The following is a 104,586-nucleotide window of genomic DNA, read 5'->3' on the forward strand; positions in this document are numbered from 1 at the left end:
AATGGTCCATTTATGGGAGGCTGTAGACCTTAGTCCATTGGCCTAGTGGATGTTTCTGTATAACTTAAGTAAGCATGGTTTTCCATAGTTTCCTCCGCATCCCCCACACCCCGTAGTACAGGGGATCAAACCAGACCCTTGCACATGCTAGATAAGCACTCTACTACTGAGTCACATCACATCCTCAATCATTACTGTTTTTTTTCTGTTGTTGTTCTCAATAAAACCGATTTTATTTAGCATTTTCCAGTCTTGAGGCATGAACTCAGATCCTGAGAAATGTACTTAAGCTTTCTCAAGTCTAGAGCTTTACTACTTGAAATACAGTTAAGAGTGTCTAACATGCACAAAGACCAGGGTTTGATTCCTTGGTACCCCAAACATACAAAAAAGCCATAAGTGGTGCTGTGGCTTAAGTGGTAGAGTTCTAGCCTGGATTAAAAAGCCCAAGGACAGTGGTCAGGACGTGAATTCAAGACCCAAAACTGACAAACAAACAAACAAACAAACAACAACAAGAAAAAACAACAAAGCAGACACATAGAAGGATAGGGGGACACTCCAACAGATTGTGTGTGGTATCATGGGAGACAGACTGACATTGAGAGTCACGGACTCAGAGATATACACACAAGGACACACCCCGGGATACACAAAGGATTATTTTACTTGAGCTCAGAGCTTTTTTCTTTTTTTTTTTCTTTTCTTTTTTTTTGTTGTTGTTGTTTTATTTTTTTTTATTTTTTTTATTGTAATTAGTAAAAGGGTTACATGATATTTGCCAGATAGAAGGTGCATTAATTCACATACATTGTGGGTTTTTTTTTTTTTTTCCAGTCCTGGGCTTGAGCTCAGGGCCTGAGCACTGTCCTTGGGCTTTCTCAAGGCTAGAGCTCTACCACTTGCACCTTAACACCACTTCCGGCTTTTTTTTTATATATGTGGTACCAAGGAGTTGAACCCAGGTCTTTGTGCATGCTAGGCAAGCACTTTACCACTAGACCAAGCTCCCTGCCCATCATTACTGTTTTTAAGGAGTACAAAAGGAAAAGGAGGAGAGGAGGGAATTGAGAGAAACTATATGTGGCTTGAGAAGCCGGTAGTATTTACTCTCCCTCTACAGAAAAGTTTTCCAATGCATGACTGAGTCAAAACTAAGCTGCAGTGGCAGAGTCATAACAGCAGTTACCTCTGGCGGTGCAGGTGGGAGATTCTGGAATATGGCTGAAGGGAATTTCCTTGTGTGATGGAAGTACTTAATATTTTTAATTATAGTGATTACTAGGCTATATGTTCTTGTCAAAACATTAAAATCTGATTATTTTATTATATACAAAATTCACTGTAATAAAAAGAACCAAGAAGTATTTTCCCCAATGAATTCGTTTGCTGAGAACAGCTTTTACAATACTTTAAAAAATGGGGCCTGGAGTTTGGCCTAGTGATTAAAGTGCTTGCCTAGCATGCACGAAGACCCGGGTTCGATTCCTTGATACCACATATATAGAAAAAGCCGGAAGTGGTGCTGAGGCTCAAGTGGTAGAGCTCTAGCCTTGAGAAAGTCCAAGGACAGTGCTCAGGCCCTGAGCTCAAGCCCCCGACTGGCAAAAAAAAAATAAAAAATAAAAAATATGTGGTGGGGCCCAGGAGTTTGGCCTAGTTAGAGTGCTTGCCTAGCATGCACAAAGACCCAGGTTTGATTCCTTGGCACCACATGCATAGAAAAAAGCTGCAAGTGGTGCTGAGGCTCAAGTGGTAGAGCTCTAGCCTTGAGAAAGTCCAAGGACAGTGCTCAGGCCCTGAGCTCAAGCCCAGGACTGGCAAAAAAAAAAAAATGTGGTGGCTCATGACTGTACTTTTAGCTACTCAGGAAGCTGAGATCTGAGAATTACAGTTTGAAATCATCCCAGGCAGGAAAGTCAAGTGGTAACTCAAAGGTAGAGTGCCCGTTGAGCAAAACACCCCTGGGACAGCCAGAGGTGGTAGCTTACATCTATAATTCTAGATATTGAGGAGGCTGAGATGCGAGGATCATGGTTCAAAGCCAACTTGGGCAGAAAAGCCCCTATGAGACTCTTATCTCCAATTAAGTACTCAAAAATTGGAAGTGGAACTTGACTCAAAGTGGTAGAGTACTGGCTTTGAGAAAAAGCTCAGGGACAGCAATCAGGTCTTGAGTTCAAGCCCCACAGTTACAAAAAAAAGAAAAAAACAAAACAAAACCTCAGGCAGCACATGGTGGCTCACACTTATAATCCTAGCTACTCAGCAGGATAAGACCTGAAGATCAAGGTTCAAAGCCAGCTAGGGCACAAAAAACACCTGACTCTTATCTCCAATTAAACTCTAGAAAAAAGGGAAGTGGGGCTTGGCTCAAGGGTAGATCAGTAGCCTTGAGCTGAAGAGCTCAGGGACAGAGCCCAGGCCAAGTTCAAGCCTCATGACCCACTCCCCCCAAAAAACACAAAAAAATCCCCAAAACTCAAAGGGATAGCATTCTGAGTTTAAGCCCCAGGCCAGACACAACAACAAATAAATAAATAAATAAACAAGCGTGATGCTAGAGATCTCCTTTGATATTTTTAGTTAGATTGGACCTAATCAAATAAAATCCAGTGTTTATAAGACTTCAGAAATTATTGTTTCTTTGGGATTATACTTCTCAAGTAGCAATTTAGCATGATTGAAAATATAAATTTATGTTATGAAAACTGCAACAGATGTTTTCTTTTAATGTTTATCTGTCTATACGTGAATGAGACTGAACAGTGTATAATTCACTCCATTTATACTAAAATTTATGAAAAAAAGATGGTAAATTGTTTTGCAATATGTTGTTTTCCATCCTTGGGTATGCATTTTGCTGATATAAAGTTGACGTGGTCTTTAAATTGATGTTAAGCTATATTCCAGTATGATTTTTTTGCCAGTCCGGGGCCTTGAACTCAGGGCCTGGGCACTGTCCTTGGGCTTTCTCAAGGCTAGAGCTCTACCACTTGAGCCACTGCACCATTTCTGGCTTTTTTCTATGTATGTGGTACAGAGGAATCGAACCTGGGTCTTCATGTATGTTAGGCAAGCACTCTATCACCAGGCCCATCCAGTATGATTTTTAGTTGAATGCTTTTGACTTCTGCATAGTCTGTAGGTCAGGAGAGATGTAGTCATCTTCACTCCCCACCAAACAAATGATAAAATAGGATTATTAGGAAAGAAACCTTTGTTATAAAGATTGTGAGGCCTTGTCAATTTATTTTATTTTTTTATTTTTTGCCAGTCCTGGGCTTGAGCTCAGGGCCTGAGCACTGTCCTTGGACTTTCTCAAGGCTAGAGCTCTACCACTTGAGCCTCAGCACCACTTCTGGCTTTTTTCTATGTATGTGGTACCGAGGAATCGAACCTGGATCTTCATGCATGCTAGGCAAGCACTTTAACCACTAGGCCAAACTCCTGGCCATTGTCAATTTATTTATAAAGCAATACATAGGAGCCAAGAGCAAGTGGCTCACACCTGTCATACTAGCTATTGAGGAGGCTCAGATCTGAGGATTGAAGTTTGAAGCCAGGAGGAAGTGGTGCTAGCCTTAAGCACAAAAGCTCAGGGACAACATCCTGGCCCTGAGTTCAATTCTCAGGACTAGGGGTGAAAAAGAATAGATTCCTGGGCAATGTTTCTTTCAAATTTTATTTATGATTATAATTTGCAGGTTATATATATTACTGTTATATAATTATGGATATGTACATCTATACTTTCTTTTTTACCATGTCAATCAGTGGATTTATCATAAACATTTTTGAGCTTTTAACATAATAAGTGTTATAATTTGTCTGAACAGAATTGACTAAAAAGAAATAAATACAAGCTGGGTACCAGTGGCTCACACCTGTAATCCTAGCTACTCAGAAGGCTGAGTTCTGAGGATTGTGGTTCAAAGCCAGACCAGGCACAAAAGTCCATGAGACTCTTATCTCCAATTAACCACCAGAAAACCAGAAGTGGCGCTGTGGCTCAAGGGGTAGAGTGCTAGCTCAGGGACAGTGCCAGGCCCAGAGTTTAAGCTCCATGACCGACAAAAATAAATACATATATACATACATACATACATACGTTGACAGAAACTGCCTTGTAAAGTTCATTTATAGACAGCTGTATTAGTGAAGTACAAATCATAATCAAAGACTCAGGGAAGTGGGGCTGTGGCTCCAGAGGTAGGTTGGTAGCCTTGAGCTGAAGAGCTCAGGGACAGGGCCCAGGCTCAGAGTTCAAGCCCCATGACCTACCAAAAAAAAAAAAACAAAAAACCAACAGCAACATAAAAAACATAATCAAAGACTCTGGGAAATCGAATTTTTTTAATTCTTAAGGTAAATTCTTTCCTCTAATTAAAACAATCTGGGATAAATATATACATATATATATATATATATATATGTATATATTTTGGGCCAGTCTTGGGGCTTGAACTCAGGACCTGAGAACTGTCCTTGGACTTTCTCAAGGCTAGAGTTCTACAATGTGAGCTACAGCACCACTTCTGGCCTTTTCTATGTATGTGGTACAAATGAATTGAACCCAGGTCTTTGTGCATACTAAGCAAGCACTCTACTACTAGGCCAAACTCCCACCAAACTCCCACCAAACTCCCAGCCCTGGACAATATTTTTTTAATTCTTTTTTTTAATTGTAGGGGTGATGTATTGGGTTACAGTTACTTTCTTTTCTCTTTCTGTCTTTTTTTGGTTGATCGTGGGACTTGATCTCTGGGCCTGGGCTCTATCCCTGAGCTCTTCAGCTCAATGCTACGGTTCTACCCCTTGAGCCACAGCGCCACTTCCGGTTTCCTAGTAGTTAATTGGAGATAAGAATTTCATGGTCTTTACTGCCCAGGCTGGCTTTGAATGGCAATCCTCAGACCTCAGCCTCATGAGTAGCTAGGATTACAAGCGTGAGCCACCCTGCCGGTCCATTACATTACTTTCATCAGGTAGTGGGTACATTACTTCTTGAACACTTTTACCCTTTCCCATGTTTTTTCCTACCTTCCCTCCTCCCACCTCACGTATGTCTATACTTTTATGTTAATTATTTAGCTCTATATGTAATTGTAAAAACTGATTATTATAGAATATAAAATATACAAATATACAAATTTATACTGATATAATGCACACATCCAAAATTATATAGTATATATATAATATATGGTACATAGCTTAATTATTAGATATATTATATCTTAAATAGTATACACTTACATGTTATATATAAGTTCTATACTATTGTATATACATTATATATTCACCATTTCTAGTGATTGATTGGAGATAAGAGTCTTATGGTCTTTAGCCCAGGCTGGCTTTGAACCATGATCCTCAGATCTCAGTCTCCTGAGTAGCTAGGATTGCAGGTGTGAGCCACCCAGCTACATTGGTTATTCAATTATGTATAATATAAATGTATTTTAATATAGTCTGTGATGTCAGTGCTTTAGTTCATTGAATATAGTGTAGGGAAAAATGCTGAGTTAAATATATCATCTACACAGACACAGGTGGTTCACACCTATAATCCTAGCTACTAAGGAGGCTGAGATCTGAGGATTACAGTTCAAACCCAGCCTAGGCAGGAAAGACTGTGAGAGTCTTATCTCCAATTAACCACCAGAAAACCAGAAGTGGTACTGTGATTTAGAATGGTAGCTCACTAGCCTTTAGCAAAAGAGCTCAGGGACAGTACCCAGGCCCTTAGTTCAAAATTCACAAACAACAAAAAATAAAATAAAATAAAGATATCACGTCTGAGAAAAAGGAAGAAATAAAAATGATACCACAACTCTTAGATTCGTGCCTCTCATCATATTTAAAAACAAATCCCAGATAGCTTAAAAGATATAAATACAGTTAGCCCTCAACAACTCTGGTTTTCACATCTGTGAGTCAAACCAAGTCAGATTGCAAATACTCAGGGGAAAAATTGTATCTTTATTGAACATATAAAGATTTTTTTTCTTAACTGGGAAAAAACGAAGGAAGAGGTGACACCTCAAATACAAATGTACTCACTGTGTGACTTATGTAACTGCAACCCCTCTATACATCACCTTACTAATAAAATTTTTTTAAAAATTTCCTTGTTATTACCTACACAGTAGTCTAACTACTTAGATGATATGTACATGGAATTACCTATTACAAGTAATCTAGAGATGATTTAAAGTGTGCTTGGGGATGTGTGTTGGTTCTATGCAAATTCGACACCATTTTATATAAGGGACCTAGGCAGCAGTGGATTTTGGCATGCTTGGGTGGTCCTGGAGCCAGTCCCTCAAGATAGGGAGGAATGACTGTAATCTATTTCCAGCAATAGCTGTCTGGAGAAACTCTCAGTATAGAGTACTTAAAATGCTGGATGAAGTACAAAAAGCATTTTCTTTTTAAAGGCATGGCAATGTTGTCAGGAAAGGAAGGAAAATGATCAGAAACAAGGAGAAAGTTCTACTTCAGGAAAATTCCAGCTGGAGCCTTCCTTTGCATGGCAATATCTGCCAGTGTTTCGTGGCCAAGTGAAATACAGAGGACAAGAATTGAAGTTTGAGTTCTCAGGGCCAGGGAAGTTGGGTTGGAACCCCAATACATAAAATGGGGAAAATTATCTCTTGTGATCACTTAGAGAAATGAAGATGCTAGAAAATTCCCAACCAACAGAAAAGCAAGAGCTGACTCCTGTGAACCGTCCCCCCCACTTTTTTGCCAGTCCTGGGGCTTGAACTCAGGGCCTGGACACTGTCCTTGGACACTTTTTGCTCAAGGCTAGCACCCTGACACTTGAGTCACAGCACCACTTCTGGATTTTTCTGTGTATGTGGTATTGAGTAATTGAACCCAGGGCTTTGTACATGCCAGGCAAGCACTCTACCACTAGGCCAAACTCCTGGCCCACTCCTGTGAATCTTTAAGTTTGAAATTTAAAGTGATTCTGAATTTGCAGAGCCACTATTTCCCAGCAAAAGAAACACAAATTTTCCATGGAGGAACACATTTTCATACAGGCCTCAATCCCACAGATAAATTCCCAGAGAATATGGGTTCATATACATTAAAACAAAAACAACTTCAGTCACTAAGTATATGAATTGACAGAAACAATGCACAGCAGAATCAGACTTCTGTATATGACAGCTACCAGATTGATCAGACAAAACATAAAATATATATCTACTATGTTTAAAGTAACACCAAAGACATCAAAAGCTTGACAAAGGAGCAACAGAATGTCAAGAAGGATGAGGCAGAATTGATAAGAAACTTCTAAATATTAAAAAAGGGAAAAAATAAACAGCTTAAAGGGTAGTTTATATCCAGGTGAAAGAGAAGATAATCCTCAGAAGTTACCCAGAATGCATTAAATAGAGACCATGATGTGAAAATGGGAAAGGTTAAGAAACACGGAGTGTAAGTTTAACAGGAGCTCAAGAAGGAATAGGAGCTGTAGATTCAGAGATTTCAGTGGAGAGTTTCCAAAGCAGATGAAAGATGCCAATTATCAGTATCAGATTGAAAAAAAAGTAGAGTATTCTCAAACAGGATAAAATGAAAGTAAACAGACATCAGCATGCATCCCAGTGAGGCTTGTTTATTCAGCAGTATTAGAAGCTGAATTCAGGGCCCTGTATTTTCCACTGTACTCTACCACTTCAGTCATAGCCCCAGTTCTTTTTGTGTTAGGTTATATTATAGACAGACAGAGTTTCACTTTTTGCCTAGAACCAGTCATAGAGCTCTTCAGCTCAAAGCTACCGCCTAACACCTTGAGCCACAGCACCACTTCCGGTTTTCTGGTGGTTAATTGGAGATAAGAGTCTCATGGACTTTAGTGCATGGGCTGGCTTTGAACCCTGATCCACAGATCTCAGCCTTCTGAGTAGCTAGGATTACAGGCGTGAGCCATTGCACCTACCTGGCCATCTTGAGTATTTTCTTTACTGACTTTGGTCATCCATTTCTTCAAGATGCCTTAGTTTCTTTAATTAAGAATGATTAGACCTAGTATCTAGGCCTGCTCTTAGCTGTTACAGTATCATGTCTTCAAGACCTTCTCAGAAGACAGAAATATATGTATGTCCAGCAGCCTGTGTATACAGATATGTGTTTATATATATCATATGACTGTATATGATGTATGCACACATATATTTCTGCATGTAACCATCTGTGTCTATTGTAACCATCAAATGAATAAAAATATAAAAATAACAAAGTAATAAATGTGATGGTTAACTAAACTTATTAGACTGAGAAGCACCTAAGAAAAAGGTAAGGTGTACTTCTAGATTTGTCTATTAGGATGTTTCTGGAGAATGTTGGCTCATTAGGCAGCAACTGAGGGAAAGCATGCCTTTAATGCGGGTGGTACAGTCCACTGGGGTGCAGGCCTAGGTGGAACAGAAGCAGAGGAAGTCAATGGGTGCAGACATTCTCTCTGCTTCCTGTCCACCATGAGATGAGCTGCTCTGCTTCCCCACATGCTCCCTTCTACAATGCTCAGCCTTACCTTAGGCCCCCAGTGATGGAACCAGCTGACCATGGACTGAACCTCTGAAACCATGATCCACAAATAAAGCTTTTCTCTCTTAATTCACTTTTTTCCCTCAGGTATTTGTCACAGTGAGGAAAACTCTAACACAATGGAGGAAAATGGAATAATAAAAATAATTAGTCCCAAAGAAGGCAAATATAGAGAAATATCAGAACAAAAACTAGGCAAGACAAATGGAAAACAAAGATCCAGACAGTAAACTTAGAAGCGGAGAAAAATACACTGCAAGAGTGTCAGAAAAATTTAAAGTGACAGTCACCATTGCAATTCACTATACCCTTGTCTGTCTTGTTTTTTGCCTACGAACATTGATATGCATGGAATTTGCCCATGGATTTCTTTCAGTGATATAGAGCCTGAGCAGCAAGTTGGGGAGAAAGAGAGAGAGAATGAGCTACCTACATCCTCCGATCAAAAGTTATTGCTTTTTTTTTCCTAGCTGGACTAGTCTACAGAAATTTCCTGCTTGATACAAGCAGGAAATCCTTTCAGGCCTAAGGATGTTAATAATTCTGTGGTTATTAGTTCTGGAATACTATATTACCCCCATGGGTCCCCCTGTCCAAACTTTCACAACTCATCCTTTCCTAAAACTCTGCTTGAATTATGTTGATTTCAGTGTATCATGTTTATTTTTTGTTGGTTGCGGGGCTTGAATTCAGGGCCTGGGAGCTGTGTCTGAGTTTCTGTGCTCAAGGCTAACATTCTACCACTTGAGCAACAGTGCTACTTCCTGGTTTTGAGAGGTTAATTGGAGATAGAGATTCTCATGGGAACTTTTCCTTTTTTGTGGGTCATGGGGCTTGAACTCAGCCTGGGCACTGTCCCTGAGCTCTTCAGCTCAAGGCTACCACCCTACCCTTGAGCCTAGCCCCACTTTTTGTTTTCTAGAGGTTAACTGGACATAAGAATCTCAAGTCCTTTTGTGCTTGGACTGGCTTTGAACCTTGATCCTCAGATCTCAGCCTCCTGAGTAGCTAGGATTATAGGTATGAGCCATAGGTGCTTGGCCATTATTTTTTTCATTTTAACTCACACTGCTACAGTAACTGGACGATCAGGAAATAATCTGTCAGAATGGGATTGTGGAATTCAGTGGCTCTTGCATTTGAGGAAGAGTGATAAATTAGGAAGTGGGTGGTCCATGGCATATGGTTGTATCAGCTCAGACTGTAGTGGGAGCATAAAATGAAATATAGGTGAAGGGCAAGGCATGTGAGGTCAGATACTCTGGCAACAGCAATATTCACACAGCAGCCAAACCCAAGTCGTATCCTTTTTATCATCCTAAGAAGTTCACATAAGAGAAAACCAAAGCCGTGGAAATATAATTAGAGAGACAAATGGAAAAATCAGAACGCCTCCTCCATGATAGTATTAAAGGATTCCCTTATTTCCAGTAATTGTAGGGCAAATATGGCTAAAACCAAACCTAAAAGCTGGTTATAAGAGCTGTAAATTGGCAGCACTAATGAAATAGACCTGTCAGGTCCCTTCCACCAGGATAAGTTTATTAGTAGAAAGAATAAGGCTCTTAAGATAGAAGATGGGGATGCATGAAGAAGGTTTTAGCTCTCTCAAAAGACATGATGGTTTACAGTCCAGTGATAGAGAATTTGCTTAATATATCAAGGTCCTGGGCTTGATTTCTAGCACTAAAAATGAAAGAGGGGTGGGGGTGGGGTTAGGGAAGAGGGAAGAGAGAGGGTGGAGGAGCTGAAAACTGTGAACTTCTGGACTTCTCTCAGCTTCTTACTCTGAGGAACTAGCCTCAGTTTGCATAAAAGCCTTACAGTGCAGTTACCAAGGGCAGTTGACTCACAAGCTGAGGCTAATTCTCCTCAGGTCTGATCCCCTTAATTTTGTCACTTTCAGTCCCTTAACAAGGGGCTGAACAGAAAGAGAGACAGGCTGTGCTTCAGTCTCCAGGGCTTGCTAAGGGATACAGTCAAACACTGAGGGGAGAATGATGGGTTATGGCATGTTAGACAGGTGATTGTCTAGATGTGGTCCCTGAACCAGCAATCATCAGTATCACCTAGAAACTTCTTGCAAATGGAGATTCTTGGCTATAACTTCAGATCTGTAGTTAAGGTAAAACTTGGGTACCTGTGTTTCTATAAGCCTTTCAGATGGTCCCAATTACTCATACTAAAGTTTGAACTAAGTAAATTCAAAGACTCAGATACCCTCACATGAGACTATGACAGGCAACTCAAGATGAATGCTGTTGGACTACTCTCAGCATCTACTGAGCAGCTCCAGGCTGCTCTCAGGTCCTAGAAGCTCTCTCCAGAATGACCTAAAGTCATTTTCCAGGGTAACCATGTCCCTGTGAGAAGTACATACTTTCTGAGGTTAGCAGATAATACGCTCTGGACTTCCACCAAGAAAAGTGATCGTGGTTCCAATGAACAGACAAGCAAGAGATCTCCTTCTTGGTTGGGATGATGGATCTTGATCCCCAGTCAAAAGGAGGATGCTGCTGCTGCTGCACGATGAATTGAGTGAGGAGAAAGATTATGTTTAGGACACATCTTGGAGATTCTATAGGAGTAAAACTTTGATCATCCTATTAGGTAAAGAAACTCATCCAGCTGAAGTCACAGATGGAGACAAAGGGAACATGCACTGAGAGATGGAGGTTGGCAGAGTCGATTGCCAATTTAGGTCCCATTACAAGCTCCAGATTTTTTTAGGGGGATAGGGGAAGCCTGTGTTTGTTTTGTTTTACTGCTGTCTCCTTGTGTTAGTTTCTGGTGCTAGCTAATAAATTACTATACATTTAGCAGCTTAAAGCAATGACCCAATCATTAGCCCTGCCATTTTGGAGGCCAAAAGCCCAGGCCTGGCATGCATATCTAGATTCTCAGCTCAAGGTCTCAAATGGCCAAAATCAAGGTGTTAAATAAGCTGTATTCCCATCTGAAGCTCAGGGTTCTCTTCTAAGGTCATACAGTTGTGGAAAAATGTAATTCCCGGCTGGGAGTTTGGCCTAGTGGTTAAAGTGCTTGCCTAGCATGCATGAAGACCCGGGTTCGATTCCTCGGTACCACATACATAGAAAAAAGCTGGAAGTGGTGCTGAGGCTCAAGTGGTAGAGCTCTAGCCTTGAGAAAGTCCAAGGACAGTGCTCAGGCCCTGAGCTCAAGCCCAGGACTGGCAAAAAAAAAATGTAATTCCCTCTGGCCAGAGGACTGAAGCCCCCAGTTCTTTGTTGGTTGTAAATTAAAGGCTCCTGGAAGCCACCCACATTCCTTGCTACAGAGCTTCTCCATTTTCAATGCCATCAACAGAGAATTGTTTTTTTTATTAATCAAACTTCAAATCTCTTTTTACCAGGAAGAACCCAGTTCTTCTGAAGAATTCACTTGGTTAGGCAGGCTTACCCAGGGTAATATTGCTGTGTCTGACATGGCACCTTAATTATATCTGCAAAATCCCTTCAGAGAAGCCCCTTGAGTAGTGTTTGATTGAATAACTGGGTGGCTGGGAGAAGTGTGTGTATCCCTGCAAGGGGATAGGAATTTGGGCAGGCATTTTCTATATACAACCTTCCTGACCTCTCTTGGCTGTTCCCCAGTTCTTTATTGGAAGAACCAGTAGTTCTGTTTTAGGATTCAGGAGCGATTATGCCAGATTGAGATGGCTTGAAAAATATGGTAGCCAAAGGCAGATTGTGTTGATAAGTGTACTCAATAGGAAAACCAGGTACATTCAGTTTATGCTCAGATTTCTGCCCCATTCCACCTTGCTCTGTGTTAGTAGGTGGATTTACTTTGGTTGTATTGACCTTTGAGCTCTGCTTGGTTTATATAGTGGAGATCAGAGGAGAGAAAGGTCAGGGGATTTCTTCCTTAAGATTTCTCCCTGAAGTCTGCCTCAAGTTGTCAGTGTCCTTCAGTTAAGGATTTCTCTTCCTCTGGGGCACTACCAGTCATCTCCTCCTGGATTTCAAACCCAACCTTTCTTATCCTTTTAGTCTACTAGAAGGCCTTAGGTTGCTGCAGAATCTCACGGACCCCCCAGCTTCCTGCCCACACCTTCACAAATAGTCCTGTTATTAAATCTCCAGAATTACACTAATTTGAATGTGCCATCTGTTTTCTGTTTGGACTATGACTGATACAAGAACCTATTAAGAGGTAGACAGAGGATTGTGGCAGATGGGATACAAATATTATTTTTATTACCATCAAAACTGATACTGGACAATATGGCTTCGGTCTGCTAGGCAAGCATGCTTGCTAACAGGTCATCCTGCAAGTATGCCACCTGCCCCATGAAGGAGCAAACTCAAGATATGTGCTTTTGTATGGAGGTGGTAAAGGACACAACAGAACTAAGAAGTTTAAAACTCTTCTTTGTGCTGAAGTCACTAGTCAATTGGGTCAGTTCCCAGTCCCAAGGAGACACTAAAATTTGTTGCAAGAGATCAGGAGATTTATTTGGGAAGAGATCTTTTCCCAAGGGGACATGAAGCCTGACAGTGCTAACATTTTGAACAGCCAGTAGCTCTTAAGCAAAGGAAAAACAAAACAAAACAAAACATTAGCTTGACACAGTATCACACAGTACTAGTATCTGCAAGACAGGCCGGAGGAATCACTTCAACCCAGGAGTTCAAGACCAGCCTGGACAATATAACAAGACCCTATCTCAAAAAAAAAAAAGAGAAAAGAAAAAAGAAAAAGAAAAGAACTCTGGGCCTGGGCTCTACCACTTTGAGCAACAGTGCCACTTCCAGTTTTCTAGTGGTTAACTGAAGATGAGAATTGTACAGACTTTTGTGCCCAGGCTGGCTGGCTTTAAACCATGATCTTCAGATCTCAGCCTTCTGAATAACTAGGATTATAGGCATGAGCCACAAGCACCCGACCCAAAGATTAAACTAGTCAACATTCTAATAGAGGAACACTTGCAGATTAATCAAAACCCTAAGATTCCCATAGAGTAGAAAAAAAGACACAGAAAAGTAGACACAGAGGATAAATAAATGTTTCACATAGGGAGTTTAAAAAAAGTGGGGCTGGAAAATGAAGCCAGGACCTTGAACAGACCAGGCAAATACCTTCCACTGAGCTACACTCAACCATAAAAAATATTAACAAGTGCTAAACGGCTGGAAAAAGAAGTTCAATTTAATAATAATCAAAGAACTGATTTAAAAAGAAATTTATTCCTTTGGACTGACAAGTATTTTGAAGACTGATATTACCTAGTGATAGAGATGCAGTGATGAAATGATTATAAGAATTTAGGAGTATAAATTAATGAAGTAGAAGAACAATGTAGGACTAAACTGAAATTTTTTTTTTTGGCTTGTTGCAGGGCTTGAACTCAGGGCCTGAACACTGTCCTTAGGATTTCTCAAGGCTAGTGCTCTATCACTTCTCACAGTACCACTTCCAATTTTTTCTGTGTATGTGGTACCAAGGAATCAAACCTGGGTCTTCGTGCATGCTAGGCAAGCACTCTACCGCTAGACCAAACTCCCAGCCCCTGAACTGTAATTTTAATGTGCATATCACTTGACCTGGCAAGTCCATATGTGAGGATTTACCCTGGAGAAATATTCCTGTTTGCATAAACACAATACACATATATACACATATATACATACATATATGTGTGTATATAAAGCATGTGTACATAGAGTGTGCGTGTATATAGTGTGTGTATATAGAGTGTATATATATGTATACATACACAGGATCTTTATTGTTTGTAACAGTGTAAGATGTGGAAGAAATCTTGTTTATCCACTAGGGAAATAAGAAAATCTTCAGATTTTGGAATAAAATGCAGAGAAATCATGATGAAGTGAGAGAAAATAACAAGGGAGGCTGGTTTTACATGTTTTATAAGGAAGTACCTCCTACATATAATGCTATATGGAAAAAAAACAAGTTGCAGAAATATATACAGAACACCTTGACTGGTATCCAGGAATGTAAAAATTAAACACGAGGAAGAAAAAGAAACCTGTAGTCAGGGTTACTGAGGTTTTTCGAAATTGCCAACTTGAAAACTTAAAAAAATGTACACCTGTATGCTTTAAACCATATGCATGCAGGCTGTTACTAAGTTTAAAGGTTTGCATGAGGATGAGTGTGCAGTTAATGAGCTTTCCATTGGATTGCCAAAAGCCTTTGTTTGCCACTAAGCATGCATATGTAAGAGAGGAAAATAAAGAAGAATTTCTGGATGTGATCCAACCACTCAGTAATTGAAGAGAAATTAAGGATAAAGGGCCAGTTACAGGAACTCTTTCTGAAAGATCATGGTATATAACACTGAACTGCAAATATTATAATATCCTTCCAAGAATACAGATGATTGCTCATGCCAGCACCAATTTTGTAAAGTGATTCAATGCTGTTTTGTATAATGATGCTATTATTCAATGTACTGTGTGTATGAGATTATTCTGTTTAAATTTGCTGACATTTTACTTACAGAATCCTAATGTAGATTTACCATGGATAGTCTTGTGTGAATGCTTGAATACAGTAGAAATCTATGAAAGGAAAAAAATGTACCCAAGATTTAGTTCCCTTTTTGACACTGTTACAAGCTGTCATGAATCCATACGCTATGGGCTATTACTTGTAAAATTGAGTAAAATAGGGAAACTCAATTCCAAAGAGTTAGAAATGCAGGCTCAATGGCTCAAAAAATAATAGTAATAGAGTGACACTTGAATGTTGATATTCTTACATCTACACAGCTGTAACTGAATTCATGGTTGAGTGTAAAAATATATAGCATGACATCTGGAATCTGGTTTGTGCATACTGCATAAAAGTGATAGAAAAACTAGTACCTCAAATAAGGAAGTTAAAGAGAAATGAATATGATCTGTATAGATCAAGGACATGAAGGGTTTAATGAAGAGGGAACTAAAACATTGGCCTAATTTATGACTTTGAAAGACAAAGCTTCCCTCTTAGACACTGAATTCTTTATGTTGCTGTGGTGTCAGCCTTTTACAAGGTATTTGCCATTCTACGAATTCAAGAAATGATGTAAATACGTAACCTCAGTTCCCTAGGGTCAGGTTTTTTGTTTTGTTTTCCAGTCATGGGGCTTGAATTCAGGGCTTGGGTGCTGTTGCTGAGCTTCTTTAGCTCAAGGCTAAGTGCTCTGCCTCTTGAGCCACAGCACCACTTATAGCCTTTTCTGAGTAGTTTATTAGAGATAAGAGTTTCACAGATGTTCTTGTCTGGTTTCGAACTGCGATCCTCAAACCTCAGCCTCCTGACTAGCTAGGATTAAGGCGTGAGCTACCTGTGCCCAGCTTAAGAACCAAGTATTTACTGAAATGTTCATAATGCTGGACCTTAAGATGAGAAAGGCAAGTGGATGAGTTCTAGGACATCTTTAGTTTGAGAAGAGGTTCAGATGAAGCCAGAAAATCATCCTAGTTAATCCCCTTACAGGGGATCTAAGTGCTGACCATAGTGCCTCTCTTGGTTTGTCTTTGTCACATCTCTCTGGCATTAGCTTTATTCTCCTAAGCTGACGGTCCCTGTGCGGATGGCTCTCTCGGTAAGGAGAGAAGAGGGAATAGATGTGGAATAGATAGCGCTCTTTATAACAGGTATGATGGTTGGTCTGTCATTGACCCATCACTGTGGCTTGGAAATAAGAATCATATAAGTGACAACACCCATTCACACCTGATGGTGAAGCTGCAATGACAGTGATATATTTTGTAGTCTTCTCAAACAAGGGAACTGTCCCTAGAAAAAACACAGATCCTCTATCAGTCCAGCTAAGGCAGCTAACAAACGTCTCCAAAATTCAGTGGCTCAAAATACTCAAGACTTTTCTACCAAGAGTTTCTGTGGATCAGGTAACTAGGTGTCGTTTAGTTGAGTACCTCTAACTGAAGGTCTATCCCAAGGCTCTAATCAAGCTGTTGGTCAGGGTACACCTGCAGCAAAGCTTGGTTGGAAGACTCCACTTCCAAGCTTATTCCTGTGACTAGCAAGAGACCTCAGGTTCCTGCCAGATGATAGCCTGTGCATTAGTCAGCTTGGGCTGTGCTATGGTCAGGCCAGACCATGCAATAGTCAGGCCTCTTTGGTAAAGGGTTAGCAGAAAAAATCTGACTCTATTAGAAAATGGTGGAAACTTTCCGAGGTAGGCCTTGGTGAGAGGTCTTCAGAACATTGCGAGAGGGGCAACCTTGAAGGAGATGGGATGCCACCTCCTTCTTCTCTCTTGTACTTTGTAGCTTTGAAGTGAGCAGTTTTGTTCCACCATGTGCCACTCCCATGAGTTGCTGCCTTGCCACAGGTCCAAAGTGAGAGGAACAATTGTGGACTGAAACCTCTGAAAGCATGGGTTAAAATGAACCTTTTCTCTGTATAAATTAGTTATCTCAGGTATGTGCTACAGTATTGGAAAGCTGTCTAATAGAGGCTACGGAAACAAAATACCGTAGACTGGGTAGCTACAATAAGATGCATTTATTTGTTCTGGAGACTGGGAAATCAGAGACCACAATACCAGCAGATTTGGCTTCAAATGAGGTCTCTCTTCCTGGCCTGCAGATGGCTATCTCCTTGTATTTTTACATGGTAGATAAAGGGAAGGTACCACAATAATTTCTCTTCCTCTCCTTATAAAGACAGTATTCCCATCATGGGGTTCTGTTCTCATGAACTCACCTGAACCTGATTATCTCCCAATGGCCTCACTTCTAAATAGCATCACATTGGAGAGTAGAGCTTGTGATCATTAATCCTGTCAACCTGATTGGATTGAGAGACACCTAGGTGATTAGTAAAGGGTCATTTGAGGTATATCTTGGAGGGCTTTTCCAGAGGTGATTAGATCTAGAAGGGTCTGACCTAATTAGTAGTTTAATCCATTGGTGGGTTCAAATTTTGAATAGACTCTCAGAAACTAATAGAATGATAGCATGTGGGGTCTAGAAGTTAGAGGAAGTAGGTTACTAAGGGGATCCTTCTAGAAGGTATTGCAGGCCCTGGCCCCTTCGTTACTCCTCTCTGTTTCCTGGCCACCATGAGGTGAGCAGCTCCTGCCACATGCTCCTGCATTCATGATATTCTGTCTCATTTTAGGCCCCAAGTCATGGGTCTATCCAGTCTTGGACTGAAACCTCTGACACCATGAACCAAAAAAAACCCCTTTAATCTTTACTCCTTTTCACTTGTTTCTTCTAGATATTTGTCACAAAAACAAAAGGCTTGACTCAGACTTCAACATATAAAATTGGGTGGGAGGAGCACATTCAGTTCACAATAACTAAGAAATCAGCTCCCTGACACACAGGTGTTTCCACAGGCCTGCATAGGCCAAAACGAATAAAACGAACAAGACAGCTGGTTTTCTCAGAGCAGATGAATGAAAAAGGTGGTACCCAAGACAGAAGCCAAGGCTTTCTCTAAACTAATTTCTGAGGTGATTGTCTTATCACTTTCCCTATTTTATGTGTGAGTCACACAGAGAAGATGGGAAGATGAATACCCAGAAGCATGAATAGGAAGAGGCTGAGACCTCTGGGGTCTAGGCTGCCTACTACAGGTTCTGAACGGACAATACAATAAGACTAATACTGAGCAGTGACAATCCAAAAAGCAGTAATTATAGTCCAAACTATACAAACAATTCAAGTCAGTCTTTAGAAAAACCATGAGATAATAATGGTATCCCAATGAAAACACTAATATAAAATGTGCTAGCAGGAATTAGCATTACCTACAGAAGGTTTTCAATTTTTTTATTTCATTAAATATGACACCTATAAAACATAACTATTTTTTTTGCCAGTCCTGGGCTTGAACTCAGGGCTTGGGCACTGTCCTTGGACTTTCTCATGGCTAGAGCTCTACCACTTGAGCCTCAGCACCACTTCTGGCTTTTTTCTATGTATGTGGTACCGAGGAATTGAACCTGGGTCTTTGTGCATGCTAGGCAAGCACTTTAACCACTAGGCCAAACTCCTGGCCCAAGTAAACTATTTTTTAAAAAGTGATAAAATTAGGGGCTGGTAGTTCGGCCTAATGGTAGAATGCTTGCCTAGCATGCACAAACCCAGGTTCGATTCATCAGTACCACATACATAGAAAAAGCTGATGCCAGGCACACTGGCTCATGCTTGTAATCCTAGCTACTCAGGAGGCTGAGATCTGAGGATCCCAGTTTAAAGTCAGCATGGGCACTAAAAAGTTCATGAGACTCTTATCTCCAATTAGTAACCAGGAAACTGGAAGTGGCACTATGGCCCAAGGAACAGGAAGGTAGCCTTGACCTGAAGAGCTCAGGGACAATGCCCAGGCCCAGAGTTCAAGTCCCATGACTGACAAAAAAAAAAAAAGAAAGAAAGAAAGAAAGAAAGAAAGAAAAAACGCTGAAAGTGATGCTGTGGCTCAAGTGGTAGAGCTTTAGCCTTGAGAAAGTCCAAGGTTAGTGCCCTGAGTTCAAGCCCCAGGACTAGCAAAAGAAAAAAGAAGTGATAAAATTAACACACATGACTACCAAAGAGAAGGAAGAATGACAATGACTTTCAAGGTCTCCAATGCCGCACCATTTTCACTCTCTCCATAAAACACTATCTGCTGAACTCTGCGCTCGTCATTCACTTTATCTTCGTCACTGTTTTATCATGGATGTTTTTATTCCTATACAAGATATCATTTGGATTTCCCTGCCTTTGACTTTATATAAATGGAAGCACAGTTTACATTTCTCTCAAGATTATGTCTCTGAACATTATCCATTTGATGCCTTCACACAGACGTTTTCAATTCGAAAACTAGGTTCTTCATATATTGTTCAAAGACAAGAGCAAACTCAAACATATCATATGAACCTCCGGCTGTCTCCTTACTTTTCTATGCAATATAGTGTATAACTCATCTAAGTCTTGATGGTATTTGGGCTAGTTATACCTTAGTAACTGCATAAATAGTGCTCTTGCTCCTGGTACAATTGTGCAAATTTCTTCAGAATTTAGACCTGGGAATGAAACTGTTAGATAAAAGGCATAGCAGCTTTAAGAGAGAATTCCAAATTGTTTTCCAGAGTAATTGTAAGTTATTTACTTTCCAATCAACACTGAGTAAAGTTCCAGTTTTCCAAATCCTATCCAACATTTGATAATGTCTGATTTTTAAAAATGTTTGTCAATCTGGAAGGTATCAGATGAATTTTACTGAGGTTTCATTTGTCTTTCACTCATCAATTGTAATTTTTTTTGACCACACTAGCAAGAGCTATACAGTGATCAAATGAGAATCTGAACTTTATACATAGGATTTAGCCATCATCTGCACAACTATTTACAGATTGTTATTACCTAACAAAATATGGTGTCTGTGCAAATTCTCTGGTTAAAAGTTAAATGCATGCCTGTAATCCTAGCTACTCAGAAGGCTGAGATCTGAGGACTGAGATTCAAAGCCACCTAAGGAAGGAAAGTCTGTGAGACTAACTCCAATTAACTACCAAAAAGCCAGAAATGGAGATTTGGCTCAAGTGGTGGAGTACTAGACTTGAGCACAAAAGTTCAGGCATAGAGCCTAGGCCCAGAGGCCAAGCCCCAAGGATGAGCTCAAAAAAGAAATTCAAATGCAAAATCATAACCAATAATAATAATTTAGTAATGCTTATGTTGCAAAGTGAAGTCATCGATAGACAATAAAATGACAAATAAAGAAAATAATTTGGGGGGCTGGGAGCGCAAGTTTAGGATGCACAGGGCCCTAAATTTAATCCCTAGCTCAGAAAAAAAAAATAGAGAGAGGAAAAAAGGAAGAGGAGAGAAAGAAGAAAAATTGAATGAGAGGAGAGGGAAGAGAGTGAGAGGAAAGATAAATGAAAATAATGGTTGTGGATGTTGTATTTCTTATATATTCTTTATAGTAAGATATTATAAGGAAATTAAGAGAACAAGTGAGTCACGCATGTTTACTTTATACACTACCTCTGCTGCCCTCAAGGAATATATAGGGGAAGGAAAGTGGTGTATCATTATGGGCTAGATATATTTTGTTCCTGATTCAGAGCCCAGGAGATGGTGCTATTAAGGCCTTAAAATAGAATTTGTATACTCAGGGATTTACAATGAAGTGTAAATAAAGGAATTTGCCCCTTAGATTTCACTTTGTCTTGACAACTGTAGACTATAAACCTGTTGATTAATTCAAATGCTAAACTTGGTGAGGTCATGTCCAGATTGGACCCTACCCAAACCAACTTGTTCCAGAACAAACCAAAGGTCTAAGAATAAAGTGAGCTGCAAATGGGCAAGAAGTCAAGTGATTAGTGTTAGCTGGTGGCAGTCTGTCCTCAGAGGCAGAGCTGAAGGAATGGAACCTGTGAAGTACCAGGATGAGCCTGGACCTCAGGTGTCCGAGTGGGCCTGAATTAAGTGAGATAAGAGCAATCAACTATAGACTAAACAGGGGAAGCTGGGAGCGAGGTGAACTTTGCGCTTCTGTCAATGTTAACACAAAACAGTTCAAGATGACTTTTACTCATGGATTGTTGAAGTATAAATTAACATGAAGACCATTTGTTTTCTTTTTTTTTGAGACAGTCACACTATGTCGCCTAGGATGGCCTTGAACTTACAGTTCTTTCATTGCAGCCTAGCTAGTAGTTAGGATTATAAATTTCCTTTTTTTTTTTTTTTTTGGTTGTTGTTGTTTTGGTCATGGGGCTTGAACTCTGGGCCTGGGCTCTGTTCCTAAGCTCTTCAGCACAAGGCTAGTGTTCTGCCACTCTGCTACAGCACCACTTCCAGTTTCCTGGTGGTTAATTGGAAATAAGAATCTTTCATGCTCAGGCCAGCTTTGAATCATGATCCTCAGATCTCAACCTCCTGAGTAGCTAGGATTACAGGTGTGCTAAGCCACTGGTGCCCAGCTTAAATTTACATTTATTATGGCTATCATGTACTAAATTGTATTAGGTATACATGTTCCTTTTATTGGAGGAGGGGAGAGGCTAGTCCTGGGGCTTGAACTCTGTGCCTGGGTGCTGTCAAGCCTAGCACTTTACCACTTGAGACACAATGTAACTTCAGTACTTCAGGCTTTTTCAGTGATTCACTGGAGATGAGTCTCATGGAGCTGGGTGACAATGGCTCATGCCTGTAATCCTAGCTGCTCGGGAGGCTGAGATCTGAGGGTCACAGTTCAAAGCCAGCCCCGGCATGAAGATTCAAAGGTTTGTGAGGCTCTTATCTTTGATTAACCACCAGAAAATCGGAAGTGGTGCTATTACTCAAGTGGTAGAGCACTAGCCTTGAGCTGAAGAGTTCAGGGACAACACCCAGGCCCAGAGTTTAAGCCCCATGATTGACTGAAAAAAAAAAAGTGTCTCAGGGACTGCTGAGGATTATAGGCATGGGCCACCAGTAACTGTGTTCGGTGGGGACCTGTAAATGCTGAGCCATGAGATCTAATAAAGAGAATTGGAATGCTATTCTCTGACTCCCAGAAAGCTGGGAATGGCCTGAGAAGGATCAATCTCACTTCGCATTATAGAGATCCATGATTCTGCCTTAAATGAGATTTAATCAGTATACAAACTTCCCTGGACCTTGGAATTAGGTAAAGACATATACGATTGTGGTTGTTGGCTGCTTACCTCTGCTTCCTAAGATAAGTCACTCATCCTGAGATTGTTTCACATGCCATGTCTGTAACTTCAAAGAGGTTGCTACCTTACTTTCATTACTCCCCTGTCTGATCACCAATAAAATCTCTGTTAACGGGACCTCGGGCAATCTGTTGCTGGCAAGGGGCACAGGCCCGCTGGTATCCCAAAACCCAATTCTACCATCCAGTTTCCATCACTGTGTTGCTCCTGGTGGGGAAGGGGGGATATGAGCCTGTGGAGGTTAGCAAGCGTTCCTTTTCTTAAAAAATACATATACGTCTTCCTGTAGGAATCTGTCCAGTCAAGTGAAAGTGGATGGATTTTGTCACAAGAAACGTAAATGACATGTAGATGAGGAAATCCATGAGCCTGGAACCATCCCTGCCCTGGGAAGTGCGTGGAACCTGGAACACTGGGGTTTCAGCCCTAGGACAGCAGGATTTCTCAATGTGCTGCCTCTACTTACAGGACTGAGTTATTTTTCTCTGTACTCTAGCTTTTCTTTATCAGTTAACTCTAGTCTCTTTATGTGTGTATATTCCCCAGTCATCTGGCAAGACCCAGCTCTTGACCTGTGGTTTAGTGATGAGGTTTGAGTTGTCTTGCACATGGGGTGGAGTGAGTCACACCATAGCCACCAGCTCTTAACTCTTGGTAGGAGAATTTTGATCGGATGTTATTTTTTACAAACCACCCAAGTAGGATGTCTTTGTGAGTCGTGGATTTGATGTCTACTTGCAGCCCCATCAGCAGAGCTGCTTAAGCAGTGTGACCAGTATGGGGAGTTTCCTTTATGAAGGCAAATACCTACGACAGATATCTCTAGAAATGGAATCTAAGAAAAAAGATGTAGAGATGGGGACCAATAAGTAAGTGCATTAACGTGTGTGTGTGTGTGTGATAATTGTGAGCTGCCTAGGTGTACAATGAAGAGCAGCTACTGTAATGACTTTGAAGATTATTGAAGAACATGGGGAAATGCTCACAAAATATTACTTAAGAAAAAGAAAAGACAGGCTCAGAGGAAAAAAGAATGGCCTATAGACACATGAAGAAATGCCAGACATCTCTGGCCATAAAAGAAATGCCAGGGGCTGGGAGTTTGGCCCGGTGGTAGAGTGCTTGCCTAGCATGCACGAAGACCTAGGTTCGATTCCTTGGTACCACATACTTAGAAAAAAAAAAAGCCGGAAGTGGTGCTAAGGCTCAAGTGGTAGAGCCTTGAGAAAAATCCAAGGACAGTGCTCAGACCCTGAGCTTACGCCCAGGACTGGCAAAAAATAAATAAAAAAAAATAAAAGAAATGCAAATCAAAATAACCTTGAGATTCTAACTCACTCCAGTAAGAAAGGCCATTATCAGGAAATCTAATAACAACAGATGCTGGCAGGGATGTGGCCAGGAGGGATCACTACTACACTGTTAGTGGGAGTGTAAACTAGTTCAACCACTATGGAAAGCAGTATGGCAATTCTTCAAAAGACTAAACATAGAGCTCTCCTATGATCCAGCAATCTCACTCCTTGGCATTTTTCCAACCATCCAGGACATACTAAAGCCACTAGCACAGTGATGTTCATTGTAGCATTATTTACCATAGAGAAGATAGGAAACCAACCCAGATGCCCCTCAGTAGATGATTGGATCAAGATGTGGTACTTGAGCTGGGCATGGTGACTCACGCCTGTAATCCTAGCTACTCAAGAGGCTGAGATCTGAAGATCGAGGTTCAAAGCCAGCCTGGGTACTAAAGAATGTGAGACTTATTTCCAATTAATCACTAAAAAATGAAAAGTGGGGCTGAGGCTCCAGGGGTAGGGTGGTAGCCTTGAGCTGAAGAGCTCAGGAACAGCACCCAGACCCAGAGTTCAAGCCCCATGACCCACACACAAAAAATGTACTTTTACACAATGGAATTCTATGCTGACATCAGAAAGAATGACATCACCCCATTCGTAAGGAACGGAAAGACTTGGAAAAAATCATATTAGGTGAAGTAAGCCAGACCCAAAGAACACAGGCTCAATGGTTTCCCTCGTTTGTAATTATTAGTGTACACCTCGGACTCTCCTAGCAGAGGATTACAATAGCTCAAAACCTAGGTACATAAGATCATATAAGATGAGACTAAATGAAAGGATCTCTAGGACATGGAAACAAGAGATTTATCTGGTGTGACTGTTGTTCTTTTTAAAATTATATATATATATATATATATATATATATATATTTTTTTTTTTTTTTTTTTTTTGTCGGTCGTGGGACTTGAACTCTGGGCTTGGGTGTTGTCCCTGAGCTCTTCAGCTAGAGGCTACAGCCCGACCCCTTGAGCCACAGCACCACTTTCTGGTGTGATTGTTATTCTTAATGTACTGTTATTTCTCTTCTCTTTTTTTGCCCTTATGGTTAATCTTATACTGGTAATGTATCTGACTTTGTTACCTGGTATATTGTGTATAGGTTTATTTGCTTATTTGAACTAGGGAAGGGGGAAAACAAGATGATTGGGAGTGGATGGGGAGAGGGAAATGGGGACAAAAACACGGGAAGGGGTATCTACAAAAAAGACAGGCTCTATAAACATGCATGTACAATATGATCATAATTTTCTAGAAGAAAATCTTGCATTTATTATTATTTTCTTAAATCTGTAAGAGGAAGTTAGCAGGTTGGAGGTGTGATCACTGGTGGTATGGAAGTTCTTTATTCGGTCCTGGCTTTGCAGACAGGACTGCTAAAAGTCCAGCTTCTTTCTGGCGGGGCCTGGGGCAGCCAGCACCCGGCTCCCCGCGGCGCCTCCCGCCCCGCCCTCCGCCTCTCCCTACCGTGGCTCTCTCCGCGGCGCGGTCGCGGTCGGTCGTGGACCACTCCACGTGCACTCGGAGGGCGGAGCCCCGCCGCCCCAGCCTTCCGCCTTCCGGCGGCGGTCGGACTCCGTCCCGTCCGCCCATCCGCCCGCCCGCCGCGGCATGGCTCCGCTCCGCTTCTCCGCCAATCTGTCCTGGCTGTTCCCGGACCTCCCCGGGCTTCCCGCGCGGCTGCAGGCCGCGGGCCGCGCGGGCTTCCAGGCCGCCGAGGTGGCCTGGCCGTACGCCGAGGCGCCCGAGGCGCTGGCGCGCGCGGCGCGGGACGCGGGGCTGCGGCTGGTGCTGATCAACACTCCGCCCGGTGCGCGCGGCGAGGCGGGGCGGCGCGGGGGGCCGGGAGCGCGGGGCCCAGGCTCGGCTGACGCCCGCTCTCTCCGCAGGAGACCGAGAGAAGGGGGACATGGGGCTGGGGGCCGTCCCCGGGAGGCAGGCGGCCTTCCGCGCGGGGCTGGAGCAGGCCGTCCTGTATGCCAAGGCTCTGGGCTGCCCCAGGTATCCTGCCTGCCCCTTCACCCTGGTCCTCTGCATGTATCTGCGCGTGTGGCTCTGCTGACCACTCTTCCACCCTCACCTCATGCCTAACCCCATTTCGGTGACCAGAGGGGAATGGTGGGGGAAATCAGCAGGTGATCCATTCTAGGGAAGGGAAGCTATAGGCACAGGGTCTGCACCTCTGCACCCAACTCTGACTGGGACAGGAAGCTGCTTCCTTAGTGCTGCTGGAGCCCAGGAAGTGTTAAAGACTTAGGCACTGCCTCGCCGCGGCCAGGCACACTACTCTAGGCAAGGATGCTGTGGCCAGAGCAAGAGGAATGTTGAGAGTTGAACTGGAGTGTTTTTTTTTTTTTCCCTCCCAGTCCTGGGGCTTGAACTCAGGGTGTGGGCACTGCCTTTGGGCTTTCTCAAGGCTAGTGCTCTCCCACTTGAGCCACAGCACCACTTACAGCATTTTCTGTGTTTGTGGTTCTGAGGAATTGAACCGAGGCTTCTTGCACAAGCACTCCACCACTAGGCCATGCTCCTGGCCCTCAGCTGGGTTTTATGAGGCTGGAGAGGTAGACAGCTGGGTTTAGGAGGGCCTGAATGTCTGTTGTGGCTGAAGCTCTAGAGGTCAGGAGGTGATGGGAGCAGGGTGGAAGCCTCAAAATGGGAATGGGTAAATAAATGTCAGATTCTACAGAGGTCAAATAGATTTGTTGAGACGAAACTGGCAACAAGGAGCTCATTACTGACCGTGAGTGGTAGGGGTAGAAAACAGACCAGGAAGAAGCCAAGAAACAGATAAAAGGAGAGGAAGTGGAGGCAAGCAGCATACAATGCACAGAAGGGCAAAGGTGAGCCTCAAACATGCACATAAGCTGAGGATTAAGGGGATGAGGGATGGACTGAGGCCTCTCAGGCAGGAGGATGGGTTGACCCTAATGAAGCCACCGGACCTGGGCTGACGAGTGTATGGGGGTGGCCACATGGTGTGGACAGGAGATCTGGAGAAGTAGCAGGGGCCGCCAAGGTCAGGGCAATGTGAAGTCTCCAGTCCGGTTTCCCCCACAGGGTTCACTTAATGGCTGGCCGGGTACCCCAGGGGACTGATCGAGGTGCAGTCATGGGTGAGATGGAAACAGTTTTTGTGGAGAACCTGAGGCATGCAGCTGACGTGTTGGCTCAGGTGAGAAGTGGAAACATATTTACTTGTGTGTGTGTGAAAGGATTGAGAAGGGAGAGCAACTGAGGCGTTAGATTAGGCACTGGTCCTAGGTTAGAGACAGGTGGTGTTGGTGACGGACGGATGGGAACGAATGTGGGGAGCTCTATTCACAGCATCCACATGGTGCTAGGAGAACCTCGTGGGACTGCTGGAGCCCATTAACACTCGGATCACTGATCCCCAATACTTCCTGGACACGCCCCAGCAGGGTAGGACCCCAGCCCCGTGCCCCCTCCTGTCCTTGATTCCTGTGCTCCCCTTGAACCTCATGGCTCCACTCACTGGCTTCTTATAGCGGCAGCCATCTTACAGAAGGTTGGAAGACCCAACCTCCAACTACAAATGGTGAGTAGGAGCAGGGGTGTGCTTGGAGAGCCCTAATTTCCAATCTGGGAAGAAGAGTTGAGGGATTTGACTGCAGTAGTCTCTTCTCCAGGACATATTCCACTGGCAGATCATGGATGGAAACCTGACAGGAAATATCCGGGAGTTCCTGCCCATTACTGGTGAGAGATGATTGCTCTCTCCTGGTCTGGTGCTGCTTCCTGCGATCACCCACCCTTCCTACCCTCCGTCTGTCCCTCAGCAGTACTCTCTTATCTCTCAGTCCCTTATCTCTCCACATCTATCCACAGGGCATGTACAGGTGGCTCAGGTACCAGGTCGAGGGGAGCCAGACAGCCCTGGAGAGCTGGACTTCCCCTACCTGTTCCAGTTGCTCGAAGATGAAGGCTACCAAGGTTTTGTGGGCTGCGAGTATCAGCCTCAAGGTAAGGTTCCAGGTGTGGCCAGGGGAAAAGGATTGGAGGAACAAGGGTTGGGCAGGGCCTTTTTTCTGCTGTGGGTTGAGATGCCAGTCTTTCTCTCTACACAGGAGACACAGTGGCGGGTCTAAGTTGGCTGCGTTCATACTGGGATAGACGTGGCCAACCACAGGCTGGCCAGTGAAGTCCAGCATATCACCTGAATACTTCTCTGGATAGTGTGAGCATCTCATCTCCTCTGAATTAAAGACAACCTGCTGAGCATTTTCACATGTTTATGTTATTGGGGTAGAGGACACACAGTGTCTAATGCTTCAGTGTCTCTGGGTTCTTCCCTCCCATTGAGAAGGAACACATAGCTTATGCTCAGATTCTCCAGCCAGTGCCAGGACTGCTGTGGAGACCGGAGAGCTGAGCCTTCCTTATTTATAGAAGAACCAAGGGTCCAAGAGTACAAGGATTTGACACTGGTCTCAGGTGCTTCAGAGGCAAACCTGGGATTGGAACCAAGGTGTCGGATGACAATGGCAATGTCTAGCAGTAGTGTCCACGTGGAAATCAGAGAGCCAGCTGGGAGCAGGTGGCTAACAGTGACCAAGCACTACGAGGCAGGATTCAGGCTGAGCTTTTAACGGAAGAGTTCTTGCCACTTGGTTCTAAGAACTCCCTGGATCCCACTAGGAGGGCAGGAAAGAGTAGATTACTCCCAGGGCCTGGGGCCTGGGAGGGAATGGGCATCTTGGGAGCCGACCCGACTTTAGAGTCCTGGCTGGTTTTGGGGAGGGCAGGCTCCAGCAGCGAATCTCAGGTATTCACAAATCGCTGGGGTCATTTAGTGCCCGAGCGAGCCTGTGCTCCAACAGGACTGATCAGTCCTGCCTCAAGCAGACAATCTTACAGATGCATGCTTCGACGCAGATCCATGCTGACGAACAGGGGCCCTCAGAGGAGGCGGGTCCAGAGGGTGAAACATGCTGTGTTGATGACAGACTCCAAGTGGTGGTAGGTGGACACCAGCTGGGCAGGGGGGCTGTCGCTGTCCTGAGGCTGAACTGGGAAGGGCTCTCTGAAAACCACTGTCAGAGACTATGGGGGAGACAGTGAGGGTATAGTGATGAGAGAAAGCCATAGTAGGTAGGACAGGGAGCGGGACTCAGGAAGTAACCCCAGCCTCTCCCTAGGGAGAGCATAGGGGGCACAGCCTCCCATTGGTCGGACATGAATCCCTCCCACTTCCTGTTCTCACCGTCTTTCCCAAGTGGGAGTCCAGAAACACTAGTACAAAACAGTCGGTGAACTTCTGATTCAGCACAACCTGCAGTGACAATGAGATGAAGAGAGCTTTGTCTCACCCTAGGGGAACACTCTCCTTCAGGGAGGGCTTCCTGTGTGGACAGAAGAGCCCACCAGCACTACAGGACTCCACATAGTCACTCAGGACTGTGCCTCTAAACTGAATCCCAGTCTGCCTGTGCATCCTCAGAGTGGTCCTCACAAGAGCCTAACACACTGAAGCTGGTCAAGAAGAGTTCTCTACCCTGGATACAGCCCTCTCCTTGACTTCTGGCCTGAATCTTTTAACTCTGGGTCCTCTGATGTCTGGGTGTTAGCTAAAGTGTGGCTTTGGAATCTTCTCTCTGGGTGGGTTTTGCCCCTCCCAAGGCCTTGGTGCCATCTGTTCATATGGCTCTGCTTAGGTCTGTGTTCTGATCCCAGATGTTCATACACTTTCGAGATAATGAACAGCCTTGTAGGTTGCACACTCAACTTACTCTGACCAGAATAACACCACTCTTCCCTTAAGCCTGCTCCTGTTTCAGTATTGCAGTCTTGTCTTAATAGACCTCAGCTTCTCTGTCTGACATACCATACCTCACAATTTCCCCCCCTTATTATCACCTTATTATCATGGTTCCACCTCACCTGATTCCAACTTTTACTATCTTGCCTCAGTGTCTCTTCTTGTATGCCTCTCCTGAACCACAGCACTCATTGTGCTTATCTCTTTAGTCTCTTAATTCCCTGTGTGCATGCCCATTGGCCTGTTCTGGAAGTGCTTTCCCCTCTGCCTGTCCTTCGCAGCTGCACCTTCAACTTGAAAGTCACCCACATCACCTAAGGACATGGCTAAGAGAGATCCGGAGCTAATGTGGGATGGAGCCTGAACATCGATGTTTCAGTAGGTTTCCAGGTGAGGCTGCTACTGCTGGTCTGAAGACCAGGTGTTAAAACCCAAGAGCTCCCTTCCGGGACTCGAATCTTTGTGAGCAACCACTGCTGAAGTCTTGAGAACTAACTCCCTGGGTTGTCAGTGCCAGGCTGTTTGCCTTCAGCCTCTCTAGCCCTCAACCAGGAGCTTTGTCCTCAGCAAATCACAAATCAAGAGTTGACATCCAGTGCTCCAAGGGTTTATATGTGTTTATGGAGTCTTGGGCTGGAGGGCAGAGCTTGTTTTGTCATGCTGGGGCTCCCTGGGAGGGCTAGCTGGGATCTCTGATGAAGATGTGTGTTGTTTCCCCCTTCAGAGTAAGAATAAGTGAAGGGTACTTACCAGGTATTGAGTTCCCAAGTCTGGGCTCTGGAAATGGCGGCAGCTCTGGGGGAAGCGGCTTAGGAGAACCTTGATCAGGCTCTGGTACCAGGAGACTGTCATAGACAGGAAGCATTCCTTGCGGGGGGGGTGGGGGGGGTGGGGGGGGAGAAGTGTGTGTGTCACAGGCCTGGGCTTTTCTGTCCCAGAGTCACCTGGACTCCTTTACACTCCACTCTGGCTGCCTGTGGCATTCCTGGCACCCACTTAGCCCTTATTACAGTCCCTTACCAACTGAGGGTCAATGTCCCCAATGGATTTGGCATGGACTGCCTCCAAGAGCTCCTCCAGTTCTGCCAGGGCTAGGCGTCCCCCTAGCCTCAGCCTGTCAGGCCCTGGTGGCTCCAGTAAAAAGAGGCGCTTCCAGAGGGTGTCCCGACGGCAGTGACCACCAGCCAGCCGAACCAGCTGAGCCAGTCGTGCCCGTGCCATGCCCACCTCAGCAGCAAGTGGTGGGAAGAGGGGAGCTGGCCCAGGGGCTGGGACCAGCCCTGAGGCCTCCCCAGGGCTGCTGGCTGCGCTCCCTGGAGTCTCTGGCTCAGGGGGCAGTCTGGGTGGCTTTCGGAACCTGCGCATGTCAGCAGTGACTCTGGGAAAGAGTTCTCGTTGGCTGGTGAGCACCACGAAGAACTGCAGCCTGGCGTGGGGGAAGAGCATGAGAGTAGGCAAAAAGACTTACAGGGCAAGCACTTGGGCAGTCTAGGAAGTGGGCTCAGTGCTGACCGTAAAACATGCCGTTCAGCCTCTCCTTGTTCCTCAAAGGGCACAGCACAGTGACAGACCAGGAGCGACACATCGAAGTCATCCTGATGGCGAAGTCCCTCTGAGTCCAAGTAGGAGCCAGAGCTGTGTAGTGGGGGTGGAGATTGAATTCTGAGGTTCTAATGAGATCACTTTTGCCTACTGCTAGTGTGATCCCAACCTCAACCGCACCAGACTGTGGACTGGATGCCCCCTTTCAGACTTACCTGTGCCATGCAGATACCAAGGCATACTCATTGTGTTCTGGGCCCCCTGGCCGGGCCATGCGCAGTGGCTTCATGTGGTAAGAGCTGGCATGGTCAGCCACATAGTTGTATAGCTGGTGGGCAGCAATGAGTGGTGTGGGGAGCTCCAATGTCCCTAAGGGGCAAGTTCCAGGAAACAGCACAAACAATAAGCTTGGGGCAAGTACCTTCACCTTGCAGGGCAGGGGCTGGGAGTTGCTAATGCTGACTGCCAAGCAGTCTCTCAGCTTTCTTAGGGAGATCTTAAGGAACTGGGATGAGATAAAAGTGGCTAAGAATATAGAGGACAGGGCATGCATGACACAGGGCCTGAATTCAGATATAAAACCACAAAGAACCTAAGGCAGAGACACATGGAAGCACAGGGACGTGGGATGGGTGATATGAGTGGTATCAACAGAGCTGATCCCACCAGCCCTGGCCTGGAGACATCTCACAGACATCTGTTTTAGTCCCACAGCACCTTTGGGCACTGACCTTGGTAAATGTGATTGCGGCCAAAGTGGGGTCCATCAGGATGGTGGGCCAGAAAGTGTCTCAGAAAGGTAGTGAGGTGGTAGCCGTGCCGCAGTACCAGGTGGGTACCCAGCACGTGCTGGTGTACCAGGCGCAGGTGGAAGTCATAGCTGAAGGAGTGCACATGCATCAGGTCCCGCACTTTGTCACACTCCTCTGTGAACAGCATGGATAGCTGGGGACAGGCAGCAGAGTTAGGCTGGAGTAGTACGGGTTGTCCTGTCCACACTTCCCTCCTTCCAGGGAGAAGGGAAGCTTGATAGAGCCCTGTTTGTACATAACTATGCACAGATTTGCTCTTAGTTACATTTTTTAAAAAAATTAGTTATAACTATTTACATGAATCTCAGATCAGGAGTTAGGCCTTTTACTGTGTATGTCAGATTCCATCAGAGTCTTGACACAGACTCAATACAGCTAATATCTGCCAAGTATGAACCAGGTATCCAGTGATGGCTAGTCACTATTGGATGTACAATGGAGAAGGACTGTGGGCAGGGAAACCCAATGAGCTTACAATCTAGTTGCAGGAGACAAGACAGGAAATATTAGGTAGAATACATGAATAATTACAAAGTGTACTAGTAGATGATGCTACAGAAAGTAAGGTGAGGTTTGGGGCCGGGAGTTTGGCCTAGTGGTTAAAGTGCTTGCCTAGCATGCATGAAGACCCAGGTTCGATTCCTTGGTACCACATACATAGAAAAAAGCCGGAAGTGGTGCTGAGGCTCAAGAGGTTGAGCTCTAGTCTTGAGAAAATCCAAGGACAGTGCTCAGGCCCTGAACTTAAAGCCCAGGATTGGCAAAAAAAAAAAAAAAAAAAAAAAAAAAAAAAAAAAAAAAAAAGAAAATAAGGTGAGGAAGTGGGACTGTGGCTCAAGTGGCAGAATGGTAGCCTTGAGCTGAAGAGCTCAGGGACAGGGCCCAGACCCAGATTCAAGCCCCACGATGACTGACAAAAAAGAAAAGAAAGTAAGGTGAAGATCCAGGTGTACATTCCCTATTAGAAAACTTTTCCATACACTTCCATCTCTCCAGCCTTGTCTGTTTATTAAACTGCCTTTCCCTTGGATAGCACATATCTCCTCTGAACTTTGTACTAGTGTGTCAGTTGCCTAGAATGTGACCTCTCTCTTATTATTTGGCAATACTAGGGGTTTGAATTTAGGACTTTGAACTTACTAGGCAGGGCCTCTTAACACTTGTATCATACCTCCAGTTCTGTGTGTGCATGCCAATCCTGGGCCTTGAACTCAGGGCTTGGGCACTGTTCTAGAACTTTTTTGCTCAAAGCTAGCACTCTACCACTTGAGCCACGGCGTCACTTCTGGCCTTTCAGTAATTTATTGGAGATAAACAGTCTCCTGGACTTTGGTGTCTGGGCTGGCTTCAAACTGCAATTGTCAGATCTCAGCCTCTTGAGTAGGTAGGATTATAGGTGTGAAACACTAGCACCAACCCCTCCAGCTTTTTGATCAGGTTATTTATGTTTTTTGTGTTGATAGCAGGGCTTGAACTTAGGGCCTCCTGCTCTTACTTTGTTTTTTCTCTACTATTTGAGGTGCATCTCAACTTCTAGCTTTTTGATTATTTGGAGATATAAGTGTCTTAGTTTTTTCTTCTTGGGCTGGCTCTAAACTATGATTCTCAGACCTTAGCCTCCTGAATAGGTAGGATTATAGGCACAAACCATTGGCTTCCTCTGACATACCCTGCCATGGCTAGGCCAGAGTCTCCTTTGATATGTACCTTCCTGAATGGAACACTGATGGAAGAAGGCAGGCAGGGACATGGCGCTGAGGTTTTTTTTGTTGGAAATCCCTGTTACTGACTAAACAACTGGATGTATGGTTCTGCCATGGCAGAACCCACCAGGCTACTGTTGGGGTCAGTGGGCTTCAAGAGGTAGTAGAAAAGGAAACAACTATAGAGGAGTCAGACTAGCTGACCTTGGCAAGTCACATGTCCTCTGTGCTTCAGTTTCCTCATCTACCATGGAAATAACATACAGCTCTAATAAAACTGGAGGCATTATGATGAACTGCACAAGGATGGTCACCAGTATCACAGAGACTTAGATTTCAAGCCCAGGATTCCCATTGCCTAGCTGTGTGTCCAAGATGGTATTTAACCTTCAGTTTCCTTATCTATATAGGAGTAGACTACTCCTTTGTACTTAGTACATAGACGAAGCACTTAACGAACAACGATAAATCATGAAGCAGCTTAGAAACCTGAAAGGGTGAGAGAGGAGATAACTAGTGGCAGAGAGCCCAGAGGTCTCTGGAGATCAGGGAACAGGGAAGCCAGAGGAAACAGGGGAGTCCTGGGGTGGGTCCTCCCCTCCTCCACTCACATAAGAAAATGTGAAGGAGGACCTGTCCATTCCCTGTGTCTTCTGAGAACTCTGGCTCAGGCAGGTTTTACACAGAAAGTTGCCAGGCTTTCTTGGTTTACATCACTGTGTGAACTGTGACCAGGTATCCACACTCAAGACAAAGGCAACCATCTAGTACTGGATTGGTGTTGTCCAGATGAGAGCTTCCCACAATGAAGATCGTAAGATATTACTGCTTGTACTGACCCAGCTGAATTTTCATCTCTCAGAAAGTACATGTGGGTTCAAGGCAAGGCTCTACTGTGGCATTCTTTCCAACCTGGGAAGTCCAACTAAGTACAGCATGGGTTTCAGGTCCTGATCTTACTGGATTCTCAACTCGTTCTAAGCACTTCTGAAAGCTTACTACCCCTCCTGTGGCAATGAGGCCCTGCCTTGAGACAGACTGACAGAGACATGAATAACCTAGTGTCAGGGTACACAGTGTGGGTGATTGACTAATACTGATAATGACAGGCTGTCTCCAGCTCTAGATTAGACCAAGACTGTACAAGATATTGACCTGAACATGACACATTACCCTCTGTGTTCAAATGTCCTCACTGTCCAGATAATCATTATGGATGACCACTGTACCAGCTATTGCCAGTGACATGGTGATCCTTGGGCTAGACCAGTCACCGTGCTGGCTGGCTTTTTATCTTGGTGCTGCAGCTCAATAAAGCTTTGGAATACTCAAGGCCAGACTAGCAGGTAGTCCAGTTATAGTACCAGAATGCAGAATGACCACTGACCTGGACATACCACAGCAATAGGTCAGTCACTAGGTTACACTACCAACTATTTGTTATTATCTTCTATGTGGGTCAAGAGGTCTGTGGCCCATATTCCTCTGCCCCTATCACTTACCTGAGAGTTGACAGCCTGCCCCATTGGGATTCTGGAACATTCCAGGGCAAACTGTTTGACACAGAAGTAGCAGCCCTGGAGTGAGGATGAGATTAAAGGTCAGGAGGGCCAGGTGCCAGAAGCTCGCACCTGCAATTCTGGCTACTACTCAGGGGGCTGAGATCTGAGGATCGTGGTTCAAAGCCAGCCCAGGCAGGAAAGGCTGTGAAATTTTTTTTTTTTTGGGTCAGCCGTGGGGCTTGAACTCTGGGCCTGGGCATTGTTCCTGAGCTCTTCAGCTCAAGGCTAGTGCTCTACCACTTGAGTCATGGAGCCACTTCTGATTTTCTGGTGGTTAACTGAAGATAGGATTCTTGGGTACTTTTGTGCTCAGGCTGGCTTTGAACTAAGTTCCTCAGATCTCAGCCTCCAGAGTAGCTAGGATTATAGGTGTGAACCATCCAAGTAGTCTCCAGTGAGACTTTTATCTGTGATCAGAAAACAGGAAGTGGTGCTGTGGCTCTAAGTGGGAGAGCACTAGCCTTGAGCAAAAGAGCTCAGGGACAGTGTCCAGGATCCACTACCAACAACAACAAAATAGGCCAGGAGGACAAGAGATAGGTCTGACTCCTCCCATTCAGTGTTCCCCTACTCACCTGGAAAGTCAGCTCCATGAGGATGATGCCCCCAGGCAGTGCCCGCTGCAGGTGGTAGGTGGTAACAGGAGAGCTAGAGCTCTGAAGAAGGGAAAAATGGGCAGGTGTTGGCACAAGTCCCTTAGGTTACTGACTAGTGGTATCAGTCTGGGGTCAGTGACTGACCCTGCTCATGGGAAGATAATCAGGGTGAGTGGTAGGTGTCTATGACATTACTGATATCACCATGACAGGATCCTCAGTTACCTTAGGACTCCCCTCAGTCTTGGCTTTAGGGCAAGAGAAGGAGCTCCGGCCCTCAGTTCCAAGGATAGCCATGGCCCGCAGGCGGCTGGTGCTATAGAAAAGGAAGGCAGGTAAAAAGAGGCAGATCAGACAGGTGAAGGACTGGGATTATCAGACTATAGGAAAGAACTTGCTCAGGGATGCCCAGAAAGAAGCAGCAAAAGCTGGGCTAGCTATCTGAGATAGCAAGCTGGCTAGTGGGAGATGAAAGATGGGGACAGAGGGCTGCCTCTGTCTTAAAGACTCACACCTATTACTACTGGCCAGAAAGTGATGATGGACAAAACTGGCTGTAGACAAAGCAAGGAGGCCCTGTGCAGAGGACCTTGATGAGGAAAGCCATCTAGTCCTGAAGAGAAATCACAGCAAGTCTCAGAGAGGCTAGTGAGACGATCAGGACAGGAGTTGGTCAGACTCAAAAAGCCTAAGAGATTCACATGTGTGGGTTTAAGTATATGTATATAAACATACAAGGTACAGGTGGACATAAGCTCTATGAGAATGAACATGGTTCTTTGTAAACTGTGTTGAGTTCCACAAGTCATATAAAGTTCACAGGACACATATGAAGTCTGTATGAAAGTGTGCATCTAAGAGCCTCACAGGTGTGTGCCAGCCCCGTGGAGTGGGGTAAACATGCACAAGGCCAAGTTGTCAAAGCAGGATCTATGGGAGGAGGAAGTTCATGGCGTTACTCACGGTGGAGAAGGGTATGGAAAAGGAGGTAGGTTCACCTGCGGGAGGGTGAGGGGGGCCGCAGTGGTACCAGCGCGAAGCCTATGCTCTGTAGATACTGTACATATTGCTGCATGAAGGCTACACTTAGCTCCTTCAGCCATGGCTCCTCCCGGGCTCCTGGTGGAGGCATATCCAAGGATTCACTGCTTGCAGGGGTCTCTCGATTCCCAGATCCTGACTCTGGGCGATGGCGCCGCTGTGGAAATGGACATTAAGGCTCTACCCACTGTCAACCCCTTGAAGATAGAGGAGAAGAGGTCACAAGTAAACAGATCTCAGGAAAAAAATCTAAGTCTGGAGCCTCACCTGCCCTTCCGGGAGCCCAGAAGTCTCTGGGGGTCCATGCAGCCAGGCAGCTGGGTCAAAGAGGAGGGCTGTTGCACAGTAATGGACCAGGCGTGATGACTGCTTCAGGGTCTCCAGCTCCCCAGCCTGGGGACATTCGGGAGGCAGTAAGCTATGGCACTGAGTCTTCATGGAAGATGTAAGCTGGGATCACAATGGGGATCACTCACACTGATAGGCATGCTGGCGGGGGCAGAACGCTGCTGCCAGGTCACAAACAGGTTCTCCATCTTCAACTGGCGCTCCAGCTCTGGGGGTGGCAAGCCTTAGAAGTAGCCCCAGAAGGGGGCCGGGAGTTTGGCCTAGTGGTTAAAGTGCTTGCCTAGCATGCATGAAGACCCGGGTTCGATTCCTCGGTACCACATACATAGAAAAAAGCCGGAAGTGGTGCTGAGGCTCAAGTGATAGAGCTCTAGCCTTGAGAAAGTCCAAGGACAGTGCTCAGGCCCTGAGCTCAAGCCCAGGACTGGCAAAAAAAAGAAGTAGCCCCAGAAGCTGTCCACAGAGTTCCCCTCCCGATTGCCCCAATCGAAGTCCTCACCTCTGCGCTCTGTCATCTTGATTTCCAGAAACTGTTGTCCATGATATGTGACAGGATCCGGAGGTCTGGGTACAGGACCAACAGCAGAGCTGGGGCGGGCAGCAGTGATGTCTCTCAGGGCCTCATCAAAGGGAAACGTGTCCAGGGGAAGGGGACCCCCACCACGAGAGGATCCGCTCAGACGGCCCTGCTCACGGCTCAATGGGGGACTTGCACTCCGGATGAGTGTCTCCACTTCCATGGTCGGCAGCAGAAATGGGTTTGGCTCCTGAGAGGCACGGGCATCCCAGTTGGTTCATGGCCTTTGCCTTTGTATCCTCTCTCCATTTCTGGATTTCCCTTCTGACTACATCTCCCTATTACTTCTGTTCTTAAGTTTGCTCCCGCTCTCCTGCTTTCTTTAACTAACTTCGGTGGCAAGGAAAAGAAGAGGGAGCGAGGCAGCAGGTACCTTTTCATCCCGCACAGGGAAGTCCAATTGGCCATAATGATGGAACAGCCCCAACTTCTGGCTGAGCAGGCAGAAGATGAGATGTGCCCGTGCATTCTGCCACTGCACAAGGCGAACCAGTGCTCGGCCCAAGGCCACCCCCAGGTCTGGAGCCCAGTTGTAGGTCAGCAGCTGTAGCTATAGTTAGAAGTCAGGGTTAGTAAGATTGTAGGATCCTTCTTCCCTTCCAGTTCCTGACATGACACTGACCTTTTTGTCCACAACCTCCAGCAGCAAGAGCCTCTGCCGGGGAGCATTCCGTCCTGAACCCCCATCACCTCCTGACTCGAAGCGTTGCAGGGCTTTGGCAGCTACGAGGTGGAAAAGGACACAACAGGGCCAATAAGCAGACCTCTTTGACCCCATCTTCCCCACTGCAGGGTCACAGATTAGCCAGTAGACACGCCCCGTGGCCACACCCTCACCCTGCTGGGTTGGCTTCCTCCACTGCATGAAGTTCCTTCCCAGAAGCAGGAGGTGTCGCTCAGCTGCTGGGCGAGGAGTTGGGACCAGTTGCCCAGGGGTGCAAGGACTGAAGATTCCTGGTTCTGAACCCCTAACGAGAAGAAGGAGCAGGCAAAAAAAAAAAAAAAAAGGAAATCATCCATGGCCCCATTCTACAGCCTTTCTCTTCTCTGATCAGCTTCTATGAGTTTGGCTTCTTATAGTTCCCAGCATTTAGGAGGTCTGAGGAAGTTCCCTCTGAATCCATGGGAATCCAAACTCACAAATGTTGTTCAAAGACACGAACACTGGTGTCTCCAGCCATGGAGGTGACTAGAGTGGTGAACTCAGACAAGATGGATGGAAGAAGGAACCGGGATACCATGTGGGTGGAGCTTCTGGACACTGAGGCACAACCTGGGGGACAGAGAAGTCACTGTGGGGATGCAGAACAGGAACCAGGGCTGGGTGTTGAGGGACAGAGAAGGTCTGGGAGGTCTTACCAATCTGAACCATAAACCCCATCCAGCGCTCAACGACACGGGCAAACACAGGGTGCAGAGTTCCCACCTCACCCTCTTCTAGCTGCGTCGTCCGGCGTCTAAAGATAGAGCGGCAATAAGAACTTCCACATCCATACAGGACACACGTAAGTTAATATAAATCACACACTGCTCCGTGACTTTACACCTATACCTTCCCATGATGCGGTATCATAGTATGCACATATACCTTTGTCTCTGGGCTCCAGAATCTGTGCCTGATGCTCTCTCAGTTCCACCTGGCGTCCGAACATTTTCAGTTTTATGTCGCCTCCGACCCCGAGTGTCTTCAGGCCGATCCAGGACAATGTCATCAGTTGTTTTGGGAGAACCCAAGTCTCCACATTCTGTTTTACTCTAGGGATAAGGAATGGAATGAGGAAGGGCTAATGGGAAGGAAGCATTAGGGATAGCCAAGTCTGATCATTTTGGAGGCTGGCATTCTTGTGACTAAAAAGACCTGGGAATGTTACTTCACTCATCTGAGCCTTTGCCTCATGAGCTAAGGCTGTATTTATCTCACTGGGTATTATGAGGATACAACAAGAAAAATGGAAACAAAAGCATCAAAAAGTTGGGCTCTCTACATCAGTGAAAATTCACCATGTTGTGCAAATTACCATCTAAAGGACAGAGCAGTTTTTTGTTTTGTTTTGTTTTTGCCAGTCCTGGGGCTTGAACTTGGGGCCTGAGCACTGTCCTTGGGCTTTCTCAAGGCTAGAGCTCTAACACTGAGCAATAGCACCACTTCTGGCTTTTTCTATATATGTGGTACTGAAGAATCAAACCTGGGTCTCCATGCATGCTAGGCAAGCACTCTACCACTAGGCCAAACTCCTTGCTCCGACAGAGAAGTTTTATCTCAAAACAAGGCTGGGGAGTGGCAGTCGGGTTGGGGTAGGGTTGAAGGAGTTAAGAGGCAGCAAGGTAGAGGGCAACTTCATCACTTCCTCCCATTACCAGCATATCCCAGAAACTACGCCGGCCAGCTTTGCTAGGTGGAGTCACAGGCTCCCCAGAGCCAGGAGATGGAAAGGTGCTGGTTCGCTCTGCTGAATTCTTGGTTTCCAATGAACCACTGCTGAGACTTCCTGTGGATACCAGACATTATAGACTGTGTTACTAATCATCAGTCTTCCTCTAGACAAGCTAGCTCAAGACTGGCATGAGAGCGCTTGGCCACTTGCTCTTCCTGCTACTGTGCACATGCAGCTGAGAGTACGTAGCTCCATGTATTTGTGAGGTAAGTTCCTGAGGTAATCTTCCTCAGGTGACACCAGCTGCCATATGTCCACTGTCAGTGCTTTACCTTGATGATAGCTGATTGTAAATGCCTACATCTGATAAAACATTTGTGATGTTTTCTCTGAACCCAGCTTTTTGTACCTCACCTACCATATTGTCTTTTCTGGACTTAAACCATTCTGGAGGCCAGGTGTGGAAAGAATGGGAAACAACATATGACCCGGGATCTTTGACTCACATACCTGGGGGTGTGTCCTCTGTACACAGTGAAGCTGGCAACAACTGCAGCTCCATGATGGCATCAGCCAAGGCCTGGCGAGCTGCTCCTCGCAGCTTCTCCTCCAGCTGCACTATGCTAATGTTCCCCTTTTCCCACACATCCAGGCGAAGCCGTGGGGCCCCATTCTGAGCTGGAGAAAAGAATGGGGGTTACTTGAGGGTCCCCTGGATGCCACCCTACTCATCACTCTTGCCTTCTACCGCACCGACTGAACACTCATTCTTCCATCAAGCTGTCCCACCTGAAGAACTGTCCATTGTGACTGGGCAGCGAATGACCTGAGTCAGTTGCTCAAATTCTTCTTCTTGTAGTGGGTCTAGAGGCCCCGGAGAAGATGGGGGCCACAATGCCAGTGAGATGGGGGCTCCTGTGTCATCCACAAAGGCTAGAGTGATACAGGCGACCCCTGGGTAGAAACCCATGGGAAGGCTTAGCTTTGGCACTTGCAGACCTCCCCTCCCAAGATTCCCTTCAGCTGCAAGGCTGGCAAAGGCTCTCTCAGCCACACGATGAGAAAAGCCTTTCTCACACGAGACAATATCATCAGGCCTCTGCCCTGCGCTGTACCTTTGCCTCCAGTGCCCTGTCCACCAGGCTTGTTATATAAGTAGATGTCCAAGTCAGGAAGGCCACCTTGTGGTGGGAGTGGATGCTGGGGAGAGAAAAGGCATGGAGTACTAAGACAGGCATCCAGAGTGTGCACAAGTGTAAGTAAGTGCACAAGGAAGATCAGAAAGACAGGAAGAAAATGAAGGTGCGTGGAAGGCTGGGTGCATACAGGGCCATGGGCAAAGACACATATGGGAGCAGTGAGGGTGTACAAGGGATGAATCCACATGAATTTGGAGAAGGCTGAGGACAATCTCACTTTGAAATGGTTCCGACTGTTGCTGTCTGTGTACTTTGGAGAGTGCAGGAAGATGAGCAGATTTTGCCTCAGGTACCAGGCCAGGGCAGGAAGCCAGGGCCTGCAGGAGCGGGGCAGGGCCAGATGTAGTACTTCTGATGGGAGACTTCCAGGAGGCTGGATGAACTGCAGAGTGGGAAAGGGAGGTCAGCTGAATATGCAAGCTTTCCCATAAACTGGTCAGATGCCTGCAGCTAAGCCTGAGAAGGAGCGCGTGGGAGGGAACTGACCTCCACATCAGCTGGTGTCAGCTTGCAGTTCCGGACCAGCATGACTGTGATGACGTCCAGTGTGGCCTCATCCAGGCGCCGACGCAGAACCCGCACAAGCTCATCTGTGATCTCAGGGCCTTCACAAAGCCATTGTGAAAGACAGAGACACTGTGTGAGATCCAGCTGCCCCATGCCACCCCTCATGCACTGGCAGTAGTTGGGAGAGCCAGTGCTGGAAGGTGCCAAGAGTAGGGTCTACTTCTGCCAAGCAACTCATTCTAACTATGGGCACATGAATTATACTTCAAAGACTTGGTGCACTCATCCAAACGTAAGAATTACAACAGCAACAACCTCACAGGGATGTTGCAAATATTAAGAGCAAGGTATGTAACCGTATTAGCTGAGACCTGGCACACATTACCAAAAGACCTTAGGCTCTACATAGCCCAACATGAACCCATTATCTTCACTCCAGTCCATCCTTGGTCTCAGGCCAATGGAGCCAAGTATCCACAGTCACCCAGCTCTTCTTCACACACTGGATCTCAGTTAGCTCTTATTCCAATCCACCTAAATGTTACTGGAGTCTGTCCTCTCCCCCCACCCCAGCTCCTGCTCAGAGTAGTAACTGGAAGGGGCCCCTGGGCAGAGTAGAAGGAGACTCTGAGAGATGTTCTCAAGGATTCTGGGATATAATGAGTCACTTCCAAACCTTTCACAGTCTTTACCTGCCTGCCCTACACCATGTACCAATAACTGGATATGTCTGTCCACTTGGCCAACAGGACGAGCAGCATCTGAAGTGCGGCTGGAAGCCATGTCCATTGGAGAACGAGGGCCCTGCAGGGACAAAGACGGTCAGGTTCTAGCTCTAGGGAGCAAAGCACAGGGGAGCACAGAGAAAATGAGGAGAGGAATAATACATGCCGAGGCTTCCTCAGAGCAGATAGGCTCCTGGCTCCGGGACAGAGCTAGGGAAGGGGGCAGCGTATCTGCTTCCCATGGCCGGTCACTGCAAGATGTCTCCAGGAGCCTGAGAAAAAAATGGTAAGGTATGAACATGTCTCTTGACTTTAACTCGTCCCTGACTTTAACCCATCTTTTCAGGATCTACATACCGAAGATAGTAGACAGCCTTGGTTGCTCGTTCCTGATAAACAAACATATTCTTCCGGTTCACCACAGAAAAGGCATTGAGCACAGAGCGCAGGGCCTGTATGGCTGAGGGAGTAACATAGACTTAAAAAATTCCCTTCCCCACATCACCCACCACTGCTCTCTCACGCCAATTACATACCTCGAGAGACCCCCATACTGGGCCCCATCTTGAGGCGTGAATGGACTCGGATCACAGTTCCCCATACAACATCACAGGAGAAATGGCCAGGGACAAACTGCATGGTGGCTGCCAGATACCCTCGGGGTGCACAGCTCTCATCAGCAGCATAATCTGGGGAAGAGAAAACATGGATTAAAACAAGATTCCTAGCTCATCACCAGAATGCTCATCTGGGAACTAGTCACTCATTCTTAGCTCTCCCTGTCCATTTGCTTGTCAGGGAAAGCTGATCTTTGGTGACAAGGTAGGGCAAAGCAGAGGCATGCCCTTAGGAAGCCGGGTCTTAGCACAGAGGCTTTCAGAATCATCTCAAGGAGACTCAAGAAGAAATTAAGGACCAGTGTTGACAAAAGCAAAGCCATGAGGCAATTCTGAAGAGAACACCAAGGGATTTTGACCCTGTTGTGACATATGTCAGGAGCCCTATTAGCCATTATCCTCAAAGGAAGCTGCAATAGTAGTCTCATTAAAACAGAAAAGGCTATGGTTACTTATGTATTCCAGCTGTGGAGTGAGGAAAATGATATCCTGTGCTTTGAAGGATAGCTATACCAAAGGGTGGTGTGACAATACGTAAGAGCTATGGCCATCGTCCAGTGCCTTGTTTGATTTTTGTCAGGTAGACAAGGAACCCTCAGTAGGTAAAAAGTCTTGTTTCCCAGAGATGCTGTCAGATGTCAGCACAAACAGGATACTCAGGAGACTGCAGAATTTCCGCATGGAAACTGTCACAGAATGCTGTTGCTAAGGGTTTCGGGGGCAGGGTGGGGGAGATAGAGACTAAAATGAAGAAAGGCTGTGTCTGGGTTCTGACTGGTCTAATATCCCTGGCTGCTAGAAGGCAAACTGAAGTAGAAGTGCTTTGTTGTCCTAGCATATTCTCAAATTGCAGAAACTGCCTTGAAAACCATGAGAGTCTACTACTTATGGGGTTTCTGCTTTAATATGAGGAATGTCCCAAGATGTGCTACAACACACTATCCTGACATTCTTTTTTTTTTTTTTTTTTTTTTTTGCCAGTCCTGGACTTGAGCTCAGGGCCTGAGCACTGTCCTTGGACTTTCTCAAGGCTAGAGCTCTACCACTTGAGCCTCAGCACCACTTCTGGCTTTTTTCTATGTATGTGGTACCGAGGAATCAAACCCAGGTCTTCATGCATGCTAGGCAAGCACTCTACCACTAGGCCAAACTCCCGGCCTATCCTGACATTCTTAAGAATGTTAAAATAAAGAGTGGTCTGATTTTAAGCCAGAAGGAAGTAGTTTAAGAAAACAAGATTTGGTTTCTCCTCTATAGACTAGGAAAAGAGGTTATCAAAAGTAAAAGAACCAGTTGGTGGCTCATGCCTTTAATCCTAGCTACTTATGAGGCTGAGATCTAAGGATCACAGTTTAAAGCCAGTCTGGGCACAGATATTTGTGACACTCTTATCTCCAATTAACCACCAGAAAACTGGAAGAGGTGCTGTGGCTCAAGTGGTAGAGTGATAGCCTTGAGCTGAAGAGCCTCAGGGACAGCACCCAGGTCCAGAGTTTAAGCCCCAACAACAACAAAATTAAAAGAAGGAGAAAGAAATATTGAGACTCCTATTACCAGCTCAAGTAGATTTACGTTTCCTTACCATGACATGAAATCCCCCAAACAACTCGAAGGAGCCCTGAGCCCATCTAGAGGGACAGCCAGTCAAAAAGCCAATCCTGCTATAGGACCACAGCCTCTCCCCTCTGTTCTTCTCCCATGTGGGAAATGGCCTACTTATTCTCACTCCTTTAGACTCCTCATCCCTGTCTATTCCCCTAGTGGAGAAAAATAAACACTTTGGATATGAAAGCTAGGCACTGGAGGCTCATATCGGTAATCTTAGCTACTCAAGAGACTGAGATCTGAGGATGAAGGTTTAAAGCCAGCCTGGGCAGAAATGTCTGTGAAACTCTTCCCCCCACCTTCCCCCAGCCATAAGGCTTGAACTCAGAGCTGGGCCACTGTTCCTGAGTTCTTTTTGCTCAAGACTCTACCACTTTGAGCCATAGATCCACTTCCACTTTTTAAATGATTAACTGGAGATAAGAGTCTCACAGGGACTTTTCTGCCTGGACTGGCTTCAAACTGCGATCCTCAGATCCCAGCCTGCTGATTAGCTAAGATGACAGGGTTAGCCACTGGTGCTTGACTTGAAACTTTTTCCCCACGTAGCCAGCAAAAAGCCACAGAAATGGTGGTTTGGCTTAAGTGGTAGAGCATCAGCCTTGAGTGAAAAAAGTCAAGTGAGAGAGGCCTTGAATTCAAGCCTTAGAACTGGCACCAAAACTAAACCAAACTACCACAGTCAGTATCAAGAAAGGCCATGTGGAGACTTGTTCTTATGGAGCCATGTGATACCCAGATGCTAATCATCTCTTCTCCTTAATCATTGGTTCTTTCTCTATAGAACATAAACATACTCAGGTCTCTGTCTTAAAGTTCCTTCCTTGCCTCTATCTTCCTTCAGTTTTCTTTTACCACTACTTAAAAGAACAGTTATTCTCTGTCCCACCTGTCTATTGTGACTTTTCCATTTTATCAGTTCCTCCTCCATCTGGCCAATAAAACTGCTTTCCTGAAAGTCACTGATGACCTAGCAGCAGCAGGACCCAGGCATCCTATCTTAGTTTCCCATGACTCTACCCCAAGGACTGGACATGAGAAAGAGCAGTGAAGGAGGCTTGTGAGGGAGGCTGCTGGATGGGATCCTACCATCAGTAGGTAGCAGCGCCCGCTGACGGGAGTGGAAGAGTGTCTCACTACGCCATAGATCTTCCTCACTCTCTGCCACCAGAAGGGAGTTACACACATGACTGTCATGCAGGTCCTGAAGGAGCAGTCGCTGGGAAAACAGCAAGATGTAAGAAAACTAAAATACCTTAAGTGGATAATCGTCAGGAGGCTCAGAGGCCAGAGAGAACACCCACTGTTTTGACTTCCATTACTGAAGGTCAAAATAAGAACATTAGGAGACAAGTATGGGCTATATATTGAGACCTTGTCTCAAAACCAAAACATCACCATCGTCAACATAAAAGGACCTAAGTGATCAGAGAGTGCTTTCCTCAATGGGCTCAGGGATGAAAGCAAACCCAGTGAGGAGCGTTTGTCTTTACTCTTACTCAAAATCTAGTCACCCTTCTTCAGTCCTCAAACTAAAAATGACGTTGGATGGTCAGCTCCTTTCTTATTATATGTGCTTTTCCTCTAAGAATTTTTTACAACTATCACTGAAGTAATTTGTATACTTTAGTATACAAATAACTATATCCCTCTCTCTAAGCTCCATAGGGTCAATTTCACAGAAAATCTCTAATGCTAGCATATAGCTCAAGGATACCGAATGTTTTAGTCAGCTGGGAGTGGTGGCCCATGCCTGTAATCCTAGCTACTCAGGAGGCTGAAATATGAGGATCAAGCCAGCCAGGGCACAAAAGAACCTAAGACTCTTTATTTCCAATTAACCTCTAGAAAATGGAAAGTGGGGCTTGGCTCAAGGGTAGGGCTGTAGCCTTGAGCTGAAGAGCTCAGGGACAGCGCCCAGGCTGAGTTCAAGCCCCATGATCCACAAAAAGAGAGACTGGGGGGGTGGGGGGAATGTTTCAGTCACTGGCAAGGAATAAAAAGGTAACTCTTCTGGGTGCTCGTGGTTCATGCCTGTAATCCTAGCTATACACGAGGACCAAGGTTTTGAAGCCAGCTTGGGCAGCAAGAAACTTTTATCTCCAATTAACCACCAGAAATCTGGAAGTGTTGCTGTGGCTCAAAGTGGGAGAGTGCTAGCCTTGAGCAAAAAGAGCTTAGGGACAGCGCCCAGGCCCTGAGTTCAAGCTCCATGACTGACAAAAAAATAAATAAAAAAAAAAGTGACTCCATTTCTGGGGGTGAGTTGGGGAGCTTTCTAACTGGTAAGAAGTAACTAGAGGATGGGTCAACGAGAATAGGCCCCAATTATTGAGTCTGAGATATACTGACAGCCTCTAAAAGCCCTCAAAATGCCTTTATCTTTTTATCTTCTGTGTCCCAGTGCTTGAGAACCCTGGCCCCGGCTGCTCTTACCTGGTTGACCTCCCTGCAGATCTCCCCAACTCGCCTCACCAGTAGCTGCTGTAGGTGGCGACACTCGGTGCCAGGTCCCCCATCCTCCCGAATCAGGCTCCTAGGAAGGATGGATGGATCAGACAAAGAACTGTGGTGGGGAGGGAGTTATAAGTGTCCTGAGTGTGAACTGGGAAACCACAGAAGGAAGCAGGATTGCACAGAGGGAAGTGAACCTGACAGGAAAGGCGCAAAATAGAATTTTCAAGAGCAGCTCTAGAAGCTTCAGCTCCATGCCTGCCTCACCATCAGCTTCCTGATGGCACCATTCTAACGCTTGTATCATCATCAGAATACAATACAGTCTCCTTTCAACCCCACGCCCAAGTACAGAGAATATTTAAGCAGCTGGCTAGCTATAATTGTCTTGGCCACCTACTGTGACCTTGGGTAAGTATTTCATTGTTTTATGTTTACTTCCTTCATATACTCAGGGTAATATGATATAGGGATGTTATATAGATTAGATAAGCTGATCCATGTAAATGCTAGAACAGTGCCTACAGACTGTAAGTGCCTTTGTTTTTTGTTTTGTCAATCATTGGGTTTGAACTCAAGGCCTGGGTACAGTCTGCTCAAAGCTAGTGTTCTACCACTTTGAACCACAACTGCTCTTGCAGTTTTCTGGTGGTTAACTGGAGATAAATCTCTTGAGCTGGGTGCTGGTGGCTCACACCTCTAATCCTAGCTATGAAAGAGGCTGAGATCTGACGGTTTCTGTTTGAAGCCAGCTCAGGCAGGAAAGTCCATGAGACTCTTTTTTTTTTTATTGTAATTAATAAAAGGGTTACATGATATTTGCCAGATAGAAGGTGCATTAATTCACATACACTGATACCCTTTCACATGTCTTGGTACCCATTACCCTCCCCCACACCCACCACCCACCCTCCTCCATGAGACTCTTATCTCCAATAAAATGCTCAGAAAAAGCCAAAATGGCACTGTGGCTCAAGTGGTAGAATGTTAGCCTTGAGCACAGAGAGGTTTAGGGACAACGGCTGGCAAAAAACAAAACAAAACAAAAAGTCTCTCAGACTTTCTTGCCCAGGCAGGCTTCAAATCTTGATCCTCAGCCTCCTAAGTAGCTAGGATTACAGGTATGAGCCACCAGCGCCCAGCTTTATTACTCTATTGCTACATTCTCATCCTTGAAGCCACTCTGAACTGTGAACGTACTTAATGCTCAGTTAGAAGCCAAAATCTCCATTAGCTTTGCAACTCCATTAAGAAAGGTGAACAAGTAGTGTGCTTTGTTAGGAAGATTTGGGAAGAGAGAGATCTAGAGCCTCAACCTTAGAGTACAAATCAGTCTCAAATCTAACTTGTGGGAATAAGACAAAGTGGCTAAATGGAGGCTGGGTGCAGGCCCTCATGGCTTCCACTTACCGTGCATGTGCATATACTTCCACACGATCTTGTAATACTCGAGCAATAAGCCAGAAGTCAGGCAGGCAGATCCCAGGGAAGCCTGAGAATGAAGGCTGAGGAGGTGCTGGCCCAGGTGGAGTCCGCAATGTGAAGGAAGTCTTTTCACCAGGGGTCTCATTGGGCTCCTCACTATCAGAGCCACTGCTTCCACCATCATAACCTGTGTCAAACATACTGAACTCATTCTCAGGTCAGCCCGATTCATTTGAACCCCTTACAATATTGAGCTTGATGATTCCCTTCAAATGAGCTCCTTTTTTTTTTCCCCCAGATGGAGCATGTTTAATAAGACAGAAATGACTCAAGAGCACTTGACAGTTGGAGGCCTGGACTTGTGTTGATGTGACATGATCCAGAAAAAAAGGAAAAAAAAACAATTTGCATAAAAATAACAAGTTTTTTTTCATAAAGCTAAGACAAGCGAGATTAACATCTCTCCCCCACCACATACACACATGCACAGGGTGATATGCAGTTGTTCTCTAGCTTTCTGCATTTGATGGCTGTTTTTCACCAGAACAAGCCTTCAGAAAGGTATTCTCAGAAAAATGGAAAATGATTCCTAAAAGTCCTCCTAATGAGCTCCTTTTAAGCTGCCCAGATCTTCCTGTGTAGTCCTAGACCATATGCCATCACCTTAGAATCCCCTACTTCTGCCCCAGCTTACCTAGGTGGTCTGAGTCCACACTGCCTTGACTGGACATGAGGCTTAGTCCCCGGCTGGGCCCAGGCTGACTCACTGGACAGAGAAGGGAAACATCTGGAACTTCTCTTGATTTTTTTTTTTGTTGTTGTTATTCATGGGGCTTGAACTCTGGGCCTGGGCACTGTCCCTGAGCTCTTCAGCTCAAGGCTAGTGCTCTACCATTTAAGCCACAGTGCCACTTGTGGTTTTCTGGTGGTTATTTGGAGATAAAAGTCTCATGGACTTTATGCCTGGGCTGGCTTTGAACTGTGATTCTCAGATCTCAGCCTCCTGAGTAGCTGGGATTACAGAAGTGAGCCACCATGCCCAGCTCTCTGGATATTTTCTATGGCCTCCCTCTAGAAACAAAAGCTGGGCCAGTTTTATGGCCCAAGTTCTCTTACCTTCCTGTGGTAGGCTAGGCAGGCTGATGATGGGGGTACACTCAGTATCTTCTGGGGAGCCGAGGGTGTGGGGGCTGGCTGCCAGGGCCTGACGGACAGAAATCAAGACTGACATAGTACCACACACATATTGGTACCCTTTTCTATCCCCAGGTCGGACTTACCTCTCCTTCACCACCTTCAGCCCTGTCCTCAGGGCTGTGCCAAGCCCAGGCCTCTGAAGAGGTCTCCCCTGGCAGCCCGCGTGGCTGTTGGCCAACTGCCACAAAGAAGAAGCCACTGTCAGGGTCTTCAAGGAGAATATGGCCAGGGAGGTAGAGGCGGCGGAACTCCTGGGGAGCAGGAGTCATAGGATAAGCAAAAGTAGCCTTCTCAAAACACAGCACCCTACAATTCCTTATCAGACACTCCAACTACCCAGTAAAGCAGATGCCAACAACCCCACTGCTAAAGTAGAAAGAAAAGGTTCAGTGATTTGCCATGGCTCAACAGGCCCAGTGGCAAGGTTGGAAGCTGGATCTCTTGCCACTTGAGTTGGCCTGCCAGGCATAGGGCTGAGGGGACAGACAATATGATACAGAGGGAGACAGAAAGGATAAGTCTATGGACTCAAACTAAGAAAACCTTCTAGTTCTATGTGTGGGGTCCCGGAAGAATGGGTCCCAATCAAACCATGAAGTACTCTGAAGGCAACTTACCTCCTTGAATTGAGTGAGGGAGCGCTCTGGCCCAAACACAAAACTCAGTGGAAGGGTTTGTCGAAGGCAGGTGGAGCGCCCAGAAGAGCTATGGATGTGGGCAGCTGCTCGATGCAGGGCAGGGCTCTGAGGAATGCCCCCTCTTCGGAGTGCCCCCACCATCTCATCTTCTAATAACCAACGGATCTACAGGCAGACAGAAACCCCTTGCATATTGAAGCTTTATCTCAGCTCTCAACCAGACCATTCAAAAAAGATACTCTGCCTCCTAGGCTGAGAGAGTCCTGAGGGAGACTTCCAGGCCTCACTGCAACTGCAGAATAAAAGGGTACCTCATCCCACTCATATGATGGAAAGGACATGGGTTAGAGCATTAGGTGTCTGTTGCTCATGCTGGAGCATCGATGGCCCTCACCTCACTCATGGTGGTTTCAACAGCCAGCCTGTGGGGTGTGGTTAAATTGGATAGTCCTGAGTGCCTAAATGGAAGAAAGGTTTAGATCTTAGTTTCCAGAAAAATGAAACTGAGGGAAATGAGGAGCTCTGAAAGAAGCATAAGAACATATACCTCTCTTCTTCTGGGGGTGGAAGTGGGGGCCCTAGGCCATCATCTGATTGTAAGGATGATGGTTGCCCTGGGGACCGTGGGAATGAAGCACTGCTCTCAGATGTTGACCTGAACAGGATGGGAGCAATAGTCAAAGGTCAGGAGGTTAATATTCTCCTAGTGCATCCTCCAAGTCTCCTTAGTCCCCAGGTCTCCTTAAATTCTTTTAATGGTCCCCAATTTCCACAATGTCCCAGACCCCGCCACCCCCTACTACCAAGCTGGCTGCCACACCGATGGTGCTGCGGGTCCGAGGCTGGAGGGAGCTCCACTTCTAGTGGCAAAGTCAGCACAAAGACATCCAGAGTGATACTGAGGTCCCTTAGGGGAACTCGGCCTCCAATTGGGGGTCCTTCCAGACTGGAAAGCACCTGGCCTGGGAGAGGGGGGACAGTTAAGAGTTTGCCATAGACCCTGGGAAAATAGTTTTCATATTTCCAGGCTGTCCTCCACTTCCAGGCAGGCAAGCAAGTTGTACTATGATCTCTGGTCTTTCCTGGGCTCCCCCAAACTCACTCAGGCAGGTGGGCAGGCTGCACACAGGCACTGAGCTGTGCTGCCCACGCAGTCGCACAGAGCACGTAAGGTGTAGGAAGAGGGGTGGCAGGTCATGCATGAGGCTCTCAGGCCCAGTAGGTGAGTCGCCTCCCAATATACTGAAGGAATCTTCATCAGGATTAACAGTGTCTGCATCTGACAGTGAGGCAGAGTCTAGCCCAGCAAGCCCCAGGTCGGGCTCACGGCTCTCACGGTATTCCACTTCCAGCTCTGGGTCACTCTCTGTGACCACACAACAGGCAGATGTATATCCTAGTGGGACATGGAACATGGTCAATAGGCAAGGATGGCAGAGACCCCTAGGGCCTAACTTAAAGCAGACTCCCCACCTGGATCACTTGCTCATGTACCTTCTTCTCCCAGGAGCTCAGCCTCTGAAAACTCAAGGTCACTGACTTTTCTGTCTACTATGTCCCGGGGACCCTCATCCTGGAGAAAAATAAAAACAAGGTAAGAAAAATACAGCTGATTTAGTATGTCCTTGTTTCTGGACAATTGGGTAAATGCCAAGTAGTAGAATTGCTGGGTCATAGGGGAGCTCTATGTTTAGTCTTTTGAGGAACTGACATACTGCTTTCCATAGTGGTTGAATGAGTTTGCACTCCCACCAACAGTGTAATAGTGATCCCTCCTGGCCACATCCCCTCCAGCATTTGTTATTAGATTTCTTGATCCTGGCATTCTAACTGGAGTGAAGTGGAATCTTCCACTTGGATTTGCATTTCTTTTATGACCAGAGATGTCGAGCATTTCTTCATGTGTCTATAGGCCTTTTTTCTGGCCAGTCCTGGGCTTGAGCTCAGGGCCTGAGCACTGTCCTTGGACTTTCTCAAGGCTAGAGCTCTACCACTTGAGCCTCAGCACCATTTCCAGCTTTTTTCAATGTATGTGGTACTGAGGAATCAAACCCAGGTCTTTGTGCATGCTAGGCAAGCACTCTACCACTAGGCCAAACTCCCGGCCCTATAGGCCATTTTTATTTCTTCTTCAGAGAAGACTCTCTTTAAGTCTTTGGCCCATCTTTTAATGGGATGGTTGTTTCTTTGGAGATTAGTTTTGGAGTGATTCAATTTTTTGAGCTGTTGATATATTTTGGATATGAGGCCTTTGTCTGTTGTATGGTTAGTGAAGATCTTTTCCCACTAGCACAACGATGTTCACTGCAGCACTATTTACCATAGCAAAGATATGGAACCAACCCAGATGTCCCTCAGTTGATGAGTGGATCAACAAGATGTGGTATTTATACACAATGGAATTCTATGCTGCTATCAGAAAGAACGACACCGCCCCATTTGTAAGGAAATGGAAAGACTTAGAAAATATCATATTAAGTGAAGTAAGCCAGACTCAAAGGAACATAGGCTCAATGGTTTCCCGCATTTGTCATAATCAGTAGAAACCTTGGGCTCTCCTAGCAGAGACTTACAATAGAACAAAACCTAAATACATAAGGCCATATAGTATGATGCTAAATGAAAGGACCTCCAGGATATAGAAACAAAAGCCATATAATAAGTCATTATTATCCTTAATGTACTATGTTATCTCTCATCTCTTCTGTTGTCCCTTGGTTATCTCATATTGTTACAGTATTTCACCTTGTTATCTGATATATTGTATATATGCTTGTATATATGTATAGTGCTTGCCTAGCATGCACAAAGCCCTGGGTTCGATTCCTCGGTACAACATACACAGAAAAAGCCAGAAGTGGTGCTGGAGCTCAAGTAGTAGAGCACCAGACTTAAGAAATCCCAAGGACAGTGCCCAGGCCCTGAGTTCAAGCCCCAGGACTGGGAAAGAAAATTTAGAGAGAGAGAATGAGAGAGAGAAATATAGCTAATCAAAGCAGGACAAGAGGATTCAATAGGATACAGGCATGCCAGTTGGGCTCTTGGGGCTCTGAGGTAGGGACACAGGAGAGGGAAGGAAGGTCACTCACCTCTCGCCTGCTACATGGAGGACAGTAGAAAAAGTAGTGGGGATTGGAGGGTACTGTGCGGAAGTGGAGGCGGCTGATCTCCAGGAACTTTTCCTGCCGTGGGGTTAAAAAGAGCTATGATGTCAGTCTCTCCTGGAAGACCATTGACTTTTTACTAGAACAAGGCAGACGCATACCCTCGACCCAGAGAACACTGTCCTCTGCATGAGTAGGACTCTAGCCCTCTTTTGTTCTCCCCAAGCTTCTCTCACCTGGATGAGGCCATGAAGGGCATCATGCACCTCCCCTCTGAGCTGGCAGACATCTGTCAGAGAGATCTCTGGGCCAGGATCTGAATTACCAGGGACACGGGTACTCTGAAACTCAGGCTCACTTAGGTCCTCGGTCTCTATACTGAGTAGTTGGGGTTGAGAAGAAAGCATACCAGTGTTAAGAGCTATTAGGGATTAAAGTGCCTGCTTCCCAACTGGGGAGCAGCACACACTGGTCTCTGCCTGAATAATGTGGCATCATGGCCAGTTTGGTCACACAGGCAAGGAGAACCAACCCACTTATTTGAGTTCTAACCTCCATATCTAAGGGCCAGACATTTCTGTGAAACAAAGTATGGATGATGGTGGTTTTCTGGACTTGTATCATTAGGTGGAGGACGAATGGAGAAGGCATGTAGAGAAGCAAAGCTTGCTGGGAAGAAAACACATTTACTTTGGGGGCATAAGTGGGTACTCTGGAGTTCTGACCTAGGAGTATCCCCACTAACACAGTTCCAATGGCAACACATTGCAGAGGCTAACACAGAGCTGTTTGCTTGCTTGCTTTTCCCCTCTAGTCTTTTACCTGGAACCTATCAAGCCCTAAGGAAGGGGCTCACTGCGAGGAAAATAGGATTGAGCTTGATGATGTGTACAAATTGGTCTGGGAAATTGTTACTATTCTATGGAAGGCCTCTCAGAAAGTCTCCACTTTCACTCTGGCAACTGGGAACTCCATAGCTCAGGCTTGGCGCATTAGACCACACCACAGAAGCAGATCCTGGAAGCTATCTGGGAGTAAGACTGCTGCCAGAGCCAAATGAGAGAAAGCATCCTGTATGGAAAGCTAGTAACAGGACATGCTACACTGGTCCCTCATTCCACCCGCACCACCCTGCTAATACTGGGGATTGAATCCAAGGTTTCAAACATGCTAGGCAAATACTCTACCACATGGGCAACACCCCTAGCCTCTTTGTTTATATTTTGTTGTTTATAACTGCCCGGGCTGCACCTAAACTTGTGGTCCTCCTGCTTCTTCTTCCCAAGTAGCTAGGATTACAGATGTCTAGGATTATGTCTGTCTAGGTCTTTGAATAAGGACTTGATCTGTCTGCCTTCCTGCTCCAACATCATTCAAGAACAACACTAACCTGGACTCAGAAGCTAAGATTGCTCGTTCCCGAGGCTCTGGGCCCTCCTCAATGCTGCTGCTGAAGGGCCCTGGGCTTAGAGGACCAGGACTTGGAGGTGCATGAGGCAAACCCCAAGTGTGGCCACATAGTGCAAGCAAGAAAGAGGTGATGTCTATTTCTTGTAGTAGCTCCTCACAGGCATCCACCGCTGTCAGCAAATCCTGACAAGTCACATTCTGTGCCTGCTGCAAGCTCCGGAAGAGCCCTGATGGAAGGACAGTGGACCATGACCAGTGTCAGCTCTGGAACAGTCTCTCCAGGCCCCACCTGCCATCTCCATGAATCTACTCCCACAGCTCCACTCTTCTTCTACATGGCCTTCTTACTCACCACGAACATAGCACCTCTGTGCATGCTCCTGCAGCAAGCTACAATGGGTGGCTGCTTCTTTATACCTGGGCTCCATCCACACTGAGGAGGCAGAGGGATGGTCCAGGAACTGAGTCCTAGAAACGGGAGGGAAAACAGTTTGGACAACTCCCCTAAGTGGTACGTTGAACTCATCAGCCACCTGTACTCCAGAGGATCATCCCCAGCATGTTCAACTGATTTGATGAGGAAAACTAACCCAGCAGCTAGCAGCAGGCACCTAAGAAGTGAAGTTCTTGATGACTACCACTGAAAGTATGCCCAAACTTTGATGGGGAAAAACACCAGGTCAAAGTCAAGGGTACTCACCTAAAGATGAGGTCTCGAGGTGCCTGAGGGGGCTGAACACCAACCATTTGTTCCCTCAGTGCTTCCAATGAACAGCTATAGATGTAGACAGGACACCGGGTCCGTAGTCCATCTGCACCCTCTGTCTGGGAAGCCTGGCGCCCAGTATAAGCCTGTAAGTCTCGACGGAAGGGCAGGATTGGTTCGCCTTGATCATAGGCATTGTCTGTGAGGATAGATGTCCCACAGTCTTCACACCCTCTATTTTCTTTGCCATTCCATTCCTGCTTAACTGACTTGACTTCCATCAGCATCCTTACCTACAGCCGGGGTTATGCTGAGAATGGGGACTTGTGGCTTTGTAGCCTTGGTCCCAGTTCCTTCCATATCTTTCAGGTTGGTGGCTCCACTCCAATCCCCAAACTTAAGCTTCGCTTCCTCTTGAAAGGGTCCCTCCAGACCACAAGCAGCCAGACGTTGAACATCTGAGGAAAAGACAAACAAATCAGGGCTGTCTAATAGGCCAGTGAGTGAGCGCAAGAGTTTATACCCAAGGGGGTTAGTGAGGATGGTCAGCAGTTGGTACCTGAGAAAGTAGCTGGCAGAAAAGTCAGAAACATATGCTGTGGGGTCACAAGCCTTGCATAGCAGCGCCACTGAAGGGGTTGGGAAGAGATGAGAGGCCTTAAAGTTTCAAGATCCATACCCTGTGAGAGAGAAACAGAATGTTACAACAATCTACCAGGTCTGGCAACCATTGTTTTTTTTTTCTCACAGAGAGTTGTATTTTAGCCATTCATAATGCCCAGCAGAAGCCATGATCAGAGACACTGGGGCTCCAAAAGGCCCCAAGATGTCTGGAAGTCAAGGAGCTCTGGGACTACAGGTAGGGCCATAGAACACAGGCTTGATAACAGGCAGCAGAGACTCTGAAGGTACGGATGTGATAGTTTTCCATGACTCTACCCTCACTGGCTAGGAGAGAACTACATAGCCAAAGGCTAGGATGAAATTAACTTCTAAATGGGAGTCCTATGAATTAGTTATCAGCCCAGCTGTACATGCTGACTGCTGAGGATACAGCCTCACATCTAGGTCTACAGAACATGACTTTCACAGCCCCCTGCACCTTGCAAAAGTATATGTGTGTATATATACATACATACATACATACATACATACATACATACATGCATACATGCATGCATGCATGCATATGTATACACAAACATAAGTGTATATACATATATTCAAATATATGTGTATATATAAATATATATTTACATATATACACATAAGAAAAAATTAAAAACTCATTTTTTTAATATAAGTCTAATTTACTACTTTGGTTCTAGCTTTTTTAGGGGTCAGTTGTAGGGCTTGAACTCAGGGCCTGGGCACTGTCCCTGAGCCTCTTTGTGCTTAGGACTAGCACTCTACCACTTAACCACAGCACCAGCTCCAGTTTTTGAGTGGTTAATTGGAGATAAGAGTCTCATGGGAACTTTTCTGCCTGAACTTGCTTTGAATCGAGATCCTCAGATCTCACCCTCTTGAGTATCTAGGATTACAGGTGTGAGCCACTGCTGTCTGGCTTGATTTTAATTTTTTTTTTTATTCACCTAGCTGTATAAATTTTCTTCACATCTGACATAAGCCATTTACTTTTTAATTTTGCTTTGTAATATAGCCATTTACCCCTTTGGGTTCATTTTTTTAGTTGTGCTTATTCCTTCTCCTTTCCTTTCCTTTGAGTTTATCATATATCTATACAATAACACCTATCTTTCAGTTTACTACTTTAAATCATACTTCCATCTTATTTAGTAGCTCTTCCCCATTTGTATTTTCCTTTTATCTACCAAGTATAACTGTTCTTATTTTTTTTTTTTTTCCTTTTTGCCAGTCCTGGGCTTGAGCTCTGTCCTTGGACTTTCTCAAGGCTAGAGCTCTACCACTTGAGCCTCAGCACCACTTCCGGCTTTTTTCTATATGTGGTACCGAGGAATCGAACCCGGGTCTTCATGCATGCTAGGCAAGCACTTTAACCACTAAGCCAAACTCCCGGCCCCCCCAAGTATAACTGTTCTGTTGCACATTTCCTTCTACCTCTGTTTCCACAACCTTAATCTTTTCTCATTACCTATATTCTCACAAGGTGACTAAACATCATTCATTGTGTGTTTTTGTTTCATGTTAGGTATTTTGAGTTCTATTTGTTTTCATTTTGCTTCCTTTTCTTCATTGTTATTGTGTATGTGTGTTTAATTCTTTTAATTTTGCCTTCCCCACTCAGTATATTAGCTAGATTTTTTCCCCTACTAACATTTCCTTTTTAATTTTCCTATTACACTTATCTCCCACCTGTTCCTTCCCTATAAAACAAACTACCTAATATTCATTAGTGGTAGCTTTGCTACCTCCTTCGTATTACCACCCTGGTTAATTAAGGTGTTCCTAGATTATAAAGATATGGAGTTGCTTCTATATATGGATATCAGAGTAGTGGCAACTAGTTTTCATTAAAATTGCTACAAATATTAAATGGTGTGGTTTATCAGCTGCCACAGCTTTTATAGACAATCTTCCCCAACTTTAGTAGAGAAGAGTTATGTACACAGTCTCTTTAGCATCAAAATTGATTGTTTAACAGCTGCAACTCACCCCTTATATCTATTAAGAGGAACCTAGCCATTATCCAATCTTAGGCACTAATCTTTAAGAAATCACTAACTAACGGGTGGCTCATGCCTGTAATCCTAGCTATTCAGGAGGCTGAGATCTGAGCATCAAGGTTCAAAGCCAGTCTGGCATAAAAGGAACTGAGACTCTTTATCTCCAATTAATGTCTAGAAATTACTAAGTGGGGATCAAGGGTAGAGAAGTAGCCATGAACTGAAGAGCTGAGGGACAGTACCCAGGCCGAGTTCAAGCCCCATGACCCACAGAAAAATAAAATAAAGAAAGAAAAGAAATCACCAATAAAAAACTTGGGAGACTGGGGTGTGGTGGCTCACACCTGTAATCCTAGCTACTCAGGAGGCTGAGATCTGAGGATTGCAGTTCAAAGCCAGCCCAGGCACTAAAGTCCATGAGACTCTTATCTCCAATTAAACACCAGAAAATGGGGAGTAGCGCTGTGGCTAGAGGGGTAGGGCGGTAGCCTTGAGTTGAAGAGCTCAGGGACAGTGCCTAGACCCAGAGTTCAAGTCCCATGAGCGACAAAAAACAAAAACAAAAACAAAACAACAACAACAACAAAAACTGGGAGACAAAATCTCCACCAAATCTTAGCCCCAGATGTGTAAGTTCTAGAGGACAAAAAAACACAATTCATAACTAAACAAGGCAACATGTCTCTATAATAAAGAACTGATAGTGATGAAGGAAGTTCAAACAATGAGCTCAAGAAATAACGACAAGAATGCTCAATAAAATAAAGAAGGTGAGCTGACACCTGTACCGTAGCTCACACGGGTAATCCTAGCTACTCAGGAGGCTGAGATATGAGGATCACAGTTCAAAGCCAGCCTGAGCACTAAAGTCCATAGGCTCTTTTTTTTTTTGCCAGTCCTGGGCTTGAGCTCAGGGCCTGAGCACTGTCCTTGGACTTTCTCAAGGCTAGAGCTCTATCACTTGAGCCTCAGCATCACTTCCAGCTTTTTTGAATGTATGTGGTACCAAGGAATTGAACCCGGGTCTTTACGCGTGCTAGGCAAGCACTTTAACCACTAGGCCAAACTCCCAGCCCAGTCCATAGGCTCTTATCTCCACTTAACTGCCAGAAAACTGGAAGTAGTGCTGTGGCTCAAGGGGTAGGGCAGTAGCCTTGAGCTAAAGAGCTCAGGGACAGCACCCAGGCCCAGAGTTAAAGCCTCATAACTGACAAAAAAAATAAAAATAAAAATAAAAATAAAAAATAAAGAGAGGGAGCCACATCTATAATCCTAGTTACTTGAGAGGCTGAGATCTGAGGAACACAGTTCAAAGCCAGCCCAGGCACTAAAATCTGTGCTACTCTTATTTCCCATTAACCATCAGAAAACTGGAAGTGGTGCTGTGGCTTAAGTGGTAGAGCACAAGCTTTGAGCTGAAGAGCTCAGGGACAGTGCCCAGGCCCAGAGTTCAAGCCCCACAACCAACCAAAAAAAAGAAAGGAAGAAAGAAAGTGATATTTAGACACCTGAATAAATTTAAAGAGGATTCAAACAAACAAAAAGAGAATATAAATACTGGGAGAGATCGAGGGAAGGGGTGACAGTCCAAAAATAAATATATTCATTATATGACTTATATAATTGCAACATTTCTGTAAATCACCTTTTTTTTTTTTTTTTTTTTTTGCCAGTCCTGGGTTGAGCTCAGGGCCTGAGCACTGTCCTTGGACTTTCTCAAGGCTAGAGCTCTACCACTTGAGCCTCAGCACCATTGCTGGCTTTTTTCTATGTATGTGGTACCGAGGAATCGAACCAGGGTCTTCATGCATGCTAGGCAAGCACTTTAACCACTAGGCCAATCTGCCAGTCCAGTAAATCACCTTCATAATAATAATAATAATAATAAAAGTAAAGCCAGGCACTAAGGCTCATGCCTGTAATCCTAGCTACTCAGGAGGCTGTGATATGAGGATCAAGGGTCAAAGCCAGCCTGGGCATAAAAAGACCTGAGACTCTTTTTTTTTTTTTTAGTTTTTTTTTTTTTTTTTGCCAGTCCTGGGCTTGAGCTCAGGGCGTGAGCACTGTCCTTGGACTTTCTCAAGGCTAGAGCTCTACCACTTGAGCCTCAGCACCACTTCCGGCTTTTTTCTATGTATGTGGTACCAAGGAATCGAACCCGGGTCTTCATGCATGCTAGACAAACACTTTAACCACTAGGCCAAACTCCCGGCCCAAGACCTGAGACTCTTATCTCCAATTAACCTCTAGAAAATGGGAAGTGGGGTTTGGTTCAAGGACAGGGTGATAGCCTTGAGCTGAAGAGCTCAGGGACAGTGTCCAGGCCAAGTACAAGCCCCATGACCCACGAAAAAAAAATAATAAAAAAGAGGCTACAAATGGCTGAAGAAAATAAAGAAGGAAAGCAGAATATGAAAGAAAAATTCAAACTAGACACTGGTAGCTCATGCTTGAGATCCTAGTTACTCAAGAAGCTGAAATCTGGGGATTTCAGCTCAAACCCTTTCCATGAAGACAAATCCTCAAGACTCTTGTCTAAAAGTAGCCAGCAAAAAGCCAAACAGAAGGTATGGCTTAAGTGGTAGAGGGCCTGCCATTAGCAAATAAGCTAAGCAAGAGCAAAGGTCCTGAGTGAAGCTCCAGTAATAGTACCAGAAAAGAAGGATGAGAAGAATTCAGTAAAGATATAGAAATCCTGAAAACAAATCAATTTGAGATCCTGGACATGAAGATATTAATAGTCCAAACAAAAAACTCAATCAAAAGCTCAGGTATTAGAACAAGTTGAAAACTTGCATCAGGTTATTAGGGCTGAGGAAATATACAAGCCAAACATATTAAATTAAAAAAAAAAGAAGACAACACTGTGCTGGCATGGTGATTCAGACCTGTAATCTTACTCAGGAGGTTGAGATCTGAGGATCAAGGTTCAAGGCCAGCCCAGGCACAAAAGGACCTGAGACTCTTATCTCCAATTAACCTCTAGAAAAAGGGAAGTGGGGCTTGGCTCAAGGGTAGAGCAGTAGCCTTGAGCTAAAGAGCTCAAGGACAGTGCCAAGACCCAGGGGTAGGGTGGTAGTCCTGAGCTAAAGAGCTCAGGGACAGTGCCCAGGCGTAGTTCAAGCCCCATGACCCACCAAAAAAAAAAAAAAAAAAAAAGAAGGTATGAGTGGAATTTTTAAGAACTCTCAGACTCCATCAAAAGATCAAACCTATGAATTTGTGGGTACAGAAAAAGGGAAGAAATACAAACTAAAGGTATTGAAAACCTAGTCAATCAAGTAATAGCAGAAAATGTCTGTAACCTCAAGAAACAGGTCATCTCTGTGAACCAAACAGGAAGAGCAGAGAAAATACATCCCTAGATATATTATATGCAGAATATAGAAAGAATATTGAAAATTTCCAAAGAGAGGAGCAGATTAACTTACAACTGCAAGCCTATCAGAATAACAGCAGATTTCTTAACATGAATTCTAAATGCAAGAGTACTCAAGCTTAAAAACTAAATGTCGGGCTGGGAGTTTGGCCTAGTGGTAGAGTGCCTTGCCTACCATGCATGAAGACCCAGGTTCAATTCCTTGGTACCACATACACAGAAAAAGCTGGAAGTAGCCAGGCGTGGTGGCTCACACCTGTTAATCCCAGCTACTCAGGAGACTGAGATCTGAGGATCATGGTTCAAAGCCAGCCTTGGCACTAAAGTCCATGAGAGTCCAATTAACCACTAGAAAACCGGAAGTGGTGTTGTGGCTCAAGTGGTAGAGTTCTAGCCTTGAGAAAACCCAAGGACAGTACTCAGGCCCTGAGTTCCGTCCCCAAAACTGGCAAAAAAAAAAAAAAAAAAAAAAAACCACTAAAAAAAAAAAACCTAAAAGTCAACCTAGAGTAGTGTATTCAGTAAAGCTATCCTTCATAATTAAGGGAGAATTAAGAACCTTCCATGATAAGTTAAAGCTAAAGGAATTCATGACTACAAAAAGATACATAAAGGAATCCTACCCATAGAAAAAGAAAATATAGGAAAGAATAAACCCTACTAGATGAGTAGAGTAGCAAACGAGAAATCAGAAAGAAAAAGTATCAGAAGAACAACAAAATGACAGGCAATATGACATACATTTCAATATTTATATTAAATGTTAATTGTCTTAACTCTCTCAATCAAAAGATGTAAATGGCAACTTGGATTTAAAAACTAAGACTCAACCATGTGTTGACTAAAGAAACACATTGCCACTGACAAAGACAAATATGGGCTGAAAGAATAGAAAAAGCACATGGATCCTAAAAGCAGGAAGAAGTAGCTATACTTATATCTGATATAATAGACTTCAAACAAAAATCAGTCAGAAGAGACAAAGGTTACTTTATAGTAATAAAGGGAAGGATCTATGAGGGAGTTTTTCTTTTTCTTTTTTTCTTTTTTCTTTTTTTTTGCCAGTCCTGGGGGCCTGAGCACTGTCCTTGGGCTTTCCTCAAGTGTTCTACCATTGGAGCCACAACACCACTTCTAGCTCTTCTGTATATGTGGTACCAAGGAATTGAAGCCGGGTCTTTGTGAATGCTAGGCAAGCACCCTACCATTAAGCCAAGCTCCTGGCTCTATGAAGAAAATTTTAACACATATCCACCCCAAACTGGTACACTCAGGTTCATTAAGCACATGGGGTGGAGAGGGCACACATACAAGAACAATAATAGGGAAAACTCCAATAACCTACTCTCAACAATAAACACATCAAGGGCCAGGAGTTTGGCCTAGTGGTAGAGTGCTTGCCTAGCATGCACGAAGACCTGGGTTCGATTCCTCGGTACCACATACATAGAAAAAAGCTGGAAGTGGTGCTGAGGCTCAAGTGGTAGAGTGCTAGCCTTGAGAAAGTCCAAGGACAGTGCTCAAGTCCTGAGCCCAAGCCCAGGACTGGCAAAAAAAACAAAAAACAAAAAAACAAAAAACAAAAAAACACATCATTCAAACAAAAGATCAAAAAGAAACCTCAGAATTAAATGACACCATAGATCAAATGGATTAAGCAAATACTTGCAGAATATTTCATCCAATAGCAGTATAACACACACTCTTTCAGCAGCCCATGGAATTTGATCCAAAATAGATCACACTCCAGGAAATGAAACACGGCTAGGGAAATATAAGAAAATTGGAACAACTTTCTATAATTCTATCAGACTACAATGGAATTTAACTAGAACTCAATAGCATACCATAGATACCACAGGAAGATGAACAACACATTTGTTGAATGATGAGTGGATCACTAAAGAAATAAAAGGAGAAATCAAAAAGTTCTTGGCTTCTAATAAAAGTGAAAACACAACATGGCACCACCTTTGGGATATAGCAAAGGCAGTATAGTACTAAAAGGAAAATTTATAGCTATGAGTGCCTATATCGAAAGAACACAGAGGTTTCAAACAGCCTAATAATGCAAACTTCTAGAAAAATTTCTAAAACAGAAACAAATCAAATCTCAAATTAGCAGAAATAGTAACGATTGCAGAGCATGATGGCTCATGCCTCCAATCCTAGCTACTAAGGAGGATTAGACCTGAGGACTGAGGTTCAAAGCCAGCCTGGGCACTAAAGTCCGTGAGACTCTTATCTCTAATTAACCACCAGAAAACCGGAAGTGGCACTGTGGCTCAAAGGGTAGGGCGATAACTGAAGAGCTCAGGAACAATGGCCAGGCCAAAAAAAAAAGAAAAGAAATATAGGGACTTAGAGAGGGTTATTTTGAACAAAACATAATACATACACAACTGAAAATACCATAGTGAAAACTCCTGGTGCAGTTAACACACACACACACACACACACACACACACACACACACACACACCCCAGAGAATGATGGGGAGAGGATGGTCAGTAATTAGAGGTATGAGGGCTAAGAGATCAATGAAGATGAATACAGTTGATAGTTTATTTACATGTGTTAATATAGAGGATTCAGACCTTTGGAAATCGTTTTAAGAAGGTGGATAGGGTGGAAAGGGACAGAAGAAAGGAAGTTGGCCAAGATACATTGTTTACAAATGTGGAAATGTTGCTATGAATGTACTCTCACACAATTAATGTATGTTAATTTTTAAAAAGGAAGAAAGAATAGAGCCAAGCACTAGTTCACATCTGTAATCCTAGATATTTGGGAAGTTACCAAATTATGACTCTAGGCTAGCCTGAGCTAAAAGTTTGAGACTCTCTATCTCAACAAATAAAATTCTGGATGTGATGACTACCACCAAAAAAGAAAGAAAACTGGGCATGGGTGTGTGGTGATGAATGGAGCCAGTACCACAAAGGCTTACAAGGAGAAGAGTCAATACTCACCAAGGGAGGAAGGGCTGGGTCTCCAATGGCCTGGGTGTTCTCAACTACTTGATCCTTCAGGATCTCATCAACCCCAGCTGGTGGGCCCTCTGTACCTACAATGGAGTAGAGAGGACAAAGAAGGAAAGGCCGGCTCTGAGTAGAAGAGAAGGGGGAGGTCAAAGCTTAAAGATAGAAACCATCCTGGGGTAGGAAAGGGGCTGGAGTCTGGCAGAGGTGGGAGGTTCACCTGGATCGTAGCAGGTCCGCCGCAGCACTTCACTCAAGAAGGCAGCCTGGTCAGCAGCGGTCAGTGGGATCTCCCGGTCACTCAGCTCCTGTCCCAGGCAGCTGTGCAGCAGGCACAGCACCATGTCGTTGGTGGCACAGGGCCCCTCGGCGAGAGGGACACCCTCTGGCTCTGCCCAACACACACTCTGCTCAGCACTGAGAGCCTCCTGCTGCCCATGGCCCATGGGTCCACCCTGACCAGCAAAGCCCTTCCTTCAATCTTAGTCTTCCCCTATCCCATCCTGCACTTGTTCTTCCCTGACTCATATATTCTTGTTCTCTAATATCCCTAGGCTCAGCTTGCTGGCCCTCTAGTGAGGGTGAAAGGGTACTGAGTTCACACACCTCTAGACAGCAGAAGGAAGAACATCTGCAGCTGCTGGCACTGTGGCAGCAATCCTAGTAGGTCAAAGTGAAAAGGGATCTCGTGGACACAGGTGTCTCCTCCCTGATCCAGTCCTGGGAGGGAATGGTGAAGGACACACAGTGAGATCCAGATTACCTATCTGTGGCTCCCTTGACTCCCTGTTTCACCCAGTAGCCATCTTCCCTACTGACCCTCTGAGACTCGCGGTTCTAGGGGCAGAGACCCCCATTCCTTGCTTTGACATAGCTGTATCAGGTATTCAAAACTCAGCATGGAGCCTATACAGGCAGCATCCCTTGGGTGGAGCTAGGGAAGAAACATCAAAGATCAAGAGTTACCCTCTTCTCTGGCTCTCAAGAAAGTCCAAATAATTGTAGACAGAGGTTCAGAGGGCCCGGAAGCCCATAGGCTTCAGTATCTGAAGGAGCTACAACACTCCAGTAAGATTATATGGAGAAGCTACATACAATCCAGTAAGAGGTAGGGTATAGTTCAGAGGTCACTCACAGCTTGAGGGATCTCAGAGTATGTCAAGTTCTGTAGGTGCTTCCAGCTTTCAGGGCCAGGTCCCACTCTCCCGTATTGCGGTTCTACCCACACCTCAGTGACCAGATTGAGCTCAGAGTCCCCCTCTAGTGCCTCTACCTCCACATCATTGTCATCATCTGTTGAGAAGCTAAAGGAGGAAGAGCTCTGAGCTTGGGTGAAAGAGAAGTTAACACAGCCTCACAGCAGAGCTAGACATTTGGGAGACCTAGAAAGAGGGAGATTGTGCAGAGATGTGTATCACAAAGAGGGCTGGAGCCTTACCTGTCTTTGGTGGAGGTAGAGTGAGGAGGAAAGAGAATGTACTGGACAACACACGTGTGCTTCTCTTCAGCAGCAACCTGCCTCAGTGGCTCATTCTATGGATAAATGGGTGACACTGGGCAAATTCTGGACAGGTACAGAGACCTGGCCTGACCTAGATCTGGCCTTCAGAAATTTAATGACTCTGAGGGCCAGGAGTTTGGCCTAGTGGTAGAGTGCTTGCTTAGCATGCACAAAGGCCTGGGTTCAAATCTTTGGTACCATAGACATAGAGAAAAGCCAGAAGTGGTACAATAGAGCTCTAGCCTTCAGAAAGTCCAAGGACAGTGCTCAGGCCCCGAGGTCAAGCCAGGACTGGCAAAAAGGAATTAATGACTCTGGCCTCAGGGCTTGGTTCTGGAACCCAGTTCTCTGATTCCTGTGAGACAAACTTCACAGCAGTCCTGAACAGCTCAAAGACAAGGTCTCTGGGTTTTGATGGATGTTGAGGGCTGCCACATACCTGAATTGGAAGCTCCAAGACCATGTTGATGATTCCTTCCCCACTGCAGGCAAAATGGAATCCTTCAGAAAGTCGGACTCTGAAACCCATAGAAGTGGGTAAGGTAAGAAAAAACACTCAGTAGAGTGCCCCAACATACCTAGTTCCCAGCAGCCATAATGACAGCCTAGACCAGTGGAGGCCCTGATCTGATTAGCAGTCCCTTAGAGTGCAGATCCACGCCAGTGACCAAAATAAGCAGCTGGAAATGTATGGTTTAGCTGCCTGCCAGTGTCCAAATCCACAATTCACACTTGTTTTCACCCTGCCCCATAATCTTGGAAGGCTCAGGTGACATACTCAGTAAGGACAGAGAGGAGCTGGGCGATGGCACTGAGTGGCAACGTTGGGGCCAGGCCTGATGGCACACTCCACAGCCAGCGTTGGTGGTAGAGGTAGCGTGACAGTGATGCTAGGCTAGATGAGGCTGAGCGGCCTGACACCAAAGGCAATGGCCCTGGTGGCTCCAGTGTCAGCAAGAAGGGTGCTCGGTAGTCCAGGGGCAACTTCTCATACCTGGGAAATTGGACAACTTCTAGTTGATTTCCATTCATAGCCATCCTTCATGTTTCTGGGACCCCTCCCCACTCTCCAAACAAACCTAATGAGGAGCTTGTCCAGTGGCTTATGGAGGACCACAAGGCAGGGCCGATCTGACAGGGCCTGTTGTGGTCCCAGCATGGGGGGTGACTTGGAGGGAGAATTGTCCCCACCAATACCCCCCAGCCCTTTCCGTTTCACTTTTGGTGTAGGCTCTTTACTTTGCATCCGATGGGGAAAACGTAGGCGTAGGATCTCTTCCTGCAAGTCTGACACGATCTGTGGAGAAAATGTGTTCAGTGCTCTGCTTTTCCTATGTCCTCCAAGTCTAGGAAGAGGAGCCTATAAGGCAAGAGAAGCCTCCTTTGTACTTCTTAAGCCTTAGTTGGTCTAGGGGTATCATTTCTTGCTAGATTTGGCTCTGTGGTGGCTAGGGAAATGGAGTTTGCCTATGCCCCAGGGCCTAGAAGTCTTGAAGTCAGTCTGAGTGCAGCTTACCTTGTGCCGGGCCTGGGCTGGCGTACCAATGGGAAAACCCAGGCGAAGAACCATGCATGGGGCCTTGGAAATGATGCGGATCATGTAGAAGGAGGAAGGGGGCTGGTCTGGGGCACTGGGGAGAAATGAGAATGAGTAAACAGTCCTATGCTGGGAGCAAATGGGCTTTAGGAGGAGGTAGGGGTGTGAGGTGTGGGGTTAGAGGAGATGTAGGATGAGATCACGGGGGAAGGGTGAGGGACGTCATATTGCCCACCTGGAAAGCAGCTTGACATAAGAATAGCCCTCAACCAGCACAAAACTGCTCCAATCACGAAGCAGAGAGGTCAGCGAAGAGTGTGAGATCCTGCACTGGATAGTGCTATAGCGTCCATTACTGCCCGGGGTGTGCAAGTGCTTGGGGATGGGTCTAGGAATAGGGGTGCACAATGGGATCAAATCTCCTAGATCTGTTCTTGAGGAAAGGAAACATTACCATCTTTTACTTCCAGGCCTGCCTAAGGTAATGGGGGCCAAAGAGCAGGAAAACTGGCCACAGTTTGTACTCTCTTCCCACTATTTTCTATCCTGTGGCTCCTGCTCCTCCACCCCAACCATGGCCCTGGTCCCAAGGGTACCCACGTGTCATGCTCCAGAATTAGCACCAGGCGATGCATGTGCAGCCACCGCTGCCATGAATTAGCATCCATGGATAGCACTGGCTTCCAGTAGGCAGCAAACTGGGCATGCGATGAGTCGGAACCACTGGGCTGAAGGGAGAGCACCTGGAGACAGAAAAGGCAGTTGTAGAGGAACATTTGTGGATAAGCAGGATACAACTTCTCAAGAGCAAATAGAGCCAAGACAGACTCAGTTCAGGAGGTCAGAGACAGCAGTAGGTTAATATTAAGGGTTACAGCCTAGCCTGGAACAGAGGCAAAACTGGTTTCAGTATAAAGGATGGATTAGGATGACTGGGTCAGAGATAGACTTCAGAGTTTATTAATGCTGATCCACTAAGAGGATGGAATCTACCTGGCTTATGGCACTGACTTTAAAGGAAAACTGCTGAGTAATGGTAGGATCTGACAATGAGGCCACGGACATTTGTGTGGTATGTGTGATATATGCCTATCAGTGCCAGTGCCATGGACCAAGTGTGAAAAGAGCACAGGGCAACAGCAGCTATGGTTTTCAGGAAGTACCCAGCTGGCTACGGTTAGAAACAGATGAAGGACACTACATGGAAATGGGGCAAGGAGGCTCTCAGCCTGTTGGGATGCCCCCAACTGCAAAATGTTATGAATTCATAGTCTTTTTAACAGACTATGAAGTCTCTTTTAGATCTTTCTCCTCCCCAGGGTCTTACGAGGAGGAGAAAAAAAATGCATTTAAAGCTAAAGCCGAGGCCTTCTGACTTGGGACCTCAGATTTGACAGAGAAGGAAAAGAAGTGGTTATGGGTTCCAGATACTGAGCCAATTCCAGTCTATGTAGGCATGAGAGGGAATACTGAACATCAGAGCCACTCACCGGGGTGGTGGAGCCTGGAGGGATGTAGAAGAGTGGCACTCCACTCTTAGTACTGTCCGGAAGGGTGAAGTGTTCTGGCACAGAAGAGAAGGACTGAAGGTGGGCTAGCATCTGGTCTGTCTGATTAATGCTGCAGAACAAGGGCCAAGCCACAGATAAGTTGCTAGTGCTCATACCTATAATCCTTGCTACTCAGGAGGCTGAGATCTGAAGATTGAGGTTTGAAACCAGCCCAGGCAGAAAAGTATGTGAGATTCTTAGTTCCAATTAACCAGCAAAAAACTAGAATTAGAGGTGTGTTCAAGTGCTAGAGCAACAGTCTTGAGTGGTAAAAGTTAAGTGAGACACACACATACATCACATCTTCAAAACTTCTTAACTTCATCCACCTTATTATACTTATTATTCATACTACTGTCATACAGATTTGTTTCACAGCAATAATTCTTCAGTTCTTTATGACTCCACTGAACAAAAGTCTTACAAGGAGTGGTCTAATATTTGGGTATTTGCAGATATTTAACCATTTTGAAACCTTTCTCACTCCACACATAGATATGCTTTATACATATTTAGATTCAATTCTTGAATTGTAACTTTGATTTGTTTTTTTTAAAAAATAAAATTTGACTGAAAATGTAAAAAAAAAAAAAAAAAGGCTAAGTGAGAGATCACGGTCCTGAGTTCAAGCCCAAGTACTGGCATTAAAAAAAAAACAAACAAAAGAAAAACACCCTGGACACAAGCCTGTGCACTGACTCCCCTCAACCTCCCAGCTTTACAAACCTGTCCCTCTACCCAATAAACGGGGAACCACTCACCAAGTCCTGACCTCACTTACCTCTGTAATGTGTTCCAGAAACGGCGGATAACATGGGTGCGATACAATGAGCGAATGGGTTGTCTTAGTGTACAGGACACATCGTGCAAAATGTCATAGCCACCTTCCATTGTCACTTCTACCCGTGTTCCTTGCGGGCCCTCAGGCTCCAGGGGCCAGGGTGCCATCGCCACATACTCAATGCGCATGTTGTGTTTCCAAAGCAGCACCAGCTTCACCTCCAGTTGGGACCCTCCTTCAGTGGGGAGCAGGAAGGCCAGTGACAGGAAGGCAATACAGGCATCCTCAAGGCCTAAGCCTTGAGTCCTATCTGAAACCTCACCTATTGCATGGAACAACACTAGCTTGGCCAAAGGTTCCCAGGAATGATTTCATAGGTTTCAGAATCAGAGCCTCCCAAATGATGCAAATAGAAGTTTACAAGAGTAATCAGAAAGCAAAGCCAAGTTCAGGATACCATATCCCCCTCAGCTGATTTGACTAAGGATATGGAATTGGGAAGCCACATGCTAGAACTCAGCCCTGAAAATAGCTCAAAGCTCTCTTGTCTCAAACAACAAGCAAAGATTCTCATGGTGACATTTTCAGTTTGTGATAGCTGAGTGTTCACCTTGTTCAGCAGATCTACCCACATTCAAGCACTCAGAGGTCTATGAAATTATAGTGAGGACTAGAGACTCTTACCTTTGGCCAATGTAATTTCTCGGACACTGTAGCCCTCTCGCAGGCGCACAGACACAGTGCTGATCAAGTCAGCTGGGACCTCCTTCTCTGTGTGCTTCTTCCGGCGCAAGGCCAAGGCTGGGTTGCTGCTTGCAGAAACTAAGTGCTCATTGAACAAGCGGTGCTGAGAGCCTAGAGGACCCGTGAGGACAGGGAAGGTGTAAGTAGTGAGCTATTAGAAGACAGGTATCGGGGCCGGGAGTTTGGCCTAGTGGTAGAGTGCTTGCCTAGCATGCACGAAGACCCAGGTTCGATTCCTTGGTACCACATACTTAGAAAAAGCCAGAAGTGGTGCTGAGGCTCAAGTGGTAGAGTTCTAGCCTTGAGAAAAATCCAAGGACAGTGCTCAGGCCCTGAGCTTAAGCCCAAAACTGGCAAAAAAAAAAAAAAAATATAGAAGAAGACAGGTATCTAGGGGAAGTGGGTACACAGAAATCACTTGGGAGAAAAGTATCAGAGCAGCCAGCCCCAGTTAGATTTCCAGACCCCAAACCTATACTGTATTATCTCTGGGCTCATCCTAAATTCCTACTTCCCAAGCCTACCCAGCCTGACTCTCACCGCAGTAATATTCAGGGTTCAGTGCTTCCCCACTGCGCAGGAATGAATAGAACAGAAATGCTCGGTGGTAGACAGTCAAACCCAGATTTCCTGGCATAGGTTCAGGACAAGTGGACAGGTAGGAGCCAAATGTTGCCATAGCAATGAACTTCATCAATTCCACATTGGGCACATGGCCAAAACTGCAGTCATAAGAGTAAACCCCTCCTACCTAGAAAAAAGAAATGAGCAAGTAGAGATCCATTCTCACCGAAGCACTCCTCTCCCCTGGACCACTGAGGGGAAGTGGGCTGCCCTGCTCCCAGGACAGACCACTGCTCTGAAACTTCCTTGGAACCTTTCTGCCCAAAGCCAATGCCAGCTGGTCACATCATTCTCTGCTCTCCTCATCCTTAACATCAAATACTCTTCTATTCCTTCACTAAAGATTTGGCAGCTGATTCACTGGCTTCTTATCATCATCCTGAGACTTCAGTTCTATTTAAACTTCAAGGTACAAATAAAACTCCCAAGGAGTTTGTTAAAATATAAGGGGTATGACTGGGAAAATCTGTGTTTCAAGTAAGTTTTCTGGTAATGCCAACACTAAGGCTGAAATCAGCCCTAATGCAGCCCATCAACCTATTTTTGACAAGGTTTTATCGGAACACAACTGTGACCATTCACTGCATTTCTGACCACATCACCACAGCAAAGACAAATAGCTATGAAAGACTAAGTAGATGACAAAACTTACATATTTTCTATCAGGCCTTTTCAACAAACGTTTGCTGGTCCAGATGACTGATCTAGATGATTCATTCAGTTCCCAGGCCATCCACTACTTTAACCCTTGTTTTTGCTCCACTTACCTGCACACTGACTACATGCTTGGCCCTTGGCTTCATTTGACACAGACTCATCTTTGCAATTCCAAATTGCTACATCCCATGATACAGTATTCTACCTTTAGCTTCCTTCCACCCACCTCTTGTATAGCAGCACTCTGACCTCCCAAGATTGGCCAGGCCTCCAGCCTCTGCTCCGTCCAAGTCTATCTATTCCATCTTCCTCCTCCTTTCTCAATTTAGCCTGAACCCTATATCCAAGCAACATTTATCATAAACATCGTTCTCAAGTCCCTAGTCCACTTCACTTTTTCTGATTCTACCTCAAATTCTTAACTAGTATCACAACCTTTACATTGATTCTGACAATGATGTCCTAATGAAGAAACCTATACTTGTATAGGCTGATATCACATTAAAACATGACACTCTACCTAGCTATTTCTTCAAGGCTGTCTGGAGGACTATTTCTTCTTCCTAACGCTGGTCTCACTTCCTTATATATTCGTTGTCACCTTACTTTTTGGAGAAATCAGAGGCCAGTAGTAGAATTTACTCACTTCACTTCCACCTTCTATCTTGTACTTTTTTTTCTTTTAATTTGCAGGTTTGAACTTAGGTACTCTACCAATCTGATAGCCACTAAACTTTCTCAGAAAAAGAAAACACTTTCCTGCTCTGAAAAGAATCTCTTGATCTATCTGTCAAGGCAGGGCCTCCTGTCAATTTAGGGATTTTATCAAGATCCCTTTTCATTACCTACTTTCAACCCCTTTTCACTATGGCCTCTCAAAATCATGTTTAACTTTTGAGAAGGAGCTAAACAAAATAATTCTATTATGTACCATTCTTTCTCTTGTTTCCTACTTGATCTAAACAGCCTTTTTTTTTTTTTTTTTTTTTTTCTGGTCCTGGTACTTGAAATCTAAGCCTGGGTGCTATCCCTGAAGCTCTGTCCTTCAGCTCAAGGCTATCACTCTTCCACTTGAGCTACAGTACCACTTCTAGTTTTCTGGTAGTTAATTGGAGATAAGAGTATCACGAACTTTTGTGCCTGGGCTGGCTTTGAACTCAGCCTACTGAGTAGCCAGGATTACAGGCATGAGCCGCCAGTGCCCAGCCAGCCTACTTTCTTTCATCAACACGTGTCTCTACCTCCTTTTCCTTTATCCAGAGCCATCATTTCCCTCACCACCGCATCACTGAAATGCCTCAGAAAAACTTCCTTGTGATTTGGCAACTACCAAATCTAGAGGACACTTCAAATTCCTCTTCCTACTTGATCTTTCTTGTGTGTCTTAACATGTTAACTACTCTCTTCTGCTGAAACTCTTGACTTCTCTCACTTTAGAATTTCCACATTCTTCTCAGACTTAGTTCCATTCCTTTTCTTGTCTGCTTCCTCTTCCTGTGAGAAACCTTTAAACATTAATGCTCTCACCATCTACCTTTCACCTACTGTTTCCTGGATCAGAATTTGCATACCCAACTGGTAATTACTAGGAGTGGTGATTGTTTAACATATAATTATATGCTCTGTACTCTAAATGTATCATCTCACCCTTCATTTACAAATGAATCCAACTTAGAGTGGAAGTGATGTGTCCACTGTCACAAGCTAATAGTAACTAGAGCAAGGATTCAGACTAGCTTAATTCCATATCTGCTAATATGTTCACCTACAGGCATTTTAAACACAGCATGCAACACCTGCATTCACTCTATCCTAACAGCTTTACTTGTTTGTTCTGCCTGTGACCCAGTTATTGCTGAAGTCAGAAAGTTTGAAACAATAGTAGTCCTTCTTTCTTCCTCATCTGTCTCTTTCTATTTTGCTAATTGTAATATCCCAGCTAACTTGGAAGAATGTGAACCCCCAATAATAGAGTGCAGCACTCAGCGAACCAACCGAGGAGTCATTTTAATGGCAGTGTAGTGGCTACTCTCCACCTTCGGACTGATAGAGCAGTCCCCAGCTTCAGTGGGGCTGAACTTTTAAAGGTAAACACCACATGCAGGTGATCATAACTAACTACACACAGGTGGTCGTCACCATATGACATCACCTTATGATGACCACAGTCAATAACCACAAGGATGAACCACACTCACTAGTCATAGCCACACGTGAGTGGTTGAGCAGGTTAAACTTTTTTTTTTCCTGCCAGTCCTGGGGTTTGAACTCAGGGTTTGGGCACTGTCCTTGGACACTTTTTGCTCAAAGTAACACGCTGCCACTTGAGCCACAACACCACTTCTGGCTTTTTCTGTGTATGTGGTACCAAGGAATTGAACCCAGGGCTTCATGCATGCGAGGTGAACACTCTACCACTAGGTTATGCTCCTGGCCCAAAGTTAACCATTTTTACAAAAACAAAACCAGAATATGACAGTAAAGCTTGCCAGGTAAGTATACTAATATGTCCTTTTCTTTGCATTTGATGTTTGAGATGGGGGTTTTATAATATAGTCTAGGCTGGCATCAAATGCATAATCTTCCTTCCTCAGCTTTCCCAGTGTTAGGTTGTAGGCCTGTGCCACACCCAGCTTTTCTAGTCATACTGATGCTACTTCTTTTTCTGAACCTTCTTAGCTTTAATTCTAGAAATTTAAGTCTTAATCCTCTTTTCTGGACCCTGTAATTAATAGTGTCCTGCCACTATTGATGTTCTTCATCCAGCAGCAAAACCCAATTAGTGACTTTCATAACATCTTCTGTGTCATTCATAAAATTATGCAGATATCTCATTGTCTGTCCCCCAGGCATTTTATAAACCTCAATATGACAGAACCAGCTTTTTATGCTCTGCCTATGCCTACCCCTCAATGCTTTCTTTCTTATAATCTGCTAAACTAAATAAGGTACAATTCTCTGAATATGCCTTCCCTCCCTCCTTTGCTTAGTTTGAGCTGGGTTAGCAATGATAACTAGCCTAAATGAGACAGGTGGGGCTGGAACTGACTCACTTTTCAGACTTTCTCTTCTTTTTACTGTAACATGCTGTCTTCCAAATCCTAAGGAAAGGAGAAAAGGGGAAAAGTCCTCTCCTACCACTGTCACCTACCCCGCTCTAGACCTAGCACATTTTCCCAGCTAATCATATTATCAGCTGCACTGAGAAATCTTTTTTTTTCCCCCTTTGGTCTTTTTTTTTTATTATTGTAATTAGTAAAAGGGTTACATGATATTTGCCAGATAGAAGGTGCATTAATTCACATACATTGATACCCTTTCACATGTCTTGCTACCCATTTCCCTCCCCCACCCCCACACCCCCACCCATCTTGGTTTTCCCCCCCTTCCCTATCAAATTTCAAATAACCAAATACAAATAAATTCAATATATCAGATAACAAAGTGAGATACTATAACAATATGAGATAACCAAGGGACAGCAAAGGAGATGAGAGACAACATAGTACATTAAGGACAACAATCATTCATTATATGGCTTTTGTTTGGGTATCCTGGAGGTCCTTTCAATTAGCTTCATACTATATGGCCTTATGTATCAAGATTTTGCTCTATTGCAGATCTCTGCTAGTAGAGCCCAAGGTTTCTACTGATTATGATGAATGAGGGAAACCATTGAGCCTAAGTTCCTTTGAGTCTGGCTTACTTCACTTAATATGATTTTTTCTAAGTCTTTCCATTTCCTAACAAATGGGGCGATGTCATTCTTTCTGACAACAGCATAGAATTCCATTGTGTACAAATACCACAACTTGTTGATCCACTCATCAACTGAGGGACATCTAGGCTGGTTCCATATCTTTGCTATGGTGAATATGCACTGAGAAATCTTGCATTTAAAAAAGTAATAATCCATGCTTGACTCTGTGGGATACTCTACTTCTCTTTCTTTCTTCCTAGAAGGTCCTTACCTGCACAAAGGAACAGGCCACGGTGCCACTGCGAAGCTGGTTCAGAAGTGTCTCACAGACAGCAACATCAGGGACACTGGTCACCCCATCAGTGATCACAATGATACCTTAAGCAGAAAATACGACTCAGACCTGGAGGTACTGGCTAGATCAAACTCACAGGGAGGCATTCAACTGAAAGATTCCTAAAGACCTCAGTGGGCAGCCACCAAGCATTTTATAAACCTCAAACACTTTTTTTTTTGCCAGTCCTGGGCTTGAGCTCAGGGCCTGAGCACTGTCCCTAAGACTTTCTCAAGGCTAGAGCTCTACCACTTGAGCCACAGCACCACTTCCGGCTTTTTTCTATATATGTGGTACCGAAGAATCGAACCCTGGTCTTCATGCATGCTAGGCAAGCACTCTACCACTAGGCCAAACTCTCAGCCCTTCCAACACCTTTCTTATTCCCCTTCTTGATGCCAGCGCAGTCTCTCCTGGTAATGGCCCCCAGATGATGTTCCTCTCTCTAGGATCACTAATGGTTGTCAGAGCTGAAGTTACTTGAGATATGCACTAGTATAGAAGTACAACTTGTATTTAGCAAACAAGCAAATGATTTTCTTTCCTGATTTCATTGAACCTGGGAAACCCTTAGCTTTGCCAATAGCCCATACCCCTCTTGAACCCATTTCCCCATTCCCACCAATATTCCTTCTACTAACCTGCACTAGAGTTAGAAGGCAGTAACTGCAGTGCCAAGATGCCCTGACGAATCATACTGACCAGCCCAAGATCAGCTGTCACCATGGAGACTCCCACCTTCCGGCTCAAGGGCTCCCCAGAGTCTGATGACTGGTCTTCTGCCTGCCCCCAAATTATAGAAAAGATAGAAAGTGACTGATACTGTTATTGTTCCATCTACAAAAAAGCAGAATTAATTTGTTGCAGTGCTAGGGATTGAACCTAGAGCTTTACACATGATAGGCATGTGGCCTACTACTATGCTACACCCCTAACCAACAAACAAGAATTTACAATCCATCACTGACAAGTCACATATGCCCAGTCCTGTGAAGACTCTGGCCCCTAACTCTGCAGCTGAGTTCTGCTGTGCTCGTTCCTGGAGTATATGCTTAGATGATGAGCCTCAGAAAGGAGTCCAAACAAAGTGTCAGACTATATATAACATCTTTAACCATAACTGTTACAGACATTAGGTACACAGAACTTCCATTTGCCTAGCCACTTCTAGTGCACCCTAGTAAGTAGAAGTAACTTTATCCCAGAGGGTAAATGTTAACTAGAGACCAAATCTACCCATAATCACCTTTCAGATTCACATGGGCGTATGCATGGAAATCCAGGACTAAAAAAAACCCACATAAATGGCCTTTACACTGGTTTTTTGTTTTTGTTTTTTTGTGTGTGTGTGCCAGGCCTGGGGCTTAAGGGCCTGAGCACTGTCTCTGAACATTTTTGTCAGGCTAATGCACTACCACTTGAGGCACAGCTTCTCTTCTGGCACTGATGTCATTTATAAGAGATAGACTCACATGCTTTCCTACCCTAGCTGGCTTTGAACCAATCCTCAGATCTCAACTTTGAGTACTTAGGATTATAAGCGTGAGCCACTAGTACTCAGTAGCCTTTGCACTTTTTTCCAGAAAAAAAAAAAATCTGTGTTTTGGGAATATATCTGAGTCATTGTCTTCTAGCTGGAAACTTGTCTTAAGTGTTATCACTCCCACATCCCTCCTTGACTTGTTCTACTCAGGCTCTTTTTAGAGGCATTTTCAAATGGTCTATACCACTTTTGTCTTCCACATACCTGGCTCTGGGGATCATACTGCTGCTGCAGCATGGTAGCCACCTTATCCTCAAAGACGCAGAGCTGCTCATACACCTGCTGCAGAAATGCCTCCCGTTGGGATGGATCCAAGAGGCAGCCCTGGACCAACACCTGACAATCACAAAGGACAGGCTGAGGTGAAGGTGTCTGGGGTAGAACAGTGAAGGGGAAGAGGTATACTAGATACTCTACCTCTGCTCTATTTATTTTCCATAGCTCCCTCCAGACAATCCTGACTCTTACCCAAGTAGGATCAATGTATAACTCCACAGGCCAGTTTCTCCTTCTTGGATCATCTCCTCTTCAGCTCAAGTACACCGTAATCCAGCTCAAGGGCCTACACCATTAGTCACCTTAATCTGGAGTCAACTTTCTTCCCATTATGGTTGACTACCCTGGGTTTTCAACCTCCCTCTTGAGGGAGCCATAAGATCTTCCAGTTCCCTCCATTGTAGGCTACAGGATACCATCTGTAAAAATCATTCTACTTCAGCCAGACAAAATCTTCATTCTGATTCTTTTATTGCTTTTAAATACACTGCATATAGAGGCCATCTTAATCTTTAAATTCATTATCTTTTATTCCCCTAAGGAAAGTTCCTTCCTTACCTTTACCCTTAGTAACTCTTATGCCCTCTTCAAAGAGAAAAGGAAGTCAGCCACTAGAACACCTCTTTTGGCACCCTACCCTAGAGGCTGTATTATGTTCCACTCCTCTGAAAATCAGCCGTGAGGTCTGCTATATTCCTTGAAGATCTAAAGAAAAGGTTTCTCTTACTCCACGTTTTTCCTAGAGCCATTCTATCTTAACCTTCTGTTTCTTTCTCCATGGGCTCCTTCCCTTCTACTTCAAATGTGGATAAGTATACTGCGCATGGACCTGGCAGCCGCTGGTGGCGCCCAGGATCTTGCCCCTCTTCCCCATCATCTATACCACATGCTCACTTCCTCTGATCTACTGAACCTATTTCTGCTTATTCCTACCCATGTAGGCAAATGGGGACAGCCAGAGAAAGTGGACATTGCCCCACTGCATAGCTGTGGGAAGGACACATACAAACAGAAGCACCAGGAACCAGAGCCACAAGGTGAGAAAAATATTCATATCCATACTGCTCAAAAGAGTAAAATGTGCATGCTAGGCAAGCACTCTACCACTAGGCCAAACTGCCAGCCCCAAGCTAATTATTTTAATAGCTGTCATTTGAATGTTTTCTATGTGGCAGGCATTGATACAAATGCTTGACTAATACTAATTCAACCACTCTATAATACAAGTGTTTTTAATACCTTCATTTTGGAGAAAAGATATAGCAGGTAGCTGGTGGCTCATGCCTGTAATCCTAGCTATTCAAGAGGCTGAGATCTGAAGATCGCAGTTCAAAGCCAATTCAGGCACTAAAGTCTGTGAGACTCTTATCTCCAATTAACCATCAGAAAACTAGAAGTGGCACTGTGGCTCAAGTGGTAGAAAGCTTTGAGCTGAAGAGCTCAGGGACAGCGCCTAGGCCCAGAGTTCAGCCCCACAACTGACAAAAAAAAAAGATATAGACGTCAGAGAGGCTAAGTAACTGGCTTAAAGGTACACAGCCAAGAAAGTAGTACTGCCAAGAAGCATACACAATTATCCAGTGTTCTTACCACTGCACTGAACCCCACTATAAAGGGCAAAGTCTATAGCATGACATTCTATCTTTCATACCTGGCTCCCACTTATGTTTCCAGTCTCCTCTTTAGCACTACTTTCCCATATTCAAACTTTTATTCTAATCAAATAATATATATCTCTCTAAAACACCTGTGACTGAGGGTATAGGTTCACAACTGTGCCTTTGCATCTGTTAGTCTCTCTCCCTGAAAAGCCTGTTTCCCCTTCTTGAAACAGAAAATCTGAATTCTTTCTTCAAGACTCAGTTCAAATGTAGCTTTGCTTTAAAAGCCTTCTCTTTGGCTTTCCCAACTCTGATGTTCCCAGAGTATCTGAATCATAAAATTACCAACGACCTTGTAACACTCAACTGAAATCATCTCCTTTAATATCTGTCTCTCCCTACAAGCTCTCAATTCCTTTTACTAGAACAAGGATAATATATGATTTCTCTGTCGCCAGGGAACTAACTTGGGCTTGGCATAAATCAGGCTTCACTGTTTGCCAAGCAGAACCAAGTTTTGAGTGATTAACTAATAACTATGTTCTCTTTGTCTTGGCCATCAATACCTTCAAAGATTGGCCTCCATCCAGGAAGTAGCCCACAAATACCAGGCTAAGAATGGCTGTAACAGGAGAACACTTCAAGTTTGGGCAGAGGCTGGCAGCCACTGTCCTAGGACTTAGTATGTATATACTGATCCTAAAATTTCAGAGCCTCTGGCTGTTTCTGGCATTCATCTCTTAACTAATGGCTGAGAGTTTAGATATCAGAAATAGTATGGGGGCAAGTCCCTAACCAATGAGTTGAAGATGGCTAAGACTCGATGAGGAAAAACTGGGCCAATGATTATTTAAGTTAAAAACAGAGATTTCTGTAACAAACTTGGCCATTATCCAAAAGGAGTATATTGTGATCACCTGTCTGGGTGACAGAGAAGCTGTCATTATCTACCTGGTCAGCATTATACCAACAGTTTCTAAGTCTCTCAGAAAGTTACCTTCTCTGTCCTTAAAAGAGATTGTTTCAGCCGGGAGTTTGGCCTAATGGTTATAGTGCTTGCCTAGCATGCACGAAGACCCGGGTTCGATTCCTTGGTACCACATATATAGAAAAAGCCAGAAGTGGTGCTGAGGCTCAAGTGGTAGAGCTCTAGCCTTGAGAAAGTCCAAGGACAGTGCTCAGGCCCTGAGCTCAAGCCCAGGACTGGCAAAAAAAAAAAAAAAAAGAGATTGTTTCTGTGGATCTATAGTAGCTCAAATTAACAAAATTACCACAAAAGACCATTTCCTTGGACCAGCACATTAGAGATCATATAGAACTAAAGAAGCTGGGGAAGAAACAAAAAAGAGACCCAAGGGTCAGACCCAGAGATTCGCAGTGAAGGTATTTTGTCCAATCAATGCCAACTAAAGTTCATGAGAAGGCTCTTTAAAACCAGGGACACTGGGACCGGGAGTGTGGCCTAGTGGTAGAGTGCTTGCCTAGCAAGCATGAAGCCCTGGGTTTGATTCCTCAATACTACATAAACAGAAAAAGCTGAAGTGGAGCTGTGGCTTAAGTGGTAGAGTACTAGCCTTGAGAAAGCCCAAAGACAGTATTCAGGTCCTGAGTTCAAGCACCAGGACCAGCAAAAAACAAACAAACAAACAAAAAACAGGGAAACTGATTCTTTTCAAGGGGAGGGACTCACTCATGGGAATGAGAAAACAGAGAACTGGTTACGAATGATAAGGATATGGTCCAATAGACTAACAGAAATGTGCTCTGAAGGTAGAAACTTAGAAGATACAATACCTGGTGGGACTGCAGGCCAATAATTGAGGAATAGGCCTGTATAGTTACGTAGATTTCAGGCTGGAAGTTGATGCAAGATCCAGGCACTTGGAAGGGCTGAAGCAGCCCTCCTAGACAGCGGGAGAGTGCATGGAAAACTTCATCAAACAGGATCTCTCCTGTAGAATCATCCTGAGGGCAAAGCAGAGAAAGATTTCTCAAGGATGATCAAAGGCAGCTTTAAGTAGGAACAGGCAGTTTCTGTGGGTCAGCAGGACCCCAGAATAGTGCATCACGTGCAGTGGAATCTGTCTTTGGATGCTCACCACTCCTTTATAAAGCCTTTCTGCTTCCTACAATGGTAGGTTAGGAATATTGTTTTACCTCCCCCAAAACTTCTCGTCCCATCCCATCCCATTCCATCTTTCCTTCCCACCACCACTTTCCAAGGGCTCACCACAATGCTAGTAGATGGGCTAAGGTCCAGCTCAATAACAAAGCGATACTGCCAAGCCAGGAAGGTAACCTGGGTCGAAGGTACCAGAAGAAATGGCCTTGGGACTACTGGTTCATCTGGCTGCCACCCAGGGGGAAGGACACTGAGGACTTCTAACTCCTGTTCAGACTGAAGCTGACAATTAAGATGGAGAAAAAGAGAAAAGGGTCAGAAAGAGTCATCATATTCTATGCTGAACCCCAAAGCAATCACTTATTAGTTGTGAGATCATACAAAAGGCACATAGTCCACCAAGTGCAGTGGCTCACGCCTATAATCCTAGCTACTCAGGAGGCTGAGATCTGAGAACTGCAGTTCAAAGCCAGCCTGGGGAACTAAAGTCCGTGAGACACTCATCTCCAATAAACCACTAGAAAACCAGAAGTGGGGCTGTGGCTCAAGGGGTGGAGTGGTAGCCTTGAGCTGAAGAGCTCAGGAATAGAGTTCAAGCCCCATGAACCGTCCCCACTCAAACACACACACAAAAGGCACCTTGTTTCTTTCAGACTTAGTATTCTTATTTGTAAAAATGGAAATAATCCTAATTCCAGCACTTTAGTGCTGTGATTGTATGAATCAAGTGAAATCATGCTCATGAAGTACTCTCTAGATCTATCTTTTATATCCAAAATGACCCACCACTGGCTCCATTTCCAGTAAACCAACCATATATCCTCTCTCCCACTATGTGGTAAAGTTACTAAACAAATTTCCCTTATGGTCAAAGTCACTTGTCCCTCCCAGACATGGACCCCCTTAAGAGTCAGGGCTCTGAAAAACTAGATCCTGTGAGATAACCTCTTCTATGTCATCTACTGTAGGCCTCACCAGCAACTCCTGGGGTGTGGCCTGAACAGTCTGATGCAGATGATTGAGAAACCAAGCCAGGCGGACATTTCGGGAGATTCGATAATCTTTCTTCATTAACAGGAACACCTGCCCAGCTTCTTCCACCTAAGGATACAGACATTAGTATATCTAAAAATAAAGGGGACTGGGTTCCCCATGTACACAGATCTTATGCAAGCAACCTGCCAAGAAGCTTAGACTCTGTAACGTGAGACCAACAGCAAAGGTGAAGTCTATCCCTGCTATCATCCACGTTGCTCCCAGCAAGTCAACTCTCAACTCTCTCCATACAGATAAAATGAACTTCTCACACTGCTTCCACACGTGTGTTTCTCCAACAAACTATAAGCACTTGAGGGGGCCAGGAGTTTGGCCTAGTGGCAAAACTTGCCTGGCATACATGAAGACTCGGGTTCAATTCCTCAGTACCAAATACAAAGAAGTGGTGTTGTGGCTCAAGTGGTAGGCTGTAGCCTTACGAAAGCCCAAAGACAGTGCTCAGGCCCTGGGTTCAATCCCCAGGATGGCAAAAAACAACAACAACAACAACAAAAAAAAATCCTATAAATTCTTGAAGATACAGTCTGTGTCTTGTTCTGCTTTTGAGCTCATACTTGGCAAACTGATTTAAAAGATGACACCAGTAAGTCCCTAAATGTTCCATAAATATAACTATTAAATGAATATATGAACATAGCAGTACAGCATACAGCAATATATGAACACATTTTGAACATAGCAGGCACTGAAGAAACCTTCATAATACAAATTTAAGCCTCCCAAGACAGTATTTCAAATTAGGTGTCTATGGGTCATAATCTCCACTCACATGCCTCTTAGTTGTTTCCCTCTATAGCCTCAGAGGTGGTAACTGACTGCAATGATCCCATGAGCCTCAGCTCAGTTCCCTTCCTCATATCCTTGTCTCCACTATTGGAGCCAGCCAAAGCTTGGACTTGGGATGAATATGACATTTTCCTTAGTCAACATATATAACCATGGCGGCTGTACTAGTGACATGAAGCAACCTTACCAGCAGTGCCAATTCTAGCAGGCCTTTACCAGTCCACTGACTTACCAATCAGCAGCTTTCTGATTCCCTCTGTAAGGTTTTTTTATCTCCCAATCTTGAAATCCCAGAAGACCAGTCTGCCCACTGCTCACGGGAAGTGAGGGTCAACTGACCATCATTCTACTAGCTTTACTTCCTACTCTAGCTTGTTATTGACAAGTCACACATATTTCCTTTTGTGTTCCTGACAGTGAGGGGAAGTATATCAGCTGCAAGCATTGAAACAGTATAGCAAAGACATGACCAGAAGCTGGGCATAGTGGCTCACACCTGTAATCCTAGCTGCTCAGGAGGTTGAGATCTGAGGATTGCGGTTCAAAGCCAGCCTAGGAACTAAAAGTATGTGAGACTCTTATCTCGAACTAACCACCAGAAAATCAGAAGTGGTGCTGTGGCTCAAGCCCAGAGTTCAAGTCCCACCATTGACAAAAAAAAAAAAAGAAAAAAGAAAAGAAAAGAAAGGGACATGAACAGAAGCCAGTGACTGACTGCTGATAAATATTAATGCTGAAAGGAAGATTCTCCCTGCCTCAAATGAGATAATGAGATATTATGCACAGAGAAACTGAAATAGCTCTGGAAAAGCCATAAGAAAGGGTGTCTGATGTCTGATGCCAGACTGTAGACAGCAGAGAAGCAACAGATGAGGATAAAGAAAGTTTTCTTCTCCAAGATAAAAAGGCAAAAATAAAAAGACACAAAAGCAGATACTGAGAAAGGACAAAACTGACAGTACAAGGCATGGAGGAATTCATACCTACTGAACACCTAAAATGTATTCAACAGTACTCTGTAGAGGTTAGGTCCAAGTATTTCTGATTGAGTCAACCTAGTCTGACTTGCTAGCTGGGAGACGATAGAAAAGGCATTTAACCTCTTTAGGCTTCCGTGACTTCAGATGTAAAACAGACGTAATCCTAATACCTATCTAAAATGCTGTTATGTGGATCAAGGAATCACACATATAAAGTGCCCACACAGTACCTGGTACTTAGTAAGAACATAGCAGATCATTAATAAGTCTTATACTAGGTATTTAACATAAGTAAATTCAGTCTTCATAGCAAAATATTTAATAGGAGGAAAATGAAATTTTAACTGCGTATAAAGCTCAGAAATCAATGAGTAAAGCTCATCTACTAAGTGACAAATATCCACTTCTTCCTTAAGAGTAGAAAGAAACTGGGAGAGAGCAAGGGAAGGGGTGATACTGTCCAAAAAGAAATGTATTCCTTACCTTTCTTATCTGTAAGCACTTTGTGCATCATCTTTATAATAAAACATTAAATTAAATAGAAGAGTTGATAGCTACTCAGGAGGCAGAGATCTGAGCATCAAGCTTCAAAGCCAGCCTGGGCAGTCCGTGAGACTCTTATCTCCAATTAACCACCAGAAAACTGGAAGTGGCACTGGGGCTCAAGGGGTAAGACAGGGAGCCTTGAGCTGAAGAGCTCAGGGACAACGTCCAGGTCCAGAGTTCAAGTCCCATGACCAAAAAAAAAAAAAAGAGTTGAAGGGGCCTGGAGTTTGGCCTAGTAGTAGAGTGCTTGCCTAGCATGCACAAAGCCCTGGGTTTGATTCCTTGGTACCACATACACAGAAAAGCTGGAACTGGTGCTGTGGTACAAGAGGTAGAGCACTAGCCTTGAGAAAGCTCAAGGACAGTGCCCAAGTCCTGAGTTCAAGCTCAGGAATGGCAAAAAAAATCATATTTTAACAAGCATCTCAAAGGTTTATTTCTTTATTAGTGCTTAAGAATTCTCAAATTAGGGCTGGGAGTTTAGCCTAGTGATCGAGTGCTTGCTTAGCATGCACGAAGACCCGGGTTCAATTCCTTGGTACCACATACATAGAAAAAAAGCCAGAAGTGGTGCTGTGGCTCAAGTGGTAGAGCTCTAGCCTTGAGAAAACCCAAGGACAGTGCCCAGGCCCTGAGTTCAAGGCCCAGGACTGGCCAAAAAAAAAAAAGAAAGAAAGAAAGAAATCTCAAATTAATTGTGCTTTCAAAACACCTACATTGTTGGAAGGGGTGACATAGATCAAGATATACTTATACTGTACTTGTGGAATTGTAACCTCTTTCTACAACTACTTAATAATAATAATAATAATAATAATAAAATAAAAATATACATTCATATAAAACTTCAAGTATCCACTATGAATTCCTTTTGAATCTGAAATCTTGGAGCAGTCTGGCAAAGAAGACAAAAAGATACTTAGAGTCAGATGCTTGGATGCAAATCTTGTTCTATTATTTGCTATCTTGCTGTTCTTTCTTTTTTTTGCCAGTCCTGGGCTTGAACTCCGGGCCTAAGCATTGTTCTTGGGCTTTCTGAAGGCTAGAGCTTTACCACTTGAGCCACAGCACCACTTCTGATTTTTCCTATGTGCATGATAGGCAAGCACTCTACCACTAGGCCAAACTCCAAGCCCTATCTTGCTATTCTTGTCAGGTTAATTTTTTCAGATCTCAATTTCTTCATTGATGACATATAGATAAGAATATTTTCATAAGGATGTACAATTAAATGGATCAGTCAGTACAATGGAAGAAAAAGGCTGTCATTCTTTGAAATACTTATTGAGGCCCACATACCATTTATAGCAAGGTAAATAAAACATTACCAGGCACTGGGCTGCATATCATGGATACCAGAATGAATGAAATATGGTCCATCTCATTAGCTTGTCGTGTTCTAGTTTTTGCTCTTGAGCCTTTGAGATTAAAGTTTGAATTACTATTATTTTGTTGTTGGTGGTGGTCATGGGGCTTGAACTCAGGGACTGGGTCCTGTCCTTGAGTTTTTGTGCTCATGGCTAGTGTTCTACCACTTTGAACCACAATGATACTTCCGGTTTTCTGGTGGTTAATTGGAGATAAAAGTCTCCCATGAGACTTTCCTGCCTGAGCTGGCTTGATTTTTTGAACCCATTTTTTTTAGCCCATGACTGTTGTTCGGGCTTCAGACTCGCACAAAATAATGTATACCTCTCCCTATTCCGATGATCTGAAGCCTCTTTATCATTATACTTATGCCAAAGTCCTCAACTTCCAATACAGCCCTAAACTGAATCAATCGTATCTAGTCTTTCACCAATCCCACACACCCACACCATCAAAGCTCAGGTAAAAGCATGCACTCTAATGCTAGCATATGGAGGATGTTGTTCTACACTTTCAATAGATATGTAGTGTTGGTATACAGATAAACCTCTCTGTGCCTCAGCTAGGATAGTGCCTACTTCACAAGGACTTTATGAGTACTGGATATTTAATAAAGATGCCATTCCCTCAAGAAGCCCTCCTTCCCTAACTTCTTAACAAACTGGGTTAAATACCTTGGTTAAAAACTGTTAAACAACTAGTTGAGTACAGTGGCTCACGCCTGTAATCCTAGCTACTCAGGAGGCTGAGATCTGAGGATCCAGGTTCAAAACCAGCCTGGGCACAAAAGGACCTGAGACTCTTTTCTCCAATTAACCTCTAGAAAAAAGGGAAGTGGGACTTGGCTCAAGGGTAGAGTGGTAGCCTTGAGCTGAAGTGCACAAGGACAGCACCCAGGCCTAGTTCAAGCCCCATGACCCCCCCATCAAAAAAAAACCTGTTAAGTCAGGCACCAGTGGCTCACACCTATAATCCTAGCTACTCAGGAGGCTGAGATCTGAGAATCATGGTTTGAAGTCAGCCCGGGCAGTAAACTTATGTAACTGAAATCCCACCCTTTACAATAACAATAATTTAAAAAAATGATTAAGTATGTGAGAACCTGTTGCTTCATGCTTGTAATCCTAACTACTTGGGAGGCTGAGATGGGGGAATCCAGGTGGGTTTGAAGCTAACTCAGGCAGGAAAATTCATAACACTTTTATCTCCAATTAGCCAGCAAAAAGCCAGAAGTAGAGCTGTTGCTCAAGTGGTAGAGCATTAGCCTTAAGCAAAGAAAGCTAAGGGACAGTGCCTAGGCTCTTGAGTCCAAGCCCTAGAACTAGCCAAAGCAAAAAACAAACAACCAAACAAAAAAAACCTTTTAAACATCCTCATTCACTCTTTTATACCACTTCCAATTTACTGTTTATTCCATAAAGATAGAGAATACCAGTCTTATACTACCATGTGCCCATCCTGATACTTAGCACAATTTTGAGTTCATAGCAGCACTCACAAAACATCTTAAGTATTTGATAAATGAATGATTTCTTATATCTTACTATGCCCATTTTTTAGGATCCTAACATCCTCTAAGCTACTTTCCTTTTAAAATTTCTTGCATTCTCCCCCACCCCCAATCACATTTCCAGGAGAATTCTTGGCTCCCATTCTGAGATAAAATTTTCAGAAATCCAAATTAAGAATTTAATAAACACTGAAAGGGGATGTAGCTCAGTGGTAAAGTGCTTGCCTAGTATGCAGGAGACCTTGGGTTCAATCCTTAGCACTGCAAACAAAAACACTTTCAACAAATGCTATAAATTTTAGCTGTCACCTACTCCTTTTATATATTTAACATTACATATATGGTTTACATTCATTTTCTGTACAACAGTATTGCTTTTTAGACCACTTGCCTAAAAGGTATGTGTTTTTGACCAGTCCTGGGGTTGAACTCAGGGACTGAGCACTGTCCTTGGGCTTTCTCAAGACTAGAGCTCTACCACTTGAGCCACAGTACCACTTCTGGCTTTTTTTCTATATATGTGATACCGAAGAATTAAACCTAGGTTTGATTCCTGAGTGCTAGGCAACCACTTTACCACTAGGTCAAATTCCTGGCCTAAAAGTCATGTTTTATTCACCCCACAGATTTTCATTTTAGCCCATTCAGAAATAATATGGTTGTTTTTTGTTTTGTTTGTTTATATTTTGTGGGTCATGGGGCTTGAACTAGGTCTGGGCACCGTCCTGAGCTTCGCAGCTCAAGGCTATGGCCCTACCCCTGGGCCTGGTTGTTGTCCCTGAGCTCTTCAGCTCAAGGCTACCACTCTACCCTTGAGCCAAGCCCCACTTCCCTTTTTCTAGAGGTTAACTGGAGATAATAGTCTCAGGTCCTTTTGTGCCCAGGCTGGCTTTGAACCTTGATCCTCAAGATCTGTCTCCTAAGTAGGTAGGATTACAGACGTGAGTCACCATGCCCAGCCCAGAAATAATAAAGTTTTCAGTTTTTCTCAATATTGGTATTTCTCATGTGACAGCCAATCTATCACCCTTCTGAACATGTCTGATTCTTTTAGGGTAATTTCTTACTATCAACAATCAACCATATTCAATGTTGGGTGTTTCATACACACCATTAAGTTAGACATTTGCCATCCTGTGACTACTTTATTTGCACCGGCTCCAGTCTTAACCCTAATAACTTACGAACTGTGAGTTATTTTTTTTCCAAGCTGGTGTCTGTGTGCCCCTACCTCCCAACATCACCTCCAGCCAGTCCCAGGCTTGAAGTCAGGGCCTGAGTACCTTTCCTGAGTTGTTTTTTTGTTTGTTTGTTTGTTTCAAAGTTAGCACTCTACACTGGAGCCACAGCTCCACTTCTGGATTTTTGAAGGCTAATTGGAGATAAGAGTATCAACTGACTTTCCTGCTCAGGCTGAACATCCATTCTCAGATCCTGCCTCCTGAGCCACTCTTAATAGCTCTGTGCCTCAGTTTCCCTCCCCCACTGGAAAACGAGGGGTTATGCTTTTTTAGAATTGAGAGAAATATCAGTGAAGTGCTTAGAATGATACCTGGTATGAGGTAAGGATTCAAAGAGTAATGGCCACTCTCTGTATCATCATACACAATCCTTGCCCTTCCCATCAAATGCTATAATTCTCTTGTAGTACTGGGCATCTACAGCCAATCTGAGATTTGTTTTCCTCCCTTCCAATCTGCTAAGAAACCCAGCGTCTATTTCGCAGTGAAGGGGTCTCAGCTGGTACTTCGTTGGACGCTCCAGTGTTCTTCTCTGGAAATGAGAGTCAACATTGCCACCTTCCTTGCACACATCTGTACGACGGAGTATTTATACAATTAACCAAAACACACGTTTTGTTAGTACCACTATCCCGAGACCAACGTGCTGGCGACTAGGATGAAGCCGCAGTCAAGGAAACAGAAAGAGTAACTTTTCTAGTCCCCGGAGGAAATCGCCGGCAGTGAGGTCCGGCTCTCCGGGCCCGGCAGGTCCCCACCGGGGCTACGCGGCTGGAGGCCGACGCCACACCTGTCCTTCGGTTCCTCCCCGCTCCGGTCTGGGGCCCAGCGAGGCGTTCCCCCTCCCACCCGTCCGCCCACCCTCACCTCTGGCTCCGAGCGCTCCGAGGCCATCCTACAGACCACCAGCACCGGCCAGGCCCGGCCCGGCCCGGCCCCGGCAGGCTGTGCCTCTCCTGACCTCTGACCTTTGCACCCAGTAGGAACCGGAAGTCGCTGGGAAGCCCGCGTTCCGAGCTTTCTGATTGGTGGATGTAGCTCTCCGGCGGAGGGGCTTGAAGACCGAGAAACCGGAAGTGGAGGTCCCCGCGGCCGTGTAGGCGGCTACGATGCAGGTGAGAGGGGAACCTAGTTGATTTTACTGGCAGCTCGTTAACCTTGGCTGAGGAGGGTGAAGAACTGGGAACTGAGCGCAGTGGGTAGAACTAGTGGCTGCGGAGGGTAGGGAGCGGGGTGTGTGTGTGGGGGGGGGTTGTTCCGGAAGGCCAGGCCTACGGGACCTAGAGCTGCGGGACCTTCGGGATCGAGAGAGATGGGGACTGACCGCACAAGACACAGCTCGAACTAACTAACTCGGGAGGAAAGAGGCAGCGCCAGCCTGCCGGGGAGTGAGAGAGGATCGGGCTGCCATTTGGAAAACACATGAAAGCCCCAGGGAAGACAGGTGAAGAAAGTGGTGGGCTGACGCAGACAGACCTAGGCTGTTGGCTACAAGGGTGATAGGGAGAGAAGCTGAGGAAAGAAGCCGTGGCTGGAACCCAGAAGCATGTCCCTCTCAGGCGCTGTGATTGGGTTCGCAAGATGATTTTGCATCGTTCTTCTCAGCTGGTGCCCAAATAATCGTTAAGTGTGAAGAACTGACATAAGCCGGGCGTGGTGGCTCACGCCTGAAATCTTAGCTACTCAGGAGGCTGGGATATGAGGATCGCAGCTCAAAGCCAGTCCGGGAGTCTCTCATCTCCAGTTAATCACCAGGAAACCGGAAGTGCTGCCGTGGCTCAAGGGGTAGGGCGGTAGCCTTGTGCTGAAGAGCTCAGGGACAACACCCAGGCCCAGAGTTCAAGTCCCAGGACCGAAAAACAAAACAACAACAAAAAACAAAAACTGACATCAAATGGGAGACTGCAGATAATGTAGGTCAAAGAAGCGATTTGCAGACTTTCAGCTTTCAGACTTTCTAGAGATAAGCAACACATACAGGCTGTCCAGGCTGTCTTAGTTTAGTTTTTGTTTTTTTCAATGTAGGCACCTGGTAATGTCTTACTGGGGTTTGAACTCAGAGCCTCATATATATTCCAAATCAGCTCTCTCCTTTCCCACCCGATGGGGGTCATTGCTCTACCATTTGAGCCACACCACCACTTCCAGCTTTTTTTTTTTTTTTTGCCAGCACTGGGGCTTGAACTCAGGGCCTGACCACTGTCCTTGGGCTTTCTCAAGGCTAGTGCTCTACTACTTGAGTACCACTTCCGGCTTTTTCTATGTATGTGGTACTGAGGAATCCACCCCAGGTCTTCATGCATGCTAGGCAAGCACTCTACCATTAGGCCAAACTCCAGGCCTACCACTGCCAGCTTTTGACTGGATAATTGGACTTGAGACTTGCAGTTTTGTCTGCTCAGGCTGGCTGTACATGTCAGTTCTCAGATCTCAGATGCCTGAGTAGCATGACATGACCACGTAGGTGGGGTGACTAGGTGAGGTAAGCCACTGGTGCTAGGCTTTGGTAAATATTTGTGGATCAGCTGAGCTTGTGAAAGAAACACAAAAATATTAACACAGTGCACATTAAGTCGTCAGGGAGAGGACTGAATCAATGCTAAGCATAAAGAGCTGAGAGGTAGTATAGGGCTAGTGTTCAGAATGTATCTATGATATAGACAGATTTTGCAGAGACTGTTTGCTTGACAAGAATAATCAGCTGGGCTGGCAGTGGCTCAAGAAATAGGGGACCTGCCCAACAAGCACAAGGCCACGAGTTCAAACCCCAGTACTACAAAGCAGAAAAAAACCATAAGGCATATTCTAAGGCAGGGAAAGATGGTGTACATATCATTCAGAGATACTCATTGGATTAACAACTTTAGGAATTCATTCTGACAAGTGTTTATCAGTGAAGCAGAGTAAGGTGTATCTAATGCTATACCTAATGCTTTGACTGGATTAAGAAATGTTAAGAGAGAAGAAATTAGGACTGGGAATGTGGTTTAGTGGTAGAGTGCTTCCCTAGCATGCATGAAGACCTGGGTTCAATTTCTCAGTACCACTTAAACAGAAAAGGCCAGAAGTGGTGCTGAGTTCAAGTTCCAGGACTGGCAGGGGTGTGGGGGAAATTAGTTGATAGGAGAACTGAGGTCAGGGTTGATGCAGACTGTACCACAAATGCCAAAGACAGAAAACAACATAGCTTTTCAGCTTTCTTCTGAATGTGTTACACTCATTTATCTGGGTAACCAGCCTGTTACTATTGATGCAGAGGGAGGAGAAGCAGCTTGAGGCATCATTAGATGCACTGCTCAATCAAGTGGCTGATCTGAAGAATTCACTAGGGAGTTTCATTTACAAGTTGGAGAACGAGTATGACCGGCTGACTTGGTAAGGGTTGTCTGGGCATGCCAGGGAGGGTTCCATGGGTGGGGGAAGACCCCCTGGTGGGTAGGACATGTACAGTGATGTAACCACTTATCAAACCTATTTTGATTTGGAAAGAGTTGAGTTGCACAACATTTAATGCATAGTTTGGCTTATAGCCTCAATGGGAAAGAAGTAAATGCCCTGTTTCTTTAAACAGATTGTTTCTAGGTTTTGGTATTTCTTGATTTTTGGTAAGGTCTTCAGTGGAAGCCATCTTATCTCTATTTTTTTTAATTAATTAATTTTTTTTGGCCAGTCCTGGGGCTTGAACTCAGGGTATGAGCACTGTCCTTGGGCTTTTTCCCCATGGCCAGCCCCCTGCCACTTGAGCCATAGCACCACTTCCAACTTTTCTATGTATGTGGTACTGAGGAATTGAACCGGGTCTTTGTGCATGCTAAGCAAGCACTCTACCACTAGGCCACACTCCCAGCCCCTATCTTAACTCTATTAATGCTGGATTTGTTTCCACAGATGTTATTGAATGTTAACATCCAACCTCCTCTGAAATAGTGGATACTATTTCTTGGTTGGGATAAAAGCTTTTATCTAGTTTCTCAATTTTCACTTGTAACTGTATAGCCATGATTCTTGTTTTGCCACTGTTCTCAAACCAGTCAACTACTTTTTGTCTACATCTGTGTCAGAAATTGAATGGGTGTCCCTCTTTTTCAAACCTTCTATTCCTGTTAGTTAATCTGGTTCTCATCTCGACTAGTAGTCATAGGGCTATTAGTTGTTTGGGGATGTTTTTAAGATTACAGGACAGAGAAAGAGCAGAACAGTCTGATGTATTTTTGCCATTGCTAGGCCCTCTGTGCTGGACAGCTTTGCTTTGCTGTCTGGACAGTTGAACACTCTGAACAAGGTGTTGAAGCATGAGAAGACACCACTGTTCCGAAATCAGGTCATCATACCTCTAGTATTGTCTCCAGACCGGGATGAAGATCTCATGGTAAGAAGAGGAAAAGGATCCAACTTGGAAAATTAAATTCTTACATGGAAATTTAGAGCACAATTATTGATTGATTATTCTGGAAGTTTTGGATGTGGGGTAGTGTGTCACAAAAAGAAGCCAGGACTGTATTTTAGAAATCTTGATTTTTCTTCTACAAGTGAGAGAGCCACTCTGAAATACTCTAAAAATTCTGAGGCTGTGTCACCAAGGCAAAGGAAATATCTTTTTTTTATTCCTATTTGAGGGGGAAAGGTCTATCCTTTTGTGATCTTGTCTATTCCAGTCTTTAATTAAAATGTTTCAGAGAGAGAGAGTTTGATTTGCCCTTAGGTGTGATAGAGATGGGTTACAAGAATTGAATGGGACAGTGTCTTAGGAAGCTTTAGTTACTCTGTCTCACGTTGTGTTTTGCATGAACATACATTGCCTGCCTGTGGAAATCAGGCTCAATCTTCTTACACTCAGTGGAGTTTGTGTTACAGCGGCAGACTGAAGGACGGGTACCTGTCTTCAGCCATGAGGTGGTCCCTGACCATCTGAGAACCAAACCTGATCCAGAAGTTGAAGAGCAAGAGAAGCAACTGACAGCAGATGCTGCCCGAATTGGTGCTGATGTAGCTCAGGTTGGATGGAGTCACTGCCCTGCTGCCCCCATCCCTGTCCTATCACAAGAAGAAAGCTCTGACCACTCCAATGTAGTAGGGATGCACAGCTCATCACACCTAGCCTGTCTGTGAAACAGCACATAATCATGCTCTGCTTACCTTAATCACTATCAAATTTGTGTTACAGAAGCAAATCCAGAGCTTGAATAAAATGTGCTCAAACCTTCTGGAAAAAATCAGTAAAGAGGAGCGAGAATCAGAGAGTGGAGGTAAGGAGGGGTTGGGGGCAAAACAGGGAGCAGTATATAAAATCACTGGGATAGGAGTGGTGGTTCAGGTGGAGTGGTGGAGTGAAGACACAAACATAAATGGCTTAGGGAAGGGTTGGCTTCCATGTTGTGGGTTTAAGCCTTTTGTGTTTAAGGCCAATCATTGAATAAATGACAAAGTGGGATGGAGACTCAATGATAGACTTGGGAATCTTCTGGCCCTTCCTAAGCTATACAGGAGTCTAGATGCTACTGAAGTCAGAACTTCAAGTCTTGGCAATTATCACTGGTCTTTTAGCTGTTAAATTCAGCTCAGAGCCAGAAACATATTTCAGGATACCTATTTTTATTTCAGGTCTTCGGCCAAACAAGCAGACTTTTAACCCTGCAGACACCAATGCCTTGGTAGCAGCTGTTGCGTTTGGGAAGGGGTTGTCTAATTGGAGACCTTCAGGCAGCAGTGGGCCTGGCCAGCCAGGCCAGCCAGGAACTGGGGCAATCCTTGCAGGAGCCTCAGGACTGCAGCAAGTACAGATGGCAGGTGCTCCAAGCCAGCAGCAGCCAATGCTTAGTGGGGTGCAAATGGCCCAAGCAGGGCAACCAGGTAAGGTGGCAGTGGTTGAGCAAATATATAGGAATGAAGTATATTAACTGGGTCCCTGGTATTCTCAGACCTGAAAATGTTCCCTTTTCTCCTCTATATTGCGACTAAATGCAAAAAAAAAATGGCTGGGAGCAGTGGCTCACACCTGTAATCATAGCTACTCCTGAGGCTGAGATCTAAGGATGTCGGTTCAAAGCCAGCCCGGGCAATACAAAGCTGGGAGACTCTTAACCTCCAATTAATCACTAGAAAAGGGGAAGTGGGGCTGTGGCTCAAGGGCAGGGCAATAGCCTTGAGCTGAAGAACTCAGGGATAGTGCCCGGGCCAGAGTTCAAGCCCCATAACCCCCCAAAAAAACAAAACAAAACTCAGAAAACAATTTTCAGCAGTTAAAAAAAAACAACAAAACCCAACAACAACAAAAATCCCTCACTATAGATTATAATAAACACCAGATAAAGAACTTTGAGTAGCAGAAACTGTTCTTGCCTCCCACCCTCATCACTTCTGTTTCATTTGTTCTGTCCCATTTACTTAGTATAGAGAAATCAATAGTCATATCTTAAAACCATTTGGTGGGTAAATCAGGAGCTGACAAACAGATCTTTTCCTACATAGGAAAAGTAGATAGGTATTCTCCTATTACTGTCTGTTGCTCTTGGCTTCTTGCCTGCTTGCTTGTGCTTGCTTGCTTTTCTTTCTTTGGGTGCCAGATCTAGGGCTAGAGCTTGAATTTGGGACCTAGGTACTATACCTGAGCTTTTTTTTTTCCCTCAAAGCTAGCATGCTAGCATTCTACCACTTGAGCCACAGCTCCACTTCCAGCTTTTTTGGTGATTAATTGAAGATAGAGAGCTTCACTGACTTTGCTGCCTCAGTCAGCTTCGAACAACAATCCTCAGATCTCCTGAGTTGCTAAGATTATAGATGTTAGCCACCAACACCTGGCTTGTTGCCTTCTCTTGTGCTCACAATAGAAGGTCATGGTGCTTGAACTCACAGCCTGGGTGCTGTTTCTTATCTCTTCAGCTCATGGCTAGCATTTTAAGCCACAACCCCACTTTTGGTTTTCTGGTAGTTAATTGGAGATAAATGTTTCACAGACTTTTGTGCCTGGGATTTTTTTTTTTTTTTTTTTTTTTTTTTTGTGGGTTATGGGGCTTGAATTCAGCCTGGATGCTGTCCCTGAGCTCTTCAGCTCAAGGCTACAGCCCTACTTCCCATTTTCTAGAGGTTAATTGGAGATACAAGTCTCAGGTCCTTTTGTGCGGGCTGGCATTGAACCTTGTTCAGCTGTAGTAACTAAGATTACAGGTGTGAGTCACTGCATCCACCCTGGGATGTTTTTGAACCAGGATCCTTCTATCTCAGCATCCTGAGTAGGATTACAGGCATTAGCCACTAGTGCCTGACTTCTTTTTCCCCAGTCTTGGGGCTCAGGGCCTGGACATTATCCCTGAGCTTCTTTTGCTCAAAGTGGCACTCTACCACTTGAGCCACAGGCCCACTTCTGACTTTTTCTATTTAAGTGGTACTGAGAAATTGAATCCATGGCTTCATGCATGCTAGGCAAGCACTCTACCACTAAGCCACATTCCCAGCCTATGTAGTAATATTACTAACAGTTTGGAGAAAGTCAGATGCAAGAAGCAGTGATTTTGTGTAGACTGTTTGGAGTGGGAGGCGGGGAGTGAAACCCTAAAGTAAGACAGTACCTTATCACCTATGGCATTAAATAGTAGTGCCCCAGGCTTACCTGTCTTTTCCAGAAAAATATGAACAGGAAACCATGCTCTGCTCTTGCCACTATTCTAACAAATCACTTTCTTCTAGGTAACTTTCTTTGATCTCTACCAACCAGAGTCAGAGGTTTTAAGATAATAAGAGAGATGGCAGGAAGGAACCTGAGAGAACACATTTTTTTTTTTTTTGGCTTATACAACATGCTTCAGTTGTCTTTTTTTGTGATCCTTTTAGGGAAAATGCCAAGTGGAATAAAAACCAACATCAAGTCAGCTTCAATGCATCCTTATCAACGGTAGCATGGACAGCAGCCTCCACTCCCAGGTGATCTGTGGTGGGCAGTGAAATTGCATTTTTCCTGTAGATCCCATAAAAAGAATACGGGCTCAGCAACATGTCCCAGCTTCACTGGTGAATAGTTCTATGACACTGAACAAATGATGTAATTTTTATGAGCTTGTTTTCTCATTTGTAAAAGATGATAATACCTACCTCATAGGGTTGTTGTGAGGATTAAAATGAAAAAAAAAATTGTAAAACAAAAATTTAGCACAGTATGTGAAATAATGGGTACTCAATAAATGATAGTTTCTATAGTTTTTTTTCTGCCCCCCCCCCATCCTTGATCTAGAACTTACCCTAATCTGATACTGTTCCATGTCAATGGTGAAATTGATAGTCACAGCATCAGATAAACATGAGCTGATTTTGTGCTTCCAGAAACCAAAGCCAGCCTATATGTCTTTGGAGGCATACTGTTTCTGTAAGCACTTCTGCTCAGCTTCCATCCTGCTGGCTCTTTAGACTATAAATGAGGAAGTTTCTGAGCTAGCACAAACGTACAACTATAGCTCTGATGAAGCTTGGGCCTGTGCTATTTCAACTTCTGAACTGGCTTAATTCAGCTTTTATTTGGAAGATAAGTAATAGTCTCCATCCTTTTTTTTTTTTTTCTGCCAGCCCTGGGACTTGAACTCAGGCCCTGTACTTGGGCTTTCTCAAGGCTAGTGCTCTACTTTACCACATGAGCCACAGCACCACTTGTGGCTTTTTCTGTGTATGAGATACTGAGGAATTGAACCCAGGGCTTTGTGCATGCTAGGTAAGCATTCTACCACTAGGCTGTGCTCCTGACCCCTCTATCCTTTTTTCTGCCCTGTTCACAAGAAGAAAGATACCAAGGGACCAGTAGGTGGAAGATTTCTCAGGAAGTGTGTTTTCTCCATTTCACTAAGCCACAGACTGGTGATGGGAGGGGCAGCTCCGGTAATAGCTTTGCTTTTACAGAATTAAAGAATAGAGTGCATTTGGGCAACTAGCCATACTGTGTTTCTCAGCACTCCATTATAGACAAGAGCAGGGGTTAAGTCAGCAAACGTGGTCCAAAATGATTTCTCTTTTAAATAAAGTTATTTATATTGACGTTCACTGGCTCAGGGTTGACAGCATTTTATGAGAGTTGATATAGATAATTTCAGCAGTGCTTTAAAGGAGTTCTAATTTAATCTCTAAAATATTTATCTTTAATTATCTTTGAGCTGGAAACAGAAAGATTTGCAGTTTGTAACTGCCAGGTGCTATTGTTTCTTCTCTTCTGTCACACACACACACACACACACACAGGTCCTTTGACCTTTGACAATATTCTGCCAGACTGTGGCAGCAGAGGTCTGGAAAAGTGGTTACAGATGTCACTTGGTCCATCAACACAAGTAATGGTGTCTACAAAGCTCAGTGCCCACAATACACCACAGTAGGGGAGTCTTGCTATCTTTTCTTGGGCCCCAGGCCTTTCTCTCCCACTTAAACAGACTGACCTATCAATCCATTGAGGTGTTACCTTCTCAACTCTTCCCTTCCTACTCAGAATGTCAAAGTTAACTTTGATATCAAGTAGAGCACCAGTTGGATTTTTCTATATTTCCCAGACCATCTTCTAGAGAGTGCTGTCTTTTACTCCACCATTGGTAGTAACCCCAAAGACTTTTGTTGATTTTATGAGAGGGTCTCACTATAGAGCCCAGATCTGTGGAGAATTTATAATCCTGGCCAGTGTTGTAATTATAGGCATGTGTCACTGACAATAAGCCCAAGTTTCTTTATATCCTAGGCCAATTCTGGGACCTCATTTCCACTGTCCTATTGAACTGGGTTCCAGCAGGAATAAATCAAGGCCTCACATTCTGTGCCCTTATGAAACATTCCATACTATGGAGGAGCTCACACTCTCATTTCCATCTCTTACAAGAGAAAACACAGCTCGCTCTGTTGCAACTCCTTTCTGGGGCCCACATACCTCCATGGAGAGAATAGGTCTTGACAGCCATACCGCTTGGTCCCTTGGGAAGAGAGTATATGTGGAGTTTCCTGGGAAGAAGAGGGCATTCGTGACTGTTCTCTGCTCAGATTTTGATGGGCAATAGTTTACTTCTTGCCCTACTCTGGTATTTTTTTTTTCTGATTCTGACTGCCCAGTTTTTCTGAGGGATTGCACTTTCTCCTACTTTTGGAAACTCTGGAGCAAAGGATTAGATTGTGTCTTTCAGGCTAGTGTCTGGGATGGAGAAAGAAGAGGCAACTGTGAAATCTCAGGCACTTACATAGCACAATTCATCCCACTGAAGGTGGAAGGTTATTGAATCAATGTCAGTCTGTCATCCATTGCCTAAGACTTTTCCCTCTCTAGTTCTTCCCTAAAGCTAAGATTCAGTCATTTATGACCCTCCTTTTACTCATTGCTTAGGTCACCTTCTTCTGTTTTCCTTCTAGTGTGGATTGCTGCCCTACTTAACAAGCTCACCTCACACAACCATTCACTGTTTTAGAAAACATCTAAGATTGATAGGTTGTAGTCAAATGCTCCACCTAGCTCAATAATGGACCCCCAGCACAAGGCCTGAACTTGAGGGAATGTCATTGTCTACCTCCTATCCCACAGCTACAAGGAAGAAGCCGAATTCTGCAAGAATGCCCTAGTGCAAGGCTCGGCTCTTTTTCCCATTCCCTTTCCACCTCCCCCAGGCAGCTGGAAACAACTTCTCCCTTTGTCTGATTTTCTTGTACAACATAATCCTCCTTATGGACAATGTATTCTGTGTCTTGTGGACACAGGGGCCGTGTAAGCTGATCCCAGCACCGGGCAGGACAGAGGCTGATCCTTCCAAACGCCCACCCTGGGTCAGCTCCTGACAACTATCCAGAGGAAACTACTGAGGGCTGTATTTTTTGTTCGGTCTGCTTCAGATTTGAAGGTAGCCCCAAATGGTAAACCTAGTAGTTTAGTGTTGGCCAGAAGTAGGACTAAGAGTTGTGGTCCATTTTCTGCTCATGTAGAGATTTCACAGTTCTAAATTACAGATACTTGATTGGCTTTTTTGTGAGAGTCTGGGATGCACATTTGGGAAAGGTTTGCCACCATGTAGATGGGGTCTTTCTGATAAGAAACGATGAATAGTGCTCCATCACATCACCATGTCCTTTGTCCCACAGGACAAATTTCTTATCTTTTTTTTCCCTTGGGTTGTTTCTATTTCTATTTCCTTTTTTCTTTTTCTTCTCTTCTCCTTCTCCTTCTCCTCCTTTTCCTTTTTTTTTTTTTTTTTTTTTTTTGGTCCCAATACTAGGGCATAAACTCAGGCCTGAATGTTATTCCTTAGCTTTTTTTTTGCCCAAGATTAGCACTCTTACCACTTGGCCAACACTAGCCACAGCTCCACTTTTGCCTTTTTTTCTGGTTAACTGGAGATAAAAGAGTGTCATACTTTTTTGCATGGTCCGGCTTTGAACCACAATCCACAAGGATTACAGGTGTGAGTCATTGGCGCTTAGCTGTTTTTGTTCTTGAGTGCTCTCAGGATGTCAGCTGCTATTTGGATGTGGCAGCTTCCTAGACATAGCTTGGACTAGTCCTTTGCCTTTCTTGGGCCTCCAGTGTTTTTTTGTTGTTTTGTTTTGTTTTGTTTTTTAACCTAAGTGATCCAGTGATCTTTCTAGTTTGAAAGTCTCTGACAAACTTGTGCAGGCTTTTTGATTTTTGTTTTTGTTTCCTCACTGTAGAGCCATGTTACATAGTTAAGCCAAAGTGTTCCTAGATCAATCCAAATTCCCCAAGGTCCCTACAGACTTTTCTAAAAGTTACCTTTTGCAGCCAGCATCTCTGTAGACCACTTCCCCAATAGTTCTCTGACTTCCATACAATTCTCTGATGAAGATTTAACAAAGAGATAAGTTACCTTTAAGGTACTTGTGTGTTGGAAAATCACCTTCCCACAGACATCTGTCTCTTCCATGGATAAGATATATGAACGGAGAGACTCCTCCAACAGAGGCAGAATTTTAGACTTCTTCCCTATGACAGTAACTTCCCCTCCTGATCTAAATGTAAAGTGCCCTGGGCCATTCCCTTTTCTTTCTGCCATTCCTCTGCCTTGCCTTGTTCATACCCTAATCTATTTTGATTCTTCATTGTGTTGTGTCCCTCCCCCACATGTAAGCCATCTTTTGTTCATTTCTCTGACCACCTATTTTTGTTGTTGTTTTGGTCTTGGGCCTGGATGCTATCCCTGAGTTTTTTTGCTCAAGGCTAGCACTTTACCAGTTTGAGCCACAGCTCCACTTCTGGTTTTCTGGTAGTTAATTGGAGATAAGCATCTCATGGACTTTCCTGCCTGAGCTGGCTTTGAACCATGATCATCAGATCTCAGCCTCCTGAATAGCTAGGGTTACAGGTGTGAGCCACCAGTGCCCAGCTTGACTACATGTGTGTATGTGTGTACACTCACAAGCTTGTAGTGGGGCTTAAACTCAGGGTCTTTCTTTCTTTCTTTCTTTCTTTCTTTCTTTCTTTCTTTCTTTCTTTCTTTCTTTCTTTCTTTCTTTCTTTCTTTCTTTGCCAACTTTAGGACTTGGACTCAGGGCCTGAGCACAGTCCTTGGGCTTTCTCAATGCTAGCACTCTACCACTTGAGCCACAGCACCACTTCAGGGTTTTTCTGTGCATGTGGTACCAAGGAATCAAACTCGGGTCTTAGTGCATGCTAGGCAAGTACTATACCACTAGGCCAAACTCCTGGCCCCTATACTCTACTTCTGGCTTTTGGATGGTTAACTTGAGGTAGGAGTTTCACACTCCTCTGCCCAGGCTGGCTTTGAATAATGATCCTTAGATCTCAGCCTCCTTAGCTAAGTTTATAGGCAATAATCATTAGCATTATTAGTTAATGTTGTGTTTATGTGTCTTCAGTGTTTCAAATTCTTATTGGCTCTATATGCCCTCTCTAACTTAATTCTTTTTTTTTTTTTTCCTTAACTATTTGGGTTTGAACTCAGGACTTTGCATGTGCTAGGCAGGTGCTCTCCTTGAGCCAAGTCTTAGCCCTTTAATTATATTACTAAATCTCCTCACAGCATTGTTGAGCATTTCCTGTAAGTCTCTTTTTCTTTCAATTTCTATGGCACAAAGTTAACTTTATTCTTTCATCTCTGGTCATTCCTTCTTTGCAGCTTCTGGACTTCGGACCTTCTACAAGCTTCTTGAATGTTGTTTTTCTCTAAGATTTGTCTTTAACCCTGTTTTCTTCCTGTGCTAAGCCTATTTTTTTCTATGACCACTATTCCTATATACAAAAACATACCGCCCAGATGTGTCTGCTGAGCTAAACATCACTGTCAAGTGTCTGTACCTATAGGACTCACAAGTTCCTCAGATTCTAGATATCCAAATCTAGCCCATCTTCCCTGCCCCCCACAACTATTCCTTTTCTAGTTTTTCTGGGTATTATCTTGGCCAGGAATATGGGGGCAATCAGATACTAAATCCTATCAGTTTGTCTCCTCAATATAACTCATTGGTATGCTGCCTTATAGTTAATACAGTGGACCTATTAATAAAAATATTCTTCAGACTCCGTAGTTTTACTCTTTGAAATTTTATTTTCTCTTCCAAAAGTCTGTTAGATAGACTTTTTTTTTTTTTTTTTTGCCAGTCCTGGGCTTGAGCTCAGGGCCTGAGCACTGTCCTTGGACTTTCTCAAGGCTAGAGCTCTACCACTTGAGCCTCAGCACCACTTCTGGCTTTTTTCTATGTATGTGGTACCGAGGAATCGAACCCGGGTCTTCATGCATGCTAGGCAAGCACTTTAACCACTAGGCCAAACTTCCGGCCCCTAGATAGACTTTTTGAAACTTCAGATTAGATCCCTTGATTAAAATGCTCTTGATAGTTTTCTTCCCTTTTTTTTTTTGGCCAGTCCTGGGCCGGAGCTCAGGGCCTGAGCACTGTCTTGGGCTTTCTCAAGGCTAGAGCTCTACCACTTGAGCTATAGCACCAGTTCTGGCTTTTTTTAATGTATGTGGTACCAAGAAATCCAACCTGGGTCTTCATACTTGGTAGGTAGGCACTCTACCACTAGATGAAACTCCCAGTCCCTCTTCCCATGTTTCTAAGCTGGGGTCCACATACCTGGCAGTTTGGCAGGGGCAATGTGCAAAGCACATGAAAGTCACGTGATAAAATCATCCCATGGGGCCCAGAGGTTGGCCTAGTGGTAGAGTGCTTGCCTAGCATGTACTAAGACCCGAGTTAAATTCCTCAGTACCACATACATAGAAAAAAAGCCCGAAGTGGTGCTGAGGCTCAAGTGGTAGAGCTCTAGCCTTGAGAAAGTCTTAAGGACAGTGCTTAGGCCCTGATCTCGAGCCCAGGACTGGCAAAAAAAAAACAAAAACAAAACCATCCCAAAGTGTTTGTTTTACTTGAGAGTAAGCAGTTTAAAACAAAGAATGCAGGGGCCAGGAGTTGGGCTTAGTGATAAGAGGGCTTGCCTAGCATGCACGAAGACCCAGGTTTGATTCTTCAGTACCACACAGAAAAAGCTAGGAGTGATGCTGTGGTTCAAGTGGTAGAGCTCTAGCCTTGAGAAAGCCCAAGGACAGTGATCCCATGCTTTAAAAAAAGGTGAATGAAATGCATGTTTCTGATAAACACACAGTAAATTTGAAGAGACTGGCAAAAAAAAAAAAAAAAAAAGCAAATTTAGATTCATGTATTATCAACAGGAAATAGCCTTCTAAGAATTCCTGCTAGTCTGAAGAACTTGAGAGTAAGATACCAGATTCCTTAGTAGTATGTACCCATTGGAAAAGTTTTTAGAAATAGCTCACATTTCATGGAAAGGCAAGGAAGAGTCTGTGATGTAGCCCCCTGCCTCCTCCTGGTTCATCTTCTATATTGTGGTGGAAACAGCTTAGTTTCCAGAAAGTAATTGGCTTTCAAACCTTCATTCTTTTATCTCTACTACTCCTGTATGGTACCCTCATGCTGTCTGAAAAATACTCGATTATCTTTCACAAATTCAGCTCTTGAGTCACTATGATATTTTCTAACATCCCAGACTGTTCACAGCTCAATGTTACTCCCAACCTCGAAAGGTCAGTCACCTCTATAATGTTCCACCTTTGCACCATGTACAAATCTATTCTGGCTCTCTTACACTTTATTGTCTCAAGTCTAAGTACCCTGAACTGTCAGAGTTAGACCAGAATTCTACAGGAGAACAATGTGATCTTTGGCAAGATAACGTGGGCCTGGCCTACTACAGCATCTGGCCTATCAGAAGCACTAACAATAAGAGTGATACTGCTGTTGTTTCCATTATGATTAAGCTTTGGAAAGGTAGCATAAAATAACAATTTGATGGGCTGGGAGTTTGGTTTAGTGGTAGAGTGCTTCTCTAGCATGCACGAAGACCCAGATTCAATTCCTAGGTACCACATATATAGAAAAAAGGCCAGAAGTGATGCTGTGGTTCCAGTGGTAGAGCTCTAGCCTTAAGAAAACCCAAGAACAGTACTCAGGCCCTGAGCCCAAGCCCTGGACTGGCAAAAAAAAAAAAAAAACAATTTGAATAAATACATTCTAGTGGCAAAATACCTATTTTTTTGTTTGTTTGTTTGGTTTTTTTGGGGGGGGTTGTTTTTTTGCCAGTCCAGAGCTGTCCTGGGGCTTGAA

General features: G+C 44.5%; 3 protein-coding genes across 5 annotated transcripts; 2 read left to right on the plus strand and 1 right to left on the minus strand.

The window, feature by feature from the left end:
• Positions 1 to 25,161: 25,161 nt before the first annotated feature.
• Positions 25,162 to 27,840, plus strand: Hyi (hydroxypyruvate isomerase (putative)). Of its 2 annotated transcripts, none has more exons than XM_090335041.1 (8): positions 25,162 to 25,408; positions 25,488 to 25,599; positions 26,659 to 26,773; positions 26,943 to 27,021; positions 27,108 to 27,157; positions 27,237 to 27,318; positions 27,448 to 27,582; positions 27,687 to 27,840. In XM_090335041.1, exons 1-8 carry the CDS (start codon positions 25,210 to 25,212, stop codon positions 27,758 to 27,760), a joined length of 846 nt encoding a protein of 281 aa, XP_090191167.1. In that variant the 5' UTR covers positions 25,162 to 25,209; the 3' UTR covers positions 27,761 to 27,840. The 2 variants fall into 2 exon arrangements, with proteins under 2 accessions (XP_090191167.1, XP_090191168.1); XM_090335042.1 differs by having other exon boundaries at positions 25,164 to 25,408; positions 27,249 to 27,318.
• On the minus strand, positions 27,835 to 89,936 carry Szt2 (SZT2 subunit of KICSTOR complex). The gene is made up of 72 exons (XM_090335040.1): positions 89,854 to 89,936; positions 82,475 to 82,600; positions 81,608 to 81,781; positions 81,172 to 81,342; positions 77,705 to 77,836; positions 76,599 to 76,740; positions 75,895 to 76,001; positions 71,183 to 71,393; positions 70,583 to 70,753; positions 69,899 to 70,133; positions 69,058 to 69,187; positions 68,168 to 68,310; positions 67,803 to 67,955; positions 67,547 to 67,661; positions 67,110 to 67,327; positions 66,809 to 67,024; positions 66,470 to 66,548; positions 65,968 to 66,062; positions 65,665 to 65,833; positions 65,349 to 65,463; positions 65,136 to 65,249; positions 64,750 to 64,920; positions 64,521 to 64,615; positions 56,080 to 56,200; positions 55,814 to 55,978; positions 55,515 to 55,719; positions 55,167 to 55,282; positions 54,795 to 55,041; positions 53,641 to 53,782; positions 53,390 to 53,482; positions 51,795 to 51,873; positions 51,403 to 51,696; positions 51,121 to 51,262; positions 50,848 to 50,955; positions 50,695 to 50,758; positions 50,280 to 50,465; positions 49,746 to 49,913; positions 49,582 to 49,669; positions 49,160 to 49,231; positions 48,451 to 48,652; positions 47,023 to 47,122; positions 45,676 to 45,805; positions 42,901 to 43,053; positions 42,722 to 42,824; positions 42,531 to 42,636; positions 42,332 to 42,443; positions 41,619 to 41,737; positions 41,350 to 41,514; positions 41,049 to 41,133; positions 40,723 to 40,887; positions 40,444 to 40,611; positions 39,917 to 40,047; positions 39,147 to 39,313; positions 38,918 to 39,015; positions 38,699 to 38,831; positions 38,396 to 38,526; positions 38,181 to 38,281; positions 37,932 to 38,108; positions 37,481 to 37,748; positions 37,110 to 37,189; positions 36,901 to 37,026; positions 36,591 to 36,790; positions 35,818 to 35,908; positions 35,572 to 35,652; positions 34,937 to 35,011; positions 31,651 to 31,864; positions 31,135 to 31,288; positions 30,890 to 31,012; positions 30,398 to 30,803; positions 30,128 to 30,244; positions 28,823 to 28,891; positions 27,835 to 28,662 (listed from the first exon to the last, which is right to left on the minus strand). The coding sequence occupies exons 1-72, from the start codon at positions 89,878 to 89,880 to the stop codon at positions 28,519 to 28,521; spliced, it is 10,293 nt and encodes a 3,430-aa protein (XP_090191166.1). The 5' UTR covers positions 89,881 to 89,936; the 3' UTR covers positions 27,835 to 28,518.
• Positions 89,937 to 90,040: 104 nt separating this feature from the next.
• Positions 90,041 to 97,180, plus strand: Med8 (mediator complex subunit 8). Of its 2 annotated transcripts, none has more exons than XM_090335043.1 (7): positions 90,041 to 90,101; positions 92,243 to 92,361; positions 93,211 to 93,355; positions 93,841 to 93,981; positions 94,151 to 94,232; positions 94,588 to 94,836; positions 96,814 to 97,180. In XM_090335043.1, exons 1-7 carry the CDS (start codon positions 90,096 to 90,098, stop codon positions 96,876 to 96,878), a joined length of 807 nt encoding a protein of 268 aa, XP_090191169.1. In that variant the 5' UTR covers positions 90,041 to 90,095; the 3' UTR covers positions 96,879 to 97,180. The 2 variants fall into 2 exon arrangements, with proteins under 2 accessions (XP_090191169.1, XP_090191170.1); XM_090335044.1 differs by having other exon boundaries at positions 90,057 to 90,101; positions 92,224 to 92,361.
• Positions 97,181 to 104,586: the final 7,406 nt, after the last annotated feature.

The sequence above is a fragment of the Megascapheus bottae genome, chromosome 6 (genome assembly GCF_031878675.1).
Source record: "Megascapheus bottae isolate mThoBot1 chromosome 6, mThoBot2.hap1, whole genome shotgun sequence".
Lineage (NCBI taxonomy): Eukaryota > Metazoa > Chordata > Mammalia > Rodentia > Geomyidae > Megascapheus > Megascapheus bottae.

Excerpts from the sequence above, each read along its gene's own strand:
- Hyi (XM_090335041.1), top strand. The coding sequence starts at position 25,210 with ATGGCTCCGCTCCGCTTCTCCGCCAATCTGTCCTGGCTGTTCCCGGAC. Across the intron at positions 26,774-26,942 it reads CAGCTGACGTGTTGGCTCAG|GAGAACCTCGTGGGACTGCT; the intron begins GTGAGAAGTGGA and ends ACATGGTGCTAG. Across the intron at positions 27,158-27,236 it reads CCAACCTCCAACTACAAATG|TCTCTTCTCCAGGACATATT; the intron begins GTGAGTAGGAGC and ends TGACTGCAGTAG.
- Szt2 (XM_090335040.1), bottom strand. The coding sequence starts at position 89,880 with ATGGCCTCGGAGCGCTCGGAGCCAGAG. Across the intron at positions 81,343-81,607 it reads GCCCATCTACTAGCATTGTG|GATGATTCTACAGGAGAGAT; the intron begins GTGAGCCCTTGG and ends CTTTGCCCTCAG. Across the intron at positions 37,190-37,480 it reads CAAGATGACAGAGCGCAGAG|AGCTGGAGCGCCAGTTGAAG; the intron begins GTGAGGACTTCG and ends TGCCACCCCCAG.
- Med8 (XM_090335043.1), top strand. Across the intron at positions 92,362-93,210 it reads GAGTATGACCGGCTGACTTG|GCCCTCTGTGCTGGACAGCT; the intron begins GTAAGGGTTGTC and ends TGCCATTGCTAG. Across the intron at positions 94,233-94,587 it reads GCGAGAATCAGAGAGTGGAG|GTCTTCGGCCAAACAAGCAG; the intron begins GTAAGGAGGGGT and ends TTTTTATTTCAG.